The sequence below is a fragment of the Melitaea cinxia genome, chromosome 6, assembly GCF_905220565.1.
Source record: "Melitaea cinxia chromosome 6, ilMelCinx1.1, whole genome shotgun sequence".
Taxonomy (NCBI): domain Eukaryota; kingdom Metazoa; phylum Arthropoda; class Insecta; order Lepidoptera; family Nymphalidae; genus Melitaea; species Melitaea cinxia.
In genome coordinates this window covers 16,926,852-17,071,030 of record NC_059399.1, presented here as the reverse complement: position 1 = coordinate 17,071,030, position 144,179 = coordinate 16,926,852, and the positions used below count along the sequence as shown (strand labels likewise).

Genomic DNA, 144,179 nt, shown 5'->3' with positions numbered 1-144,179 from the left:
ATAGTTTAGTGTTGCTACATTTGGTTCATAACATCTACCCGCCTCGGCCAGGACTACCTGGCCGCTAATCAATTGGCAGTCGTGACAAGGTTGATACCGCTCTCTTCAGAACAGAACCGTCCACCCGAACCTCAGCAAAACGGGGCACTCCATCTGCTCCAAAGACGAGGTTAAGAATGCGCCCTCTGCGCCAACACAGTGGCGGTGAGTTAGCGTCCTTAACCAGAACGAGGTCACCAACATGCGGTGGATCAGTCTTGTCAGTCCACTTAACGCGCTGCTGGAGAATATGCAAATATTCCAAATTCCAACGTTTCCAAAAGCTCTGAGTGAGTTGTTGGATCAATTCAAACCGCGAGAGACGATTGAGTTTCACATCAACATAGGGGTATTCCGGCAGGGCGTTCAGCGGCCGTCCAATCAAAAAATGGCCCGGTGTGAGGGCTTCCAAATCGTTAGGGTCTGAAGAGATCGGGCACAACGGGCGTGAATTCAACATGGCTTCAATTTTGCAAAACACAGTTGCGAGCTCCTCAAATGTTAATACGGACTCGCCAATTACTCGTCGCAAATGTGTTTTGGCAACCTTTACAACACTTTCAAAAATTCCTCCCCAGTGGGGGCATGACGCGGGACTGAACTTCCAAGTTATTCTGCGACTAGCTAGTCTAGACGCAATCTCAGTCTCATTAGACGCCAAAAATTCATATATCTCTTTTAAATAGTTATTTGTGCCTTTGAAGTTGGTGCCGCAATCCGACCGAATCAAGGACGGTAGTCCTCGTCGTGACACGAATCTATCTAACGTCGCAACAAAGGCCTCTGTCGAGAGGGCTGAGACTAGTTCTAAGTGTACCGCCTTGGTGGACAGGCAAACAAAGACGCACAGGTAGGACTTGACCGTTTTACTGTTCCTGAGGGTCGAGGTCTTAACCGAAAAGGGACCTGCAAAGTCCGTCCCAACTCCAGCAAAGGGCCTTGTCTCTGTGACCCGATCCGACGGCAGGTCACCCATGATAGGCTGCATGGTAGAGGCCTTGAGTCTATAACAAGACATGCAGCGAAAGACCACACTACGGATCGTCCTTCGGGCCGATAAAATCCAAAATTCTCGTTGTAAAATGGCCAATAAGGCATTACAGCCGGCGTGGGAGTTCTTGATGTGACGATCAGTCACCAACAAACTCACTAAGTGGCCACTTTTGGGCAACAGGAGGGGATGACGAGCTCCATACGGAAGGTTTGCGTTCCTTAGACGCCCTCCGACTCGCAAAAGACCCGCACTGTCCAAAAAGGGGTTCAGTTTGCAAATGGCTCCAGACAGCTTACATTTGCCTTTTCTCAAAATATCAATCTCATTTTCAAAGTTCTCTTCTTGCACAGAACGAACCCAATGAAGAAGAGCATCCTGGAGCTCTTGTGGCGATAAGAACGCCTCCAAGCATTTGTTCTGTGGGTGTCTACAATTTCTGGTGAAGCGCTTGATCCAAGCGGTGACCCCCAGTAATTTGTCTAATGAGCTGTAGCGATTCATTAGGAAATCTGGGTCGAACGGATGGTCCCGCCGTTCAATCGCAAGGGTTCGCAACCCAGGCAATGTGACGGTATCCAAGGCCGGTGTTCGCGGCCAATTAGATTCTGACCTGGTCAACCACTCAGGTCCCCACCACAGGGAGTGCTCAACCAAAAAGGGGGCCATACATCCCCGTGATGCGCAATCAGCAGGGTTGACTTCGCCAGGCACATGCCTCCAGATTAACGGGGTTTCCGATTTCTGGATCTGAGAGACCCGATTTGCAACAAACACCTCTAAGGTGTGGACTGACGTCTTCAGCCAACATAGGACAATTTGACTGTCAGTCCATGCATAGACTGTCTCAATGTTAACTGACGGGCACAAGGTGGACATGACGTGATTCAAGAGGCGAGCAAGAAGGGCCGCCCCTGACAACTCTAGCTTGGGAATTGTCAAGGTAGTTCGAAGAGGCGCGACCTTGCTCTTCGCCATGACCAATGACACCTTCACTTGACCATCCATGGTCACGGTGCGCAAATATACGGCTGCTGCGTACCCACGTTCCGAAGCGTCCGAAAACCCATGAAGGGACGCTGTATGCTTCCCTGGTGGAAGCATAGCACGGGGCAACGATATCATATTGATAGCAGGCAATGAGGAAGCAAACAGGAGCCAGTCCTTCAAAATAGCTTCGCGGAGTGGCTCGTCCCATCCAAGACCTGCAGTCCAAAGTCTCTGCAGGAAGCATTTGGCCCAGAATATGACTGGGCATATCCAACCATTGGGATCAAACGTTCTCGCGACAGTCGACAGAACCAGCCGTTTCGTCCAAGTGCGAGGCGAATCCAAATCGACGTTGAACGTGAAGATGTCCTGGACTGGTCTGTACTGTATTCCAAGGACTGTCATCATGGTAGGATTGTCACGGTTCTCAAATAGGTAAGGATCCTGCTGGTGGTCATCAGGTAGCCCATCCAAGAGCGCAGGTAAGTTGGAGATCCATTTACGCAATTCATATCCTGCGGAGGCTAGGATGCCAATCAATTCGTCACGCAAAAGGAGAGCCTCTCTCTCCGTGGACGCACCAGTGCATATGTCATCAACATATAGGTCCTCCTTCAAAATGGCGGCTGCGCGAGGAAACGACATACGCTCTCGATCTGCGAGCTCCCAAAGCGAACGTATGGCCAAAAAGGGGCTAGACCGCAGCCCGTATGTGTTCGTGTTGAGTTCGTAGACAAGTATGGGATCTTGCGGGTTTTCCCGCCACAATATCAGCTGGTATCGACGATCATCAGGGTGGATTACCGTTTGCCTGAACATCATCTTGATGTCAGCTACGAAAACGAATTGGTGACGCCGAAACCGCGTGATGACGTCACAAAGGTCCTTAAGCAATTTGGGACCAGAATGAAGACACTGGTTCAAGGACACTCCCGATGTGGTCTGCGCAGAACCATCAAATACTGTGCGCAGCTTGCCACTTGACGGCTTTATCACAGCATGATGCGGGAGGAAAAAATGCTCCGTCGAGCGCCAGTCAAGTTTTGACACAGACATGTGTCCCAAATTCTCATACTCCCGCATGAAGTCAGTGTACTTCTGTTTAAGTAGCGGGTCCCTGCTCATGCGGCGCTCCATTGCCAATAAACGCTTCTCTGCAGTAGGCCGAGAGTCGCCAAGGGGCGGTCGTACGGCAAGAAATGGCAATCTTGTCATGATCCGGCCAGAACGAAGATAACTGGTGTTGCTCTTGTAGAACCGTTCACACTCCTCGTGTTCCGGATCAGAGCGGGGTGCTTGTGGTGGCTCTTCCACTTCCCAAAATCTCTGCACGGCGTCAGAGAGGGCGGAGCCCACCATCAAAGCCGTTCCAGGTTCAGCAGGAGGGGGAGCCCTCAATACAGGCCCCATCAATGCGAACCCAAATATGGTCCGGAGGGCTACTAAGCCACCTGGCTGCAAAACACGATCCTTACCGAGTAATATTTTGCCCAGTACATCGGCGCCAAGCAACAAATCGACCGTGCCAGGTAGGTCGAATTTAGGGTCAGCCAAGTCCAAATCGGCGGTCAATTTTACCGCATCCGCAGACAACCGAACTTGCGGGTGACTGCCCAAGATGTTCTCCATCACAATGGCCGACGATCTCAGCGTCGGGCGTGGAGAATTTGAAGGCGAGAACTCAAACGAAACGTGGCCCTCAACCGTGGTTACAGGGGCGTTCCCGACACCTCTTATTACATCTGAATACTTTTTAATATTCAGGCCAGTCTGCCCCACCAACCAAGACGAGGCTATGCACCCCTGTGAGCCTGTGTCCAATATTGCTCGGACTACAACCGAGGCGCCTGTCCGTCCCCAGACCCGGACATAGGCCGTGGGCAAGAGGACGGTCTCAAAAGGGGGTGGTGCATAGCGGGGGCAGACGCCAACATCCTAATGTTGGCGTGGCGGCGATCTATCGCCGCTGTCCCGGGACGGCACGTCAAAACGAGGGAGTGGTTTAAACTCGCCCTCCTCTCGATGGCGACTGCCACGAGCCATAGTCGGCGGTTCGTAGCGCCGGGAGCGTCCGTACTGAGGGTTGCGCGGCTTCAAACGGGGACGCTCCGCCAGAGGGGGGGACGGCAATCGTACCGGACGTGCGTCACGGTAATCGTGGTAAATGACTGGAGGTGACCGTGATTGGTCACGAGGGTGCGGTGAGGGCGAACGGGGCACAAAGGTGCGGGATTGAACCCGAGGCCCCCTTCCATACCCGCCCGTGGGGCTGCGCGCCGAATCATGTCGGCGATCCACAGCAGCACAATCTGCGTGGCGGGGGGGAGGTGAGCCGGACTCCAAATTGCGGGACTGAGCCCGGTGTCCGCTCTCATACCCGCCCGAAGGCGACCCCGGGTGGTCGCGGCGGCCATTTGCGTTGGCGCACAGCACCTTTAAATGTTGCCCTCCACAAACAGGACACGGGTGCATGTCGGGGCAAGCGCGCTGAAAGTGGTCCCCCAGGCAGGAGAAACACCAGCCTCGGGCCTTAGCAATCCGCCTACGAGAGGCCACATGCAACGCTACAAAGTCCGGGCACTGCATCGTTCGGTGCCCCCGGGACTTACAGAACCGGCAGACCGGTCGCGCAGCCTGCGCGACTGCAAAGCGGGGGGACACCCTTCCCTTTGGCGCCATTTGAGCAGTGCGCCGTTTGTTGGTGGGTCCGGAGCTTGATAGTCCCACCGGCGCATCCATAACGTCGCCCATGCGACACTCATTCTCCAGGAACGCCAACAATTGCTCATAACTAGGGAGAGGAGATGCCTCATCCCTAGTGTGCGCCTGTTCAAAACGTGCTCTCAGGGACACCGGCAACCGCTTGAGCATAATACGCACCAACCAGTATGACGACTGGTCAACCGGCAGGCCCAAGCGGCTAAGAGCATTGGTAGCTGCAACGAGGGGGTTAAGCATCTTGGTCCTCAACTGGGCGGTATTACTCACGACAGGAATGTCCATTATCTGGTCGATATGAGCATCGGCCAGACAGCGCTGGTTTTGGTAGCGCTTGGTGAGTAATGACCGCGCGACCGCATAGCTCCCTTCACAAATCGGGAGGTGCTGCACCAATTCTCTTGCCTCTCCATCCAGCACTGAGAGCAGGTAGGCCAGCTTTTGGGACAGGCTCAAATCCTCCCTAGAGTCCACAAGGCTTTCGAACAGGCCGATGAAACCCATCCACGCGTCGAGTCGACCATCGAAATGGGGGAGATCCAGGTTAGGCAGTCGGGTCAAAAGGCCCACGGGAGTCTTCAAAGAGGCCCTTGTAGGCGGTACTCCGGCGCGCGAGGCTAAGATCTCCCGGGTGCGTTGGGAGATTTCATCGGCGAGGCCCAAAATTTGGACGTAGTCCTCGTGGACTTGCTCCCGTCGCTCCTTCGGAAGCGACTCCATTGGCACATCGTCAAGGTGCAGAAGGAGGCGCTGGTACAGAGTCTCGACCTGTTCAAGTCGAGCCGGGCATTTCTCGTACCTGTCTATTAAGGCCTCCGTGCGGTCTTCCCTATTCACCAAGGCGACCGCTGAACTGAACCATCTCAGTTGAGCTGTGATTCCTGAACAAGATTCACGGACCATGGTGACCGCGGTCGAAGTCATCTTCAAAGGCACAGATATAACAACAGTAACAACAAACAATAATCAAATTAATTCCAATGAAACAACTGCTATCACTGAATTGAAATCAAGTATCAAATCTTAAATAACTTCAGTAATAATACAAGAAAAAATTAAAACTAAGTTTTTTAATCTAATATTTCAACAAACTAGATTCAAAGCAATAACACAATTTACTCAACAAATTAATGAATTTACTGATAAATACCCATTTAAACAGCTATTTCTAATCTTATACTAACAAACAAGAGTATTTATAAGAAATTAACCTTCAATAAAGCATAAGACAACAGCTGTTATTAACTCAAATCCAAATATTAGACCTTAAGTATCTAAATATAATATTTTAATAAAGAAAGAATTAAACAAATTGTGACCTAACTTATTCATACAATATAATAAACTGAGCAACAATAAGTTAACCACGCTCTGCTACCAAAACTTGTTACGTCCGACCTGGAGTATATTGAAACGAGTGGAAGCGTGATCTCAGGTACGAACGGGACGAACAATTGTCTGCAGTACGCAGAGCTAACACTCAATGTCTTAAATAAAAATCCTACCTTAGTTTCACTGAATACTGTTCGGTGAAGCCTCGCCAGGTATAACTTAATTAACATCAAACTATAATTGGCCAATCATTACGTCTAATGCTAATCAATTATACTTAACTGAAGTGGCGGGCTGAAGCAGGAACCAGCAATCAAAATGGCCGTTGTTCGGCGTAGTTCCCTCACGTTTTTCACAATAATTCAACAAGGAATACAAGGAATACACTTTGCTATTAACAATTAAATTACTTCAAACAACAAAGGATGGTTCGATCAACAAAAGGCGATAATTTTTCGCGAGAACGAACAAGTACAAACAAAAGCGTAACTTTTATACGGAGACCGGAAAAACGATGCAAATTTTTAAATTCAAAGGTGACGAATGACAGCTCATAGATAAAACCATTTCGTAAACTATACTAACTGTCATAGATAATATAATAGTTTAGTGTTGCTACATTTGGTTCATAACATCAAGTGTTCGACTCTTAGCTGCCTCCTTCAAATGGGGGTTCTGTAGGTGTAATAGATCAAACTCCGCGTGTAAAAATAATTCCTTACTCATTTCTAAATTTGACTTTGTTTAAATAGACGAGTTACTTTGATAGACTCGTTCCAGATGACGTGATGAGCTAGATCTGTCAAACGTGCTATGACAAGAAAGAGTCTGTTGGATCAGCTAGTTTGTTTTAAGCCTAAAGTAACAGTCTATAAAGGTATTATGCATTAATATGTACGATTTTATTTTTGTGTTACCCACACATTAGGAATTCTAAACATTTTTGAATATCATATCAAAAATTGACCGCTCCAGCGGGATTCGAACCCGCGTCTCCGACTGACCGTGTCGGCGCTCTAGCCAATTAAGCTATGGAACGATGTACCCGCCAGAGCGAAATTTTTGATATGATGATTTTTACTTTCGGTTTAATTGATACCCACACATTAGGAATTCTAAACATTTTTGATTGATATTCAAAAATGTTTAGAATTCCTAATGTGTGGGTAACACAAAAATAAAATCGTACATATTAAAAATAGCATGGTGTCGTCTCCTGTCAAAGATTTTCATTGTAATATGAAACTTTGAATAGTTACGGGTCTCTGTAAAGAACTCACTATAGACGGCGCCACGGTTCGCTTAAACCGAAAGTAAAAATCATCATATCAAAAATTTCGCTCTGGCGGGTACATCGTTCCATAGCTTAATTGGCTAGAGCGCCGACACGGTCAGTCGGAGACGCGGGTTCGAATCCCGCTGGAGCGGTCAATTTTTGATATGATATTCAAAAATGTTTAGAATTCCTAATGTGTGGGTAACACAAAAATAAAATCGTACATATTAAAAATAGCATGGTGTCGTCTCCTGTCAAAGATTTTCATTGTAATATGAAACTTTGAATAGTTACGGGTCTCTGTAAAGAACTCACTATAGACGGCGCCACGGTTCGCTTAAACCGAAAGTAAAAATCATCATATCAAAAATTTCGCTCTGGCGGGTACATCGTTCCATAGCTTAATTGGCTAGAGCGCCGACACGGTCAGTCGGAGACGCGGGTTCGAATCCCGCTGGAGCGGTCAATTTTTGATATGATATTCAAAAATGTTTATTATGCATTAAGTTCCCATGTTACTATGTTTTAGGGTACCAATACGCCATGTTTTCGATGTCAACTACGTTGATAAATCTCTTGCGACGTTACCGCATTAAACCAGCGTCAAACTACAAATACGATGAGAACAATCCGCTAAGAGTGTCGTTTGAAGTTATGATGATACATGTCGATAATTTCTCCGTTCAAATTGAATATCGTAATGAACCCAATAAAAATAAAAAATCAGAAGAAATGTAAGTAATATTGTACCTGTATGATAAGAAAATACTTATGATGTATTTGAAATATATGGTTTATAACAACGAATTTTACAAAATATGTTCCTGTAGTTTTATTGACTGCAAAACACTCGCTAAGGAAATATAACCTTGGCTCCCTGAAATGCAAGCATGTACAACATGTGCTACATGTATATAAAGTTGAATAACACATTTCACTGTGCATTTTACGTTCATCTTGAATATTGCGGCATCGGCAGAATTTGCTTGGGTAAACCGCACGGAATTTTATCGAACTTGCTTTTTTTCTGGTTTCATTCAAAATATCATTCGATGCTAAATGACTGTTCGATTAATCATCTTTTGCCAAGTATACGGGTAATTTCAAACGTTTGAAGGTAAATATAGTTGTATCGTAAAATTAATTTAATAATAATAATAATAATAATGATAATTTAATTCAGATTATGTCCATATTTTTGTTAGTTACATTTTTTTCCGAAACTATGTTAATTTAAACAATTGTGACAAAACAAATTATACCAAATCAAAGTCACACTAAAATCAAAATAATTATAGTAAAATTCAATCAAACCCAAAATTAAAATCATCACCAAATTCAATACTAAAATTCAATATTACAATAATTAAAATTTAAAATTAAAATCACTACTAAAATTCAAAATTACAATAGTTAAAATTAAAAACAAAATCAATACTAAAATTCGATTAAAACTGGAATTAAAAAAGAAACAAAAATCAATATTTAAATTGAAACAAAATTAAAATTAAAACTAAAACCAAAATTCAATCAGTTAAGAGGAAAAAAATAATGACATTCAATTTAAATTAAAATTAAAGAAAAAATACAATATATAAAATTATCACAAATTATCACCCTATTCAACATAAATTCAAAATTAAAACCAAAATCAAAAATCAAAACTAAAATCAAAATCGAAATTGAAATCAAAATAAAAATTAAATGTCAGTTACGATAATTCTTACCAACTATGTTTGTTAAAAAAATAAATAAATAAAAAATAAAATAAAATAAAAGCTATCAAAATGTATTTATTTAAGCTTCCCTCGCAGCTACGTGTGCACCATCCCAGCGTCTCCAGAGGGGACTGTCTAGCTTTACAGCTAATGTGCTGAGGAGGTTGTTGGAGCTGTTCATTAATCTGCGCATTGCGGACGCGGTCCGCTTACGCATGGTCGCATAGAAATCATCTATATGAGCATCCGCAAACATTGCCGACGCGTTGCAGTACCGAGGCTTCTTCAACAAAACCCTCAGCACATTGTTGTACTGTACACACAGAGCACTATATGCTCGCCGAGTGCAACTCTCCCATAGACTGCACGTGTCAGAAGACTGGCAAAGGGCTTTAAATAAAATTACTTTTACTTGTGAGGTACATCGTGCAAATCTACGGGCCAACATATTGCCTCTAACTGACAAAGCTCTGCGCTCGCGCTCGATATCGCTATCATCATCCAGGCGTTCATTCACAATATGGCCAAGGTATTCGAACTCAGATACTTGTTTTAGAGGAGTTCCACACAGATGTATATTGGGATTGAGATTTAACGGTTTATTTTTGCCTCGAAAGATTAAAATTTCACTCTTTTTAGCATTATATCTGAGTCCGTTCTCCTTAGCATATTCCTCACAGATTTTTATCAATTTTCGAAGACCACTGACCGAGGGGTTCAACAGAACCATGTCGTCCGCGTAACTAAAATTGTTCATTACAACTCCGTCTATCGAGCAACCGACACCTGCTCTGCTAAGCCTCTCTATCAGCTTATTAATTTAAAAAAAAATCCCATAAATATATTAGTAAACTAAGAATTAAAACTTTGACAAATCGGCCCGGTGGTTCTCGAATGTTTAACCGACGTCAAAAAAAGGAGGAGGTTCTCAATTGAACTGTATTTTTGGAGTTTACTCCTTATATGAAATAAGGCCGCGGTTTAAAAAAAATATGAGGAGTAAAATCTACTGAACGAATGACCTCGTTACGGTTCTTGTAACGCCGTCTACGATAGACGAAGACGTTTTCTAATAACGCCATCTATCGGGATCTATTGGGTTAGATGGCTTTATTTAATTCGTTTATTTACCATTTGATATGGTATTAACCTTTTTCTTAGACAAGGAAACCTTTTTTCGCATCGGAGCTGAAAAACAGTGTTTTAATTTTTTACTTTTTAAATATATCTTAATAAAAAAAAAAAAAAATCTTTGACCAATCGGTGTACCTATAATACTACATATAATCAAAGTATCGTGAACTTACATCGTCAAAGTTAGCAAAAATGACCATAAAATAAAAACTACGTAGCCAATCATTACAACCTATACAGTCCACTGCTGGACATAGGCCTCCACAAGTTCGCGCCAAAAATGCGTGAACTCATGTGTATTGCGATAGTCACCACGCTGGGCAGGCGGGTTGGTGACCGCGGGGCTGGCTTTGTCGCACCGAAGACGCTGCTGCCCGTCTTCGGCCTGTGTATTTCAAAGCCAGCAGTTGGATGGTTATCCCGCTACCGGTCGGCTTTTTAAGTTCCAAGGTGGTAGCGGAACCGTGTTATCCCTCAGTCCTAGTCAGCCTCTTACGACACCCTACGTAGCCAAACTGAATTAAATTTTGATGTGACCAAATGGCAACTATTTAGCATATTGGATCGAAATCTCGGCGTAATCGGTGTACACACATACAAAATACCAACCGAATTGAGAATCATCTACTTTTTGAAGTCGGTTAAAAAAGTTCTTTAGATTAAAAGATAATAGCAATTTTACTTAATAAATTGTATTAACAGTTGCTAATTTCTTTTTGTAGGCTCATAATATAATGTGACTTAACTTGACTATTAAAATAGACTTTTTTGATAGATTTAATCATTGATTCAGCCTATGACATCGCATTCTTGCAAGACCAAGTAGCATTGGGATATATATCTTTCAATTAGACTAAAAGTTTTCGAAATAGTTAATTCGTCTTTTATTAGTTAAACGCTTAATCTTAAACTTCAGAAGTTCTATTTATTTATAATAACTAGGAAAGCCTGACGCCTGCCTGACAAATTAGTTTAACATGCGTTAAATTTTAAAAACATATACAAGTATTAAATTTGTGTAACGTGTAGATTGTCAGACCTGAATGAAAGGCTATATTATTTTTATTATTATGTATTGATGACGTATTGGCGCAGTGGTCACAGCAATGCCTGTTTCGCTGGCGGTCGCGGGTTCGATCCCCGCTCACTAAAAACATTTGTATTAGTCATATAGATGTTTGTCATACTCTGGCCATTTGTGCTTGTATATTGTATGTGTTTCCGGACTCCCGACATAGGAGAAAATCCTACTGGGGGCCATTGAGTATGATGTGTTTATATTGCATTTAGATTCCCGTGAATCAAACCCACAAGCAGCAACCAAACTGGAGCAGAAAGCAATTCAATATTATTTAGTAGAGATGAAAAAAAAGTGAAAGTGAATATTGAAATAAACTCCACGTGATTTGTGTCACTTCAGCCTGTAATATCTCACTACTGGGCATAGGCCTCTTTCCCCGTGTAGGGGAAGGATCAGAGCTTAATCCACCACGCTGCTCCAATGCGGGTTGGCGGATATATTCCCTACTATGAGTAACGATCGCTATCAGGTGTACATGATAACAACCGGGACCGACGGCTTAACGTGCTCTCCGAGGCACGGTGGGGAGACCCACAAGGACTAGGCAAAAACACCCAAGCCACGGCAAACACCTGTATGGCCAATACAAATGTTTGTCATGTGCGGGGATCGAACCCGCAACCGCCAGCGCAACAGGTACAATCCATGGCTGTAAGCGTTGCGCCAACGCGGCGTGATTTGTGTAAAAAGTCCATACTTTGTAAAAAAATCACTAGGTACTGTTTACTATTACTATTTTTGTTTTAAGCCGATACTACCTTCAGTGTTCCCCTTAAATTCCAACGCATTTCCAATAATAGGCCAATATGTAAAGTCATTTCCGAGCTGCTTGTATATCTTCACTAACCTCTTCGGTTTCCATCGATCAATTTATAAACAAATACAACAACACTATCGAACCGTTACTATATAAGGCCTCACTTAATAAATTCTTACTATTATTAGCGTGTGCTAAGTATAACTGATAATTCTTTTAAAGATATTTTTAACTGAACATATTTTAGAGCAGCCATACTCAACCTTTTTTATAGGGGCCAAAAGCACGTTGCAGTCATGGTGTTACGGGCCGCAATCAAAAATTATTTAGATTGTAATTAAAACATAAATCCAAGTTAACAATTTAGTTAGTTTATTTATTACAAAAATAAGTTTTGACGAAGATAACAATAAGCGCATGCGGCCCGCGGGCCGCAGGTTGAGTATAGCGGTTTTAGAGTTACCTAACGCATGATAACGGTGACCAGTTACATAGACCGCGCTAAACTTTCCAGCATGTATCGAGGGACTGGAAAAAGTAAATACTTGAAATTTTCACAGAGTATGTACAGCACAATAAAATAAAATTAAAAATTAAAAGAATGCCCGTGTAATAGTATATTCGTCGTTTCTTTATTTGGTGATACGGAACCCTTAGAGATTTTTCCTTTCTCTATGGATTTTAAGCGTTAATTTCGTTATCTACATTGATTTTATTATTATTTTATTTGTTTTTAAGCGTTTTGTATGTTTTGTTATGATGTAGTCGTACAAAGTTTTAAGACCTTTTTTGCCGCTCGTCAAGTTCAATGACCATTTGGTTCTGCGCCGTTTGACAATTAACCAAGTTTTTTTTTTACTGTATACGATGTACAAAAAGGGTTTTATCTGAAATAAATCAAAAATGTACCTATAAAACAATTTAGTATTGTGCTTAGCGTTTTCTTTTTAACTGACTTCAAAAAAAGGAGAAGGTTACTCAATTCGACCGTATATCGTCTTTGTCTTCGTCTTCGTCTTCGTCTCCGTCTTCGTCTTCGTCTTCGTCTCCGTCTTCGTCTTCGTCTTCGTGTCTTCGTCTTCGTCTTCGTGTCTTCGTCTTCGTCTTCGTCGTCTTAAGAGCCATTTCACAATTTTTCGCTCTGCAAGTTAAGGTAAATGTCGTCACATCACGCGAGTAGTACGAGCCGCACGATCTTTGTGCTACTTGTGTGATAACCAAAAAACATCTTGATCTTTTTCTAATGTATAATAAAAATTAATAACTATGTTATAAAATGTTATTACATAATTAATTTGTTAAAAATTTCAAGTATGTTATACAACAACAGTCAATAAATTTAAAATAAAAATAATAAATCAATTTTATGAAACATTTTTTTTTGATTTAAATTGATTTAGTTTTTTAAGTTTACGAATGAGTCGAATATTTACGATATAAATAAAATTGCATTTTATTATGCTCCAGAAAATCTGAGTATGAATGTGAGTTGCATAGTTTTGGATGCAAGTAGGCTATCAAATTTTGCCGGCTTTAATTTTTTTATAAACTCAATGACACCGACAAACATATTTATTAACAAACAATAAGACAAACAGATTTAAATCCCTATATTTTGTATTGATAATGGGAGAAAACAAATTAAATTATACATTATTTTACAGTAATTTTCGCATATTTTTATAATTTTAATAAAAGTATCAAATGCGGTTTATCACACTATTACAACAGTCGCTTGGCGCGTGTGAGCGAAAGAGATGGCTGTGCAGAATTTGGCGTGGATCTTACCTCTAAGAGCGCTGGCGCTCGACTTATTTACTGGGTTTGATGCGTGATATTTCAATAATTTTTTTATGTTCCTAAATGATGTAAGTTTGTTATAGATATTTCCTTAAAATTTCTTTGTTTCCTAAGAAAAATATCGCTTTTAAAATTGTACTTATTCGGAAAATATTTGTAACTTTAAAATTTTATTACGGATTAACGGAGATACAAATGGAAAAAAAATCTGCATTATGTATCAACAAACCTATTCCACATATTACCATATTTTTTTATACAGTTTTAAGGTAGAGGTTATTGAAAAATAGGACTTCAAAATATACACTTCGACCGTTTATCTAGGGAGGCGGCTGATGAAAAGGTTAATAATTTTGTACATACAATATAAATCAAAATTCTGATTCATTATGTTACCACAACAAAGGTTGCTCTATTATATTTCAAAAATACAAATTTCTATATTGCATCCAATGCTTAGGTTAACGACGTCAAAATATTACGATTTCGCGGATTGTTACCGATTTTTCCATGTGCCGGAATCGAATCCGCAACACCCACAAGCCAGTGCTGTAACCGTTGTACCACACACATACTCATTGTCATTTTCAAACTACAAAGCTACTAGCACTTTTACTTATTTTAAGAAACAATAAAATATATGACCAGTCCGTTGGCGCAGTTTGTAGTGCTTTCTACTCCGGGGGTTGTGGGTGTGATCCGCACCCCGAGTCTGGGTGTAATATACATATTGTTTAATATCGAAAAAATATATGTAGCTACACCAGTTGGCTGTTACCTATAACACAAGCATTAATTTGTTTACTTTAGGAACAGACGACGTGTATGTGTTGTAGATATTTATATTTTATTTATTAATAAGATAACCAAGAAAGTGTGTATGTGCAGTATATGTGGGTCTCCCCACTGTGCCTCGGTGAGCACGTTAAGCCGTCAGTCCCAGTTGTTATGATATATATCTGATAGCAACCGTTAATCACATAAATATTCAAGTACTTACTATTGGGTTCACCGGACACATTATTATTCACGTTATAACTATTATTTTCATTTTGTTTATCTAATATTTTCATTTGACCAGCACGAAAGTCACGTACGCGTTCCGTTGAACTTTTGGGGGTTTTTTTAATTTTTTATAGCATTATTTTCTTTTTTTCTCAGCCGATATTCATGACTCCTTTCATCATCAGTTTTCGGCATACTTGCAAAATTAATTCATTAGTGAGATTAAAATATTCACATAATAATAATCACTTACAATTTGTACAATGATGATTCAAAAGTGTTTTGGAAGCCTATTTAAATAAAGATATTTTGAGTTGTTTTAATTTGATTTGACATAAATAAATATACACAAGTTATACAACACGTTTGCTTTACAACAAATTAAAAATATTGTGCCACTGGCAGTGGAGTACAGCTGATTTTGCCACTGTCACGTAGACTATACAACAACAACACGAACGAAGGAGATTGATCGGTGTGGTTGAGATAACAGTCTCAAATTTACTTCGAATTCGAATTCAGCTGCGAAACCGAGCAGGACGCACTGTGTTGTCACAGGCAATAGCTCAATCAGACAGTAGATTGACTGTGTCACGCCCGGCGGCAAAGAAGCCTCAATTGAGACTTATTGGAGTCATAAAAGATTTGAGCACAGAAAAAATCGACGAAGGTTTAATTAAACAAAACGAAGAATTGGTGAAATCACTGGAGCCAGATGATAGAAAAATAAAACTGATGCGGAGAACGAAGAGCCGAAATAACGAGCTGTGTAACTCTGTGCTCGAAGTTAGTCCTGGGCTTTGGAACGCTATAAGAGACAGACGGTTCTGCTTGGGTTATCAGATGGTTCTTGTCGTAGCTCAATCCCCTGTGCGTCAGTGTTTCCGCTGCATGGGGTTCGGCCACACGGCCAACGTTTGCAAAGGAGAGGAAGTTTGTGGATACTGTGCGCACAGTCATGACACTAGAACCTGTACGCATAGACATGGTACAATGTAACAATTGTAAAACCGCGTAAGGTGATGAAGCCCCACACCCAGCCTACTCAACAGACTGTCCCATCTAACGCAAGTGGGATAAGATTGCAAGAGCCCAAATTAGTTATCTGTAAAAATAGTCCAACCAAAGATCAACCAAGAGCCATCCAGCGAAAAGCGAGACATGGCAATAAGCTTTGCGCAGTGTAACCTGGGTAGAGGCTTCGCTGCAACCCAGGAATTCTTTAAGGAGTGCAGTGAGAGGTGAATCTCGGTAGCTCTGTTGTAGGAGCCCTATGTGGGCGCATCTGGTACTTTTACAACTTCGTATAATAGTTATTACATGCAATCACATAGAACGAAACCGGTCAAATCAGCCATTATGGTGCTAGACCCCAATCTCAGCGTAGTGGCAAGAACTACTCTCATAACGGAAAATCTCGTATGTATATTACTCTGTATGAATAATTTTAATTTGGTTATTGCGAGTTTGTATTCGGAAGGCACAGAAGAACTCAAACCTTACTTGAATCATCTGGAGCGCATGATAGCAGGCTTGGGGGCTGACCGTATTATCGTCGGCGGTGACTACAACGCAAAAAGCCCTTGGTGGGACTGCGGGTTGGAGGACAGGTGTGTGGGCACATTACTCTCGACATTCCTCGCTTAGTAGTATAACTTGGAGTTCGTGAACAGCGGATCTGTGGCCACCTTCTCGACCACTCGCGGAGAGAGTACTTGCAAAAGTATCACTGACCGTAACCATTCACACTGCAAACTTGCTTTGTAAAGTTAGAGACGGGAAGGTATATGCTGATATGGTGACTTTGTCTGACCATAGAGCAATAACTTTCACTCTGGCCGCACCAAATCAGCGGTCGCATCAGAGAAAGTCCAGTACCAGAATATATAATACGAAAAAAGTAGATTGGGTTAAATTTAAACAGACGTTAAATGATCAGCTAATAGAGAAGGACATTGACGAACGGGCCCTCGAACGGATACACTCAAGGACGACCTTGATCTTTCATTGGAAAAATATATGGAATGTATAAAGATCGCCTGCGACGAATCTATTCCCAGAATTAATAAAAGAAGGCAAAAAAATATACTGGTGGAATCCTCAACTCTCAACTCTAAAGGCAGAAATGTCAAGACAAATAAAATCAGGAAAGCCAATCCTCAAAGGAAAGGAGGCAAGGGATACAAAACAGCGATCAAATTGGCAAAAAAGACAACTGGAGAAGCTTCTGTGCCAAGCAAAATAGGGAGTCTTTCTGGGATAGAATGTATAGATTGCTTAAATTCTCGGGAAATCACAGTGCAGAAGTTCTACTTAAAAACAACAGCGATGAGGAATTATCTGGTCTGCAATCAGTGAGGAGCCAAAGCATAAAAAAATTAGAGAGCGTGTAGACGCCTACCTAAAAAAGATTGAACGGGATGTGATCAAAGATGAACCGCTACTGTTCACCAATGAGGAAATTTCGCAAGTCCTGAAGAATATGAACCCACCCAAGGCGCCAGGATATGACGGTTTCACCTCAAACGTATGCACCGAAGTCCATAACACAAACCCGTTGACCTCGGGAAGGTTCTCGAAAAAAAAATGCTTTGCTCGAGACTGCTTTGGAATTTAGGTAGAGAAAATAAATTAAGCCCGAGGCAATGCGGATTTCTCCCACTACGTGGCACCGAGGATGCTCTATATGATTCGTCGTCCACATTGCACGGTCCCAAGTCGGGGAGGGCGCGCTTTGTGTTCTAGCGCGCCTTCCGAGCTGCTTTGCACTGCGGTGGGCCCGCAAGGGCAAGCGCCAGTGGGATTTGCGGAAGAATGCTACAGCGCCCCTGTGACCCCGCCACATAGGCGCCTAGCTTGACACACGTGGCGGTTTTTATTCAGTAAGAGTCTGGGTCCGGGGCCCCGTAGCCGGAGTGTGTCCATGAGGATTTTTCCCACGCAAAAAAGGTACTTAAAGAATAATAAAATCAAAAAACAGTGCTCACGTATGAAAATATGTAATTGAATGATAAAAGCGACAGCTGAAGGTAGCAAAAAAGGCAAAGATTAATTAAAAATTAAATTTATTATTACAAAATTATAATTAATGAGACGTGAAAATTGTTTGATGCTGAGAAACAAGAGTGACTTAAAATTAAAGAACCATCGTTCAGTCGGGGCATCGGGTTGTGTTGTATTCTTTCGTGGGTCGTTTTTAACCGACTTCCAAAAAGGGAGGAGGTTCTCAATTCGACTGTATTTTTTAGGTATGTTACTTCAGAACTTTTGACTAGGTGGACCGATTTCGACAAATTTTTTTAATCGAAAGGTGGTGTGTGTCATTTAAATTTGAGATCTAACAACCACTTTTCGAGTTATATAATAATGCATTTTTACTTGACTATTTTTTCGTCAACCTACGTTGTATAACTTACGACGTATAACTTTTTACTGGGTGTACCGATTTTGATGATTTTTAATTTAATCGAACGCTCATGTTTATCATGTGGTTGTATTTAAATTTCATCGAGATCTGATAACTACTATTTGAGTAATCTTTGATAGCACGTATTTACTTGACTATTTTTTCGTCGACCTACATTGTATTACTTGTCGACGTAATTGAATTCGGTTTTTCTTTTTTTTGTTTACGAGCAAATATAATTATCACACGGCTTGATGCCCAGGTGGAAAAGTATCGTAACAAGATCCGCCTAGTGATTCAAGTCGTGGGAATGTTTCGGAGCAAACTGCGGTCAGAAAACCGCAAAAAAAAAACAGTCAAAAACTTCGTAACAATAGAATCAACAGATTGCAAAACATATTATTAATATCAATTTAAAATACAAATTCGTGACATCCATCGAAAATAAAAACAGAAAATAAAAACATTTATAAAAAGTATAAAAAGATAAAATGAAGTTTGATTATTATTCTGGTAAAGGAGCAAAGGAGGCTGTGAAGCAGCAGTTCACGCGGCTCGTACTTTTTTAAAAAGTAATGAGGCTGAAGTTCTGCTGAAAGTTGATGTAAAGAATGCTTTTAATTCTTTAGACAGAGCAAACTTGCTTAACGAAGTTTCATTACATCTTCCTGAAATTTATCCTTATGTTTGGCAATGTTACAGTTCACCATCTAAACTACTTTTTGGCGAAAACACAATTTTTTCTAATGTCGGCGTTCAGCAAGGAGACCCACTAGGTCCGGCTCTTTTTAGTCTAGGTATCCACAAATGTATCTCAAATTTAAAATCAAAATTGAACATATGGTACCTAGATGATGGAACCATAGGAGGTAAAGTGGACGATGTCGTTGAAGACTTAATCAAAATTAAAAACGAGTTTGATAAAATTGGTCTCAAATTAAATTTTTCAAAATGTGAATTTTTTTTTACAGAACTTCTATCACTTTCCAAAATTAATTTGGCAACGGAATTATTTAATAAAATTTCTCCTAATTTAAAAATACTTCAAAGAAGTACACTTTGTCTTCTAGGTGCACCACTTTTTGATGAAGGCATACAGCCAATTTTGGATAATAAAATTAAAAAAATATTTGTTGAAAACACTGACAAATTGGGCACTCTAAATTCTCATATTGCCTACACTATATTAAAATATTATCTATTTTGTCCCAAAATTAATGTATATTTTACGCACAAGCCCAATTTGGAAATTTCCTAGAATGACCGAAAAACTTGATGCCACTTTAAAAAATTCATTAGAAAAAATTCTAAATTTATCTTTTGATGAAAATTCATGGACCCAAGCTACTTTACCAATTAGAGATGGTGGCATCGGCGTGAGAAAAATTTCTAGTGTCGCTCTTCCTACGTTTCTTGCTTCTGTGCATAGTATCAAGGGTTTATGTTCTGACATCTTAAAATCTAATTCAGTCCAAATTACAGATGCTACAGATGCAATAGAAAACTGGAAGTTAATGTGTCCTAATGGTGATATCCCGAAGGACGTTACAAAACAAAAACTTTGGGATATACCAATAGTTCACAATACTCATATAAGTTTGACGCAAAATCTTACAAGTGACAAAAACCGTGCCAGGCTTCTAGCTGTGTCAAATAAAGAGTCAGGTCACTGGTTACACGCAATGCCGTCAAAAAATCTTGGGACACTTTTAGACAATGAAAGTTTTAGAATTACTCGCGGTCTCCGGTTGGGAGCTCCACTGTGCTTTGAACACAGATGTCCGTGCGGAAAAGAGGTCGATTCTTTCGGACTACACGGCCTTTCCTGTAACAAGAGTTCAGGTAGGTTTTCCCGCCACGGTTCCCTAAACGATACCATAAAAAGAGCTCTTGCCACCATCGACGTTCCTGCTCTTATCGAGCCAACTGGAATTAGTCGCAATGATGGCAAGAGACCTGATGGATTGACGTTGGTTCCCTGGGAAAGGGACGGGCGCTTTTGTGGGACGCAACCTGCGTTGACACACTTGCTCCGTCTCATGTCAGGGAAACAGCCTTAAAAGCGGGAGCCGCAGCGGAAAAAGCTGAAACGACTAAACGGCACAAATATTCGTCACTAATTCCAAATTACATCTTTGTGCCATTTGCAGTCGAAACAATTGGACCTTGGAGTAGCAGTACTAAAAAATTTTTAAATGAAATAACACCTCGCTTATTGCCTCCACTGGTGACAAGAGGGGTGGTACATTTTTTGCCCAGAGAATCGGCATAGCGATTCAACGGGGAAATGCTTCCAGCATTCTTGGCACAATTCCACGCGGACATGATTTATACCAAAACTATCTGTAAATATTTAGTTCTTAAGTTGTAAATTGTAAATATGTATAATATTTTGTATAAATAAAGTCATTTTTTTTCTGATATAAAAAGCTTGTATATGTGTGGATACTCCGAAATTCAGCCTGTAACATCCCACTGTTGGTCATAGGCCTCTTCCTCTATGTAGGAGAATGGACGGAGCTTAATCCATAATGCTACTGCGTGTGTGTGGATAATTTATTTACTATATTATTTTTTAAAAAATATTAAATTCATAAAATAAACAAAAAAAAAAACTTAGTGATTGAAACATCCTGAGTAAATAAAAAATAGTATACATTATTTCGTTTTTTTTTTTTTTTACTGAGAGGTTGGCAAAAAAGCGTGTGGGCACTATGGTAAGCGGTCACCGTAGCCTATGAACGCTTTCAGCACCAGAAGCGTCATAAGCGCGCTACCTTCGACCCTTCCTAGAAGTTTTGGCTACCTGCTACCTTACTTACACAGGAACACAACATTACTTGAGGCCAATGTTATTTAGCTGTGATCTTCTGTAAGGTTACGGTACTTCCCGAGTCGGTCTGCTCCAGAATTTGAGCCCTATCTCAATAAAAACCAAAGAATAATATCTTTTGAGGTCATCACATCATCATCATCACAGCAGCCTTTCGCAGTCCACCACTGGACATAGGCCTCCACAAGTTCACTCATGTGTTTTGCCCATAGTCACCACGCTGGGCAGGCGGGTTGGTGGCCGCAGGGCTGGCTTTGTCGCACCGAAGACGCTGCTGCCCGTCTTCGGTCTGTGAATTTCAAAGCCAGCAGTCGGATGATTATCCCGCTATCGATCGGCTTTTTAAGTTCCAAGGTGGTAGTGGAATTGTGGTATCCCTTAGTCGCCTCTTACGACACCCACGAGAAGAAAGAGGGTGGCTATATTCCTTGATGCCATAACCACACAGCATACCAGTTTGAGGTCCGGCAAGATTTTTTTTTCATATTTAGTTCGTTTGAAATAATAGTCTTGCGTGCATGTTGTTTACTTACATTTATATAGAACTAGCTGCCCGGACAGACTTCGTTCTGTCAAAAGTTAATAGTAAAAATTAAATTTATTTTTAAATTCATTTAAAAAAAATAGTATCAAAACCTTCCGTGGGTTTTAAGGTACAGACAAAAAAATAAATTGGCCGAATCGGTCGAGCCGTTCTTGAGTTATCCACTTAGCAACATTCATTTTTAATGTTTTGCCATATATGTTATAAACACCCTGAATCATCCCCCCCCCCTTATAACTTAGGGGTATAAAAAATAGACGTTGGCTAATTCTCAGACCTACCAGATACGCACACAAAATTTCATAAAAACCGATCCAGCCATTTCGGAGGAGTATTGTAACTAACATTGCTATTGCGATTGATATTGCGAATGCTCTTTGATATTAATAAATTCAACTCTAGATTTAAATTAACAAATAATGTAATATACTTGTCATTAAAATGTAAAAAGTAAATAGCAGACTTATTAACATATAATATAAATCATTTATTTAATTATAATAATTGTAAAACAAATTCTAATTTAAATAGTATCTCTATTGATATAAAAAATGCAAATTTACTAACAGACTAACTAAACAGACAAAACCTAAGCCCTGTTACATAAATATAATTCATCAAAATATACAGGGCATAGGTGGCAAGGAGCATGAAATAGAATTATTATGTGACATTTATAAAATTCATATATTTTGTATTTCTGAACATTGGCTGAAAAGTTATAAAATATTTAATATTCCAAATTTTAGTTTGTCAAGTTCGTTCATTGGAGAGAATGCTATTCGCGGAGGTTCACTAATATTGGTGCGTAATGATATAGCTCATAAATCCCGTAAAGATATTGCAGCACTTTCTGTCGAGCGAACTGTACAGTTGTCTTGTGTAGAATTACAGTGTTACATTATACTTTGCGTGTACCGGCCCCCCGTAGGTGATTTAGCTGTATTTGAGACAGTTATGGAAGACGCACTTAAAAAGTTGTTTAAAAGCTCTAAATATGTTTTAGCGTGTGGTGATTTTAATGTAGACATGTTAAAGGACACAATAATTAGAAGTAGATTAATTAATTTGTTTAACTCTTTTAATTTAATGCACAGATATTGTGAACCAACTTGAGTCACTAAGACATCTTCTACTTGTATAGATAACGTATTTAGTAATATTGAAATTCACAATAAATATGTAACTGTTTTAACTTCCGATCACTGCGGTCAAAAATTCTTTCTTAATGAGATAATTAACATAAATTCTCAAAGAATTACATGTAGACCAATAACGGTAAAGAGAACGAATCGTTTTAGGGATATTGCAGCGCAAAAAATATGTAAAGTAGATATGATGGTACAGGATCCAGATGTAATCTATAATTCAGTTTTCAAATTAATTTTAGGTGAATTCTATAACATTTTAAACTTAAAACTTTCGATATAAATGTAATTTTAAAATTTAGTGAATCTGAAGTAATGGAAGCAGGAATGACCAGTATGAAGCAATGGAAGCAGGAGACTAGATTTTTGAATTATGTAAAAGAATATTCTAAAACTTTTAAAGCTGTTTGTATGGCTGCTAAATCAAAATATATCAAAGATGAAATTATTAATTCTGATGATAAAATTAAATGCACGTGGAATATAATTAGTAGTATCTGTGGGAAACATAATAAGCAAACTATACCAATTGAATTAAATATAAATGGTACTGTTGTAAGCTCGGATGACAACTTGGTAAACGTCTTTGAAGCCTTTTTCGATAAAATACCCATTTCTTAAAAATAACGTAAGTAAATGTAATGTTGATTTTTCATTCTCGCAAGTTGATTATTTAGATATCCTAAAAGTTTTTAAGTCTTAATATTAAAAAAAACAAATGATCTGTGGGTCATTTCCGTTAAATTAATTAGTACTATCATTGATGACCTCGCTCCGTACTTAGCTTTAACTTTTAACAATGCTATTAAAGTGGGGTCTTTTCCAGATTTGCTAAAATGTAGTTTTTACTAGTCTTACCACTTTTTAAAAAGGGAAGTCGAAGTGGTCCCTGTAATTATAGACCCATTTCAATCCTACCGTCCTTAAGTAAAATATTTGAAAAAATTATGCTAAATCAACTACTTTTCCATTTTAAAGTTAATGGAATTTTTCACAGTGAACAATATGGTTTCACTAGAGGTCGCTCTACGACAGATGCTGGTGTGTCACTTCTCAAACATATATATGACGCTTGGAAGAGATCACAAAATGCTATTGGTATATTTTGTGACCTATGAAAGGCATTCGATTGCGTGGACCACGGGATCTTATTGAGTAAACTTGAGTATCACGGCGTTGATGGTAAAGCTCTTAATCTAATTGCTTCATATCTATATAATAGAATTCAACACGTATTAATAAACGGAACGAAGTCTTCTGGATCTGTGCTAAAAATGGGCGTTACACAGGGGTCGACTGTGGGTTCCATTTCTTTTTTTAATAATTGTAAATGATCTGTCATTTTATGTTAAATATATTTATTATATAGTGCTATTTGCAGATGACACTTCTCTAATATTTAAAATTGATAGGAAAAAAAGTAAATTATGATGACGTGAACGCTTCTTTGTCGCGAATTCAAGATTGGTTTAAAATAAACAACTTGGTTTTGAACGCCAAAAAAACCAAGTGCGTTGTGTTTTCGTTACCTAATGTTAATCATCCAAATTATATTTTTATAATAAACGTTTTAATTTTTTTATTATTACAGTGATTGTTCGCAAACTTCAGCCGCTTGTCGAAATTAACACACACACTTTATTCTGTGTTTGTTTTTTTCAATAAGAAAATATTTGAACATAATATCATAATTAAAAAAGCTAGTATTTCTGTGTGTTGGTAGTGTTTCTGTGTGTTGGTAGTGTTTCTGTGTGTTGGTACTCTACCACCCAACAAAAATTAAATAATTTAAAAGTACATTGGTACATACTTTATATTGTTCTTCACAGAAAGTGTCAACAGGACCAAATGATTTACTAAAATACAAGTACCGTAGGAGTTATGCATGCATATAAGCATCCAAATTATAATTTTATAATAAATAACGAGAGGCTTATTGTCAATGATACTACAGTTTTCTTAGGGATACATTTGGACTCAAAACTTCAGTGGAATTCCCATTTGTCATCCTTGAATGGTAGACTCAGCTCCGCGGCATTCGCAGTTAGAAAAGTACGACAGCTGACCGACTTTTCAACTGCACGCTTAATATATTTTAGCTATTTCCATAGTGTTATGTCTTATGGCCTGTTACTGTGGGGTAATGCTGCAAATATTAAGACTATATTTATCTTGCAAAAAAGGGCTATTCGCGGCATTTACGACCTTGGAGCTCGAGTCTCGGGATGTCTACGGGATGTTTTCCAAAAGGTAGACATATTAACAACTGCGCCGCAGTATATTTATAACAATATTATGTATATTCACCAAAATATTCATTGTTTTGAAATAAATAGTAATAATCGCATTGTAAAAACGAGAAGGAATAACAAAAATGTAACTGTAAGTTTCCAACTGCGCAAAGTAAACGTTTCCTTTCTGGGTCATGGTATTCGCATGTATAATAAAATCCCACAAACGATTTGGGAATTGTCTCAACATAAATTTAAAGTTTTTATAAAAAAATCAATAGATAAAGCTTATTACTCGGTGCAGGAATACATAGTTGATAAAGATGTGTGGACTTAGTGGCACTGTAGTTTATGCAACATGTTACTAATTTTGTACTAAAACACAGTTTATATATTATTTTTGAAAAGAATAACTGCGGAATTTCTTGCCGATTCTTCTCTGCAGAATCTACATTCCGAATCGGTGGTAGCTTTACTTCTACAAATATAATAATTAATTTTTAAAGTTTTAATTTGTAAAATGGCGATTCGAATGTGCTCTTGGAGCTTATTTGAATAAAGCTGTTTTTGATTTGATTTGATTGTGACACGAGAATTTTGTATACAAGATATATATGCTGGGGATTGAATTATTAAAATTAATTACATCAAAATTCAAGCATAATATGCAACAGATTAATGAATCAGCACTTTCTGCGTAGATAGGATAAATTAAAATATTGATGTATATAGGCTAGTATCGTATAACTTTGTAACGTTAAGACATCTGACACCTCAGTCCTTCCCTGACCATGGTTGCTGTAAAGTATCCGGAAACATCAGGCATCTAAAAAACTTAATAAATCTCGATAAAATCCGAAGTAGTTTCGTTATAAGAATATATAAACTTTAAAACGTTAATAAAGTTAATAAAATGTATGGAACATATTAAAATGCAGTAAAAAAAAAACAAGGTCATCGAAGCATTTGGTTAATTTCAAATTATAATTACAAAACCGGTTAAAAATATTTATCTGCAATAAGTGCAGAAATAACTAAAAGGCGTTAATAATAGTAAGAATTAAGCAAGGCTATATATATGAACTGTTCGACGGTGTCAGAATATTTTGAACGAAATCGTTTCGCGATGTTACTGCAGTGTTTAGTTGTGATTTTAGTACTCCTACTTATAATTGATCGATGGAAACCGAAGAAATTAGTGAAGATACACAAGCAGCTTGGAAATGACTTTACATATTGGCCGATTTTTGGTCATGCCTTGGAGTTCGTGGGGAGTACTGAAGGTACATCCTGTCTGTGTGTATATAATTATAATAATAATAATAAGATTTATTTATTTTCTCACTATAATATTGCAAACACGACATTTGATTTTATTAATATGAGCATTAATATTGCGGGAGATTGGTGCCTAAGCTAGGCTCGAGGGTTGTGTTTCTGGAACACCAGGTCTGCACCCCTTAATAAAGTACATTTCAATTGTTATCATTAATACGGGCATTAAACATTTTGTTTTAAACAGTATAAACGAGATAGTATTATTCACGGTTTATATTATTCATGATACAAGGATTAGTTGGTGTGTGTGTGTGTGTGTGTGTGTGCGTGAGTGCGCGTTAAATAAAATAAAAAACTACTACGATTTTAATGTGGTTTTAACGAATAGATGGAGCGATTCCTGACAAAGGTTTAGGTATATATTTTTTAAAGGCTTTATGTAAATTGGTAGAAAATAGAAATATAACAACAAATGATACGTTTTTACCTATGGAATTGCACTTTTTCTATATTTTTTATTTTTATTATACAAAGTAATTACCCATAGAATCAATGTATTTTTGCCAACATAGTGGTAAGTTAGTGTTGCCTTCCTTGAAAAACTCTGCTGGACGGGAGGTAACAAACTCTTCAAAGACATTTTGTGCTGCCTCTCGGGTATTGAATTTTTTTCCGGCCAAAAAGTTATCCAAATTCTGGAAAAAGTGGAAGTCTGTAGGGGCAAGATCTGGTGAGTAAGGTGGATGACGGAGAACTTCCGACCCCAGCCCTTGTAATTTGGAGTTCGTCTGCTGTGTAGTATGAGGTCGCGCGTTGTCGTGCAGGAGCAGCAGAGCCGAGCGATTGAACAAAGCTGGTTGGAGACGTGCGAGCTTCCCCATCATTGTGTTTAGTTCTTCACAGTACGATTTCAGCTGACCGCGTGGTTCATTTCTTAGGTCAAAGTTTCCAGAACGAAAGCGAGCAAAGCATATAATGGGCGGTTCGATCGTTAGTAGTGTTCGCACCGTAAACGTCGTTGATGTTGCGTGCCGCTTCTGCCGCTTTGCTACCACGATGGAACTCATACTCCATAATCACTCGAATTTTTAACATATCCATGATGACGAAAAGTGTACAAATGTGATATAAACAATGCCTACCATTAAAAAAAAATGAATTCTATATTTTTAAAATAAAAATTGAAATTCCATATATATGTTCTTAGTGTATTTATTTTTAAGTTTTGAAATAGCCAGTACGACAAAACGGCAATTTCATAGGTAATGACCTAATATTTCAAAAGATTTTATTTTTACTAGAAAATACTATTACACAAAAGTCTACAACGATAAAACCAATCTACTTGTTCTTTGTATATATATATACGGTCGAATTGAGTAACCTCCTCCTTTCTTTGAAGGCGGTTAATAACATACCCTATTAACCACAGGAACAATAGTTTCAAATTACTTTAGAGTATTACTTGACTGTGCGCTCCTGTAAGGTTTAGTTACGTCCCCAGAAAGGCGTACTCAGATTGGTCAATCAAGATATTTTTTATGAGCTTAATTATTTAAATTACTATTAATAATGCTTAACTTCGTTAATTGTTACGTTTTATTTCAGATGGTATGACAAAAATTATGCAATTTTCATCACAGGCTTTCAAAAGGAAGCATCAAGCAGTAAGTCTATGGTTGGGTAACTTTTTTTTTGTTGGTAAGTAAAACTATCATAAATATATAAGTATATATATATAATATATATATATATATATATATATATATATATATATATATATATATATACCTGTATTATATTAAGTATGAGACACGTATAAAAAAACTCTTTTATGCATCGCTAATAATGTTTATATTATTAAGAAAGATGTGTTGGTTTAGTGGCGGTGTACTTCATTCAAGACTTGGTTAATTACATTTGTACATATCGATACCTTGGGGCTCAAAGGGCGTAAGCACCAAAACTCGATGATACAGGAGAGCCAAAAAACTAAAAAAAAAAAATATTTTCGACATAACTTTCTCGATTATTGTCCTAAATAAACCATTCTAGGACCAAAAGTTTTTTTTTTTTTTTTTTTTTGATGCAGAACTTTGTATAATTATATTTGAAATAAATTTAAAAGTAACAAAAATAGCTTGTCTATACGCCTCGGAAAATCGAATGATTGGGGCGTTTACGCCCGAAAAATCAATGGATATGTGATTAGTGATGGTTGTAACCGTATATAAGTGTATATCTATGGTTGTAACGGTCAATTTTCTCACTATTTCTATCAGTTTGTAGACAGCTGCTTTGTTTTCTTCATTTAGGTAATCGATTTAAGTGCAATTTTTATGAACTTTATTAACTTTTGTATATAATTATGTACTTTTTTAACCTTTTTATAGATTTTATTACCTATTTATCGACTCAGATAACTAATTAATTATACAAATACCTAATTATTGATTTTATCTATACTTAATAGCCTAACCTATCTAAAACCTATTCCAAAACTCATTTATTATAAAAAAAAATGATAAATAAAATTCACTTGTTATTGAAAATATTGTTTATTAAACAAAGTAAGAAAAAGACTCTTATTTTTATATAATTTCAGTTGTAACGAAACATCTTATTAACGTAAAGCAGAATGAACGATTAAAACTAAATTGTACTGAAATGGCAAGTACTTAGGTATCGCTACAAAATTTTGCGCTAATGTCTAATCTTCTGTTTAAAACGTATAGAAAATACAAGGAACTCTTGAGATCAATTATATATTATTTATGAAGTCTTTTGGTAAAAGTTATTAGGTAATCTTAAGTATTCCTACCTACTAAAACAGCAGTCTCAATTAAAATTTGACCATCCTTGAATAACGAATGTTTGACAAACATATTTATTATAAACAAATAATCTGTGAGGCTAATAAAACAACTGCTACTATTAAAAATCTATCTTACAATGAGAAAAATAAGTGCATAAACAAAATAAATTTCTGAATAGGATTCAGGGACAATGATAAAATTCAATAATTTTTGCGTCACCTGCGTTACATATTATTTAAACAATTTTAGTCAATAATAGACTGTGAACCATTAACATTACACATACATTTAATAAAATGACCAAAACTTAGGTACCTGCACTTACAAAACTAGAAATATTAAATTTGGTTAAAAATATTATCACACTATAACGTTTAACTTAAACATTAATGACCCTTAATCAAGAAATCACAATCACAAGCAAAGCTCTCGCAATCACATAATATATAGGATACGTATGGTTGACCAATTAAGGGATAATTGTTAGACGTATGTGTCCTTTTATTTTAGAGTACATAAATGTTTGGTATCTGGTAAGTTGATTCTTTAGAAATGGTTATGTTCGGGCTTAAGCACCACGTAAGAATATTCGTATCATCTACGGTGTCGTTTACTCCCATCACGTTTATGATTATTAACAATGATTGCTGTTACGACACAAAAACTGAAAAAATATGTTTTATTTTCTACAAAAAATAGGGTCGTAAACGTCACTTTTTGGCAAATAGGAAGACTTTAAATATACAGATCGATAGAGGAGAAAAAAATAAGTAGGGCTGCATTAAAAAGTCAATTTCGCCAAAATGGCGGTTACGCCCTTTGAGCTCCGAGGTATCGATATGTATTTCGCTAATTCTTCTCTGTAGAATCTATATTCCTATAATCGCGTACAGAGTTTTTAGTTGTTTTTTAATATATGCGACTAGGTCAGCAAACAAGCGTACGGCTCACCTTATGGTAAGAGATTACCGTAGCTTAACACTTTCACGCGAACATGTCAATATTGTAGCTCTATGCGATATTGCACATCATTTTTTCATATAAATTCGAGCGGCGTCTGATGACGTTCAGCAAATAGCTGATGGTATTGGTATTTGAATATATTGCGCTGACGTTCTTAGACGTCGACGTCCATATACGCTGTGCAATAATATATACCTATATAAAAATGTGCCATTACGAACGACGTATAATAACGCCGACGTATATAGGCACCTGGGCTTTAAAGCATAAATAAACATTGTATTTGTTAATTAACGACGGCTAATAACGTTAACAGTTTAAGAAGTATTTTGTATAAAAATACACCCAAGCACTACCCCCCCGAGGCGCACAAGTCGACTGAAGTAATGAAACTTCTTAGGCGAAACGACGTATAGTGACGTTGTGCGCTAAAAAAGTAGTTACTGAGTATCAGGACGGAATGCCATCAAAGAAGGCAAAATTAATCAGTACGGCGTAGCACTACAATTTTTAGAATTCGATATGTTGTGGCACAGCAACCAAACTTTTAAACATTAGTATGGCCAGGCACCGTACCTTTACGTTGTGCTCAATAAATCGGGTTTTTGCTGAACGTTATAGTACGTTGTGCCATATCATATCTACCAATATGTGACGTACATATACGTTGTTCGCATGAAAGTGTTAAAGACGTCTGCAATACCAAATGCATCGCAAGCGTGTTGCCGATGCTATCCCCAATTCCCCCCAGAAGCTCTGATTGCCTTTGCCTTACTCACCAACAGGAATACAACACTGCTTGAAAACCATATTATTTATCTGTGATCTTTTGTCAGGTCGAGGTACTACCCCAGTTGGGCTACCCCAATCGGGCTACCCCAGTCGGGCTACCCCAGTCGGGCTGCTCCAGATCTGATTTTTAAAAGATAAATAGACTAATTTAATTTTCACTACGCAGCATTGGCAATTAATGCTTTGTTTTATAGCGTACAAAGCAGAATAAAATGTTTACATTTGTTCAATAAACGTTAATCCCCTTTTAGCTTTGACTGATGCTGACCAGTCGTGTTTCATGTTAAAGTCAGTTTCAGACAAGAATTTTATTTGGAAATTTACAAAGAATTTCCTTGGAAATGGAATTGTGTTCGCGCCTGGTACGTAAAAACTATATCTTTATCAGATTTATTAATATTTTTAACCGACTTCAAACAAAGGAGGAGGTTACTACTACTACTACTACTACTACATACGTATATTTTTTTATGTATGTTCAGCGTAAACTCCGTCGTTTATAAACCGATTGTGATCATTCTTTTTTTTTTTGTTGGAAAGGAGATATCCCAAGTGTGGCACCATGATAAGGAAACCAGGATCTGATGATGGGATCCCAGAGAAATCGAGGGAAACTATCGAAAATCCGCATAACTTTTTACTGGGTGTACCGATTTTAATGATTTTTAATTTAATAGAAAGCCGATGTTTATCATGTGGTCACATTTAAATTTCATCGAGATCTGATTACAACTTTTGGAGTAATCTTTGATAATGCGTATATGCTTGACTATTTTTTCGTCTACCTACGTTGTATTACTTGTCGATATAACTGAAGTCGGTTATTCTTCGTTTTATTTATCTAATGATTTAAGGATTATTATATTAGTTGTATGGATACGGACCTTATCCCTTTGATTTTGATCTTTGAGTCAGAATAGTACTTGTTGATGAATTATGAGATAAAAAGGAAGCCCCATAAGTGGTGGACATACTGAGATGATGATGAGATATATTTAATGATTAGTGGATAAGAGACATAAATGCATAACTTTGTCACTATCCATCAGTCAGTAACCAGATTAAAACTGGCAGCGATCACTACCAAGCTATTCGCTTGATGAAATCTACGATCAATCCTATTCTTCCCCAAACGCTGTATAGCTCCGAGCAGCTCTATTGAAACTAAAATAAAGAAGCTGGAATACGCTGGAAGTTACTAGTTACCCGGTCAAGATAACGGACAAGTTGTGAAGATGATGTTCACTGGTTCGTAGGCATCCATAAGCAGTTCAAAATTTTCTGACTAAAATTTTGATCTGATGAGGTAAAGGCGTAAAAAACCTTCTGATTTAGCTAATTCGATAGAATAAAACGCTCTCTACAAGAAGGTCTAGAATATATTACTTCCACTGTTCTAACGTGACTGTTCAAATATAAGAGCTATTTAACGGTTTTTATAAAATAGAGTCCTATAAAACAGTGAGACAGAGGATCAAAAGTTTTCCAACAATCTTTGAGAAGAAACTTCTTGCCAATAATTTATTTCATTTACAGGTCTGGCAATAGTCCGATAATTGACATAGCTCTAAGAATCGATAAGGTGATGCGGCAAAGTATTATGGAATCAAGACCGTTTCTCCTTTACAGGATAAAAAATAAAAAGATGAATTAAAGTCGACTGTTACTGAAGCATTAAGATGTATATTAGAAAAAGATGACCTTAGACACCTACGGATTTAAAAATAAAAGATATATATATTTAAGAGAGCACATCTGATAGTGGTAAATTGTTTAAAATTTATTTTGTCTTTTTCTTCCATTATTCATTGCAGTTGACATATGGCATCGAAGACGCAAAGTTATTATAACAGCTTTCGCTCCAAGATATGTAAACAAATTTGTCAGAATTTTCGATGAACGAAGTAAGGTCTTAGCTGAACAATTAGAATCGCAAGTTGGAAAAGGAGACTTCTCTTGCTATGATTATGTTTGCCCTTATGCACTGGAATCTGTTTGTGGTAATAAAAATTGTTCATCATTATTTTTTTTCTATATAGTATATAAGTTTTTTTTTCACAGACCCAATATGATAATTTTCAGTTTTTTTTAACGCTTCACACTCAACTGACCCCAGTAGGACTTTCTCCTGTGTCGGGGGTCCGGAAACAGACACAATATACAAGCACAACGCTCAGACCACGACAAACATCTATATAGCCGATACAAATATCTGTCGTGAGCGGGGATCGAACCCGTGACCGCCGGCGCAACAGCCAGTGCTATGACCCCTGCGCCAACGTATCACTTTAATTCATTAAATATCACTTTCATTCAAGTGCCTTCTTTAAAAAGTATCAAGCAATTTTATTATATTCGGACAAAAGAAGCAGAGAAAACTTTAACTAAATATTCGTAGTATTCTGATAGTTTACAATAAATTACCTGTAATAATGGTCTTGTGAATTTATTTACCTAAGACTTACATAAATATTTTTTTCATTAGAAACATTATTTGGCTTAAATATTGATATACAGCGACATAAAGAACACCCGTTCTTTAAAGCTATGAGAGCCAGCTTAACGAATGTTGCCGTGCGTTTGTTCCGACCTTGGTTACATATTGACGCTATATACAAATTGTTACCGATGTATACGAGAGAGAGGCGAGAGACGAAAATTGTTCATGACTTCGTGGATAACGTAAGTAGTTTAAAATATAAATATAATTAGGGCTTTTCAAAAAACTTACTTTAGAACTTACTTTTAAAATAATTTTTATTTATCTTCGTCTACCTTATAAGCACCTACAATCATTGTCATAGTCTGACGCTTATCATAATAAGTCATTCATTATTATTTTTCGCAAAGTCTTTAGAGGATTTACATTAGATCAATCCCTTGAAAGTCAGGAATGATATTTTTTTTTCAATACATAATTATGACATGTGTCAATGACATTCGGATTTCGTACACATAAGTACGACGATATAATACGACTAATATTATACTTTTTTAGCTCATTTTAAGAAAAAAATCGCTGATCGATGAACAAAATAAAGCTGGAGAACAATTTGACAATCGTAAGTTAGTTCCTATAAAAATATTTATTTAGTTATATTTATTTCAACTTTAGAACATTCTTTTATTGTGTGCAGAAACAATTAAGACATTTTTAGAATTATTGATAGATAATTCTAATGATACCGACAAGGGATATACCGATGAAGAACTTCGCGAGGAGACGCTTGCTCTTGCTATAGCGGGCTCGGATACATCGGCAGTAGGCACATGTTTTGCTATTTTACTACTGTCACAACACATGGATGTACAAGACAAAATTTACAGAGAGTAAGTATTTTTCAGCAACGATAGTTTTGAGATCCCTACGCATTCAACTTGTAATATTTCACTGCTGGGGATAGGCCTCTTTGTCCATGCAGGATAAGGATTATTAATATAATTTTTAACTGAGGTAGGACACAACAGGAATTTCCTGCTCACAATATGGAGCAGCCCGACTGGGGTAGTACCTCGACCTTACATAAGATCACAGCTAATAATACTGTTTTCAAGCAGTAATTTGTTCCTGTTGGTGAGTAAGGTGACCAGAGCTCCTGGGGGGATTGGGGATTGGGTCGGCAACGCGCTTGCGATGCTTCTGGTGTTGCAGGCGTCTATAAGCTACGGTAATCGCTTAACATCAGGTGAGCCGTATGCTTGTTTGCCGACCTAGTGACATAAAAAAAAACTGTCAGGTATTTATGATACCCACGGGGCCGACGACTTGACGTGCTCTCCGAGATAGGCGGGGAAACCCGTAAGAACAGACATCTAAACTGAAAATAAATATTTATAGAAATACCAAACCCGAGTGGGTATCGAACCCGCAAACCATGGATGTTTCAGGAAACTACTCGCACCACCACCAGAGTGGTTGTTGCAATTCCTACAATTAGAACCAAATTATCGAGAACGAAAAAAAAAACTTCTAAACAGTTTATTTTGTCTAATATTTGATTTATACATTTATTGCTTGTAATCATTATCATCATCATCACTTCAGACTATGGCAGTCCACTGCTGGACATAGGCCACACATCCCGGTTTTCCGCAATCCTCATCCAGCGTACACCGGCAGTCTTACGTAAATTGTCGGTCCAATGGGCCGGAGAACGTCCCACACTGCGTTTGCCAAGACGCGGTCTCCACTCCAGGACCCGTCTACTCCAACGGCCATCGTTCCTGCGACACAGATGACCAGCCCACTGCCACTTCAACTTGCTAATTCTGGGGGCTATGTCGGTTAATTTGCTATGTTATTGATTGTAATAAAATTTCAGAATTCAAGAAGTTTTAGGAGATACAGACAAGACACTTGAAGCGGAAGACTTGATGAAATTCAATTATTTAAGAGCTGTGATAAAGGAAACCTTAAGACTTTACCCCCCTGTACCTATAACTGTGAGGTATCTTAAGAAAGACCTTGAATTACGTAAGTATTATACTTGTTTTTCTGGCATGACTTAGAAATTTTATTTGGTATTTGAACTGATGAACCATGTCAAGCAAATAAGTTCTATATCCATATACTTATTTTCCAATTTTGAAAGAAAGAAAGAAAGCGCCACAGTCACTTAGAACCGAATATAAAATCATCATATCAAAAAAAGATTTTCGATCTAGCGGGTATGTCGTTCCATAGCTTAATTGGCTAGAGCACTGACACGGTCAGTCGGAGATGCAGGTTCGATCTCCGCTGGAACGGTTGATTTTTGATATGATATTAAAAATGTTTAGAAAGAAAGAATTTTTTTTATTGGCCTACCAGCTTACAACTGTTGAAATGACACATACATTATAACGATACAATCGACGAAATACGATACGAAGAGGAATAAATATACAGAATTAAAAAAAAAATAGGTCAACTAGGTTACTGCCTCAGTATTGTTTATGACAGCAAAAGTTTGCTGCCAAAAACGCTGATATTCTGGCACAACCTGTAGCGGTATAATACAAACAATTCTGATACAGTTTTAAAATTTCTACTTGTTCTTTCAAACATTAGTGTGTTCCTGTAGTGAGAGAGCTGTCTAGAGCTCCTGAGGGATTGGGGGTAGGGTCAGCAGAGCGTTTGCGATGCTTGTAGTGTTGCAGACGTCTATAGGCTACGGTAATCGCTTACCATCAGGTGAGCCGTACGCTTCTTTGTCGACCTGGTTCTATAAGAAAATATTATTATCTACATAATGATGAAGATAAGTCCATATATGTATGTGTATTTCGCAATTTATGATTGATTGTCAAGCACCTGGGAACATTAAAATTAGTTTGACGAATTTATTTCTGTATAAGAAATGTACTTGTCATATTGTAAATAGTCAAGTCATAATGAAAATATAATAATTTATTTATTGCAAAAATTTTCCTTTCATTCGTCAAACTAATAATAATAATGCCATATCTTGAAAATGGTCGTGCGTTGCTCTATTGGGATCGGTCTATTGTCACTTTTTTTTTATGTCACTAGGTCAGCAAACAAGCGTACGGCTCACCTGATGGTAAGCGATTACCGTAGCTTATAGACACCTGCAACACCAGAAGCATCGCAAGCGCGTTGCCGATCCAATCCCCAATCCCCCCAGGAGCTCTGGTCACCTTACTCACTAACAGGAACACAATACTGCTTCAAAACAGTATTATTTTGCTGTGATCTTCTGTAAGGTCGAGGTACTACCCTAGTCGGGCTGCTCAATATTTTGAGCAGGAAATTCCTGCTGTGCCCTACCTCAGTTGGGCTACCTCAGACTGACAGGCTTATTGCAGCCAATAAACCTGATATAGTGCTAGTAGACCGATCAGCGCGCCAAACAATTATTGTTGACATTACAATTCCACATGACGATAATCTCGTAAAGGCCGAAAAAGAAAAATTAAGTAAATATTTCGATCTTGCCCACGAGATTACCAGCATCTGGAATGTAGACTCAAAAATAATTGTTCCTATTGTTGTATCGGTTAATGGTCTATTAGCGAAGAATTTCGACCAACACCTTAAGAAACTCTTGCTTGACTGTTGGATCAAGGTCGGATTCAAAAGGCAGTGTTGCTTGAAACGGTCCGCATTCTGAGGAGGTTCCTCAGCCTCCGGAGGACTACTGTTTTTATATTTTTAAATAATTTTTATTTGTGTTTTTTATAAATATTGTTAGCATAATCTCGATTATTTTAATATGTTTCGTGACGTCGTGCAACAGTGTTAATAAAAATAGTTCCCTACCCGCTTATACGTTTTGTAACGTCATGCAACAACGTTAATAAAAGCAGTCCCTACCCGTTCAGAGGGCTCTTTTGCTTCTCGGCTTTCGGAACGATAGGTCGTTGTTTCATGACGAGTGCGTTGATCATTTTTATATTCAAAGTAACGGTTGTTTGCTTGGTTAATTAAAATTGTAATTCTCGGTCATTATTTTCGATTAAGTTAGTGGTTAAGGTTAATTTTTGTGATAATTGTTATATTTGTAAAAATGAGTAATAAATAGAAGTTAAGTGTTCGGTACCTCTGTCTTTTTTTTTAAATAAATAAGTTTGTTTCTCCTAAAAATATATTTAAAAATGTAATCATAAGGAAATATATTGAATAAAAGATAATAATAATAATCGAGCTCTGCTTCCCTAAAACCGAGTACGGTTGACCTCGTCGCCTTCTGGCGCAACATATGGTCAGGGGAGGTGGAGCACGAGGAGGGCCCTTGGATTGCGGCGGTTCAGGACGCATGTGCTAAAATCGAACCGATGAACCCAATCGCCATCTCTACGGAGGACGTCAGTGGTGCGGTCCGGCGGGCTCCGAACTGGAAGAGTCCGGGGGCCGATGGTCTGCATCACTACTGGCTGAAAGGGCTCTCGGTCTGCCATGCGACCTTGGCTCGACAATACCAAGAGGCAATAGATCGGAAGACACTCCCAAACCTTATCACTACCGGGATCACTCACTTAGCTCCTAAGTCCACCAACACCGCAGATCCCACCAACTACCGCCCCATAACGTGTCTGACCTCCATCTACAAGACACTGACGTCCGTTCTGAGCTGTAAGATCTCACGAAATATTGGTGAGTTTAATATCTTGTCTGCAGCTCAGCGCTTTGCATGGTGACGTTTTAATGTGTAACAGAGGACTAACCCCCCTAGCCTTGGCCAAAGAGAACTGGCAGAAACCGGTCGTACTGAGCACCTCTGACCGGGAGACCGTATGGATGGAGAAGGAACTGCATGGACGGTTCTACAAGGCGCTTCACGCACCACACGTGGACAGTAAGGCCTCCGTGCAGTGGCTGCGATTCGGCGACCTCTTTGGGGAAACCGAAGGTTTTGTCTGTGCAATACAAGATCAGGTGGTCAAGACGAACAACTACCGAAAGCACGTCCTGAAGGATGGCACTCCCGACTTCTGTCGAGCCTGTCGTCATCTCGGTGAGTCACTCAGGCATGTGCTTTCGGGTTGTTCCGCGCTTGCTAATACTGAGTACTTGCACAGACACAACCAAGTGGCCAAGATTCTCCACCAAGAGCTTGCTCTTATGTACGGTCTCCTGGAACAGAGGATGCCGTATTACCAATACTCACCGGTGCCAGTACTCGAACGCGACGGAGTCCGGCTCTACTGGGACCTGCCTATCGCCACAGACAGGACGATACTGGCGAACAAGCCTGATATCGTGGTGATGGACAGGGCACGGTCGAGGGTATTTTTAGTGGACATCACCGTCCCGCATGACGAGAACCTCGTGAAAGCCGAGACTGAGAAAAAACGTAAATATCTGGATCTGGCGCACGAGATTGTCGACATGTGGGGTGTGGGGTCTGCTGAAATAATCCCTATCGTAATATCTGCCAACGGTTTGATCCCGGTTAGCCTCGCTCGCCATCTGAGGCAACTGGGGATCCGGGACGGTTCGCTCGCAGCCAGGATGCAGAAACAAAAAAAAAAAAAAAATGACAAAAAAACTGCAAATTGACTTATGACAATCTTTTAAGCTGTAGTGCAGGCTCGGCGCGTGCTAGGCTTTTGGCCGTGGGTACGCACGAGGCCGGCTACTGGCTTCACGCGTACCCTTCAACAAATACAGGAACATTTCTTGAGCCTGACACGCTCCGAATCGCAACCTGTCTACGGCCTGGGGTTCCGGTCTGCGCTCCTCATAAATGTTCCTGTGGCAGTGATGTCGATAAGCTAGGACATCACGGTCTGTCATGCCTAAAAAGTGCAGGCCGCTTCTCGAGACATGCCGCACTTAACGATATCATACGCCGGTCCCTTGCCACCGTCAACGTGCCAAGTCTACTTGAGCCGACTGGTATTGCAAGAGACGATGGCAAGAGACCGGACGGTATGAGTTTGATTCCATGGAAGATGGGCCGGGTGCTGGTATGGGATGCAACCTGTTCAGACACGCTAGCCCCTTCCCATCTACATGGAACCAACAACAGAGCTGGTGCGGCTTGTGAAGCGGCTGAAAAAACAAAAGCGGACAAATACAGGGGTCTAGGCTCCGAATATGATTTTGTCCCATTTGGTGTCGAGACCCTTGGTCCATGGGGTCCTAGCGCTATAAGACTTTCTAAGGAAATAGCAAAAAGGTTATTCGACGTCACAGGAGACCGAAGAGCTGGCAGCTACTTCGGACAAAGAATTAGTCTAGCTATTCAAAGAGGGAACGCTGCCAGTATCTTCGGAACCTTGCCTAAAGGGACTCCTTTTAGTAATATTTTTTAGTTATAATGTATATATACTTAAGGCTTTTTTTTTTTTTTAGTTTAATGTAATTTATATAATAATAATAAAATAAATAAAAAAAAATAAAAAAAAAAAAAAAAAAAAAAAAAAAAAAAAAAAAAAATACATAAAAAAAAATAAATAAATAAATACATCCCACGAAAATGTGGGGGTCGTGGCTTTTTAAACGCTAAAAATCTCCACAATCGTGAGGTGTATAATCTCAGAGAGTACTTTTTAAATATGAAGAGCGATATGCACATGGACGTTGTTGCAGTTGATAGGGGCTTTACTCCGCTGTCCTTAGGCAAAGAGAAATGGCGTAAGCCTATAGTAATGCGTACCGTTGACCGCGTGGCCGTATGGAAGAGCAAGGAATTACATGGCCGGTTCTACAAAGTTCTGACAGACCCAGATGTAGACCAGCCCAGCTCTATATCCTGGTTACAACACGGGAACCTCTTCGGAGAAACCGAAGGTTTTGTCTGTGCAATTATGGACGAAGTTATTAAGACGAATAACTACCGGAAACATATCATGAAAGACGGAACTCCAGACATATGCCGAGCTTGCCATAAGCCTGGAGAATCCATTAGACATGTTGTTTCCGGTTGTAGTCATCTTGCTAACGGCGAGTACTTGCACAGACATAACCAAGTAGCCAGGATTATACACCAACAACTTGCTATTCGTTACGGCCTCGTTGAAAATGAGTTGCCTTATTATAGGTATAGCCCAACGCCATTTCTTGAGAATGGTCGTGCATTGCTCTACTGGGATCGATCTATTGTCACTGACAGGTTTATTGCAGCCAATAAACCTGATATAGTGCTAGTAGACCGATCAGCGCGCCGAGCAATTATTGTTGACATTACAGTTCCACATGACGATAATCTCGTAAAGGCCGAAAAAGAAAAATTAAGTAAATATTTAGACCTTGCCCACGAGATTACCGGCATGTGGAATGTAGACTCAACAATAATTGTTCCTATTGTTGTATCGGTTAATGGTCTATTAGCGAAGAGTTTCGACCAACACCTTAAGAAACTCTCACTTGACTGTTGGATCAAGGGTCGGATTCAAAAGGCAGTGTTGCTTGAAACGGCCCGCATTGTGAGGAGGTTCCTCAGCCTGGAACCTTAACTACCGGTGGCCTGGGCCCCAACCTGCCATCGGAGGACTACTATTTTTATATTTTTAAATATTTTTATTTGTCTTTTTTATAAATATATTTAAAAATGTAATCATAAGAAAATATATTGAATAAAAGAAATAATAATAATAATATTAAATTATTGATTTATATTTTTTTTCATATTTTTTGCAGCTACTGGTATAACTCTTCCTGAGGGTAGTAATGTAGTTACAAGTATATGGGGTATACACCGCAATCCTCGCCACTGGGGTGACGATGCAAACGTTTTTAATCCCGATCGTTTCCTGCCTGGAAAAGCATCGCAACCCAACGCTTTTATGCCATTCAGCTACGGTCCTCGGAGTTGTCCTGGTAATAAACATTCCTTAATTACAACAGAGACGACGGCCATACAAGTGTAAACCCCGTGGCAAATCCTAGTGGGAGGCATTGACTGTGAGGCGTTTATATATTTATTGATTTATTTATAACAATTAACGCCTAATACTCAATTGTTCCAAGAAGAGAAATATTAGCCTAGCTCATCTCTTGGGTGACCGAAATCACTCATAAAACAAAGCACAATGGCCAGTGATGTGGCCACAGCGCTTACCTAATCTTTACTTAAGATGCAATTATTGAAAAAGTAAAAAATAATAAAATATATTATTATTTACTACTTTAACAATTCATCTTTAAAAATATCTGTTAAGATTATCAATCAAATATTTTTAATTTAATTAAATCTTGCTTACAAACGATTGATCGTAACGATTATGTTTCACAAACTACCTACTTATAAATAGTAATTCAAAAACCTTTCATTTAATCTATGTAAGGTATTCGACTCTTAGCTGCCTCCTTCAAATGGGGGTTCTGTAGGTGTATAGGTCAAACTCCGTGTGTAAAAATAATTCCTTGCTCATTTCTAAATTTGACTTTGTTTAAATAGACGAGTTACTTTGATAGCTGCGTTCCAGATGACGCGATGAGTTAGTTCGTCAAACGTGCTGTGACAAGAAAGTGTCTGTTGGATCAGCTAGTTTGTTTTGAGCCTAAAGTAACAGTCTATAAAGGTCATCATTACAGCCTATACAGTCCACTGCTGGACATAGGCCTCCATAAGTTTACGCCTAAAACAACGTGAACTCATGTGTTTTGCCCATAGTCACCACGCTGGGCAGGCGGGTCTGGACCGCAGTACTGGCTTTGTCGCACCGAAGACGCTGCTGCCCGTCTTCGGCCTGTGTATTTCAAAGCCAGCAGTTCGATGGTTATCCCGCCACCGGTCGGCTTTTTAGTTCCAAGGTTGTAGCGGAACTGTGTTATCCCTTAGTCGCCTCTTACGACACCCAGAGGGGGTGGCTAAATTCTTTAGTACCGTAGCCACACAGTCTATAAAGGTATTATGCATTAAGCTCCCATGTTACTATGTTTTAGGGTACCAATACGCTATGTTTTCGATGTCAACTACGTTGATAAATCTCTTGCGACGTTACCGCATTAAACCAGCGTCAAACTACAAATACGATGAGAACAATCCGCTAAGAGTGTCGTTTGAAGTTATGATGATACATGTCAATAATTTCTCCGTTCAAATTGAATATCGTAATGAACCCAATAAAAATAAAAAATCAGAAGAAATGTAAGTAATATTGTACCTGTATGATAAGAAAATATTTATGATGTACTTGAAATATATGGTTTATAACAACGAATTTTACAAAATATATTCCTGTAGTTTTATTGACTGCAAAACACTCACTAAGGAAATATAACCTTGGCTCCCTGAAATGTAAGCATGTACATGTGCTACATGTATGTAAAGTTGAATAACACATTTCAGGGTGCATTTTACGTTCATCTTGAATATTTGCGGCATCGGCAGAATTTGCTTAGAAAAACCGCACGGAATATTGTCGAGCTTGCTTTTTATCTGGTTTCATTCAAAATGTCATTCGACGCTAAATATTCGATTAATCATCTTTTGCCAAGTATACGGGTAATTTCAGAACCACCATAATAGCTATGGAAATCTAGATTTTTTTTTGAAATTAAGTAATTATGTGGTAACGTGGGACACCAGGTAGGAACGAAGTTCCTTCGGATGGTATAGAAGCAAAAAATTTGAAAAAAAAATGTTGAACTTTATATATATTTTCTAGTTCTTGATTTTTGTTTAATTTTGTTGATTGGTTTTTAATTAAGTACATAAAAGTATTTAGGAAATTTAGTATTTTAGAAAATAATGAATACCGTAAAATAAAATAAATCAAACAAAATAATAATGATATTAATAATTCAAACTATTGAGCGAAATAAAAAAACATGTCTATTTTTGTCGACAGTATAAAATTACTTAAATATTAAAAAAAAAGTTTACTATTAATATTTTAGTTTTACAAACGTCATATTAAACAGTCGTGTAACTGATATTACGTCACTTTCACTTTTATATATTTTTCATCTTGCTAATTCTGTGGGCTATGTCGGTTACTTTCGTCCTCGCGCGGATAGTCTCATTTCTAATCCTATCTTTGAGAGAGACCCCAAGCATAGCCCGCTCCATTGCACGTTGAGCGACTTTAAACTTGTGGACCAGTCCCTTCGTCAGTGTTCACGTCTCGGTTCCGTATGTTAACACAGGCAGGACGAATTGCTCGAAGACTTTTGTCTTCAAGCATTAAGGAATCTTCGTGTGAAGTGAAGACTTGACGAAGTCTGCCAAACGCTGCCCAGCCCAATTGAATCCTCCTATCGGTCTCTCTCTCGAAGTTTTGCAGCCTAGTTGGATAGTATGGCCTAGGTATATATAGTCCTGAACAACTTCGAGAAGAGTACCATCGACCGATACCGGTCTCGGTATGACTTGGTTGTTAAACATAACTTTCGTCTTATCCAAGTTCATACAGAGACCGACACGTCGGGAGGACTCGTTTAGGTCGGCCAACATTTGGTCTAACTCATCCAACGTCGTCGCAAAGATGACAATATCGTCGGCAAAACGAAGGTGAGAGATGAATTCACCGTTGACGTTGATGCCTCGTTCCCCCCAATCCAAGGTCTTAAAAACACCCTCCAGCGCAGTGGTAAATAATTTCGGTGATCTCGTCCTCTTCGAAGTCCGGGATACTCTCCGTATAATGGCGCAACAGTGGTGTCCGTGGATCTTCAGTGTCCCAAGTCGCAGGCTTGCGTGCGCTCGACGAGTACAGCTGTCCATAAAAATTCTCAACCTCTTCTCGGATCTCAGGGCGAGAGCATACGGTTCTGCCATCCGCTGTTTTGAGCTTCGCAAGTAGGCTTCTCCCCAATGGTCTTTGGAAAACTTTGGACCCCCTATTCTGCTCAATCAAAGTGGCAGTCTCTCTCGTATTTGAGCAGCAGAGGTCGTGAATAGGTTGTAAAACATAAATTAGAAAGAAGAATTTAAAATACAAGTTCTTCACATCTATCAAAAATATTAATTGTATATTATATAGTATATAAAAACATAAAATGAGGTTTGATTATTATTATTCTGATATATTGTTATCTTCGGTGCGACAAAGCCAGCCCTGCGGTCACCAACCCGCCTACCCAGTGTAGTGACTATGGGCAAAACACATGAGTTCACGGCATTTTTGGCGCGAACTTGTGGAGGCTTATGTCCAGCAGAGAACTGCGACAGGCTGAAGTAATGATTGTGATATAAAGTGTTTGTATATGTGTGTCGATACACCACAATTCAACAGAATAGGTGGGTTTTGTTTCTTGGATACAGAAACATACACAATATAATATTCCACCAAAAACATTTTCATGTAAAATGTTGCCAAGACGAGATCATATGGCTCGCACTGTCAAATGAATAGTAAGTAATTTCCTCAACGTCTGCGGGCCAACTGCCTATTTTAACGACGAATTAAACGATTCTTCTATCGCACATTAAGTCGATAATTTGTAGACAATTGACGTGCCCCACGGTTTGTTTTTTAGTCTAGTCTATGCATATGTTTATAATTCCCACGACTGTATCTATTTTATTATTTTTTGGTTTTTAGTACATTTATCTTAAACATTGCAATGTATGTTTAACATAAAACCGTTTAACTTAAAAAGTTTTTTTACCTATTTTTATCTTAGACTAGCAAGCCTGTTTGTGCCTATTTAGACAGTCGATCTGAAGGAGTAAACTCCAGTCGTGCGTCGAAGCTGACACACACACTTTTTTCCTTCTCATTTTCATCAGTAATAACATCTCTCTCTTTCTCTCTCTCTCTCTCTCTAAAATTTGCATTCCCAGTGTGTGTAAAGTTACCTGACACGACTTAGTTTGCCACTCCATTGTCATTAAATTTCGCTAGATTTGAACATTCTTAGTTTCAATTTATTTGCACATAATCCTTACCAATATAATAAATATGAAAGTAACTCTGTCTATCTGTCTGTCGCGCTTTTACGACAAAACCACTAAACCGGTTTAAATGAAATTTGGCACACAAACAGTCTAAAGCCTAAGAAAGGACATAGGCTACTTTTTAATGCGGAATAAGGCGTGTAAGGGGTTGAAAGGTGGAGATGAAAAGTTGTATGGAAGCTTGAAACAAATTTTTAGGCTGTTATTATGCGTGAATAACTTTAAAATATCTATTGTGATAAATTAATGGAATACAATCAAGTGCACATTTTGTTTTTAACCGACTTCCAAAAAAGGAGGAGGTTCTCAATTCGACTGTTTTTTTTTTGTTTATGTATGTTACATCAGAACTTTTGACTAGGTGGAGCGATTTCGACAAATTTTCTTTTAATCGAAAGGTGGTGTGTGCCAATTGGTCCCATTTAAAATTATTTGAGATCTAACAACTACTTTTCGAGCTATATCTAATAATGCGTTTTTACTTGACGCTTTTTCGTCGACCTACGTTGTATTATACCGCATAACTTTCAAATGAATGTACCGATTTTGATAATCCTTTTTTTGTTGGAAAGGAGATATCTCTAGTTTGGTATCATGATAAGAAAACCAGGATCTGATAATGGGATCCCAGAGAAATCGAGGGAACTTCTTGAAAATCCGCAATAACTTTTTACTGGGTGTACCGATTTTAATAATTTTTAATTTAATCGAAAGCTGATGTTTGTCATGTGGTCACGTATAAATTTCATTGAGATCTGATAACTAATTTTTGAGTAATCTTTGATAACGCGCAGTTACTTGAGTATTTTTTCGTCGATCTACGTTGTATTACTCGTCGATGTAATTGAAGTCGGTTTTTTTTTCATTTGCGAACAAACACAATTATTTATCTAATCTCCCAAGAGAAGCCACTACGAATTTCGTCATAAAATAATATCAAGTGACTTAGCTCTTATAAATATATATATACTATATTGTTTTCTTATGTTCAGGTGAATTTCACTCACTATAATGAAATAATTTTTTCGGATTTTATCGCGGTTTAAAAGGTGTCCTCTTATGACCATGGTTGCTGTAAAGTATCCGAAACGTCGGAAATCTAAAAAACTTAATAAACCGCGATAAAATCCGAAAAAGCTGTTTCATTCTAATAATAATAAATTAGTTTCATTAACTAAAATTGATTCAATAATAATTATTCAGGTTAAAGACCGGCAAATATGAAAACAAATTTTGGCTTCGACATTGATTACAAATTGTTATCAAAAAATAATTTTGTTATAAGTGTCATTATCATTACAGCCTATACAGCCCACTGCTGGACATAGGCCTAGTTGCTGCTGCTGGTATAGGCCACAAGTTGTCGCCAAAAATAACGTGAACTCATGTGTTTTGCCCATAGTCACCACGCTGGGCAGGCGGGTTGGTGACCGCAGTACTGGCTTTGTCGCACCGAAGACGCTGCTGCCCGTCTTCGGCCTGTGTATTTCAAAGCCAGCAGTTGGATGGTTATCCCGCCATCGGTCGGCTTCTTAAGTTCCTAGGTGGTTGTGGAACCTTGTTATCCCTTAGTCGCCTCTTACGACACCCACGGGAAGAGAGGGGGTGGCTAAATTCTTTAGTGCCCTAGCCACACAGCACATGATGATAAGTGTAGGTAATAAGTGGGTCTGAAAAGCTAGTGACGTACATCTTTTATGTAATTTTGATGCATGCAAGTCTTAGTACAAGTAATTTAATACAAGGACTTTCTGTATCATTATTTATTTTCTAATCATATTTTTATTCATTACATTCATATTGTTTTTACAATAATTGTGCGATTTGCATTATTTATAAATATTTAAAAATTCAATAACTATTCAATAAGGAAAATAATTTTGTAAAGCGTATAGTCTCACTGATATTTTGAAACTTATTTACTATATAATAACCGTTATGTCTATTCACGATATGCTGAAATTCATAAGAATAAGCAAATGGACAAATATTATATTATTTTTTTAATTATACTCGTTTCGGTGTAATTAAAATAATTTCTTACATTCATCGATATACGTACAAGTAAATTATTGTAAAATTTCTCGTTTCTCTTTATAAAATTTTATATGGCGCTTTATCTTAATAAATTATTATTGTAACTGTAATTTTATTAGTATCAGAATGCATAATTTAATTTATCTATTTACATAACATTAATTACATTAGTTTCTAAAACTTATCGTCTGCATTTTTTACTTTATCAACACTTTTATAATCTTATATTTTAATATAGTATTCGTCGTCCATTCAATTTTTTATTTATCATTTGTACCAAACTTATTTCTATGCGACTAAGACATTATATTTTCTTTTTAATATTACCCTGCGTCTGCGTAATGGCGAAAGGAATCAAGCTTAACTTTATTAATAATAAGTACATATTAGAAAAGGCACCGATGATCTCTGTTAGGTTTCTATCACACAGTCGATTAACAGACATTTGTAATGACATCCATCAACTATGTGAATAAAATGACTGGAAGCGTAGATGGTTATTACAATCTTCGTCAATGTAGGCTTTGAAAGAATAAAACATTTAAAACAAAGTTATTAGAACAATAGCCGTCTCTTTTGCTCATTTACTTTTTCCTATTGCTTATTTGGCTCTTTGTTATTCGTCGTTTGTAAGATGAACCAAACATAGATGATAAGTAGGTACTACACGATCTGGCTCTTAGCACAGAAAAAAATAAAAAAAAATGCAATGAATACTAGACGATCGGTGTTAATGGATTGTAGACAGACAAATTAAATGAATTTTAACAACCGATTGACGGATAAATACATTCGATGGATGCGAATTTATGATGACTAATGAATTAACTTTCTGGTTCTTTGAAATATGACATACTTGTATGAATGTCCGTGTGATAAAATCCTATGCTAAACGCATTCAAAAACCATCAAGCATTGATTTAAGGATTTTAAAGTAGCTCTAATCTAACCCCCATTGAATTAATAATTATTAATATCTAATTTAGGCTATTGTAGAATATCCATCTTCATCATCACAATCATCAGTCTCAAATGAACAATCTATGACGATTTTTGACTTAATTGAATCATTTTTTCATTATGCTGTCGTAATCGTACTCCGAACCGTACGTAGCTTTGGCGGTTCTTCTTGTTAGAAACATTTTACCATCTTTAGTATAGTCTCCACAAGCTTTATTGACTTCGAATGGTATTTCTTCTATATTAGGAGCATCAGTATTTGCTTCTCGACATATTCCATTCTCCTTCATGTCACATCCGCCATTCCTTTCATCCATTACTCCGTTTTGTTTGTTAAAGCCGTTTGAAGTCTTATCGTTTTCTTTCTTAGAATCTCTTTTCATCTTGTAGCTTTTAGCATAGAAGTTTAGGAACAATAAGAGGAAAATAGTAACGTTAGCTGATATGAAGTAGGTGAATCCAGTAGCGTATTGACATCGAGGCGAATTGTACGTCCACGCACAGTAGGAGAGCATCAATACGAACTGAATCTGTAAGACGGCATAAATATTGTTTTCAATTGATAACATACTGATAAAATTACCAAAGTTCATAATGTGATATGTCTGTATCTATTATTTTAATTTACAATACAATGTTATAAATTCATCTTTAGTAATTGAAATCAAAATCAAAGTGTGACAAAAATATTTGATTTAGTCTTATCAGAGTGTTTATAAAATAGAAGATATTTTATTTTGGAAAACTCATAAATAGATCCAAGAATTAGATGTTTATTCTGCAGAAGACAATAAATTTGGTAGAGCCCAACAGGAGCAGCCCGATTAGGGAAACATCTCGTCCTTAAGAAGATCACAGCTCAATAATACTGCTTTCAAGCAGCGTTGTATTCCTGTGGCGAGTACGTGACCAGAGCTCCTTTGGGGGGTAACGCACTTGCAATGCTCCTGATGTGGCAAGCATCTAAAAGCTACGCTATTCGCTAATCATCAGATTAGAGCCGTACCTAGTTTGCCGACCTAGTTGTATATATATAATAGGACAAAAAATATTTTTAAACAGGCAAATAAAGCTATTAAAAATAATTACCAATTGCATCTTAGTAACGTACTTCTTCCACCACAAATACTTCTGAAACCTTGGTCCCAAGCCTGACAATAAGTAGTACGTGTACATAACGACATGTACGATTGAGTTCAGGAGTGCAAGAATAGCTCCTTCTCCACCAGCTGCAAACTTGAGGTAGCTCCACGAATACAGAGCCATGATCACGTGATGATAGACATGTAGAAATGTTAACTGGAAGAAGATAATGAAAATAGTTTACAAAGTAGACTTATACAAATTGAAAAGAATTGTGATTATCAGTTAATTCCAGTTTGATTTTTAATACAGAGAAAAAATGGAATCCTGTAATATAAAACATTATTTTTTATTTGTTTATTGTCAGTGTCAGATCAGATTCAAATTCAGTCGGATCAAAATTACTTATCAAATGAAAAAGCAAATAGAGCTAAATTCACATTCTTACAATTACTATATAATAAATGATACATGTTTAAATGTACCAATGATTGTGAAAGCCAAAAAAAAGTGTGTTTGTACTTATGTACGCACGTAACAAGTTTTACTTCATTAGCTAACTAACTTCAGGTTGCTAACGTATTCTTCGTCGATAAGCTAGCTTCAGGGTGTCGGTTTTTTTTGGGGCGGTGACTAACCTAACCTAACCTAACACGCCAAAAGAAGTATAACTTCAAAAATATCAACGATTTCAAGGTATTTTCGAGCAGTTTATTAATTACAGTGTAAAATTGTAATATTTATATTAAATTATCACCTGCTTATCTTTCTTCCTTAGAACAAAGAAGACTGTATCAAGGAGTTCCGTAAATTTCGCAAAAAAATACCACCAGCCTAAATCGAGTAGCTGTAAAAGATATCAAAGTATGTTAGCACACATGAATATTACTTACTCTGTAATTAAGTCAAAAGTTTTTGTAAGCTGATCTTTACACACTGTTATCAGCTTAAAAAAATATCACATCTGATTTTTTTTGACTATTAATTTACTACCATACTTTTAAAAGGTTTTGTTCGTATCATTGTATGTATATTTAGAAGAAATAATGGTATAATAACAATTTTAGTCGTACAGTACGAACTACAACCTTCCTACAACTTGATCGTAGTATCGGCGATTAGTAAATAAATTTATTACCCCTTAGGGTAACAACTGTAGCAGCGTGTAATATCCCACTACTGGACATAGGCCTCTTTCCCCATGTAGGAGAAGGATCAGAGCTTAATCCACCACGCTGCTCCGATGCGGGTTGGCGGATATATTCCCTACTATGAGTAACGATCGCTATCAGGTGTACACGATAACAACCGGGACCGACGGCTTAACGTGCTCTCCGAGGCACGGTGGGGAGACCCACAAAGACTGCACAAGCACCTAGACCACGGCAGACACCTGTATGACCAATAACAATGTTTGTCATGTGCGGGGATCGAAAACGCAACCGCTAGCGCAACCGTTGCGCCAACGCGGCGTCAGAACTCGTTTAAAATAACAAAATTTAATATTATAAATAAATATGACTGATAACTAATCATTATGAAATTATATAAAAGGTGGGCTTCATGTTCAAAAGCGTTATTGCTGTGATTGTTACTACTTAACTAATAAACATTATTAATAATTACTACTAAGTGAAGTAAGATTTATTACCATTGGATTTTGCGTGTTGGACGGATATCGACACCCTGCATATAATATACCATCTCTAAATAGATTCAATTTGAACACCTGAAATAAAAAAATAAATAAAGCAAAACAGATTTAATTTTTCATTAACGAGAGAAGATATCTTCCAAGACATACAGTTAATTCCATAAAAGCGTAAATGCATTCTACTTATTAGGGTTTGAAAGTTGGTCTCGATTAACTATCACCCCCCTTGAACTACACTCTCTCACTAACACAAATATTTAATATATGGAAAAAGTATATTATTTTGCTATTTTATTATATATTTGACCAGCTCGTTGGCGCAGTTTGTAATGACTCTGCTATATGCTGGACCAACAAGTTATACAACTGTTCTGGTTTAACATTTAAAACATATTTTTTTTTTTTAAATATTTTTTATTTTATTTTAGTATTAATTTATTTGTGACCAGACTAGCCCGTTGGCGAAGTATGTAGTGACCCTGCTTTTTACTTCGCGGGTTGTGGGTTCGATTCCCACCCCGAGTCTGGGTGTAATATAAATATTTATCTATATATGTATTATTTATACGTATGATTATCGAAAAAAAAATATGTAGCTATACCAGTCGGCTGTTACCTATAAACACAAGCACTAAGTTGCTTACTTTAGGAACAGACGACCGTGTGTGTATTGTGTAGATATTTATTTGTTTATTTATTTATTTATTTATTTATTTATTTATTTATTTATTTATTTATTTATTTATTTATTTATTTATTTATTTATTTATTTATTTATTTATTTATTTATTTATTTATTTATTTATTTATTTATTTATTTATTTATTTCTTTCTTTCTTTATTTATTATTGTTGAAGTTTTCAGTGATTTTTTTGTATATCGCTCTAAATATGAAAGTCCGTAAGATGTCCTATTTTCAATCGACTTCCATTTAAATTTAATTAAGATCTGACAAGTACTTTTCGAGCTATATGTATTAACGCGTATTTATCCTAAATTATACGTATAATGCTTATTTACTTGCACTATTTTTTCGTCAACCTACGTTCTATTATACCGCATAACTTTACACTGGGTGTACCGACTTTGATAATTCTTGTTTTTAATCAAAAGCTGGTACTATTCATTGAGTCTCATTTAAATTTGATTGAGACCTGCTAACTGCTTTTTGCGTAATACTTACGTTATACTTACGTACGTACTTACGTTGTATTACTTGTCGATGTAATTGAAGTCAGTTTTTTTCGTTTGCGAGCAAACGCAATTATTTATTATACATTATAATTTTGAAAAAAATAACTTCCAAAAAAAATATTAATGTCAGAATAACTTGAACCATTTACCTTCATACAAATTGTGGTGGCGAGTATGACTTGCGAGGCGTTGTAGTAGCTTAAAAGTTTGTTTATTCTTAGTGGAGGTCGGTTTTTCATCAAGCGCGGTCCAATTCTGATGAAGAGTAAGTAAAACATTACCACGCATAAGAGTGGCATCGGGCTGGACATCATGAACCAGGAGTCTACCATCGCACCTGGAAAATACATTATACTGTAGTGTAGTGTGGGACCTCAGCCGGCCTAGCATGCATACAACGAGATATCTCTTGACGAGAGAGAGAGATAATGTCTACATCGAGTATTTTCTCGATTACCCTAACATGCGCACTACGAGAGACAAAATTCTCTTCCGAAGACTTCGCCTTGTCGAGTAGAGAAACATTATCAACCATAATCACAACTGAATATCATTCTTATTTCTTATGTCGTAAAGTTGAATTTACAAGGTTATTGACCAATCGTGCCAAACCGGGATGAGCCAACGTTTGTATAATTTCAAACGAGTGACACATGTTTTATTTAACAATGTTCTCGGCCTTTTGGCTAAGATAAAAAGTGTATATCTAATTTAAAAAATCTAATATGGAAAATAAAACGGCGTAAGTAAATGAATTTAATTATATATGTAAAACAATATGCTCGTGTTGTGCTTTATATCTTGTCGCACATTAGATAATTGTAATTCTATCACGCATTGTTTTTTTTTTTTTGTTTTTTTTTTAATTTTTAAAATTATTTGAATTTTTGATTTTTTTTTTTTTGATTATTGATTTTACTTTTATTCTATTTAATTTTATTTTTACTTATTGATTTTTTTAATATAATTTTGTTTTGTTTTTTATTCTGAATGTTGTCTTGTCTTGTTGTACTAACCCAATATGGACTTATACTTTGGTCTGAAATAAAGTATTATTATTATTATTATTTAGAATAAGAAGAAATTACTGAAATTATATAATTATAATAGGGAAACGCCATGGTATACAAAAAATAGGCACCCGGTTTTATTTATTTTCTATTTATCGTCTTTCTCGTCGATAATATTGAAGACGAGAAGTTTCTCTTCCTAAAACGGCAAAATTCGACAAAATTACGATGTCATGTTAGCTTCCGTAGAGATAAATATCACAGATCACTAAAATTTAATGATTATCTCTTCTATTGACGTAACGAGAAGAGTATCACATGCACACATGTTAGCTACTGTAGACATAGAGAGATAATACGAGAAAAGGGGTAGACAAAATTTTGTCGTGGCGTGCATGCTAGGCCTGCTGGTGTGGAGTAGTGGTACGAGTAATCGCCTATACAAAGACGGATGAATGTTTGTATTTGCACACATATTCTTTTCCGGTTTGGATGTCTTATGGGTATAAATTTTTAATATGCCAATCTATATATAAATTTACACTTTACGACGTGTTGGCGCAACGATTATAAATTACAGTGCTGGCCGTTGCACTGTCGGTTGCAGGCTCAATCCCCACTCCCGACAATATCACGATAAATTCAACAGGCACGAAAATATCGAATACCTAAATTAGAATATTTAAGGGCTTTGAGGTTTATGAAAAGGTTTTTCTGCTTTTTCTGCTCAAAGTCTTGAGCAGCCCATTCGAGGAAGTACTTAACCTTACAGAAGAACACAGCTAAGTACTGCTCTCAAATAGTTAAGTGTTCCTGTTTTGAGTAAGGTGGTCAGTGCTCCTGGGGAATCAGGGGATAGAGTCGGCAACGCGCTTACGATACTTCTGGTGTTGCAATTAGGTTACGATAATATGATTGTTTTACGAGTACGTCAATTGAAATAATGTTACGTCATTTTACGTCTCGTCGCGCTTATTACATTACAAATGCAATGTCTTAGCACTTCGACACAATTAGCAGGAAAAATGAAAAATAGACATAATATGTTGGCGATAATTCACGACACACGTGGTAGTCGCAAGAATAATATTCGACAAGGCTCTAGTTCCATTTGATGTTAATACGTTGAATGTTAAATGAGATAGGGAACAGCAGGAAATTTCCTACTGAAAATATGGAGCAGCCGAAGCCTCAAAATATAAGCAGTTATATATTTTATAATTTTTAGACGAAATAATAATAAATAATAAATAACAACTTACATAGCAGAGAAGATCGAACCAAGATCTTGGTCGGACTACAGAAGGAAAGTCATACCTTACCGTTAACCCCTTCATTAAACTTTATTAGTGACCCGATAGTGGTACAAATTTAGACATTAGTGAATAACTGTCTTCATAAAATTATCTTAATTAGTCTTAATAAGATTAATATTAATATATAAGTATAAAAATACGATTCAAACGCGCTTTTGATGGTTACTTGAGTAAAAAGATTTTGGATTCATTAATTGTAGTGTTTTATAGTAGTTTCTTTATTTTTAAATGGTATCTTACAAAGTTTACTAAATACGTTTATTATTACAATTATTGTACTTACTCTTGCCAACTTTTAGCGAATCGAGATAGCGATCCATTTTTTCCAAATAGCTCATAATTGGTGCGAAAATCTGCAAAAAATTAAACGTCAAAATTATAGCATTTACGTTATATATCTGTCACTTTTTTGCATATTTTTTTTTAAAATTGTTATAGATAAAAGAAATAAAAATAAAAAACAAAAATGTGGACATTATCAATATTTTAGTATTTGCAAAATTAGACAAAAAGTACTCATTAACCACTCTGGTGTAGTGGTGAGTGTGACGTGTAGGCGCCTAAACACCTCTGGTTTTCGAGTTCGATTCCCGCTCGCGATGGATATTTGTATTTATACAAATATTTGTTTCCTGTTTGGATGTCTATCTTAACAGGTTTTCTCACCGTGCCTCGAAGCTATTGGTCCCGGTTGTTATCATGTACTCCTGATAGTGATCGTTACTCGTATTCATCACTCTTCATCACTTCAGCCTATCGTAGTCTATTGCTGGACATGAGCCTTCACAAGCTCATACCAAAAACGGCGTGAGCTCATGTGTTTTGCCCATAGTCACCACGCTGGGCAGGCGGGTTGGTGAACGCAGGGCTGGCTTTGTCGTACCGAAGACGCTACTGCCAATCTTCGGCCTGTGTGTTTCAAAGCCAGCAGTTGGATAGCTATCCCGCCATCGGTCGGCTTTTTAAGTTCCGAGGTAGTAGTGGAACTGTGTTATCCCTTAGTCGCCTCTTACGACACCCACGGGAAGAGAGGGGGTGGCTATATTCTTTGACGCTGTAACCACACAGCAGACAATTGATTATATGAGTACGTAACAACCTCTGATAACTAAGCCTAAGCCTTTTTGTCTATTTAGAAGAAGATTTTAAGCTAATTGACAATTGACAAATTGATCAAACATGAAGGTTAGTTTTGTTTTGTTACCATGGTGTTTAATTATTTTTTCCACGCGTTATAGAATTATATAGGTATTTTTTTTTAATATTAATTCGCGCACTCAATATTATGATGATATTAATATATTGTCTTGAAACGTAAACAGTCCAGTACCATTTGAGTACCTATTAGAAATTAGGCTTACGAACTTAGGCGGTCATTTAGCTGGTTTTCTTTGTCTGTTATGATGTAAGATTTGCACACACAGGGTATAAAGATATTTCCTTTTGAATTTCAACGCACTGTTCAGACGGGTTGTTAGATATATTCTATTTCGATATAACTACCAATTAATTGCTAAAGTGTTAACATTTAAAGCGGGGTATGCGTGGCTAAGCTACATTAGAATGTCAGGTCAGTAAGAAAGTCAATAGATAATTAATGTGCCTGTCACAGACTGGACATGGCGGTGCTTCTGCCTCATCGCTGGTGTTACGTGTTTCTTTAGAACTTTGTGAGTTTGTCGATAGTATTGAGTACTATTCACTAATTATATTTAGACCCGATTTCCACAAGACTGCACTTCATCTTACTCTAAACTGTAACATTAAAAATCAAGAAACCTATATAGTGAAATGTACGGTGTACAATATATAATGTCACTTTTAAGTTATTGATTTTTGATTTGTGTAATGATAGAAAAGTATCTTTTTAGGTTCCAAATCAATCAAGCTTCCGATTGAGCGCCATCTATACAAATAAATAATAATGAATTGTGTATTTGTAATTATTAAAATACCCGCGTTTTACTAAATTCATATGGATATAAACATGATACACATACCAAAGTAACATTTTTTACATTTTTTGTCTGTTTGTCTCTCTGTCTGTTGGTTTGTTTCGGCTAATCTATAAACGGCTGGATCGATTTTGATGGGATTTTCACTGGCAGATAACTGATTTAGTAAGGAATAGCTTAGGCTACTTTTATTTTAGAAATTTATTTATTTTATAACTCTGCAAAATGCACAATAACTTTTTGTTTAATTACATGCGAACGAAATCGCAGGGCACAGATAGGAATATAATAAATTGACACGTACTAAACTTTTGTATGAAACCATACTCATATTTTTTTCATATCGGAGGTCTTATATGAAAATCAATTCTAGAGTAAATCCAAACAAAAATTTCGAAAATCTGTCCACCCAGTAAAAAGTTATTAGCTAACATACATAATTATATACAAAAACTACACTCGAAATTGTGGACCGAATTTCGTATTAATTTTACTACAAATCAACACCTGTTACGTGCTAAATTTCATTCTTAACATGTCTAACATAAAATATGAACCATTAATAGTACCAAGAGGGTAAGTGGTTAATTAGCGTGGCGATCCTTGACGATCCTTGACCTTGAAGTAATAAACTAAACAAAACCTTTATAAATAATTGTGTTTTCAGGCAAACGAAGAAAAACCGGCTTCAACTATATCGACAAGTAATACAACGTAGTAGACGAAAATATAGTTAAGTAAATACGCGTTATCAAAGATTACTCCAAAAGTTATAATTAGATCTCGATGAAATTTAAATGAGAGCACATGATAAACATCGGTTTTCAATTAAATTAAAAATCATCAAAATCGGTACACCCAGTAAAAAGTTATACGGATTTGCGAGAGTTTCCCTCGATTTCTCTGGGATCCCATCATCAGATCCTGGTATTCTTATCATAGTACCACACTAGGGATATGTTCTTTCCAACAAAAACAGAATTATTAAAATCGGTACATCCATTAGAAAGTTATGCGGTATAATACAACGTAGGTCGACGAAAAAAGCGTCAAGTAAAAACGCATTATTAAATATAACTCGAAAAGTAGTTGTTAGATCTCAAATAAATTTAAATGGGACCAAATCACACACACCACCTTTCGATTAAAAGAAAATTTATCGCAATCGCTCCACCCAGTCAAAAGTCGGTTAAAAAGGGTCGAATCACTAGCGGGTACTTTGGTCATCTTACTTACCACAGGAATAAAACACTGATTGAAAGCAGTATTACTTAGCTGTGATGTTCTGTGAGGTCGGTGTACTTCCCCAGTCGGGCTGCTCCATACTGTGAGCAGGATGCTTCCTGCTGTGACTCACCTCAGTAAAATAAATAGTACTAAATAAATTTTGTCTAAAAAGTCTAATGGATTCACGAGTTAAGCAAATAAAACTGCAGGCGCAACTAATATGCAATTAACACAATAAATGTTAAAAAGATCCTGATCACGTGGTACTATTTAATAATAATAAAAAAAAACATTATTAATAAATTGAATTTGTACACCGACATACTATACTTTCTAGCACATACCAAGGTTGGCTGGTAGAAAATGCATTAGCGTTAAGCCCGCCTTTTGTACACACTTGTATAAGTATATTTATTGTACAATGAAGAATTTAAATAAATAAATAAATTGAATTTGTATTGACTAATTATTAATGTATAGTTAAACCAAGTATAATTTTAGTTTTAGTTCAGGAACGAACAAATATATTAGATTTATTGATATTTACGGAACGACCTGGTTTGCTTATTACAGAAGATCTTCTATGGCTTCACACATCACAAGAGCACACTTTGACTAGGTGCTGATATACCTGGTCATAATAGTATTTATATCACCTAGTTACACCAAGATTAACACTTTGTTTAACCGATTTAAAAAAAAGCAAGAGTTTCTCAATTCGATTGCATTTTTTTATATTTATCTTACCTGATAACTTTTGACTGGGATGATCGATTTCGATGATTTTTTGTTTTATTCGAAAGGTGGTGCGCGTTATGTGATCCCATTTAAATTAAATTGAGATCTCACAAGTACTATCCGAGTTATATCTAATAATGCGTATTTACTTGACTATTTTTTTGTCAACCTACGATAATAACAATGATAGTAATAAAACCTTAATGATTGTCACCGAATGGAAACGCCACCGAAAGTAGGGGGAAGAGTTTTGATCATGGACTATGTTATAGAGAAAGGAAAGGATGTGCATATCATTTAACATTGATTGTGTTTAACTTAATTTTTTTTGTATTATTAAGAGTATTTCAATACGATACACGTATAAATTGTATGAGCTTGTACACGCTTTAAAGTATTTCAGACTTACTGATCCAGGGATCTTCGCACGAGCATTTTTCTCGAGTATATATCAATTCTTAAATCTTTCTTTTAACTTATCTAGCGAGTTTTACTCATACTAGGCACCATATCTGCCAACCCGTAGAGGAACAGCGTGGTGGATTAAGCTAAGGTCCTTCTCCCAGATGGAGCAAGAGGCCTATGCTCACAGCAGTGGAACGAAACAGGCTGAATCGTATCGTTGTATTATATCGTAACAATTTTTCCAACATTATTTTTTTAACGTATTTGTATAATACAATCATTTTAAAATAGTTTAGTTAAAACAGGTTGCGTGATTTGAAACACTTTAATTTCATATTCACATTTATATTTATGAGTAATTTATTTTGTGTGTATTTATAATTCTTCCGTGTAATAAAAATAAAATTATGTTCCGAGTTTGTTTTTCAACAACAAACAAGAAAAAAGCTTTAAGCTAGACTAAAGCGCCCCATTTAAAACTTTTATCTTAATCCAAGCGGCTTGATTTAATTATATAGGACGAACGTATCAAATAAAATAAATAAAAAAAAAGTAAGAATATAAACAGCATAGACTATCTAAGCTAGGGGTGTCAAACTCCAGGGCCCGGAGGTTTCGTCCGGGCCTATCCTCGGGGCGAGGTGGTAAATGCTAGCGCGACCCCATCTCGCCCCACCCAGGCGGTGACTGCTCACACGTGGTAGTTTTTTAGTCAGTAGGAGTCTGACATGGCCCTCTGGCGCCCCTGTGCCGGAGGGTGTCCATGATGGATTTTCCCCACGTAAAAAGTGGTGTCAAAGTCAATTTTTGCAGAAAGCTATAAATTCAATTTAGAATGTGTAGGCGGGACAGATTCAATTAAAAAAATGTAGTGTGTGCATTTTAAAACTTCCCTAGAGGAATCGAGTGAAGTCATGATTGTTTTTTCTGTGATACATCTTGGCAGAGGTTATATATATATAGAAAAAGGGTTAGAGCATATCAGCCACTTTACGTCTCTGATGGATGGATGCTTACCAAGAGTATCTATCATCATCAGTTGTTCATGATAACAGACGGAACTAAAGGCACATTTTTTCCGAGGTACAATTAAATGTTCCAAAAGGCGTAACTGGGGTAGAACAAAGCGGGAAATTTCCTGCACAAAATATGGAGCAGCCCGACTGGGGTAGTATCTCGACCTAACAGAAGATCACAGATAAATAATACTGTTTTCAAGCAGTGTTGAGTTCCTGTTGGTGAGTAGGGTGATCTGAGATCCTGAGGGGAGTTGGGGATGGGGTCGGGAAGGCGCTTGCGATGCTTCTTGAGTTGTAGACTTCTATAAGCTACAGTAATCGCTTACTTGACCGAGTTGCATAAAAAAAAGGCGAGAACAGAGTATAAATAAATATTTGTCCAAACGTTTTGTTCTCAAACAATAAAAATATACTTGCATCAATTTACAAGTACATCTACAAATATAGTGCAATATATATTGTTAGAGTTAACTGAACAACTAATCGTCAGATCAAATTAAATGGGACCACTCGACAAGCACTGGCTTTTGGATAAAAAGAAATCATTGAAATCGGTACATCCAGTAAAAAGTTAGAAGGTAACACATAAAAAACATACAGTCAAATGGAGAATCTCCTTATTTGTCTGTGTCCTGCATTCGATTACAAACAAATATCTATCCGAATAGATATCGGTATCTATCAGAAAATTGTCAGTCAGAAAGTTGTCAGAACGTTCTATCAGATCAGAAGGGTGAGCGGCTTCTAAAAATGACTAATCAATAATCACAGAAATGCTATTTATTCGCATGTCACTTAAGCGTCTCCATCTCGTTATGACTCGCGATCCAAAGCTCCGTTAAAATAACCGCCATTTCAAATAACATGTCATTTCACTGCCAATGTCATTTATTATGATTTATAGTGTACCTCAAAATGATTGAGAGGTCATTTTCAATGCATAACGAACATTAAATTGCATTGTAACTATACATAGAATTTGCTACCTTATCGCTTGATTATTAGTGTTTAAATTCCGTTGTGAGGCGGTATAATAAAGTTGTCATTGACTAGCGTGTGTCAAGTGAGTCGTTTCAGGTCACTCGCCCGAGTTCAGTAAGGTTTCCCGGTCAGTCGTTCCTATATTGTGTTGGTTACGTTAATGTATACATATAAATATGTCAAAGTAGCCATCGTAAAATCGACCTAATAAATCGTATTTCATTACTGTTTTACAATTCAATTATTTCTTGTTCTATTTGTAATTACTTAATGTTTTAAAAGCGATTTTAATTATGTATGTATTTAATGCTAATAGTTTATTTAGTGATTAGGATTTTATGAATCATGATGATATTTTAATTTTGCATCGTCATAAATAAGTAGCAGAAACATAAATAATAAATTTAAAAATAGAAAAATAGGAAATAAATTTAAAAATAGGAAAGAAAGAAAGGAAGATTACTTCTTTCTTTCAGATATGTTTTTTTTTTATGATTATGATTATGTTTGGTATACACAGCTACATAATTTATATTCGACAAATATAAATATAAAACAGAATATATAATCGAACTACTTCAACGGGCTAGTCTATACAAGAATCAGTAAATATTATATAAATCATCGTGGAACCACGAAGATGCAGTGATCTAATTAAGCAACTGTTCAATTTACAGCCACTGATTTGATTTTCTTAAGACAGACAAATGTTTGTGCAAAATGTTTATATTTAAACGTTTATACAATAAATGTGTGCGTTGTCAATCAAATTTAAAAGAAAAGACAAAACGACTATCAGCTTTCGATTAAAACAAGAATCATCAAAATCGGTACATCCTATAAAAAGTTATGCGGTATAATACAATGTAAGTCGACGAAAAAATAGTGCAAGTAATTATGTATATCTTAATTAAATTTAAATAGGACCACATGACACGCACCACCTTTCGATTAAAATTAAATCATCAAAATCGTTCCACCCAGTCAAAAGTTGTAAGGTAACGTACATAAAAAAACACAGTCGAATTGACGACGTCCTCATTTTTGGGAAGTCGGTAATGTTTTAACCACAGTTTGTACTGCTATTATATATACAGTTCGCTTTAGCCTGTAATATCCCACTACTGGGCATAGGCCTCTTTCCCCATGTAGGAGAAAGATCAGAGCTTAATCGACCACGCTGCTCCAATGCGGATTGGCGGATATATTCCCTACTATGAGTAACGATCGCTATCAGGTGTACATGATAACAACTGGGGCCGACGGCTTAACGTGCTCTCCGAGGCACGGTGGGGAGACCCACAAGGACTGCACAAACACCCAGGCCACGGCAAACACCTGTATGGCCAATACAAATGTTTGTCATGTGCGGGGATCGAACCCGCAACCGCCAGCACAACAGGTACAATCCATGGCTGTGACTGCTGCACCAACGCGTCATACAGATATTTTGTGCTAAATTTTGAACGGAGCTTAACTCGTGGTCATGAAATAGCTCTACATTGTTAGCAAATAACTCTTACGACAACGACTTCAATCTTCTTTAACTTATTAATTTCATACATTTCTTATTAGTATATTCAGATCATACACGATTGTTTGTTCTGTTATAAAAGCCTGTTGCGGTATAAAGGCTATTCATAGCCAATGAAAGGCTAATAAAAGACGCTCTACATAATTTAACATGTTAACCTTCAGAGTAGTTCAGGTTTATAGAGTATCTTTGTAATATAAAATGAATCTGATGGTCTGATTCCCTTTATATAATGACAAGTATATAAAGGGAGTATGTACATATATATCCTTTCGTATGTTTACAATTTTATATAATTTTTATTTCCAATGTGTACGTATTAATTATTCCCCCTCTTTTCCCTGGGTGTCGTAAGAGGTGACTAAGGAATAACACAGTTCCACTACCACCTTGGAACTTAAAAATTCGACCGATGGTGGGATAACCATCTAACTGCTGGCTTTGAAATATACAGGTCGAAAACGGGTAGCAGCGTCTTCGGTGCGACAAAGTCAGCCCTGCGGTCATTAACCCTCTTGCCCAGTGTGGTGATTATCGGCAAAACACACAAATTCGCGCCATAATGTCTGACGCGATCTTGAGTATAAAACGACTTTTATAAGATATTCATTATGAGTGATCTTATTGAAACAACCGTGTGCCGAACTTGTGACAGACTAAATCATCTTTATTGAAAAAAGTTATACATAGGTGGCGCTACTTGTAACAATTTACAATTTATTAATTTTTTTGTTATCTATATTATAACACCCCCACTTAACAAAATAAATGTGAATTCCTAAACAAAATACATAATATTATTTGTCCTTAATTCCCAGTATATTCATAAACTTATAATGCTTAGTTGACAAAAGTCCTTTAGTTAACAAGTCTGCAGGCATTTCCTGAGTTGAAATATATTCAATATTAATTAATTTATTTTTAACAGCATCCTTAACATAATGAAAACGCACATCAATATGCTTTAATCTACTATGTGCCTGATGACTTGTTGCTAATTTTAATGCACTTTGATTATCACATTTCAATTTAATAACATGTTTAACACCAGTAAGCTCGTACAACAAATTTCTTAAATAAACAGCCTCTCTAGATGCTTCTGAAAGAGCGACATATTCTGCCTCAGTACTAGATAAAGAGACACTCCTTTGTTTTTTACTTTGCCAGGAAATTACTGAACCATTCATTACAAAACAAAACCCACTGTAAGACTTACGATCTAAACTATCACTGGCCCAGTCTGCATCCACAAAACCAGTCAGCTCTACATTATTCTTATGATATGTTAAACAATAATGTTTTGTTTTTTGTAAATATTTTAATATTCGTTTAGCATAACTAAAATGAGTTTCATTATAACAATTATTAAACTGACTGAGGTAACTAAGAGAATATGATAAGTCTGGTCTAGTCAAAACTGCCAAATACATAAGGCTTCCAATTAGATTTTGATATGGAATGTTTACTACACAGTTTTCAGCCTTTTCTAAATTTAACTTACTCTCAATAGGAGTATCTATAGTTTTACAATTAGACATATTAAACTTAGACAATAATTGCTCTATATATTCCTGTTGATCTACAGTAATAGTCTTACATTCTTTATTTACATTAATTCGCATACCTAGGTAACATTTAACAGGACCTAAATCTTTTAATTTAAATTCAGAATTTAATACTTTTTTTAATTTTTTAGTCTCAGAATAACTATTCGAAAAAATTAAAAAATCATCAACATAAACAGCTACTATAATCTTAATATTTTCACAAAAAAATGTAAACAAACATGGTTCAAATTTACTTATTTTAAAACCAAACTTAAGCAAACAATCTTTTACTTTTTCATACCAGACTAAAGAAGATTGTTTAAGTCCATATATAGCTCTTTTAAGTTTTAAGACCTTTCCAATTTGCTTATTTTCAAAACCTTCTGGAAATGACATATAAATATTTTCTTTTAAATGACCATTTAAAAATGCCGTTGTTACATCTAAATGTGTAATGTCCATATCCCACTGTACACTTAGAGCAAACAACATTCTCAGTGTAGAATGTTTTACGACAGGAGAAAAAGTGTTCTCGTAGTCTACACCCCTTCGCTGCGTAAAACCTTTAGCCACGAGTCTTGCACGATATCGCACTTTATTATTCACATCTAGTTTTTTATTTAACACCCACTTATTTTGCACAACTGATCCGTTACTTGGTATATCAACAATTTCCCATGCATCATTGTCCTCGAACGACTGAAGTTCCTCTCGCATGGCCTGCTTCCACTGATCAGCTTCTGGTCCATTCATAGCTTCTTCATATGTCATCTGGTCTTCGTACAGACTCATATCTGTTTCAACACACATATTGCTATAACCATATCTATCAGGCTTTTTCTTCTCTCTTACTGTTACTACAGGTTGACTTATCTTAGCAAGATTCTTCACCTCATTCATCGGTAAACAGTCTGAGAAATCATCAGAACTACTTGTTTCACTCTGTTCTTCTACATAGGTAATGTCATCATTACTTATCACTGTGCTTACAGAATTGCGTTCGGAGTCAGATTCTGTGTCATTGTGCTTCTTCGTATGACCTAATGATGTTCCTTGACCTTCACTTATATTGACCTGTGTCATTTCTGGACTATCATTGGGTTCCAAGATGATAACATCTCTGCTCGTAATGACTTTGTTACTTTTGGGGTTGTAAAGACGGTAACCTTTTACATTATCAGCATATCCCACTAAATAATGTTTTATAGCCTTTTTATCCCATTTCAAACGTTTTTCTTTGGGCACATGAGCCATCACTACACTACCAAAGATTCTTATGTGACTGATATTTGGTTTTCGGCCAGTCCAAACTTCATAAGGAGTTTTCTTATTTAATCCTGAAGCTAATGTTCTATTCTTTAAATATACTGCTGTATGTACTGCTTCTGCCCAGAATTTCTTCTCTAATTTACCATCATAAAGAAGACATCTAGCTCGCTCAACTATAGTTCTATTGAACCTCTCGCACATACCATTTTGTTCAGGAGTATAAGGATTAGTTCGCTGGTGAATTATTCCACACTGTTTTAAAAAGTTCTTCATTTCGTTTGAACAAAATTCTGTGCCATTATCTGTTCTAAAAATTTTAATTTTATAATTTGTTTGGTTCTCAACCATGAGCTTAAATTCTTTAAAACGGGTAAACACTTCACTTCTGTTTTTCATGAAGTAAACAAAAGACATTTTGCTATGATCATCCACAAAAAGCAAAAAATATCGAGATAATCCAATGGATTTTGTTTCCATCGGGCCACATACATCGGCATGTATCACTTCTAGGACTCTCTCACTTCTATGACTACTATTTTGAAAAGGTAGTCTCGTCTGTTTTCCTTCACAACACACTGTACAGTTAGCTTTACTTATGTCTGCTCTGTTAGTATAATCCATACCTTCTACAGCACCTTCCTTCATGATATTCATATCACTACTATTAATATGACCGAGTCTTCGATGCCAAATGATATCAGAAGCTACTGTAGCCGAGGCTGCTAACAAACATGCTGGTTTGGTCTGTAATCTATAGACCCCGTTTGTCATTTCTGCAATACCAATTAAAGTATTTTCTCGGTTTCTGATATAACAATGTTCATCACTGAAACTAACTTTGTTACCATTCTTTATTAAATTACTAACTGATAACAAATTCGTCGTGAGATTTGGAACACACAACACTTCTTTGACAACAATATCATATTGTAACTTGCCAACAACTGTTGTAATCTGTGTTTCTCCTGAACATGTCACAGGCATAGTCATACTATTTGCAACTGTAATCTGATTAGTCTTTAGGTTATGTGACGCGTTTATTATATTTTCTTGATTATTTATCATGTGAGTGCTGGCTCCAGAATCAATATACCACTCGTTTTTGCCAAAATTACCATTAAAGAAAACTGTATTAAATGCATTCACTGGTTTATCCTTTAATAATGGACACTGATTTTTATAATGGCCGGTTCGTTTACATTTATAACATTTAATTACTTTGACAGATCGAGTATTCGTTTCCGCAGTTTTGCCAACCTTATTTTTTCCTCGCTGCAAACCTTTAGATGTCAAAAATGCACTTTCCGGCTCATTGCTGCCAACATTATCACACATATCGATCAATTTGGATTTTATGACATCTGTTGAGATTTCGATTCCTGAATGTTCGATGGCCATTAACATAGGACTATATTTTTCGGGTAATCCTGCTAACATTAATGCTCCTATCCATTCATCCGTAATTTTGAAGCCCGTACCTTGTAATCTCTGGCTCGTTTCTACAATTTCGGTTACATACTGGGTCATCGAATCACAATTATCAAGCCGTATGCTGATGAGCTTGCGTAACAAGCCTATTTTCCTTGTATAGCCGGTATCATCAAACATTTTCTTCAACTTGATCCATAAATCAAAGGTTGTTGATGCATGCTTAATATGCACATAAAGTGATGGGTCAATTGTCAACACTAATTTTGCTTTAGCTTTGGCGTCTTCATTGATCTGGCTAGTCGTAGGTGAAGCGGGTAGCTTCTCGGCGATAGCATGCGCCATGTTTTCTAACACCAACACATTTTGCACTGCAAAACACCAATCCTCGTAGTTTTCGCGCCCTTTTAGTTTTGGAATATTAGCAATGTAGTTCATGGCCATTTTATTCACAAAAAAACAACAGTACTACGCGTTATAACTTTTAAAATTATTTTTAATGTCTGGGCCCATAACCTATTGAAACAACCGTGTGCCGAACTTGTGACAGACTAAATCATCTTTATTGAAAAAAGTTATACATAGGTGGCGCTACTTGTAACAATTTACAATTTATTAATTTTTTTGTTATCTATATTATAACAGATCTGTATCAAGTATCACAGGTTATTTATTACTTAAAAGATTTAAGGTTACTTGTGTTCGTAAAAATTATTTAAAATACATTTTTGTGTTCAATATTTCTTAAAGGAAGAGGCAAAAACGTCGTTAGGGAGCAGTTATGTGTCATGGAATTTCCCGTTGGAAACTTGTTTAAATGACTAATGGTATGATGAAACTTATTCCCCTAAAGAATGTCTAATATTTTAGACTGATCAGCTCTCTTACTACTACCCCCTGTATACTACTAACTACTATATAGAGAACTTTTCTCACCGTTTATAAAAAATTATATTTTGTTTCACTAAATTTGGAAGAACCGTGTCTTTGATTTTCTTTTAAGCCATTCAGGTTTCCGTTTAACAACGAAAACTTCTCATATTTTCGAATTCCTCTGTAATTTTGAACGAAATTTAAATTGTGTAGGACGTCTTCCGGTCCGTTGAACCGACCATCTACGTAAGATTGCCGGTGTAGGCTGGATGAGGATTGCGGAAAACCGGGATGTCTAGCGCGAACTTGGGGAGGCCTATGTCCAGCAGTGGACTGCCATAGGCTGAAGTGATGATGATGATGTGATGAAATTTAAATTCTATTTTGCCAAGAAAAGGATTTTCTAGACCAAAATTCAATTTTTGTTATTGTAGGAAACTTCTTTCATGCTTCATTTAGGGAGAAAGCTGGTGAATGCGTGACGAGAGCGTTACGAAAAGGGCGACCGAGGAGCGAACAGAGCAAGAGAGAGAGGTGTGAGCACACATTTTCTTTCTCTTTCCGTCTAGTCTATTGTGCAGAAGTTTTACTTCAGTCGTGCCTTCATATAAATCATTTAGATGCACAATGTTGTTTGACTTCGATTTAATGTGTATTCGAATGATATACCAAGGCGATTGCGACAAAGCCAGCTCTGCGGTCACCAACCCGCCTGCCCAGCGTGGTGACTATGGGCAACGCACATGAGTTCTCGCATTTTTGGCGCGAACTTGTGGAGGGCTATGTCCAGCAGTGGACTGTAATAGGCTGGAATGATGATGAGTGATATACCACAAGCCAAAATGCCTCTAATGCCTAATTATATTATAACGAGATTATCTGATCAATTAATTATATTTTCAATCAATCAATTAATTTTATTGATATTGAATAGTTTAAAGATTGCCGCATTGCGGTACTATTTCTCAGTGTTCAATTCATTTTAGCGGCCTCGACCTTACAAACTTCGTAACATTAAATTGTTTTAGGCTTCAATGCAAAATGCTCCATTTTAAATATCTAGCACCTATAACTATACTTATTTACCTTAGTATAGGTATAGCTATAACTTGGTTTTATATAATGTATATAGTTTATTTTTTGTTTATTTTTGTATATAGTATTATTTTTTGTCATAGTTTGTTTGAATGCGCTAATTTTAAAATAATAATAATAATATTAATAATTATACACTTTACTGTACACCAAAAACAGAAATGATACATAGCAAAGAATGAAAAATATTAACAATATATTCATTAGGTACAAAGGGTGGCCTTTTCGCAAAAAGCGATCTCTTCCAGGCAACCTTAGGGCAAAGGAAATCTAGCGTCAGCATAGGTGTACAAGTTACAACAAATTTATTATAAATATTCAAATAATTAAACATATACATACATACATACATACATAAATACATACATACATATATACCCACGTAAATGCATACATACATATAAATACATATATGTATACATTATAATTATGAATTACTTGTTACTGTTGAGTTTGAAGAAAATGCTTCCAAACAGTCTTTTTAAAAAAAATATGTAGTTTTTTTTATATATTAAATACTACTAACTTGTGTAACCTGTGTAACGTATAGTCTGAGGAATTATTGAAAAGAAAAATAATGTTCGTAAATCTTTTGAAACAATAATTTTAAATAAAAAGTAACAGAAAAAAAGTTAAAAATTCCTAATGTGTGGGTAACGCAAAAATAAAATCGTACATATTAGAAAAAAAGTTGTAAATTTATGATAGTTTCTAAAAAAATGCGACTTCAATTATATCAATCAATACAACGTAGGTAAACGAAAAATAGTCAAGTAAATAATACACATTATTAGATATAGCATAGCATAATTAAAATTATTGACATAAAAAAAGAATAAACTAAATCGGTCCCACCCAGTAAAAATTTCTAAGCTGAAATACAAAAAAAAGTACACTCGAATTCTGAACCTCCTTCTTCTTTGGAAGTCGATTAAAAAAAGATGAATGAAAATTAAAAAAAAAATGATGAAACATTTGTACTATTCTGATTAAATTTAAGGTAAAGGTAACAAGCGTACGGTCCGCCTGGTGGTAAGCGGAAACCGTAGCTTGTTGACGCCAGAAACAGGAATATTGGCGCTAGACAACCATATCCCAATGTTCTCCAGGGGCTCTGGCTTACCCACCATAGGAACACAGAACTACTTAAGAGTCCTGTTATTCAGCTGTGATCTACTGTAAGGTTTATGACCCTTCTCTAGTTGGGCTCCTCCAAATTTTGAACAAGATATTTCCTACTGCCTATCTTGAATAAAAAATAAAAAATTAAGTCTATTAAAGAATGTATTTGATGAAATATTCTTCTTCTTATTGTATCTGTATTCTTCTTCGTCTGTCTGTAAGTGTGGATATAGAACATAAATGTATATGTACGATGGAAACCGGATAAGAAAGATTAAATGTAGACTAAGCCCACACATTGTGTCAGTAATCTTGTAGAGAATAATATGCTTACCTATTAGACTTTTGAAACATAATCCTTACACTTAACTAGTAACTCTATGTGATTTCATTAATACGTGAAGCAAAAACTTTGTACCTGTTTTTACGAAAATTGCGCGGACGGAGGAGTATGAGATTTCGCCCACTTATAGTTTATATAGAGAAGGAGTGCAGAATGCTACAAAATAAAAAACAAAAATCAATAAAAGAAAAAACATTACACACACTACCATGTATTCGACACACACACGAATATAAATAATTAAAATTAATTATGGTCGAATTTCGACCACTCGGCTACCGCTTAGTATACGTTAATATATGATTAATGTCGATTGAATATAGCCTTAGAGTCTCTTCCTCGAGTCCTGGCTTCAAAAAAGCCTAGTTATATCGTTTATTTTATGTAAAATCAGCATATTATATGAGTTGTTAACTTGTTAATATTTTATTATTTATTGAAATTTAAAAAAAAAAATCTAAATTATAAACGCAAAAAAGTACATGCGGACTCATACAGCATTTTCTTTCATGCAACCTTTGAATGGAAACTTTGAAAAATGACAATTGAAATGTTTACTAAAACAAAACATATGAGTATAAATAAATATTACTTATTAAAAAAATATATTAATATATTTGTAAATAATAAAACGGCTACTTTCGAGTTTGACTCATTCACGGATGTACGAGTAGGAAAAACAAAGCGACATAAAAATCGGATTCATAAAAATTTCATAAGAAAATTTATGAATACGTTTTTATTGTGGCCCGATGTTAATCTTCTTTAGTTCCATTAGGTTAATGTTTTGGTTTATATTTCTTTTAACCTTTAATTAGGCGAGCGAGGTCTCCGCGACCCCAGTTGGTTTTTAGTAGTTAATGTTTTTTTAAACTACGCTAGTAACATGAAAATTTTGCTAGATTCCTCGATAATTATCCTCTCCTACCTCTGTGACGTCTGTACAGCGGAAGTGTTTACATATGGTAGCAGGTTCGGTATTTTTTATATTTTGTAGTGATTGTTGTGTATTGTATTGTTGTGGGCTCGGTTTTCCGCATTAAGACACAAAGGTGGTCCGTTATGCGTGATTTGTAGTGATTGATATTTTTTTGATTTTATTTTATCAATTTGATAGCTTATTTTAAATTTTCATATGTCGTAAATATTAAGTTAGTAGTAGCACAGGTGGGGGGAGGGGCTTTACCGATATCACAAACAGGGATGTGGTGTCTAAAAAATCTAACGTTCGTACTAAATTATTTTTGAAGTAAAACTTTCGTCTTAGTTTGTTCTGTGAAACGAACAATTTATTAGTATTTTCAGCTTTTACCACAATAGCTCTTCTATCGGATTTTGACCCCTATTTTAACACCTATTTGTATTACTAGTTATTCATAATTTTCCCCTTTTAAATAGAATAAGGCACGCAAATCTTGATCTTGAGCAAAGCCCTTGCCAGCGACTTACTTGTAGGTACTTAAGTGTATTTCAATTCATTTGACGAACAGCCCAATATGATTGGAGAGACAGCTATGATAAAAAGATAAAAAGATATTTAGAAAGATATTACAGATATTTTAATTTTATTTGTACTTAAAATGAAATGAAAACAATAAAATGTAATATCCCACTACTGGGCATAGGCCTCTTTCCCCATGTAGGAGAAGGATCAGAGCTTAATCAACCACGCTGCTCCAATGCGGGTTGGCAGATATATTCCCTACTATGAGTAACGATCGCTATTATATTGTATACTTCGCCTGCTTAAATTACAGGATTTTGGATGTTCCCTTTTCGTTAAAAAAAAAGCCTAATGTGACGAGTGACGAGAAAAAAATTACCGTTTTTTTAATTATTTATTCATTACAAACAAAAAAAAAAACAAAAAATGTTTTTTTTAATAATTCTATTATACAGGTCGAAACACAAACAGAATCGAATAAAAATAAACAAAATATTTTTTAACGCAATCAGAACGTTATTCATGTCACCGTGATTCATTACCTACTTACAGTCAGCTGAGTTTATTGAAACTAATGTCATAGTCTATTTAAAGGAGTAATTTTGCCGCTTCACGCATCAATTTATTAAGTTACTTTGTCTGAGTAGATTTATTACATTCTTCTTAACGTTATCCCATGATTTCTTGCTTCAGTTTATTTTTCATTATTCTTTTTTTTTTTCCTGATTAATAATCAATATATAAGAATTAACTCGTCGTTTGAGTAAGAAAAAAATATACTAAAAAAACGAGTGTACTTTAGGCCACACGACTGAAGTAAAAGTTTCTGTCCTTACTAATATAGCTCCCTTTCAACTACCGTTCGCCTCGTCCGATCACACTTTTCGTAACGCTCTCGTTCCGCATTCACTCCCCATATCAAGCGTGCGTAAATTTACTTCAAAAAGTTAAAAACATCTGTTGGTACTAGTAATAAAGAAGTATAATAAGTTTTCAATTGAGACGTCAAGCTAAAAATAAAATAATTAATAGTGATACAGTTAATGTTTTTACAAATTTATTTGTAGATTTTTAAACGAATTAAAAAAAAAATGAGAAGGTTCTAAATTCGAATGTATTTTTTTAATGTGTGTTAACTAATAACTTTTTACTTTGTACTGATTTTGGTTATTCTTTTTTTATTCAGAATTTAGTGCATGTCATGTCATGTCATGTTGTTCCATTAAAATTGTATCGAGATCCGATGAGCACTTTTTAAGTTACCCCTAACAATGTGTATTTAATATATTATTTTTCCTGACTACGTTATACTACTTGACGATTTAAGCTGAAGTCGGTTTTTTTTTTCGTTTGCGATCAAACACAATTACTGGTATTATTACTACGATGAATATGATGATCACTATGTCGGGCAGTCCAACTGACCAGAGTTCTAGATTACTGAACGGAGCCTTGAGTGTCTAAGTTCACTTAAAGTCACAAAATATATTTTCCATTAAATATAACAAACATGTCGGACAAAGAAAATTGATTACATTCTATTTTCAAATTACATAATGTACTCTATTTTCAAAATAATCATAAATTATATCAAACGGCTATTTTTAAACAAGTAGGTAAGGCGTAGTGTCTAATAATAAAATGAAAACAATTTTAATAAATGCTTATATTTCCGTACCATCAAATTACTAAGGGTGGCCGGTGACCACCCTAAAACTCCTTCCCCCTTTCTAACTACACTTTTAAGTGTCAATAGAACAAGTGACTTATAAATAGAACATGCGTGATGTCAAACGTTAATTTTAGCTTTGACTATTTAAATTCATAATACTTTAAGTGTTTTCCTGTAGTCTTAGTAGTTTTTGTCTTCACCTCTTGATGTCTCGCTCTCTTTCTATTTCTGCCTCTCTCTGATTTTATGGTATAGGATTTTCGTAATGATGAGTTAAATCTTTTGATAATTTTAAGAAGTGTTTCCGTATGTTAAATACTTGATTTTTATTTATGTATGTATATTTGATTTTGGTTTGTTTTTCAATAATTCTATTTGTTAAACTGTGGAATAGACTACCTGAAGAGACCAGGAAAACGCCCTCGAAGGACTCCTTCAATATCTCCGTAAAAAAAATATCTCCTTAATCAGGAGAATATTGGGCCGCAATGACTGAAATAACTTATTTAAATAAATACAAATAAATACGAAACTTTTAGGTTCTTAATTTTTTTTTAAGTTTTATCGTTCATGAATATTTAATAATTTAGGACCTGGGTGACCGAGCATAGCTCGGTATTTTTAGTAAATCGTGTTTTTTGAATTACATATTGATAAAATATGAATAATATTTTTCGATTTTATTTTTTTTAGAAAAAAAAAGAAAAAAAAAAACGATAATCGATCTGGAAAACTTAAGGATTCGAACCATGATCTTTTCGGCCTAGCGCGATCGACCGATTTCCCCTGAGCTATTACAACTTTACTGACAGATGCGAAATTTACCTTCTTATTCTAACGATATTGTAGCCATTTTTTCATTGCCTAAAAACAGGGATAAAACGACATTTTCTAAAAATGAATCCTAGCTAGATTTATTTATCTCCCCCGTAATCCCCTGCATACTAAATTTCATGAAAATCGTTGGAGCCGTTTCCGAGATTCAAATTATATAGATATATATATACAAGAATTGCTCGTTTAATAGTATAAGATGTATATGTTGCAGTCAGAACTCTTAACCAGTCAAAAGTACTATTGACTAGCGAGATCAGTCAAAAGTACTTTTGACTGGACAAGTTGGTCAAAAGTGGTTTTGACTGAAAATTATTGGTTATTAGTACTTTTGACTGCAAATTCGCGGTTAAAAATACTTTTGACTGACGCTCTCCGTCAATAGTAGTTTTAACTGCAAAAAAGCGTCAGTCAAAAGCACTATTAACTCATTAGATGTGAATAAATTTAGTCAAATGATCCTGATAAACCATAATAAATTTATGCCCGCGATCTTCTTGGGACTGCATGTCAATCAGATCGACTTGGCAGCGGCAGTTCATTTCAGTGTGCAGGATCGGTTTCTTAACCTGACCCATCCTTTTCTTGCTTTTCTTCCTTTGGCATACTTCGCACATTGATAAATATATATTAATCATTTCTTTTGTAACATTAGCGTACTTTTTTGCCGTTTCATTCTTAAGTCTATCGCAACCACCATGCCCTATAGAAATATGAGCAGCATCAATAATGTCGTAGATTTCCTTAGCCGGCAAAAATATTTGACAGGTTCTGTGTTTGTAACTAATTTTTTAATACCACAAACTTCAATGTCTTAAAGCGTTGTAGTCTACTGTACTGTAACGGTGTTTCCTTTTCATTAAATTTCGCGTCTTCCACATCCATTGCAAACTTTTCAAAATTTTCTTTTGTCATTACATTGAAATGACTATCTTTCATATCTTGCTAATCGCTAAAATTCTTTGCAAAAAGCCTTCTTTCTTTTCGTAGTCACTCATTTTTGTTCTAATATCATCACGTTCTCCACTAATAATGAATAATATAAAAGTTTATATGTACGTTTGTCGTTATTTTTATCGACCACCTTAACTTTTTAAGAGTTTTGACTGATACAATCAATCAAAACCACTTTTGACGGAATCATTTAGTCAAAAGTACTTTTAACCAGCTCCATTGGGCAAAAGTACTTTTAACTGTTATTTTAGTCAAAAGTATTATTGACTAAAGCAAACGGTCAAAAGTACTTCTGACTGATTTTGCTAGTCAATAGTGCTTTTGACTGGTTAAGAGTTTTGACTGCAACATATACATTTATTAATCTTTGAAGAAAGCGACTGTCAAGCGAATTGACGACGCGTTGGCGCAGCGGTCACAGTACTGAATGTTACGCTGGCGATCGCGGGTTCGATCCTCGCTCACGGCAGATATTTGTATTGGCTATATAGATGTTTGTCGCGGTCTGGGCGTTTGTGTTTGTGTATTGTGTGTGTTTCCGGACCGCCAACACAGGAGAAAAACCTACTGGGGGCCGTTGAGTGTAAAGCGTTTTTTTTATTAAAAAAAAGCTTTGTATATTGATTATTTTAATGCATGTACTACTAGTTAATATTAGGGAATTCTTAAGTCACATTAAAGCTACAAAGCGACCGTATTTATTATTTATTATTATCATCTATAAACATCGATGTTGTATTGAAACAAAAATAGCTCTTATTATTATTAATTTAGGTAATATATAATCATTAGTCGACATTTTTAGGTATTTATATAATAAATTATAATCATTAGACATTTTAAGGTATTAATATAATAAAAGAAATAGTTTTGTTTGTGATTAATTATTTAAATATTTTTAAATAATAGTAACAGTCTTAATAGTGATTTTACTACTTGATGATAGCTTAATTTAGAAGTATTATAAATTGGTAAATGTCATATGGTTGGAGAGTTTTAATCATAGCTCTCCACTGGGTCAAACAGAGGGTCGTGAAGTATTATATAAAAGTAAAATTTTGCATGTTTGACACACATTTATTAAAAAGGCTGTTAGCTTTGATAAAAAATTGCAACAGATTTTTTAGTTTTACTACTTTTGAACTTTTGATAAAATTTTAATTTTTTAATTTGTTAATAAAAATAATTAAATTTAATGTTGAAATAATAATTTTTGATAAAAAAAAACAAAAATAAAAGAAACATTTTAATAAGATTTTTAAAGAAGAAATTGACTTTTTTAATCCAATTTTAACTAAAACGTCATTCAGTAAATAACACAGTATTTACCGGTTTTTTAAATACAGTAACTACAATATGTGATTGAATTGAAATAAATGTAAATATATTAACGAAAATTCGTTACTCTCTACTACTCGATGTGATTTTTTAAGCAAATTGACAGAAATGTGATATTGCTATAAAAAATTACTGTAACTATTTGAAAAGATGATGTTATCGGATATCTGTTTCTTTATAATCACGATAATTTTCTGATCGATTAGACATCTCTTTAACTTATTGTTTAAAATAAGTTATAATATAAAATAAATCGTTTCAAAAAATTCTATTAAATAGTTGCATTTAGTTGCAAAAGAACAATGTATTAACGGATTTTTATAACTACTCTAGCTTTATATTTATATTATGTCGCTATCAAAAGTTTGTAATCACGTAATAGTTAAAATATTATTGGTCCAACTCACCTGCAAGCACGCTCCGTTCGCTGGGAAGGTTTGACGGGTACTGCGGATTATCGACCCAACGTAATACACGCAACGAAACAGTCCAGCTAGACATTTGTCCCAGTTGTTACACTAATACAATTTACTGAAGATCCTTACAATATTAAACGAAAATGTAGGTCTATCATTGAAACATATCTGTTTGTGTTTCTTATTTATTACACAATAACGATTGTGGACGCTGATTTTAATTGAAACGAATACAATTAACTTAGTTTGCTCGCTTCAAATAGCATATTTAGTATTGTTATTTCAATCGTTTTGTTTACGTAATTATAACAAAGTTGGAGATATAGTTTAGTCCTATTACTGATTTTTAGGTATTACGTAAAAAATTATTAATTCCATTCAACTATTTTCACACGAATTCATTCAATCTCTTTTTTACAAGAAAACAAGCATACTCACCTGATGCATCACAGAAGTATCGTAATCGCGCTGTCGCCCCTACCTCCAACGCTCTCCAGGATCTCTTACTCACCACAGGAACACAACACTAAATAACACTGTTTAATAGCAGTATTAATTAGCTTTTATCTTTTGTAAGTTTTTAACTGAGGTGGGGCAAAGCAGGAAATATCCTTCTCAAAATATGGAGCAGTCCGACTGGGTTATTACCTCGACCTTACAGAAGATCACAGCTAAATAATACTGTTTTTAAGCAATATTGTGTTCCTGTTGGAGAGTAAGGTGACCAGAGCTCCTGAAGGGAATTTAGGATAGGCTCGGCAACGCGCTTGCGACGCTTCTTGTAAAGCAGAATCGATTTGCTACTTACGTTTTGAGTCTTGATCTTTGATAACGTGTATTTATTTGACTGTTTTTTCATCACCGTACGTTGTATCTCATAACTTTTTACTGGGTTAATCGATTTTGATGTCTCTTTTATAAATTAAAAGCTACTTGTAATTAGGTCCTTTTTGAGTAATATTTGATGACGCGTATTTATGAGACGGTGCGTGCTTTGTCGCAATGCCATCTATCGGAATCCAGTAAAACTACTTCGAGTGAATATCGATCATATGATGTTACATGGCCACATCTACTATAACTATATATATATTTATTTATTTTTTTTGATAATTCTTGTTTTAATCGAAAGCGGGTGCTTTTCTTGAGGTTCTTGAGGAGGAAGGTTTGAGAAATTTGATCGAGATCTGATGACTACTTTTTGAGTAATCTTCGGTGACGCGTATTTACTTAACTATTTTTCGTCTACTTACGTTATTGTACTTGTTGATTTAATTGAAGTTGATTTTTTTTTCGTTTGCGAGCAAACACAATTATAAAAATACTCTATTTCATGATAGTGCGAATAATTCATCTTCTGATTTGTTAGAAAAAAAGTTTAGTTGTAGTTAATAATGATACTTGCTGACATCGCAAACGTTGTTTTGCCATATATGTTATAAACCCCCTCCAATAACTTATGGGTATGAAAAATAGATGTTGGCCGATTCTCAGACGTACCCGATATGTACACAAAATTTCATAAAAATCGGTCCAGTTGTTTCGGAGGAGTATTGTAACTAGCATTGTGACACGAGAATTTTATATATAAGATTTTAATTTATAATCATTATGTTTTCAAGACAAATAGCTTTTATTATGCTCGTTTTGTTATTTACCTACTTATAATTATATAACTATAAATTATTTTACTTTTTTATCATATATTATAATTATAACTATTATTAGTTCTAATTATAAATTATTTTGGAAATTTATCATTTGGTATTAAGTACTATTCTATATAAAATAGTATTTTATTGATAAGTATCAACTTCATCACATCGGAAGTTCGCAGTCCACTACTGGACATAGGCCTCCACAAGTTCGAGGCAAAAATGGCGTGAACTCATGTGTTTTGTCCATAGTCACTACGCTAGGCAGGCGGGTTGGTGACCGCAGGGCTGGCTTTGTCGCACCGAAGACTTCCTTCCGAGAGACCGTCTTCGACCTGTGTATTTCAAAGCCAGTAGTTGGATGGTTATCCCACCATCGGTCGGCTTTTTTAAGTCCAAGGTGGTAGCGGAATTATGTTATCCCTTAGTCGCCTTTTACGACACCTACGGGAAGAGAGGTGGTGGCTATATTCTTTAATGCCGTAACCACACAGCATTAACGCAAGTATCAACTTACAAATACTTATTGTTGTTGATAGTTATTTATCAAAAAAAAAAAAATGTTGATTATTCATTTCATTTTAAATTAAAAAAATATTTTTCAAGATAATTGAAATTGAAATTTTTATTAAATGTCAGTAATACCTGAAACGGGTGATAAGGAAGTTTTTCAGTGAATTACGTTAACTTACGGGTGAAATATGTGTGCTTATATTATGGTAAAAAGATAAATCTACATTTTATTCATTCTATTTCTCAGTTCACTAATTTTTTATTGTGATTGTTGCTTGATAAATAATTATCTGACAAAATAAGCTTTTTTTTTCATTTCTCACAAAAATATAACTTATTTAGTTGCTAAAATATAATTATATTTTTATATAACAACGCACTAATTTATTAAACCAATTTTTAAATAATTATAATAATAAATTACATAGATACTGCCACTAGTTGCGGCTGTTTTCAATCATGTATTTTCTTACTAGCCATAGATTTTTGACACTATTTGTTTGGAGTTTACATCAAAATTCTACCTCTATTAAGCTAATTCAGAGATAAATAGTGTATTGAAACTGAAGGTAAGTGGATTCTCATATTTTTTAACTTGGTCGGCAAACAAGCGTACGGCTCACCTGGTGGTAAGCGATTACCCTAGCTTATAGACGTCTGCAACACCAGAGGCATCGCAAGTACATTTCCGACCCTGCCCCCAATTTCTCCCAGGAGCTATGGTCACCTTACTCAGCACAGGAACACAACACTGCTCGAAAACAGTTTGATTTAGCTGTGGTCGTCTGTAAGTTTGAGGTACTAGCCCAGTCGGTCTGCTCCGTATTTTGAGCAGGAAATTTCCTGCTGACCCTACCTCAGTTAAATACTATATTCACTTATCAAAAGAACAGATTCTGATATTGAAAGATTAATCAGAGGAATATACATTAATATTATGTGTAGTACGACACCAAAAATTTCTTGAAAACTAATACTAACTCAAATTTGCTTTGTTGTACACTAAAAGAGAGCATTTTTACATCTAACAAAAGCGTAAACAAAGAACATATAAAAGGCGATCTTATTGTTAAAAGAGCGATTTCTTCAAGTGTCTCTTTCTGAGAGACAGCCTCAAGCATGAAAAGGATTTGACAAAAATAAGACGCCACGAAGGTGCACATACATAAATAGACATAGAAAAAAAAATAGGTATACATCGATATATTTGTCGTCGTTATGATGCAGACCCCTTGGAGCTTGTCAAGGAAGGAAGAAGATGACAGAACGTAGGGGAAGGTAAACCAAACGAAATACTATGAAATGGATTTGATCCATCCAGTCACTGACTGACTGACTGACTGGATTTGATCCATGCACGACGTTATTTCCATGATCATTCGTTTTACCCAATATGACGTCAGATTTCTAGCTAATATTTTGATAAGTTTTGATGTTAGATATTGATAATCTTAGTGACAGATACCTCCTACGAAACGATGACTACCCAATACGAAATATACTATTTGGAACTCTAAGAAAAATAAAAGGCAAAAAAGTTGGTTCTTCTAATGCTCCATCCAGTGACAATCAACCGTGCTGGCCAATTTCTCTTCTGTCGATTTCCAAGTCTAGGACAGAAGTTAAATAAGTTAAACAAAAGTATCATCTAAATTATATGACTTTATATGTTTCTATGGTATCTTAATAATAAAAAATAATAATGGTCTTCAAGTAATTGATTATATTAAGACCGTATTAAACTAACACATAAATATTTTTATAAATAGTACAAAACGAAATAATGAACAAAGATATCTAATCTAAGCTAATTAATGCTATGTATAAGTTAGATGATTAAATTATTAACCTTCCTATAACCACGCGTTGGTCTGTCAGACAGTTGGTTTACGGAAGACAGTTTAACGTGACAACGTCATAACAAAACATCTCCTAGGACGCATAGGCCAATCGAGTGGAAGAGAGATAGGGACAATGAGTGTAACGCTACAATGAGTGTAACTCTATAATGAGCGCAACGCTATAATGAGTCATCCTTTTTTGTGTATACAGCCGGCGTTTATCTATTTATTATACGTTGTCACGTCAAAAACGTAAAACTAGCTCTGAGTCCGTAGTGCGAATTTTATTCACAGAAACATGAGAGAAACGCGTTTATACGTGAAGATTATTTTGCATGGGAATTTAAACAGTACAGCCTAGACGATAAAGAATACGATACAATCGATACAGAGTCATCTAGCGGCAAACGCGAGAACTAGGTTGAAATGCCGAATTTCCCATACAAAAAGAAGTTAAAATTTACGCCCGTTATTGCGAGACAGATTAAACAAAATTCGCACTAGGCACTCTGATTTTTGGTAGCTTCACGATTTGTGGCTAACTTTAAATTAGTAAAGTACAATCGCTCGTATCTTCGACGCATTTCTGTATTCACGACAACAATCAGTCCTTTACCGACGTATACGTCACACAAAATTAGGTAAGAATTTTTATTGAATTTTTAAAAAAAATCCATATATTCATGAATATTAATTTTATTTTACATTTTCGTAAATTATTTTCATGGAAGAAAAATGCATTAGAAGAGCACTTGTCGACCCACACTGATAAGGCATATACTTGATGAAAATTGCAAAATCGATGTCAATATAAAAAAAAAATATATATATATATATCGTTATATAAGTTTTTGTAGCTGCTAAGTTTTCTGTAATTTTGCAAAGTCGTAATAAAAGACTATTAGTTGGTAATAAAAGTAAATGTTTTATATAATCCTCTATTTGATATATTTTCACACATTTCTATCTATATCCAAACTTCATTAAATGATAATATACTAAATAATCTATTAACACAGTTTTAAAAATTTTGGTTCGACAGACCGTGCGCGGGTATACATGTTACACGTTGTCACGCGGGCATAGAAAGGTTAAATAACAATACAAGCAATAGGCCAGTAAAAAAGCTCTTTTTTTGGCAAACCTTGCACTAAATTTCAGAATCGGAAAATTAGTGCGAGGATAAATTCTATTTTTACTGGCCTACACTAGACTACATAGACAATGTCAAATCAAGCAAATTAATATTTACAACTGAATTGGTATTATGTAGTGGTTGTATATCTAGTGGTTGAAAGCGCTTAAAAAACCAATTTACTCCACATTTTGTTTATGTCCATTTCTTAAAATTGCTTTTGAGTCCTCGGCGAGTTTATATTCAGATCCAATTTTATTACTTCCATTTTTTTGCGGAGTATCTCCGTTTTCCCTGTTTTCTTCATTTATTTTTTTACTCTGTGCTGACTGTTTAGGTTTTCTGATATAAGTTTTTATATAAAAATCTATGAAAAGTATCAGCATAAATAGATTCTGAGGCAGGAAGACCGCTGATGTCCATCTGGGATAGGCGCAATCTGGTATGAACACCAACGATCCCATATGCAATGAGAATAGAAGAAATTGTATCTGAAATTATAGAGATATATCTTGTCATTTCCACACCACGAATAAATTAAAAAAAAACCTCGTTGTGTCATGGGATACCAGATAGTAACGAAACCTTATTATAAAGTATTAATTTTAAGTTCTATTCGAGGTATAAAGAAAATAATTGTTGGGGTATACATTTTTTATTGTGATTTTTTATCGATAAAAAAACTACTTTAAAAAATTAACTTAACACCTTTATTTTTTTTTACAATGATTAATATAAATACTAGCTGACCCCGCAAACTTTATTTTGCCATATATGTTATTAGTCCCTCCCCCCCTTATAACTTAGGGGTATGAAAAATAGATTTTGGCCGATTCTCAGGCCTACCCGATATGCACACAAAATTTTATAAAAATCGATCTAGCCGTTACGGAGGAGTATGGTAACTAACATTGTGACAATGAAATGAGACAATGAATGTGAGAATTTTATATTATATATAAAACTATCTGTGCTCGCGACTTCGTTCGCGTGGAATTTAACAAAAAAGTTATTGTTCAGTTCGCAGAGTTATAAAATAAATAAATATCTAAAATAAAAGTAGCCTAAGTTACTCCTTATTACATCAGCTATCTGCCAGAGAAAGTCCCGTCAAAATCAGTCTAACCGTTTCAGAGATTAGCTGGAAACAGCCAGTCAAAAATTGCAAAATATGTTATTCTGGTATACATACCGTGTATATAAATTTAGTAATAAGCGGTTATTTTAATATTACAAATAGACATTCCAATTTTATTTATTTGTATGTATAGATAGTTATCGAATAGTATAGTAATAATAGCAAACTGCAATAATATTAACAGTCATCACGTAGACTATAATATATACATTAAACATTGTATAGCCATCATACATAGACTACTAGCAACCAGTCCCGGCTTCGCACGGCTGCAATGCAGATACTAAATACATCATATCAATCATCAATATCTAATTCCCCCTTCTTCCTGCTAAGTCTTAAGCTTAACTATTTAAAATAAAAATTGGAAATTTTAACCACATTCTTCCAAGAAAAATATATATATTAAATTTAAAAATATTATTTAATTGTACTGAAACTAGCATTAAAGATTAAAAAAATACGGTATTTAAAAAAAAGTAACGAATTTAACGAAATTCCACACAAGGTAAATGTGCCAGGTTCGATTCTCGCTCGGGATATATTTGTATTTATATACATATTTTTTCCGGCTTGGATGTCTGTAGTATTCGTGGGTCACCCCACCGTGCCCCAGAGAGCATGCCAAGCTGTCGATCCCGGTTGTTTTCTTATACACTTGATAGTGATCGTTACTCATAGTAATGATATAAGTATTCGCAAACCCTCAGTGGAGTAGCGTGGTACTCCATCAAGGGTTTATTATTAAGCTCTGATCCTTGATGTTACTGACTGAATCGACACTGTGAACCTACCACCTTAATCTCTAACATGCATATAGTGTTAAGATAAACTTACAATTTGAATTTGTGTGACAAATTTTTTAATCGCAACTGAATTCTTCATTGAAGGCTTAATGATAGTCAAAAGATAGTATGAGTACATCACGACATGTACAAATGAATTTATTAGCCCCACAAATGTCGCATGTCCACCTGAGAAAAATATAAAATAATAATAATATAGGAGAAAAAAATTATGTAGTGTCATGGGACATCAGGTAGGAACGAAGTTCCTTTGGATAGTATAGAAGCAACACAATTTGAAAAAAAATATGTTGAATTTTATATATATTTCCTAGTTCTTGATTTTTTTAAATTTGTTGATTGGTTTTTAATTAAGTACATAAAAGTATTTAGGAAATGTTGTATTTTAGAAAATAACAAATACCGTAAAATAAAATAAATCAAACAAAATAATAATAATAATAATTCAAACTATTCAGTGAAATAAAAAAACGTATGGCTTTATTTATTTTTGTCGACAGTATAAAATTACATAAATAGTTTAAAAAAAAGTTTACTAGTAATATTTTAGTCTTACAAACATCATATTATACAGTCGTGTGACTGGTATTACATCACTTCCGTTATATATTTTTCTTACGGTTTTAGTATCACATTTTTTTCAGTTCGCTCCCCCAGCCAAATGTCAAGCCTGCCGTAAGGAACTTCGTTCCAACAAGCTTATTATATTTTATTGGGATAGGATATAGCAGAAAGCATCTTGTACATCAATATGGAGAAGCCCAACTGAGGAAGGACCTCAACCTTAGGACCTTAGGAAATCACAACTAAATGGTAGCGTTATCAAGTGTTGTGTTCCAGTGATGATCAAGGTCGTTACAACTCCTGGGGCTCCTGGTTCGGAGTCGGCAACGTGCTTGCAATGAAGGATCATACTGCAGGCATTTGTCGCTTACGGTACAACACGTTAGGTACGTGTTTGTTTGATACCTTTGCATATTTAAAAAGCTCGAAATTTTTGTTTATTTAGCATGTCTGCATGATTTGTTTGTGGAATGCTACAGTCGGTTAGTTTTTTTACTGTTTTTATTATAAATATAGATATATAATGAAATGTATACAAAATGTATACAAATATAAAAAAAAAATGTATACAAATGGCAAATAAACATTAGTGCTAGATTTGAAAGGGCAACGATATGAAGTTACGACGTCGTAGTGTGACGCCAGCTTAAATGTCAATGTCTGAAAATAAACGAAAGCGTGGCGAGGATCTATAAAATATAGAATATTCTGTTACTAAAACAAGTAATAATAATAACAGAAAAATATAAAGTGGATCTTTTTTAAGATTTCTTTCATTTTAATTAATTAATTAATTTTTGATAAAACTGTAATAACACCGAGTATAACTAAATGTAAATAAAAAACATAAAAAAATATCTTATGAGATACACAAACGGTCGTCTGTTCCTTAGGTATGCGACTTAATGCTTGTGCTATAGGTGACAGCCGATTTTTATGGTTATTTTTTTTATTACTTTTTTTTTATAAAATTACATAGTTATAATACATATATGAATAAAACCATATATTGCACCCAGACTCAGGGGGGAACCCAAAACTCGTGGAGTAGAAAGCAGGGCCACTACAAACTGCGCTAACGTGCTAGTCATTATAACTCATTATATAGCTACTGCAAACTTATCACCCTAATTTAAAAAAAAATTGTTTCGTAATGTGTAATTTAATTAAAATAATAAACCAAGTCATTAGATAATTACTATTTCCATCTTTAAATTATAAACTTAAAAATTGTTTTATTGATAAAAAAATTATGGTATAATTGTCTCATTATTAATTTTAAGTGTACGTCATAATATAATTGTTCTGTTTTATATGAATGTAACTAAGATTGCCAGCCCTGCGGTCACCAACCCGCCTGCCCGACTGTGGGCAACACACACGAGGTTACGCCATGTTTGGCGCGAACTTGTGAAGGCCTATGCCCAGCAGTGGACTGCGATAGACTAAAGTGATGAATTAAGATTGTATTAGATTTTAAAATATCTGTAAAACTACATTCTTGTAAACAAATGATTTAATTTTTGTTATTATAATACAGCTATACTTTGCACTTCTAGAGCAGTCGAAAGGTGTCTAAAAAGGCTCGTTTGGCTGTGCATGAGGGGGTGTTGGTTCCGACACTCTTGTACGGAAGTAAATTTTGGGTATGGCAGAAGAAACATGAAAGCAGAATAAATGCAGTTGAGATGTGAGCGTTAAGAAGTATGATAGGAGTTAAACTGAGTGACAGGATAAGAAATAGTGAGATAAGGAAACGTTGTGGTCTAAAAGAAGATGTAGTGACAAAAATTGAGAAAGGTATGCTCAGATGGTTTGGTCATGTCGAGAGAATGAGTGAAGAACGATTGACGAAAAAAGTGTATAGTGCGAGTGTGAATGGAAGGAATGGAAGGGGTAGACCTAGGCGGACGTTCCGAGACCAAATAAGGGACGTCTTGAAAAAAGGTCAGGTCAAGAGTACCCTAAACCGAATAGCATGTATGAAGGGAATAATGAAAGTGGATGAAGCGAAAGAAGTATGTAAGGATCGTAAGCAAGTGGAAAGAAGTGGTTTCTGCCTACCCCTATGGGAAAGAGGCGTGATTATATTATGTATGTATGTCTTATAATACAGTGGGCAAACAGCGTTTTATTTACTATATTGTAAAAGATTATTGTTTGATAAGTTAAAATGAGTATTTTATAATTAAGTAAAATAAAAATAAAAAATAAAAAAAATAAAAATTTATATAATTGTATTACCGACTCAACCTCTCATCCTCCCCAGGATTTATTATTTAACTGTGATCCTCTGTAAGGTTGACTTACTTTTCCCCAGTCGGGCTTTTCCAGACTTTGAGCAGGATATTTCCTGCTGTGCCCCACTTCAATGAGTATATTGAACCATCCTTAAAACGTTCGCTATCTTAAAACATATTCTATCTAATACTTTTATCTAGACTGAGAAAATTTTGTTATATCTCACAGGAATTAGACAGTTTTTTTTTTTCTTTCATGAAAGGATTAAGGCAACTTGATGTATTCCAACCAAATAACAATTGTCGTCAAATTTCAAACAATTTGCATAAAAACGTTAACAAATCATACACCTATACCGTCCTTAATAATTGCTTTATCTATTAATGTAAGTCCCATGATAATCTTTTCTGCATGTTATGTAGTTTGTCGCGATAATACATTGAGGCAGACAGATGGGACTTTGTTCTAGTTGTTTTACTTGTGTTTGAGACGTTGCCCTGTCTTGGCTATTAATATTTTCCTATGCAGCTGCTAAACGGAATTAGCAACGAGGAATGCGACGTGAAAGCATGAACTGTATATAATTTCAGTTTTAAGGTATATTCTTAACTTCGAATGCCATTTTTATTCAAAAGGTGCGTGTTAGGTAGGTGGCTAATTTCCTCTTATTAAGAAGTCTGAGATATTGTCTAAATTGTCTATTTTCTTGTACATAAAGAAGATCATGAAAGTAAAGAAAGAATTCACTTTTTATGTACTTCAAGTGTGTCAAACAAGCTTATGATCATCCGGTGGTAAAATTTAGGCACCAGAAGCATTGCAATGGCGTTGCCGACCTTACCTCGAACCCTCCTCAGGAGCTCAGACTACCTTACTCGTCACAGAAATTCTGAGACCAGTACACTTTGGCTGTTATTTTTTGTAAGCTTGAGAACCGCAGTTGCGCTGCTCCATATATATTCTGATTTACTCTACCTTAATTAAAAAAGTTTGACTTTATGTTACATTTAGTAATACTTTGAAAAAAGTAGCTAACCTGGTAGATATGTGCCTGCACCCCAAATTATCAACACCATCCCAGTGTGGTGATAGACGTGTAAAAATGATATTTGCTTGAACTTCTTGCGGAAAACGAAAAATATCTGTAAAACAATATACATATACAAATAAATAAAATTAAAAAAGTGTATAAGGCGAGTGTGGATGGAAGGGTTGGAAGGGGTAGACCTGGCGGACGTTCCGAGACCAAATAAGGGACGTCTTGAAAAAAGGCCAGGTCAAGAGTACCCTAAACTGAAGAGCATGTATGAAGGGAATAATTAAAGTGGACGAAGCGAGAGAAGTATTTAAGGATCGTAGCAAGTGGAAAGAAGGGGTCTCTGCCTACCCCTACGGGAAAGAGGCGTGATTATATGTATGTAAAATCGAAGTATGCGTTTGTAATATTAAAATAACCATTTTTTACTAAATGCATATGGATTTGTTGTGAAAATTTTTGTCTGTCTGTCTGCTTGTTCCAGCTAATCTCTGAAACTGCTATACCGGTTTTGACGGGACTTTCACTAGCAGATAGCTGATGTAGTAAGGAGTAACATAGACTACTTTTATTTTAGAAGTTTCTTTATTTTATAACTCTGCGGGCTGAACAAGAACTATTTTGTTAAATTCCACGCGTCACAGCTCGCTGGCACAGCTAGTATAATATAATAAAAACGTTGCATTAAAAGCTATCTGAAACCATAATCGTAAGAAGAGATGCCTTTTTTCAGCGATAAGGCAAACCTTTGTATCTTAAGATACTTTGCTATATTTCATTTTTAACCGACTTCCAAAAGAAGGAGTTTCTTATTTCGGACATTTTTTAGTTTAAGTGTATATTACCTCAGAACTATTGACTGGGTGGACCGATTTCGGTGAATATTTTATAATTGAAAGGTGATGCATGTCATGTGGTCCCGTTTTAATTTAAGTCACATCTAACAAGTGCTTTTTGATTTATAATAATGCGTATTTACTTGACTGTGTTTTTGTCGACCCACGTTGTATTTTGCCGCATAACTTTTTTTATTTCAAATGTGATGGTTCTTATTTAATTGAAAGCTGATGCTTGTTTTCTAGTCTCATTTAAATTTGATTGAAACTTAATGACGACATTTTGAGTAACGTTTAATAACGCGTCTTTACTTGATCATTTTTTATCTACTTACGTTGTATAACTTGTCGATGTAATTGAAGTCGGTTTTTTTTGTTAGCGAGCAAACAAAATTTTATTTAATTATTTATAGCGATAGTTGTAGTGTGTTTTGACTAAATGGGGAATTTATATATTAATCTTTACTAGTGGTCGCCCAGTTGTCAAAATTCGACCATTATTAATTTAAGTTATAAATTTGAACATTATTAATGGTCTGTTGTCAAAGACTATACTTCTATAATAATGAACATAAGAGTATATATGCGTGTGTGTGTCAAACACATGGTAGTGTGTCATGTTTTTTATGCATAATTTAAAAAAAATTAGCATTATGCACTCCTTTTCTATATAAACTATAAGTGTACGAAATTTCATACATTATACGCGTAATTTTCGTAAAAAGGGTTACAAAGTTTTTGCTTCACGTATTATTATTAATTTATTAAATATAAAGATGATTCAGTTGAATATGTGTTTATGCTGAAAGTTTTGAAAACAAATTATAATTGGAATTTATGAATGGGTATAAATATTTAATTTGTTTTTATACATACATTTTTATCAATGTAGAAAAATTATACACTTTAGGTATACTACTCTACGAGTATACATATACTTTATGTCCATAGCTTTCACAGGACTGCACGAAAATTCTTTTTGTTTTTTTAAGTTTTTTGTTAAAAAAAGCCTTACTAGTTTAAGAAAAAGATGAATACCGTATCAAATGGTACATAAACGAATGAAATAACGCCATCTGGAAATAACGCCATCTGGACGGCGTTATTAGAAATCGTCGTCTATGGCGATATCGATAGATGGCGTTACGAGAAACGTAATGAGGTATTTGTTCGTTATATGAGAATCGATTCTTAAGGACTAAACTCCAAAAAAATAAAAAATAAATATATATCACAACACCATTTTTAAAATATTTATTACTCTAAAAACATTTATGAAGAAATATTCATGAAGTGCTACATACAATTATCGACATTCAAAACTATCGAAAGAGTGACTACATTATTTTAACAATTATAATTTGAATATTGTTTGTCCACGGAATTCCTAAAATGTTCGTCATCTTTGGTCAGCATTTTTTATGTGTGATTGTTTTTGTTTTTAGGTCAATTTATATCAAAATGATGTAATACGTATTCATAATAAATTTATGAATTACTATAATTTTTACAAATCTATAGAAATCGTAAAAATAGTTTCTTAGTAAAATATATAGCAACCATCACACTACACTCTAAATCGAGATTCTATTAAAATACTTTATAATATTATAGTGAGCTTAACTATAAAGATATCTAGTTATCTGAAGCTTAGAGCTTATTGGTTTATTTTGTTTATTGGTTTACAAATACTATACTTGCAATATGTGTGTGCTACCGAGGAAGATTACTTTTAGCTAAATTAAAAAAGGAGGAGATTTTTAATTCAATTTTACGGTTGGTTTTCGTGTAACTTTAAATTTTTTTACTGGGTATACCATTTAAATTCGAACAAGACTTGAAAAGTAATTTTGAGTTATTTCTAATAGAATTAGATTTCTAGTATTTGAAGTCGGTTTTCTTTGTTTGGGGGATCACTGACTGATAGGTGGTGTGTGTTTTGATTATTTTTTATAACACGGGGGCCGGGGTTCTCAGATAGCGGTTACGTCTGTTCTGATTTCCTTTTTTTTTGCGAAATTTTGTAGTATTTAATTCAATCCAATATGGGTAGAGAGAAACAAGAGTGAGACATATAAGAGTGCTCTTGGTGCTAAGGAATTGTGCATAATACAAACTTCATATGAACACCAATACGTTAAATGGTTCGATAAAAACGCTGTCGATATCCCGAAAGAACATGAAGTGAGTGCAATGTCATTGAAAACTTGAACTCATCGAATCAAGTGTCATGGACACAGAATTTGTATTTACTAAATTTTAAATAGAAAAAAATACATTGTTGACATGTAAAGAATATTTAAATATGTTTATGAATATTAATTACACAGTAAATTCACACGAATAACAATAAATAAACCTGAATATATTTAAAAATATAAATACCAATGTTTACGTAAGCATAGCAGGGGAGTATAGGGTCTTGCTGACTTTCGCTTAGAAGGGGGAGAAGGTGGTAAAAATTACTCACATTTAGCTTATGTAATACTTGATTAGCCCCTGAGAAAAAATATAGTTATTAAATCAATTTATACATACCGTATCAGCAAGATCCAAAATTTTCAATATGAAATAATAGTAAACTAATTTCGCTATATATAAAGATTCTTCTGAATCAGAGAAGTCGACCGGTTCACAGAATAGCCTATATTTAGTAGTCCAAATATTGAGGCCCTAAAATGTGAAAATGGAACATTTGATTACTTTGAAATATGTTTCGTTTTTTATGATTTTGTCGGAAATATTATCAAAGTATATACTAATTTGGGGACTTTTGGGAGGATTCAAATTTGAAAAGTGCTGCTACAAGTACAAACGAACATGATCTATTCTGTTCAAAATCTGTATCAGAATATAAATATATAGATAATACTATTCCCAAATAGTGTTGTGTTCTTGTGGTAAGTAAGGTGACCAGATATCTTAGGTAGCGCTTGCGTAGCTTCTGATATTGTAGTGTGCGGTAACCCCTTATCATCAGGTGGGCCGTAAGCTTGTTAGCCGACCTAGTAGGATAAAAAAATAAAAAAACCAGTAAAGTTACTACGCCAAAAATTAATTAATTAATATTTAAAGATTTCAGTTTTTAAAATATAATTTAAATATCTACAACATACTGTACTGTGTGGCTACGGCACTAAAGAATATAGCCACCCCTTCTCTTCCTGTGGGTGTCGTAAGAGGCGACTAAGGTATAACACAGTTCCACTACCACCTTGGAACTTAAAAAGCCGACCGGTGGCGGGATAACCATCCAACTGCTGGCTTTGAAATACACAGACCGAAGACGGGCAGCAGCGTCTTCGGTGCGACAAAGCCAGCCCTGCGGTCACCAATCCGCCAACACACATGAGTTCACGTTATTTATGGCGTAAACTGGTTGAGGCCTATGTCCAGCAGTGGACTGTATAGGCTGTAATGATGATAATGATGATCTACAACATATTATGAACATAAAGTCATAGTCGTCATATCACGTCACGTCGAACACATAGTCGTCTGTTCCTAAGGTAACACTGGACTGATATAGCTACATATTGTTTTTCGATATGTATGTTACATAAAAATAACACATGAAACAATACACACATACACACACACACATATATATATATATATATATATATATATATACACCCAGACCCGGGGCGGGAATCGAACCCACAACCCGCGGAGCAGAACACAGGGTCACTACAAACTATGCCAATCTAAAGTAAGTAGTAGAAAAAGACCTTATTAATACCGCACGGCAGAAGTGAAAACTTCATTGGCAATTGCAGACAGATACGACGTGACAGATATATTTGACCAATCGATCATATATTTAACACTTATTTGTATGTTGAAATATATATGTATGAATAACACTTACTGTAATAAACATAAATGCACAAGAAATGATCTGTATTAAATTATATACAATCATAATTTTATCTAGATTTAACGGTTGTCGATCCTTCATTAGCTTCGGACCCCATTTGAGTACAAAAAGCAAATAAAGTGCTAAAAGCGTTAGCCCCTGGTACGGCTTCGCTAGCAGAAACCAGTCTTTCGTTCTCGGATCTGAAAGAAAATATTTTAATTTAACATATTTTCGAATAAAAAAATATGTACACAAAAATAATAAAAGTTTGTGCTTCCTGTGACAATTGATATAAGCCGAAAATCATTATATTACAGGAGAGCAAAACAAGGTTTCAAAAAATTCTTGTTTGTGAACCAAGTCGTAGAGATTCAATTTGAGTATTTTCTTTTGTACAGTAAAACACTTTACATTTTATTTACTTATTTTATTTATTTATTTGACAAGTTGCGGCAACAAGGCTAACACCAACATAAACAAAAAATTGTACATTAAAAGAAAGAAAACTTTTCTTTGAAACTAGAAATCTGTTGATTTCTAGTTTTTTTTTTTTATGTCACTAGGTCGGCAAACAAGCGTACGGCTCACCTGATAGTAAGCGATTACCGTAGCTTATAGACGCCTGCAACACCAGAAGCATCGCAAGCGCGTTGCCGACCCAATCCCTAATCCCCCCAGGAGCTCTGGTCACCTTACTCACCAACAGGAACACAATACTGCTTGAAAACAGTATTATTTTGCTGTGATCTTCTGTAAGGTCGAGGTACTACCCCAGTTGGGCTGCTCCATATTTTGAGCAGGAAATTCCTGCTGTGCCCTACCTCAGTTAAAAGAAACTAGAAATCAAGATAAAAACAGGAACCCGAATAGAAATTTTTTCGTCTTCCTTAGAAGGACCGGACCAGGCATGCCTGATCAGGACTAGATAAGGCATGTAACGCAGATGATTGGTCTAGACCTGATCAGGATGAGATGAGATTTCCTGATCGGGTCCAGATCAGGAAATCTCATCTCATCCTAATCAACCGGTTCGGTCCGGTCCTTTTAAAAAACATGAATGTATATTCTTGAAAAAATTGTTTAACAAAAAAAAATGTTACTTAACATAATTATTATGATATTTATTTTTGATTATTTTTTCCAATGTATTATTTATTTATGTTTTTAATTTAAATATTAATTATTTTTATTTATTTTTATGTTATTAATTTATTATTATTATTAATTAAATTTTATTTATTAACTTTTAATAATTAACTACTAATTAACTATTTCCTATTACTTACGACTGCTCCATTGTGTAGAAATGGACTCCCTGCTAAACTGTCCTGATAACTGTATATATACTAAGTGCGCTTAAAAACATTAATAACGCGATTCAGGCTCAGTTTACGTAATTTTTTTCAGGCTATCCTGATCTGGACCGGACCGGGTCCTGATCCAGTATGCCTTACCATACTTGATTATATTTTACATCAAGCTATCCTGATCTGGACCGGACTGGGTCCTAATCCAGTATGCCTTACCATACTTGATTATATTTTACATCAGGCTATCCTGATCTGGACCGGACCGGGTCCTGATCCAGTATGCCTTACCATACTTGATTATATTTTACATCAGGCTATCCTTGTCTGGATCAGACCTGGGCCTGATAGAGATTGCCGAATCTGGCATGCCTCATTATATCCTGATCCGGTCCAGATATATGATCTGGTTGAGCCTGACCTTTTTTCTAGTCGGGAAGTGGTATACAAAGGAAATTTACAAAATAGAAGTGAATTAACATAATTAATAATAATAATATTATACATATTTACAATTCACAACTTAAGAACCAAATATTTACAGATAGTTATGGTACAAATCATGTCCGCGTAGAATAATCCCAAGAATGCTGGAGTATTTCCCCGTTGAATTGCTATGCCGATTCTCTGAGAAAAAAAGGCACTAGCCCTCTTGTCACCAGTGGAGGTAATAAGGTAAAGAGTTATATCTTTTAAAAAAAAATTAACACTGCTACAAGAAAAAGATGCAGAAAGATGTAATTTGGAATTGGTGACGAATATTTGTACCGTATAGTAGTTTCAGATTTTCCCACAAAGCCTCCCGCTCTTAAGGCTGTTTCCCTGACATGAGACGGAGCAAATGTGTCAACGCAGGTTGTGTCCCACAAAAGCGCCAGTCCCCATTCCCAGGGAACCAACGTCAATCCATCAGATCTCTTGCCTTCGTCGTGACAAATTCCAGTAGGCTCGATAAGAGCAGGAACGTTGATGGTGGCAAGAGCTCTTTTATGGTATCATTTAGGGAACCGTGGTGGGAAAATCTACCTGAATTCTGTTGCAGAAAGGGCCGTGTAGTTCGAAAGAATCAACCTCTTCCGCACGGACATCTTTTTTCAAAGCACAGTGGAGCTCCCAACTGGAGACCGACAGCAATTCTAAAAATTTCATTGTCTAAAAGTGTCCCAAGGTTTTTTGACGATGTTGCGTGTAACCAGTGATCTGACTCTTTATTTGACACAGCTAGAAGCCTGGCACGGTATTGTCACTTGTAAGATTTTGCGTCAAACTTATATGAGTATTGTGAACTATTGGTATATCCCAAAGTTTTTGTTTTGTAACGTCCTTCGGGATATCGCCATTAAAACACCTTAACTTCGAGTTTTCTATCGCATCTGTAGTATCTGTAATTGGACTGAATTCAATTTTAAGATGTCGGAACATAGACCCTTGATACTATGCATTGAAGCAAGAAACGCAGGAAGGGCGACACTAGAAATTTTCCTCACGCCGATGTCACCGTCTCTAATTGGCAAATTAGCTTGGATCCACGAATTTTTACCAAAAATTAAATTTAGATTTTTTTCTAATGAACTTTTTAAAGTGGCATCAAGTTTTTCGCTCAGTCCAGGGAATTACCAAAACGGGGTTGGGAACAAAATATACATTACTTTGGGAATAAAAAGGCAATATTTAAATAAAATACAGGCAATTTGAGAATTTAGAGCACCCAATTTGTCAATGTTTTCCACGAATATTTTAATTTTACTATCCAAAATTGTCTGTATGTCTTCGTCAAAAAGTGGTGCACCTAGTAGACAAAGTGTACTTCTTTGAAATATTTTTAAGTTAGGTATAATTTTATTAAACAATCCCGGTGCAAAATTAAGGGGGATGAGGAAGCAATTCGAAGCCCAATTCGTTAATTTTGGCCATCGTTCTCACGGACTTGTGACAAGGCGCGTTGTCCTGTTGAAACAACACTTTATTTTTGTTCATGTGAGGCCGTTTATCCGCAATTTCGTACTTCAATCGCTCCAATAAGCACATGTAATAGTCACTATTTATATTTTGCCCCTTTTCAAGGTAGTCGATGAAAAGTATTCCATGCGCATCCCAAAATATAGACGCCATAACCTTACCGGCCGATTTCTGAGTCTTTGGACGCTTCGGGCGGCTTTCACCAGCCGCTCTCCACTCCGCTGCCTGCCGATTGGATTCCGGAGTGAAATGGTATATCCAGGTTTCATCCCTTGGTACATACCGACGTAAAAAATCCTTTTTATTATGATTCATCAGCGCCAAACATCGCTCTGAATCATTGATACGTTGTTCCTTTTGATTAGTTGTAAGCAAACGCGGCACCCACTTAGAAAAAAGCTTTTTCATGGCCAAATTTTTATGTAAAATAGTGAAAACACTACCAGCTGAAATCTTCACTATCTCGGCTATCTCTCGCACTTTTACCTTCCGATCTTCCAATACGATTTTGAGGACTTGGTTAATATTTTGTTGAGTCACTGCTTCATTTGGACGACCTGAGCGTTCCCCATCATTGGTGTCCATGCGACCGCGTTTGAAGTCGGCATACCACCGACAAATGGTTGCTTTAGAGGGAGCTGATCCTGCATAACATTTTATAAGCCATTGCTGTGCTTCAACGGTATTTTTTTCCCATTAAAAAACAATGTTTTATCAACACGCGAAACTCGTTTTTTTCCAATTACAACCGTAGCGTCACTTAAATGTTTCAAAATCAATAATTTTATTGTTCCATTTTTAAAAATTTGACACATATTCTTGTATTGATAGCCAGTACTTTTTAACCGACTTCCAAAAAAGGAGGAGGCTCTCAATTCGACTATATTTTTTTTTTTTTATGTATGTTACATCAGAACTTTTGACCAGGTAGACCGATTTCGACAAATTTTGTTTTAATCGAAAGGTGGTGTGTGCTGATTGGTCCCATTTAAATTTATTTGAGATCTAACAACTACTTTTCGATATATATCTAATAATGCGTTTTTACTTGACGCTTTTTTCGTCGACCTACGTTGTATTATACCACATAACTTTCTACTGGGTGTACCGATTTTGATAATTCTTTTTTTGTTGGAAAGGGGATATCGCTAATTTGGTACCATGATAAGGAAATGATCTGAGGATCTGATGATGGGATCCCAGAGAAATCGAGGGAAACTCTTGAAAATCTGCAATAACTTTTTACTGGGTGTATCGATTTTGATAATTTTTACTTTAACCGAAAGCTGATGTTTATCATGTGGTCACATATAAATTTTATCGAGATCTGAAAAATACTTTTTGATTAATCTTTGATAACGCGTATTTACTTGACATTATTTTCGTCACCTTACGTTGTATTATACCTCATAACTTTTTACTGGGTGCACCGATTTTGACGTTTCTTATATAAATTAAAATCTACTATTCGTCACGTGTCCCATTCAAATTTAATTGAGATTTGATTAGTAATTTGTGAGTTATATCTAATATTGCGTATTTACTTGACGGTTTTTTCGTCACCCTACGTTGTATTATACGTTATATCTTTTTACTGGGTGCACTGATTTTGATCTTTTTTGTATAAATCAAAAGCTAATACTTGTCATGTCGTTCGTTTTAAATATGATTGAGATATAATGAGCAATTTTTGAGTAATCTTTGATGACACGTATTTACATGACGATGTTAAGACGACTGTGGTCATGTTCAATACTTTGCCACAACGCCATCTATCAAAATTTAATGAAATTACTTCGTTCACTATCGATCAAATTACAATATTCCACTAGAGTAGAGAGTAGCAGTTTATTCGTTATAAATATATTTGAGCTTTTAATTTTTGAGTTATCGCTAATACTGGGTATTTACTTTGCTATTTTACGTCGACCAACGTTATATTAACCACATTACTATTTTACTGGGTGGACCGATATCGATGATTCTTTTTTTAATCGATAGGTGGTGCTTGTCATGTGGTCTCATTTAAATATGATTGAGATTTGACTCGAACTTTTTGAGCTATATCTGATATGGCGTCTGACTCGACTGTTTTTGGAGTTTTCTCCTTAAGAATGGATTTTCATTTAAGGCCCCGGAATGAAAAAATTGAACAGTAAGATCTACTGAACGAATGACCTTGTTAGAGATGGCGTTCAGACGTTTTCTAATAACGCAATTCCGATAGATGGCGTTATTGGATTCATTTATTTACAATTTGATATAGTAATAATATATTTCTTAGACTAGTAAGCCTTTTTGTGCCTATTTAGACAGTTGATCTGAAGGGGTAAACTCCAGTCGTGCATCGGAGCTGTGTGAAAACATGAACATTACATATTTTTAATAAAAAAGACATAAACCGTAATTCAATATAAATCCGCTTCAACTAAAAAACCCGCCGTAATAAGCGATGTCAGCGCTTCGCGCGAATCGACGACGGGCCTTTTATGAATTTTCTGCCTACAATCGCTAACAAAATGTTAGAAATAACAGTAGAACATTATATAATTCTACAATTTTATAATGTCGCGTTATATGGAATACGAACAAAGTATTACTATTTTTTCGTCGATCTACGTTGTATTACTCTTCGATGTAATTGAAGTCGGTTTTTTTTTCGTTTGCGAGCAAACACAATTATTAAAAATCAAAAGAGTTTTTTATGCGCCATTTCCAGGTTAGTCTCGGGACTTATTGAACGATCTAGTATCTCTCTCTTACTACGCTAAATGGCGCGTTCTACCTCTATCGCCTCAAAAGAAGCAGAACCAATCATTTGATTAATATTTTTATTACATAAAATATGCATTTATCTGTATATAGAAAACACAGACATAATTTTCAAGTGCCATCCAAACATATTTTTTTAATAATAGATTTTTTTTTTAACTCAAAGCGATTTATACCAGCTAAAGCCACTTGTAATGTATGGAGTTTTATTGTATCGGTATTCAAATTCATTTTATTATCATTAGTTCAAAACGTATGAACGTAATTTATTGCTATAGAAAACAATAGAATATAAATAATTATAGTGACTTTTAACATTGAATTTAAATACCGCAGTGTAATTGTGATTTGTTGATTATTAATAACACAAGTATGTAAATTAATTTTCATAATTTTGCTTTTTTTTCTTATAACATTCACACAGTTGTGTGTTCCTAAGGTAAGCTTAAATGCTTGTGTTATACAAAGTTGGGCGTTATTTATATGTTTTTTCAAACTCAAAATAATTGTAAAAATCTCAACTAAATTAAATATATTTAAAGGAAAACTTGTACTCCTTAACAATTTAGACATTAAAAGAATATTAATTTCAATGCAATAAAGAATATATACTCGTATATATTCTTTATTATGATGAAAGGAGACATATAAAAATATTAGTACAATGGTTGTTGGCAAGGCCGAACTTATCTCTAAAAGAGATCTCTACCAGTTTACCCACAGGAGTGAATGATGGTGTTATCGCGGGTACAGAAGTGCGAGTGAACAAAAAAAAAAGATATCTTTTAATTAATACATATACTGTTAATATAATATATACCTACATACACAATTTCAAATAAATAAAATACACACATAAAAAAACTACATACATACATAACTAAATAGATACGTATATATCTTAAGTCTTATACATTAGTACGGACTTAAGAGACTAATGTATATAAAGTATATAAAAAATAAACTAATATTAAATTCAATTTGCAACTTTTTTTATGTTTCTTTTTCCTTCATTATTTCAATTAAAATCTGATCGAAATTAATTAAATCATTTTAAAAATTGCATTATATTTCCACTCATAGGTACTGCTAGCTACAGAATTTTAATTGAACATTTTAAATCTATTCACCTTAGTTTTTGAAAATATTCGACAAATCTTTATTTTTGCTTAGACCGAGATAGAATTTAACCGGTTTCTGATAAAACTTAATTGCACTTAATTTATTGACAGCTTATCAGACAGATCTATTAATTAACTTTATTAATTACTAAATAACTTTTGTCGAATCCAAAACAAAATCGTAAAATAAACATACCATAAAAATAACCGAAAAAAATTAGTGTACTATGAATTCCACCATGAGGTGAAACAACAAATATATTGGAAAAGTTTTGTACCGTTTCCTATTTGGAATTTCGTCAACAACCGGCGAATGTTTTCGTTTTTTTTTTAACAAGCAAATACGTATCTATAAAAAAATACTTAAAAAATAACTCACCTGGAATTTCAATGAATACAAACTTGTACGCCTCTATGGACTTCCTTATAATTGTCGCCATATTTGTTTAATATAAATTTAAATATTTTATTGTTCAATCGATTCAATGACACTTTATTTCACTCTAACGTAATAAAAGTGAATGCGGTTTGATAAGTTTATTCAAATAACCCTGTCTATGAAAGTCAGTCCCGGAAACGTTTGTGATGGACGTGCATTTTTTATTATTATTTTTCGTTATTAGGATTCCGCATATAAATAAAATTGAAAAATAAAATAAAAACTTTTAAAATAAAATAGACTTTCATTCGTAATAATTTTTAAAGTCATTACCTAAACTTTCTATATATGTACATATATAATCTATATTACACTTAATATTTATCACTTTTCATTCATTTCTACCAATGGACAAATTGATTATCGAGGAATGTGTTGGGACATAATTTTTTAAGATTTTATTTATAATGTAAGCTCACCGCAAGCGCTACCTAAGCCCTAAAAGCAAGCAGAGTGACGCAACGACCTATAGGAGTGGAGGTGTATATATATATATTTATGCATGTTCGGGGATAACTTCAATTTTGATATTTTTTTTTTGTTGGAAAGGAGATATCTTCAGTTTGGTACCATGATAAGGAAACCAGGATTTGATGACGGGATCTCAGAGAAATCGAACCCTCTGTAAAGATACGTATCTGCATAACTTTTTACTTGGTGTATCGAATTTGATGATTTTTGATTTACTAGTATTTACTTGACTATTTTTTCGTCTACCTACATTGTATTACTTATCGATATAATCGAAGTCGGTTTTTTTTCGTTTGCTGGCAAACACGATTATTAAAACGGCTTACAATAAAATTTTTAACATTCATAAAAAATTGTCACTTACAACGGTAATTCGACTGCTATTTAGACTGATACAATACTTCTTCTTATCAAACTAAATGTGTGATTTTAGTGTTTCATACACTGGTATTGCTATGGTTGATTGCTATTTTCGCAATTTAGAACCTTTATAACTATCACATTCAAAAAAAAATACCTACCACCATTCTCTTAGCACATTTTGGATACAAAACTCTTAAGACTACAGTGCTTTCAGCTCCCGGGGTTGTGGATTCGATTCCCAACTTGAATCCGGATGTAATATATACGTATATATATATATTATTTATACGTATTCAGTCTCATTTTTAGTCAATTTTAGTGCAACCTATCGCAGTCCACTGCTGGACATAGACCACCAGACATCCCGGTATTCTGCAATCCTTATCCAGCCTACACCAGCAATCTTGCGTAGATCGTCGGTCCAGCTAGCCGGAGGACGTCCCACACCGCGGTTGCCAAGACGCGATCTCCACTCGAGGACACGTCTACTGCAACGGTCATCGGTCCTGCGACACAGATGACTATCCCAGTGCCAGTTCAACTTATTGATTCTGTGGGCTAAGTCACTTACTTTCGTTCTCTCGCGGATAGTCTCATTTCTGATCCTATTTTTAAGAGAAACCCCAAGCATAGCCCGTTCCATTGCACGTTGAGCGACTTTTGTTGCGGCCTAGTTGGATGATATGGCCTAGGTATACATAACTCTGAACAACTTCAAAAAGGGTACCACCGACCGGTATCGGTCTCGGTGTGACTTGGTTGTTAAACATAATTAAAATTAAAAATTAAACATATTAGCATTTTTGATCTGTGCAACTGCGATGTTTTTGCCAAAACATTATTATATTACGTAGTTCCGCAATATGTATATATGCTTGTCGTTAATTATATGAGACGAATGTACTATGAGTCTTAAAGCTCATATTGAGGCAGTTAATCGAACACTTCAAGATCTCAGAAGTTCAAATGCGGTCATGGTTGGAGTACCGTTGTATTTGCAGGTGATTTCCGGCAAACGCTTTCTGTAATAACCATAATCATGATCATTTCCCTTGAGGATTTGCGTTGATACTCTTAATTTACGAACAAATGTGAGAGCTCATTTAAGCGAAAACTACGCCAACGGCTTTCTACAACTCATACTCGAACTAGGTGAATCCTTCTCTTCTAACACTGACTATAGTACGGTCAATATTTATCTTGGCAGTAGATTGGGCCGCATTATTTAAACTTTGGAACATCTGGTAGACGAAGTATATCCCAGTCTTGAAAATTTACTACAGGAAGATTATCATTGGCTCTGTTCAAGGACAATAGTATCGCCCAGAAACCTTGCAGTGAATGAAATCAACAAAATGATTTGACAAAAACGTCATGCCAAACAATATAAGTCTATTGACTGGGTTTTTCAACAATGAGGACACAGTACGCTATCCACAAGAATTTTTAAATTCGTCGAACCTGGCATAAGCATGCCAGAAGGGTGCTTTTTAGGTTGTGCTCCAAGATGGTCTTCGTCGAGGCACCCAGCGCTCGGCTAACGAACCTGCCGATTGCGTCATCACTTGGCCCTTGTGTTTCATGAATGGTTATGACGCGCGATTTCTCTCCAGTGCCGTATCTATCATGATTTTTTTTTCTTCCTGCGTGTAGACCAAGTGTAGTGTTTCCTTTTGAAGTTTTGGTATGGCCGCGCCAGTGTATCCATTCATTCTGAGGGAGTGGATGGTAAATTTGACGAGTACATATTTACGTATACCTCACAGATGGCATATACAATGTCCATGGGACTCCGGTATGTGCAGGACAACGCATATGAAACGTTGATTGCCCATTCCTTTTAAAATGTTGTAGTTTCGAGTGAAGCTGTCATTTGCCCTTATAATAAGGCTCAGGTGCAGTCATTTTCAGTGGTTGGCATTGATCTGAGAAAGGAGTATTCTTTCTCTACTAGAAAACTATTGTCTGACTCTTAAGGACTGTTTAATTATATATATGTGTGTGTGTGTATTCATTGATTAATTCTATTTCTTTTCGTTTCATATCTTGTCTATGGCTAGTATTGAACATGTACTTATATCAATTATAATTTTTATACTGTGTGGTTACGGACAGTAAATAATATAGCCTCCCCCTCTCTTATCGTGGGTGTCGTAAGAGGCAACTAAAGGATTATACCGTTCCACTACCACCTTGGAACTTTAAAAGCCGACCGATGGCGGGATAATCATCCAACTGCTGGCTTTGAAATATACAGGCTGAAAACGGGCAAGCAGCGTCTTCGGTGCGACAAAGCCAGCCCCGGAGTCACCAGCTCGCGTGCTCAGCGTGGTCACTATGGGCAACACACATGAGTTTACACCATTTTAGTCGCGAACTTGTGGAGGCCTATATCCAGCAGTGGACTTCGATAGGTTAAAGTGTACGATATAAGATAAATATATTTTGTTTTGCTGTTGGCGTCTGTATGTGTTAATGTCCATAAATATATAATATTAACAAAAATAGTAAGTAAAATATATCTCGAAGTTTAATTATAAAAATGAGAATCACCAATTCCAGCCGTGAACAAATGAAGGCGAGACTACTTGTGTTTAGATAGAGTTATTGTTTGTCTTTAAAAAGATTTTCCTACTATCCAAACTGTCTGAACTGCTGTCACTATAGTTATATTAAAGCACAGTGCAGGTCGAAACCGAGACGTTATCGATTCACTATACCTCATATAGGCAAAGGTTGCAGATGGACTTACAAATCCATTACTGATAACTCTTCCTAACTAAGAATTGTGCTTTAGTCACTCCCCCATTAATAGGATTAAAAACTTGGAGACGGCACGTTCAGGAAGTGTATACTTTATGTCGAACCGAAAATATATTAGCAAGTATAATATGATGTCAGGGTTCATATGAATACCTAATTTTAATATTTGTTGATAACTATTATGTAGAAAAACATAAAAATTTTGTCTACCATTTTTATAACTCTATCGTAGAGGATTTAAAGCCCTTTCATTTGATGCTCATATTTTAGAAAAGCGTAAAAATTTTGCCTGCCATCTTTACAAGTCAGGCCTTGCAGTCCGGCGTATTATATTTAGGGTAATATCATTTTGTTTTTCAAGTTATTCTTGGCTCTTTCATTTATACTTATATAATAGGAATGCATAAAATACTTAGTTCGCCATCTTGAGAAGTCTACCATATTGGAATAGACGTTACCTACTTATATATTGGATTTAGATTAATGTCACATATTTAATAGAGTAAGATCCCAAACCCCCACACTTTTCTTATTTTTACCTATATGAAAATATCTAAAGCTAGTAATATTTTTACATACATATGGCGATTAATATTTAAGAATAGTTCCACGGCCTCAGCTAACGGGTATGTTTAGGTTCACTGTATACAATATTACTAATCAAGTAAAATAAGAAAGGTCTTAGGGGTGTGGGATCTTGGACCATAACGCTCAACGAAGTACTGTATTTCTCCCGTACTAAAAGTCTTGCAAAAAAGTTAGGATAGTGAAGAGGGGGTATCAATGTACACCACACACACCTATAAGAAATAAAAACGAAGAAGATTCTCTAGAGTAGGCTTCTTTATAAAATGATCCTGTTGCGTGCAGATCCGGGACCCTCCAATTAAAGCGGCCGAAGGCTCCCGCAGGGGTTTTGGTCGGTATTGCACCCCCAAGTGCTGAAGCCGACATACGGCCTAGGAATGCCTACCCAGGCATCCTGGATATCACCCGTAAATGGGTTCCCCTGAGATACCAAAAAAAGGCTTCTTTATAAAGTGACGTCAGCAATATGACTTCACTATCTTCAATATAATCATGTTCATGCTATATGACGTGATAATTCGTTTCATAATAAAACTATTTTCGATACAAAACAACAAATTTAATTTTACAATACTTTTATCAATAATTTTTAATATTAGATTCGATAACAATATTTCAACGAATACGAATCCTAACGTTTATACATAAACAGAACTAAAGTTTATATTCCGAAGACTCGAACAAGAATGAATCCAGCGCGACCTCGCACCATATTTAAAGCGACAGACACCGAACCAAAAATAGTAAAAATTGAAAAAATTATTATGTAATAACTAACTGACTCGGCAAACGTTATCTTGCCGCTAAACGCTATTTACAAATAGGGATTGGGTGTAGAAGAAAGGTGGTAGACTACTCTTAACATTTAGGGGGATGAAAAATAGATGTTATTAGATTCTCAGATCTACCCAATATTTACACAAAATTTAACGAAAAAAAAACACCGCGACACGAGAATTTTAAATATTAGATTTTTTACAAAATTTGGTGAAAACTTACCTTTTTATGTCCCAAATACACTGTATTTTTTAATTATTTAAGATATTTATTTTTCACCTTAATTTGACCTTAATATCGAAAAATCACCCTAATTTCCAATCGAAAATTCTCATGTAAAAGTATCAGCTTTTTTAAGAAAATCGGTGGATTTTATGTTCGTTGAAATCTCTACTTTTTGACGGTGTCAAAAAAAAATACATTAATATGGCAAATGTTCATCCTGATATAATTTTTTTTTGGGTTTCAAAAATAATCGGCACTGGTCTATTCATACAATTTATAAAATAAAGTAGAGGAAAATCGTAGAAACGTGTTTTTTACGTCGGAAAGTGTCTCGCGTTGACATAATGCTAATATTGTACATAACATTCGATGTAAAAAAATATGTGATCCCTTAGATGCCTCTTACGACACCCACGGGAAGAGAAGGGATGGCTATATTCTTTAATGCCTTAACCACACAGCATAAACGAAGAATAAACATAGAAAAGTATCCATCAGATCTCAATTGAATTTAGATGGGACCAAATGACACATTTTAATTTAAAAAAAAACATCGAAATCGGTCCAACTAGTTAAAAACTGAAGAGACCCTTGACCCTGACCTCTGATATGAATTTCGTAGAACCACACGCCAGCGCGACTCAGCGGCTGACCGTCGTACGCTAACTCAAGCCATTGTATAAATAGATTTGTTAGTACAATACTCTAGCACGATTCAGCAATGAATCGCAGTAAAAATTGTTACATTGTTATAGCGTATTTTAATACATTTTTTCTTATTATTTATAAATTACATTTATTATTTTAATTGCAAACACTAATAACATAGTAAAAAAAAAATTAACACAAAATTCTTAGAAAATATTTTATTGAGAAAAGTCTAATAAATATTTTAATCAAATACAATATATTATTTAGATTTTTTGGTTATTTGAGAATCATTTGATAATTTATTTTGTTTCTTTGGACTAGATTCCACTCCGTTAACTGTTTTTGCTTTTTTAATATAATTCACATAGTAAAATTTTCCGAAGGTATACGTGAAGAAGGAACAGTAAAAAATAGTCAGTATCTTAAATGTTACAAAATAGTCACACGAGTAGAAGAGGCTTTTGACTGCATGAACCCCAATGATAAGAAATTGTATCTGAAACAAGAAAATCAATAGTAAGTATCTGTAACAAACACACAGTCGCTTGTTCCTGAGGTAAGTAACTAAATGCTTATATTTTATAGGTTATGGCTCTAGCTAACTGCTGTAGCCATTTTTTTTTAATAAATATACATAAAAATAATACATATCGATGCCTAACAGCCAAAAAGGGTTAAGCGACATTTTTTGAGAAACTGAGTTATATATATATTAGAATCGAATACAACTATATATATAAACTATATATATAACTCAGTTTCTCAAAAATGTCGCTTAACCCTTTTTGGCTGTTAGGCATCGATATGTATATAAACATAAATAATAAACCCAGACCGACGGGGAGATATTATGAACAACTCCCTGATTAGAAAGAAGGGTCATGGAAAAATAAGACAACCAGCTGGTCAGCAGGGCCATTATAAACTGCGCCAACGGGATACATATATTAATGAGAAATAACCACAGAAAATTAAAACCTCTCTATGAAAGAAACTCTAGAAATCCGTTCATTAAAAATACATTCTATAGATCTAAAGCCCAGGAGTACTATAAATTCAGTAGCTTTCAAGCAACACATTTTTACGGTGAAGTGAAAATGATTGCCTAACAAGACGTCGACTTTTACTTTAATATTTAAATATGGAACTGAGTTAACAGGTAAGCGTTTCCCAATAATAAATTAAAAATTAATCACAACAAACTTTGCTTATCTAAAACTATTAAACGAGCCATTCTTGTATATACAGAATCAGCATCTCGGAAACGGCTCCAACGATTTTCATGAAATTAAGTGTGCAGGGGGATTGGGGGTGTGGGGGGATCGGGGATGTGGGGGGATTTCAGGGGAAGTAAATAAATTCAGTTAGGATTCATTTTTAGAAAATGTCGTTTTATCCCATTTTTAGACAGTGAAAAAATGGCTACAATATCGTTAGAATACAAAGGTAAATTTCGCGATTGTCAAAAAGGTTGTAATTAGCTCAGGTGAAATCATCATCCGGTGAAATCGGCCGGTCGCGATCAAACTTTCAAGGTTCTAATCCTCAAATTTCCAGATCAATTATTATTTTCCTTTTTTTTCTAATAGTGTCACGCGTTAAAAAAATAAATAAGTAATAAATATATTATGTAAATATACTCGTAATTAAATTAAAAGAGCATAGAATAAGAGAATATTAATTATTTCTTAACGCGACGAACTAAATAACAGAGAGGTAAATATATATTTAAATAAAATTAGCGATCCGATTGGATTGGAGAACAAAATTAAATTAGACTACTGTAGAAATTAATTTAATACAAGGAAACACAGTTTTAAGCTTAATACAAATTTGCACGAACAAACAAATTTATCTTCCTTTTATGGATTAAACGAACGAGTTTAACACAACCTGAAATTATTTTAATTCTACACTATGGAATGAAATACATTTTTGATTAATCTAATATTAATTTAAACTACACTGAGGGTTCGAATTATTTCTAACACGTGGGTGGAGGTTAAGTGTGATCTCCGTGACACGTGGCTCCGCAGAAACTCCCTGGACGATCAACCGCCAGTCTCTCGAGTTCAGATGTTCCAGGTCCACGACACCATCTCCATCACGATGTCAGCCGGGGTTGAGAAATTTTGCTCAGGCAGAGGGTAGAACCCCGATGCTTCTTTGTCGTAGATGTTGGGGTCCTAGCAGCCAATCCACAAAATCCGCCCACGTGGTATCACTGGCACCAACAGCACCGCACGTGTTCGCACGCCAAGGATCCTGGAAGGTCACACCAGAAAGTGAGCCCTTCCGTAGTCAAACCCCAACGTCTCTGGGTTGACACGGAAATGGGCTATAAAGACAAGCACATCCTAACATTTTACAATAATTTAATTTAATAAAACAATAAACTTTGGAGCAAATAAAATTAATCTAACACACACAATCTACACACATATTCGCAACTAAAACAAAAGTAACTTAGTAATTAAAATTAAATAAAATTATTTAATATTAACAACAACAACTCACCCAACAAAATCGCACCCTGAACCTGACCGAGGGTGAAGACCAAGGAAAAGGAAAGAGCCGCACAGCACAAGTGTTTATATCGCTGAAACTAATCTACCCGCGAACCCCACCAATGGTTGCTTACGCAGCCCTACTTCACACGAAACACGCTAATAGCGAAACGCCTAGCAATGAAAATAGCAAATCGACGAACGAAATAATTGTTAAGATAATGAACAAGGAATAAAAATATACGTTACAATAGCACTCATTATTTTTTATTTTAACAGCCAGTTCTTATTTTTTATTATTATGTTAGTAAAATCGAAAATATTATTCATATTTTATCATTATTATTTTTTATTATTTTTTATTTTTGATTTTTTATATTTATTTATATTTTGTATTATTGTCGGTAAAAAAATATTATTCATATTTTATAAAAATGTAATTCGTATTTAAATATGATTTCCAAAAAAACACGATTTATTAAAAATACCGAGCTAAGCTCACCAGTAGTAGTCACCCAGGCTATAGCTAGCTATGAAAAATACAGATGACAGTGTTTGATGATTGAAAAAAAACTTACAGGTCTTTGTCTAAAGCGTTTCCTTTTTTATCCAATAAATACGTATTTATTGAAGTATTGTTAAAATGTCTGTTTATTTACTTTCCAACCCGATGAGTAGCCAGTTTTTGAAAGAACTTTAGATATGTGAACTATAACACACAGTCAGTCTCAAGCTCGAAGCGTCATTTTTAAGAATTTTGATGTCAAAGAGGGGAGTAAGTACCCAATTTACTTTCCCTTAATTATCTGAATGTGGTGTTAAGAAGAGTTTATTGGGCGTTAGTTCAAATACAATAAATAGGCCTCGATTCTATTAACCGTAATATGATCATCCCCTTTAAATATTCTATTCTAGGCGTGATAACCCATATTTTCAACGAACTCGAATTCTATATAGAAAAAAACTAACTCTACTGCGTTTTATGTCCTTTATCCTATTGCAATCCTTCCTTTTTTTTCTAAAGCTCTCGAGCGTCTTTTCCACGAACAACTATCATTTTTTCTCACAGCCACTCCTACCAATTCTTGAGTATGGTGATGGCTCGACCTTAAGGCGGAGCAATCAAATAAACTTGAGCGTCTCCAGAACATTTGTAAACGGTTCATATTTGGTCTTCGCAAACAAGGCCATATTTCCAATTTTTGCAATCAACTCAAGTGGCCCCCAATCCACTTCTGCAATTATACTCATAATATCCTCTCACTGATTTATCGTGTGTTGATTCATGTTGGTACACCTCCTTACCCCAAGGAATGCTTTGAGTTTCTTTGCGACACCCGTCATCGTTCCTTTTGATGAGGCACCAATTTAGGTAATCCTTAAAATTCCGTCAAATATTTCTTCCTGTAACTCTGTTTCCTTCTTTGTTAAAGCTTTCCGACTTTGAAACTCTTTTTCTCTTTCTATTAGACAAGCCCAATCTCTCTTCCCCTTCAAAAAGTATCTTAAACTACACTATTTGTCACTGATTATCTTTATCATCTTTGTATGGTATACGTATGTAATTTATACGTGTAAGTATTACGTATATAGTATGTTTATTATTATATATTATCTATATATCTATGTATTTTATTGTAAAATATTATACCCAAAAGTTGACTGGAAGAGATCGCTCTTTCAGTTTTTTATTGGTTATTATTTTGTTGCTTTTTAATGATGTACAATAAAGAGGCCTTACAAATTTTCTCGACATATTTAGTTTATAAAAACCCACCCTCTAGATCAACTAGCACTCACAACGTGGAACGAAACTATAATTAATGCTAATACAACTCAACTTTAAGAAAGACATGGTAAAATATACGGAGTGTTTTAAAAAATGTTTATATAGTTATTGTAAGGACGAAAGAATTATTAAAGCCGGTAGATCAGTTTATGAGTAAATAAAGAAACAAACATGTATTTTCTTTTTTATGATATTAATTTGCAGTACTTACTATTTGTAAAATTGTAACATATTTTTTCCACCACAAATACTTTTTGTACTCATCTCCAAATCCAGCAATTAAGTAATATGTGTACATGACTGTATGAACTATGGCATTAAAAAATCCTACCAAGATTCCTTGACCACCTGTAACATGAAATATAACATAATTGAGTACAATATTTTTAAACTTTCACGATCGCTATGAACACTTTTGACAGTGGCATCACCCTCGACCATGGCACCTGAAAGATCACCGAAATATTGGGAGTTTCAAAATAATAATTGCGGTAAGTCCTGAGTTCAAGATCATTCTCTCTCAAAAAGAGCAAAGGGCATCTCGTATAATTTATTATTATATTTAAAAAAAATTAAAAATCCAGTAATATTGGGAAAAAAACTTTTGTAGAACTAGCACACGATAAGTATATAGAGAGCATAATTTAAGTCTCGTGAACTTAGTACCCAAATAATATTGTTTGTGTTCTTCTTAGGACAATTGATGCATAAGCTTTGTTTGCATACCCACATAAAATAAATACAATATTGCATAAGCTTGCGTTCGTTTGTCTTTTTGTTGTTTTTGTTGATTTTTAACAAACATTAAAAAAGAATAATATTATTAAGTTGCGTCCTGGTTGTAACAATTGTTAGGTACATCGAATCGTATTTTATCGTATCATATTTAACATGGCCATTAAATATAGTCTATGCGGCGAGTTCCTGTCACCGATATTTCATCGTGCTTGCGTAAATCTAAGCCCTGAGATCCGACCACCTGCAGTAGCGTGGTGGTTCGATTCTTTTACTACATGAAGAAATAGGTCTAAGCCCAGCCAGCAGGATGTTACGGGCTAAATCGATACAATAACATATTTACGTACATTGATATTAAAATTTTATTAAGAGGAATTGCAAATTTGGCTACACGAAGACAGTTTCAAAAAAAGTATAATTAAAACTTACCTGGAAAATATGTTGCACCGAACCACGCAGAGATTGGCATCAAAGTGTGATGGTGTAAATGTAGGGAAGATATTTGTCTATTCGATTTTCTTAAGACAAAGAAAACAGTGTCCAATAATTCGGATAATTTTGCCATGTAAAATATCCACACTCCACGAGCGACCTGAAAATATTTTATATTTTATTATATTTATCTGTTTCTGTGTTATTGTCACGAATGTCTTAAACCAAGAACTGAACAAGACTTTTTAAAGACAAAAGAGAAGAAGAGATAAGTTTTGTACCCGAAATGTAGATTATAGTAGCATTTCGGCTACCGTTGGCAATTGAAATCTGCAACATAAGAGGAGTTGCAGGTACCTTGACGGCGGGCTTAAGGAAAATAGGTTAGTACACTCGACGCTTGAAAATACCTAAATTATATTAGGTCGGGGAAAAAGTTCTTCGTATTTTATATAGAAACTAGCTGACCCCGCAGACGTTGTTTTGCCATTTATTTTATTAACCTTCTCAACCCCCCCCCCCCCACTTTTTATAACTTAGAGGAACGAAAAATAGATGTTGGCCGATTCTCAGACCTACCCGATATGCACACAAAATTTCATAATATGTTATTAACTCTCTTAACCCCCCCCCTCTCCTTATAACTTAGGGGTATGAAAAATAGATGTTGCTCGATTCTAAGACCTACCCGATATACACACAAAATTTCATGAGAATCGTTCAAGCCGTTTCGGAGGAGTTTAACTACAAACATCGCGACACGAGAATTTTATGTATTAGAAGATTATTTACATAATATTTATTTACATTAATTATAATTTATAATATATACTATATTGTTTGATAACTTATCGCTTAAGCTGTGTGGCTAGTAAGAATAGCTGTAGGGCAGTAAAGAATATAGCCACCCCCTCTCTTCCCGTGGCTGTAGTAAGAGGCGACTAAAGGATAACACAGTTCCACTACCAAATTGGACCTTAAAAAGCAGACCGATGGCGGGATAACCATCCAACTGCTGGTTTTGAAATACACAGGTTGAAGAGGAGCAGCAGTGTCTTCGGTGCGACAAAGCCAGCCCTTGCGGTTACCAACCCATCTGCCCAGCGTGGTGACTATGGGCATACACATTTTTTTTACACATATGAGTTCACGCTTGATAGTTTTTGGCGCGAACTTGTAGAGGCCTATGTCCAGCAGTGGATTGCGATAAGCTGAAGTGAAGAAGTACCGCATAACTTTCTACTGTATGTACCGATTTTGATAATTCTTTTTTTGTTGGAAAGGAGATATCTCTAGTTTAGTACCATTATATGGAAACAAGGATCTGATGATGGGATCTCAGAGAAATCGAGGGAAACTCTTGAAAATCCGCAATAACTTTTTACTGGGTGTACCGATTTTAATAATTTTTAATTTAATCGAAAGCTGATGTTTGTCATGTGGTTACATTTAAATTCTATCGAGATTTGATAACTACTTTTTGAGTGATCTTTGATAACGCGTAATTATTTTACTATTTTTTCGTCGATCTACGTTGTATTACTCGTCGATATAATTGAAGTCGGTTTTTTTTTGTTTGCGAGCAAACACAGTTATGTTTATAGAGGAAGAATAAAATAAGAAATGTGACCTGATCTGTATCCTCGAAATTTATAACAGATAAAACTACCTAAATGTATTAAACTATTGACAAAAAGATAAAGTCTCTTACCCATTTTGCCACAGCAGGATCTGAGGACAAGCCTTGACAGTTGAAATCAAAATTGTGAAATAGGATGTATCGTAATGCCTAAAATCAAATATATCAATGTAAGTATTAAACTAAAGTTTTTTCATACAACACATTTAAATATTACGTTTGTATAGTGTATGTGAAGTAAACGTACAGCGTGATATTACATTCTAAATGCCTCACAAGAAAACAATATGTACGACAATACAACATTTTGTTTGGAACAGCCCCAAAGGGGAAGTACCTCAACCTCACAGAAGATCACAACTTAATAATACTGCTTCCTGTGATGAGTAAAGTAGCCAGAGCTCCTGGAGAAGGTCGCGAGTAGAATAAGCAACAAACTTGTGATGCTAGTGGTATTGCAGGCGTCTATGGGTTGTGGTAACCGCTAACGATCATGTGGGACGGGGCGTACGATTGTTTGTCGACCTAGTTGTATAAAAAAAAACTACGATCTGCATAAGATCTTTGACGGTGGCTGGGTTTCAGACAACGTGGAGATTCGGCGTGAATTTGCGAGCCTATGTCCAGCAGTGAATTGTGATAGCTTGAAGCGAGCGAGCAATTTAGAAGAAAAAATAAAATGTGTTCTACATAAGACTCGATTAAGTAGGTTGATTGATTATTAAATAAAGTAATATATTGTATTACTATAATATACTAGCATTAACATGCAAGTAAAAAAAAAAAACAAGAAAATAAATAACTTTTTGGTTTTGACAATAAAACTATATCTGAAAGAGCTATCATTCGATTATTACGTGTATTTTTTGCTATAATATGGTATGAAAATGCCAAATTATTATTTTTGATGACATGTTTTAGTATTAAAAAACCCAAACTGCAGATTGTATAATATTAATTTTGGCTAATAAAGATATACCCTAGAAAATTTAACAAATGAAACCGAATCTATTAATAATGGTATGGTCGTTGGCTTATCGTTGAAAAGATAATAGTGTCGTGTGGATTCATCGAACATTTTTGGGTAAAAAAATATATGCATATTAAAATCTTACCTCTTCAAATATATAAATGCTCAAGAATATTTGGAATAAATTGTGTACCATCATCAGTTTCGTGACATTAAATGGAGCTTGGTGTTTCATAAGCCTTGGTCCAAGTCGCGTGCAAAAGTACAAATAGGGGATCATAATACACATCAAATGAAATGGTTTTCCAACTAGGATCCAGTCTCTCGATATTGGACCTGAAAAAAGGTAAAAGTCAATATCATGCAAGATTTTTATTTATATACAGAACAATATCGAACAAATTTTTACTAATATAAGCTAAGAGATAATGTGAGAAATGAAGACGTCAGAAAAATTACCAAGGTAAAAGTCATAGCAAAAACCATTATGACCCAAAAATGGAAATGGGCTGGGCATGTACAAAGATCATCAGGGAACAAATGGTCTAGTATTGTGACTAATTGGTACCCTATTCACAAGAAAAGACGGAAAGGAAGGCCATTCAAAAGATGGAGTGATGACATAGTTGCCAAGGTGGAGCAAACTGGCAAGAGACGGAGCAAAATGGAAGGAAATAGAGGAGGCTTTCACCACTAGAGTGGTCCTTACAACAAAACGCGTTATCACAGTTTAATATCATATACTAATAAACTAGAATAAGTATAATACTAATATATTGACGGTGTAGGTACAGTTTAATTTTTTAAAAAATAATGTGAAACAACTGAATAAATAGACATACATACATACCTACAAAGATAGATTGTTTACATATGCATACATACACAACATACATACATATACACACACACATACATACACACACACACACATACACACATAAGTTCATACTACATAAATAAGATGTGTATTTCAAAGCCCATAGTCGGATGGTTATCCCGCCATCGGTTGGTTTTTTAAGTTCCAAGGTGGTAGTGGAACTTCGTTATCGCATAGTCGCCTGTTACGACACCCACGGAAGAGAGCGGGTGGCTATATTCTTACTGGCGTAACCACACAGCAGAAATTATTAGACGGATATAACTATGAATTATTAGACAAGTAGATACAAGCACATAATTAACTAGATTAAACATCTCATTTTCTCAACAGAAATCTAATTTAAGTACAGCACTTCTATTAGAATGATTATGTCAATGACTTATGAAGTTTTTATTCAATTTGAAAACAATGCAATAACACATGGAAAATACATTTAAATACATAAATAACTACAATGAAAAAAAAATTAATGAGTGCTAATTACACATTCAACTATTTGGTTACAGTTAAACATATGCAAAAGGTCATCGTAAATGTGCACGGCAAGGCTGGCTAACCTTTGCAGTACTAACTAAAAATAGTTTTGTTTTGTATCCCATAAGAGTCTTGAATTCTTTACACTTAACTCGTGCTGTCAAAAAAATACTGTATTTCCATTTCTCAATTGACCATTATAAGTGATTTTACACGGCATTTTTTTTATTTTAGCTGCTTTTGTGGTTTTATCTAGCAAGTTTTGATGTTTCGCCATAAAATGCTTTTTTGTGATAATTGACTTTGCTAGATTTTTGTTATTTTTAGCAAACAAGGAAGATTTATTGCAAGGTTGTACTCTCGCCACCCAGTCTATATCAAGTTCTTCAAGATTAATGCCTGCAAGAAAGTTTTCGCTTCCATTTTCAGGCACTAGAGAAAATTCCACTTCATTGCCAAGGTATGGTTACGTTTGTGCTGCTTTAAATATCCTTACCTCAAATATAAAGTCACACCCACAAACCCGACTTTCAGAGCTGTCCAGTTCTTCAAGTCATCAGTTATCAGTTAGTACACAATCAGCGATTTATTTTGAGCCATTTAGTGATACCAAGGAAACTTCGAGTTTAGCTATCAGCGAGGAAATATATTGTGTAAGAAGGTGGACATCATCTATCTAGTTTCTTTATTTTGTTACTTACGTCATTTCCCTCTGATTGATGTTTTCTTCCATACAACAGATGGCTGACATCAAAGCGAAATTTATGTTTGCTAGTGATACTTCATTAATATTAAAATTGCGTAGAAATAAAACAAACTATGACAATGTAAACAATGTTCTCTCTGAAGTGGTGCACTGGTGGCTTAGCGTGAATAACTTACTTCTAGATAGTAAAAAAACTAATTATATGAAATTTTCAGCTCCAAATGTAAAACAAATTGATATATAACCAAAACTCAATATTAATAAACTGGACTTAGTTAATTCTACCGTTTTTGTTTTTTTTTGGAATCACCATTGATTCAAAGTTATGGTGGGGACCCCATATCCGTCGATTGACGCATAGACTGAGTTCTGCAGCATACGCAGTTAAAAGAATACGTTTATTAATGGATATCGATACAGCTAGATTAGTTTATTTCAGCTGCTTCCATGGATTAATGTGACTTATGGCATTTTGCTATGAGGCAATGCGGCTGATATTAATGTAATTTTTATTCTGCAGAACAGGGCTATCCGTTATATTTATGAAACGGGATGTAAAGACTCGCTGAAAGAGAAGTTTAAAGAGATCAAAATCCTGCTCTTTGTATCGCAGTAGGGTAAACCGTATAGCTATTGCCCACTTAAGGACTTCTAATGCATTGACATCAAAAAAATAAAAAAGTATTATAACAATCAACCATTTATTACTTTTTTCTTGTTACCTGATAAATTCTCCAACAGAATATTAACAATTTTTAGTTAAAACTTACATAACATAGAAAATAATGAAATAAACTTAAAATCTGCTAAAATGTACAGTAATTGCCCCTTTCCTATACTAATTGCCCACATCACAGCATAGTAATTGCCCAGAAACTCAAAATGATAAAATAAACTTTAAACGTAAATAAATAATCAAAATAAAATATTAAACTTATACATCTAATAGGATAATCTTCAATCTTTCAAAATAAATTGTGTTTGGCTCTAATAACTCTATCAAATAATTCTTTAGCTGATGTTTATGAATCAGAATCGCCAGAGACAGAGTCATCTACTTTAAAACAAAGATGGCATAAAAATAAATGTGAATCATAGCTGTCGGGTATATTTTCTTTATGTTTTGGTGGAATGCAACGCACATGAAAGATCTTTGAACAAGAACTGCAAGTCAATTCATTTTTTATCACATTAAAATGACAAACTCCACAAGTAGGCTTTGGTACAATGTTACTAGGTTTTATTATAATATTATTTAAAACAGTGATCTTTTTTGATGTTGGGATTCCTCGCTTTTCCTTATTTACTATGTCCTATTTCTTTTTTTAACTTTTTGGTATCAGTTCGAATTGTGGCTCAGAATGATCAATCAATTGTTGGCTATTATTCCCTGTATCTATTTCCTTAGAACTAATAGTCTCAATATTAGAATTCAGAGTAAAATTTTTATTTTTTGTATTTTCCTCTGATTTTTTTATCAATATTCTTAGTATATTTATTTTCATTTTCAGTCTTTTTATTTTCTTTGATCAACTTCTTCTCTTCTTTTAATTTTAACAGATTTTCTTTTTCTTTTTGTTTTCTATGTAATGCTGCTTTAAAATTTTGGGATCTAATGGCATAAGGCTGTCGTTCAGTTTGCCCTTTTCCTTTCTTTATTGGCGTTTCTGGCTAAGCTAAACTTGCTTTTGTCACTCTTTCTGATGTTCTGACTGTCAGCTTCGGATGTCTTTTTAAAAATGCCTTACTCCAACCATCACCTGGCCTATTATTTAAAAATGAATTGCGACGCAAGTTTTCCACCAGGAACTTTTGCACGGTATCTAAAATGTCTTCTTTATTTCGGGAAATCCTTTTCTTGCCGAAATTATTATCCAATCGTCTAAACGACTTTCTTCAGTTATAGTTAATATAGGTGATGGCCCTTAACTAGTTTTATGTCCTGGATTTTTAATGTGGTATCGGAGACTAAACCTAGGAATACCGTACTTTTCAGCAGTTTGTCTTGTAGATAAATTGTTGGAAATAGGTATCTTGTACAGCTTTGATGGCTTTCTGAAAATTCTCTTTGCTATATTTAACTTTTGGTCTCTTTGGCTTACTGTAAATGTAATAATAATAACCATTTAGATAATCATGCATAGCAATTGTGAAACAAGTTTAAGCAATGAGCAAATTAGACACTACTTCATGTGATGACAAGACACTTTGGTAAAAGAAATGCCCATAACAATAATTGCCCTGGGCAATAACTATAGACATTATCATATGGCAATAACTAAAATCATGGTGGGCAATCACTAAAAATATGCAAATTTACATGCAGTGATTGTCCACCGTTAAAATAACCGTTAAGAATTAAATATTACCAGGTATTCTAATTTAAAACTGAGAAAATACATATAAGTTCATGATAACTATACGCCAATAGTTTAATATAAAAAAAATGCAAAAAAATGAGCTTTAAGCAAGTTATTTCTTATAAAAATTGTTAAACTACTAACCTTTTTGAATAACACGTTCACCCGTCTCGATAAAATCCGTCATTATTGTTTCTTTTCTTTCAGTGTTGCCAGCAGTCTATTTTAAAAATACTATACACTAATCACAGAGCCACCTAGTAAATTCTAATCGAACTAGAATGATTCAAAGATAGCACATGAGAATATTTTTCTTAAAGTGAGCGATCACTGTCAGTGGGCAATCACTCTCTGGTTTACCCTATATCTATGAAAATATGTTCATACGGGAATATAGGCATTTATTTGTTAGCTGTAGTGATCGACAACTCAAATCATGTGACACTCGGGAACGACCACAAATTAATATTAGGTACCTACATAAATGCTGCTTACGAAAAAAAAACGTTCCTTCATAGAAATGTCTATTTTAATATAGATTCAGGCTGTGGTTTAATCTTTGCCTTTATAATACTACTGATAATAACTTTTGAATATAATATTTTTTAAATATTAGAACTTACAAGCTAGTTCGTAAAAGACGTAATTGTAACCGTCGACAACATCTTGTAATACAGCGAACATCGTTCATCAACTCAGCACTGGGCCGCTAACAAGTAACTCACACGCGACTGCAAACGCATTAAACTAAACTCGTTTTAAGAACTTGTAAACAAACGTATTTATAATCATATGATTATCATAAACCAAAGGTTAAAATATCCATATATTATATTTTCAAAAGCAAATAATATTATTTTTTTTATACGCAATGGTTTAAGTAATATATAAGAATATGTTTTTATATATAATTTTATACAAAATTGATACAAAAACAAAGGTCGGATTTATATATATACCTTTTAATGAAATAATTTTAAAATGTATTTGCAAAACTCGATCGATTTAAGGTTCATGAAGTATTATTTTTATTTTTTATTTATTAAGCTTTATTGCACACAAAAAAAAGAAGATACATTTTAGAACAATTTGATACAAAAACAAATAATGTATGCAAAGGCGGCCTTATCGCTTACAGCGATCTCTTCCACTTTAAAATTATATAATTTAATATAATTTTAAGGTTTAATTAATATATATATATATATATATATATATATATATATATATATATATATATATATATATATATATATATATATATATATTAAAGTATCATTTATTATACTATTTAACTATATGCTCTTAAGTACAATTATTTTATAATTATAGTTCATACCAGCTAGTTTATACAAGCTTTTGCCCACGGAATCACTCGCGTAGAAATCGATTATAATAACAAAGAGGTGCTAAAAGCCTATTATATATCTATATATATCGACACCTCCTACGTATATTATCGTAACTGCATATGACCAACTTTACAGTACGACCAGTTAAAGATTTGGAAACAGATTTTTTCATGATGGTGTTTACAAATAGTATTCCATAATTATAAAAAATGGCATACAAGCATAAAAATACGAATAAAATACTATTCTCTATAAGCTTTTATTTAATTTTATCAAGTTTTTTGTAAAAGTTACATACGATATTTGTCGTTGGATTACATCATTCGCTAACTATCGTATGTGTTAGTTACTGTAGTATACATGGAAAATTGTAGGCCGACACACAACGTAAGTTATAAATACGATATTTTACTATGTTGTGTCTCAGTAAAATATTATTGTAAGTTATACTTAATATAATTATCAGTGAAAACTCTATTTTTTTTTTATTTTTTTTTATTTTTTTTTTTATTTTTTTTTTTTATTTTTTTTATTTACACAATACACACACGGTCGTCTGTTCCTAAAGTAAGCAACTTAATGCTTGTGTTATAGGTTACAGCCGACTGGTATACAGCTACATTTTTTTTTCGATAAACATACTTATAAATAATACATATATAAATATATAAATAAATATTTATATTACACCCAGACTCGGGGTGGGAATCGAACCCACAACCCTCGGAGCAGAAAGCAGGGTCACTACAAACTGCGCCAACGGGCTAGTCAGTCGGGCTATTCTAGTAAAATCATATAAGTAGTGTCTAACCGATTATAAATAGCTGGGAAAGATAGGTTATTGAAATTAAAGGGCATATATGTATATATAATATGTTTTAATAAGTAGATAATTGAAGTTACATACTCCAGGCCCTGGAGTGTTTAAAAAGAAGTTTATAAACTTGTAATACAGTATCAGCTAGCTACTAATAAGATATACTACTAACAAGTTTCAAAGTAACAAAAAATAATATGAACCAGTCTCAAAGTAAAAAATAATAATATTAATCAGTCTAAACTCTAAAGTAACAAATATTCTTCGTTTTTCTCTTAACTAAGGTAAATAATTCTTTAATTTTTAGCATAATTACTAATCGTATCGTACGTACGTAGGAACTAAATAAAAACTCGAACGTTTTAATTTTTATACTAATAATTAATGAGATCTTTAATTATTTAAAACTAGCGACCCGCCCCGGCTTCGCACGGGTGCAATACTGATACTAAATATAAAATTATTATTATTATTTTTTATTTATACAAAATATTATACATATTTACAATTCACAACTTAAGAACTAAATATTAACAGATAGTTTTGGTATAAATCATGTCCGCGTGGAATTGTGCCAAGAATGCTGGTAGCATTTCCCCGTTGAATCGCTATGCCGATTCTCTGGGCAAAAAATGCACAAGCCCTCTTGTCACCAGTGGAGGCAATAAGGCGAGGTGTTATCTCATTTAAAAATTTTTTAGCACTGCTACTCCAAGGTCCAAGTGTTTCGACTGCAAACGGCACAAAGATGTAATTTGGAATTAGTGACGAATATTTGTGCCGTTTAGTCGTTTCAGCTTTTTCCGCTGCGGCTCCCGCTTTTAAGGTTGTTTCCTTTTAATTACCTTATTAATTTGGTTGTGACCATGGATTGTACCTGTTGCGCTGGAGGTTGCGGGTTCGATCCCCGCACATGACAAACATTTATATTGGGAATACAGGTGTTTGCCGTGGTCTGGGTGTTTGTGCAGATAATAACCGGTACCGACGGCTTAACGTTTTCACTGAGGTAGGGCACAGGAATTTCCTGCTCAAAATATGGAGCAGCCCGACTGGGGTAGTACCTCGACCTTACAGAAGATCACAGCAAAATAATACTGTTTTCAAGCAGTATTGTGTTTCTGTTGGTGAGTAAGGTGACCAGAGCTCCTGGGGGGATTGGGGATTGGGTCGGCAGCACGCTTGCAATGATTCCGGTATTGCAGGCGTCTATAAGCTACGGTAATCGCTTACCATCAGGTGAGCCGTACGCTTGTTTGGCGACCTAGTGACATAAAAAAAAAAACGTGCTCTCAGAGGCACGGTGGAGTGACCCACAAGAACTGCACAAACACACGGCAAACATCTGTATGGCCAATAAAAATGTTTGTCATGTGCGGTGATCGAACACGCAACCGCCAGCGCAACAGCCACAAACCATTGCTGTGACTGTTGCGCATACGTGGTATTACAAAATTGCAGCTTAATCCTTACAAACATACAAGCATCTGAACTTACATACATACGTTGCAATTTAGATAATAATAATATTAAAAAAACCTGACAGCAGCCAACTGAAATAAAAATGTTTAAATACGAAAATACAATGATAACATCACAAAAATGACAAATAACGAGAAGAGAAAATGAATAAAGTCAGAAGACGATACTCACATATAAGACCAAAGGTGGAACCCTTGAATGGAAATCGGTTCAGCCATATCAGAAATTAGCCGGAACAAACAGACAGACAGACAAAAATTGTAAAAAATGTTATTTTGTTATATGCACCGTGTATACATCCAGATGCATAGTAAAAAGCGGTTATTTTAATATTGCAAACAGACACTCCAATTATATTTATTTGTAACAGGAAATCGCAAAAATAAAAACACGACATCGCTATAATAATTATTATTATTCTTTATTTCGAGATAGATTGAAAAAAATGGCATATCTCCACACTTAGAAGGCAATTTTTTACAGATAATTTGATAATTTAAACTTGCAAGTTTTTGAACTAAGCGTGGTTCTAAATTAAGGGTAATTAATAGGTTTACTATTTACCATTATTTTTAGTATTAAGCGCTGTAACGTTTCCACAAATCTCATAGTATTTATGTTCAAATCTCTTCATTTATTTATTTATTTATTTTATTTATTAGGTTAGCCAACAGTTGTTTACACTGATTCACAGACATTTAACATTTAAATATAATTAATACATAGCACAAGTGCAACAACCACTTATAGGCTAACACCACATGCAAAAATCACCGTTGCACTTAGTGAAAGATAGATTATGGTTGCATTAGATAACACAATAACCCAGCAATAATCACATAATATCAGATAAAGTTTGGGAATTACATAAAAACAGATCATAATGTCATCATTACTTACAATATAAAAATTTCACAATTGATAGAAAAATTGATTCATAGTACATTAGAGACACAAGTATTCACGTTTCACAATTTACAGAAGCATAATAAATAATTTAAAAGGAAGAAAAAAGAAAAAAATAAGTCACATACTAAATTCACACTTAATGAAAATAATCTTAACTTGATGGGTAGAATGTAAACAGCAGTGATCGACAGTGTATATAATATGTTGCGGACAAAACATGTATTAAAAATGACTGGATGTGGTATGGCCACAGAAATCCAAATAATAAGACTGACTTATTATTTAGACTTCTGCGGGCATGACACTTCAGAATAGCACAGTGATATGTAAATATAACCTATTTCCCCTGTTCTGCTTTTAGTTCTTAATATGTAATTCATTTATTTATTTACTCATCTCAAATTCATTAATATATATCAAATAACGTATAATTAAGAATGTAATCACTTTGGCTTAAAACAAATAAAATAATAAAACAAAATAAAAATAATAATTAAAAATGAAATCAAATAAAAAAAATTAAATTAAATCAAATTTAAAATTCATCATTGCATGCATGTTTGATACAACTATACCTAGTAGTAAGTTAAAAAAATGGAAATAAAAATATTAAAAATTATAAATCTATAAATTGGATCTTAAATACTGCAATACAACTCTAAAGAACATTCCGTACGAGTCAAAGTTGATATCAACCATATCACTACAAGAGTTTAAAATTTTACAAAGCCGGCACACCGGCGAATTTGAACCCAATACCGTTTTTCGCAGAGGAGGGCAGAGAGGAGTTATGGTACTGCGAGGGATCCTCGATGGAGCGTAAAATCGGAAAAGACTTAGCAAACATCCACTATCTATCATTCCTCTTATTAATTTATAAAGAAAAAGCAAATCAATCAACTCCCTACGCAGTGCCAAAGAGTCAATATTAAAATATTTCAGTCGAGATTCGTATGATCGCAACTGACTGGTCTTCTGCACGGTATAAGCAAGATGCCAGAGAAAACGTTTCTGTACACGTTCAAGTTTTAAGCAGTGCGTTGCATAATGTGGTCTCCAAACCACACTGCAATACTCCAAAATACTTCTAACTAAACTATTGTAAACTAAAATTTTGGTTGAAGTATGACGGAAACCCCTTACATTTCTAATAACAAACCCCAGAGCTTTGACTGCTCTACTCACCATACCATCAATATGTGGAATGAACGTAACTTTTTTATCAAAAACAACGCCCAAGTCGCGAACTGTTTCTACCTCTTTTAACAATTCTTCGCCCATGTGATAATTTGAATTAATAGTATGTAATTTACGCGAAAACTTGACATGTATGCATTTTTTTGTATTTAAGTGCATTTCGTTACTCTTACACCACTCCATAAATCGTTCTAAATCAGATTGAAGTAATTTAGCGTCATGTTCACACTTGATGACCCGTGCAAATTTTAAGTCATCGGCATACATAAAAACACGCGAATACAAAAAGCTACTAACTACGTCATTTATAAACAAATTGAATAAAACGGGACCTAAGTGCGAGCCCTGAGGAACTCCGGAGGAAATTGAACATTCTTTAGGTTGGGATCCATTTATAACGACAGAAAAAGAGCGGCCAGATAAATAAGAAGTGATACAAGAGAGTAATGTGCCTTCGATACCGTAAACCGACATTTTATATATCAATAATGAGTGTGGAACCCTATCAAAGGCTTTAGTGAAATCAGTATATATGACGTCATACTGTTCACCGGAGTCAATTGATTGCACCAATAATTCGGTAAAGCCAAATAGGTTGGTCGCAGTCGATCGCAGTCGTACAAACCCGTGTTGATCCTCGGTAAGATATAGTTTAAGATGGTGTTGGATAAAAGGACATATCAATGACTCAAAGATCTTCGCGAAAGTAGAAAGTATAGAGATAGGACGGTAATTGGAAATTAGATCATTATTACCTGTTTTGTGTATTGGGACCACTCTAGCGGTTTTCCAAGCGGTAGGAAATATACCCGACGAAAGAGATCTATTAAATATTATAGTCAAAGGAAATGCAAGAGATGATGCACATGAATTAATAAAAATTGGTGGAATTCCATCAGGGTCCGCACCCTTCCTGGAGTCAATGCCCTCCAGTCTCTTAAGCACGGTTTCCTGATCTATGTTCGGAATATCTAAAACTTGACTATTGTTGCGAAGTGAGTTCAGGAAAGCATTAGAGCAAGTGAGGTCCTTTTCCAATTTAGGGAAATACATAGAAGAGAAGTAGTCAGCGAATAAGTTGGATATTTCAACGCTATCTGATAATACCGCTAACCCGTCAGTCATATATTTAGGGTAAGCACTAGTACCTACGTTTGTTCTTTATATGCGTCCATAACAATTTTGGATTTTCTTTGATTTTTGCCTCTATACTTTCTAAATATGTATTATACAAAGAGTTGGCAAGTTTTTGACAACGTTTACTAATTAATTTTAACTGAAGGTGATCCATAGGATTATTATATTTCTTGTAACGACATCTTAATGTATTCTTTTCTTTCAAACATCTTATTATTTCTTTATTAAACCACTAAGGATACCTTTTAGACCTTGATTTATGTAATGGGATACATTCCCGAATAATTGCACGCAAAACATCGTAAAATACGTCAACCATTTTGTTAACGTCAAGATCCACAAAAAGAGATTCACAGTTCTGCTCCTCCAAGCGTTTAACTATATTATTGTAGTCTGCTTTGTAAAAATTTGGTCTTACATTTGAGGTATCATATGGAAGTTTGAACTCTTTCTTAAAAGACAGATCTATATCTAGGGGTGGATGTAACCTGTCAACTGCGCTTAAAGAACTACCTGCCTCGCATATGTGACCCAACAAAGACTCCGAAATTAATACCAGATCCAGTATGCGCCCTGAGAAATTTTTTATCATATTTTGTTGAGTGAGTCTATTCACATCAACGAAATTAAGGAGACTTTGGCATGTAGAAGGCAATATATCGCGATGACCTCCATCCCAGTTAATAGCCCCCAAATTAAAATCACCTATCAAAACAACATCACTAACATTACAGTTGTCAAAGACGTAATTACAACTATCAATAAAATGTTCGAGACTAGAAAGGTTTACTGGTGGTGGAAGGTAAGTTGCACATAAAGCTATTTGACGAGAGGCCTCAGATTTCCCAATATGAAAAATAATCCACAAGCACTCATTGTTACTTTCCCATTGAGTAACACGCCTTGAGACTATTTCTCTTGTTACAGCAACCAATGCACCTCCTCCATCCTTTTTGTTAAGAAAATTGGAACTCATTCTGTCTCTCCTATAAACAATATACCTGTCATCAAACAATTCATTACTCGTAATTTTTTCATTTAACCAAGTCTCAGTGAGAACTATGATATCGTAATTACTACAGCACAGATTTTTATAAAATAAATTAGTTTTTGTTCTTAAACCTCTACTGTTCTGATAATAATTATATTTTTAGACTGTTGAATGTAAATATTAAAAGTTTTATTAGCATGCAAATAATAAAGAAAAAAGTACTAAAGTCAAGTTAACCTATTTAAAGTGTCCATGTTCTTAATTAATATATAAGCAGAGGTCTCACATTTTCTTGCAAAAATTCTTCCACTTCTAATCCACACATACTTATAGCCCATTTATTTTGCTTTTATTCTGGTAGTAGCATGAAGAGCCTTATTCGAAGGTGATAAATGCTCAACAACATACACAGGCAATTTAGGTCCCATAATACCTAAGTGGTTAGTACACAGTCGTTCTTCAGGATTAGATTTGTTGTACTTTATAACAGATGCAAGTAATTCATCGCGGATTCTTGGGGAAGCCAATTGTATAATTATTGATCGGGGACGAGAGCCCGAGGTAGCAATCTTGGCAGTCCGAGTGCAATGCAAAATATCTGTATTCTTTACTTCGCTGTGTACTGTCTTGGCTAGTTGGGTTACAATAGTGTACAAATTTTCATTCTTCTTTTCAGGCACGCACTGAATCTCCAAGTTCGAAGACCGTGACTGTTGCTTCAAGTAGTTGATATAGTTGATATTGTTCAGTCCAGAGGGTGGGGCCACTAGATCCAACCAGTTATCTGTCCGATAACTGGTTGGAACCGCTACGGGTAAGCGACCCCGGACTGCTCTAGCTGCTAGTGTCACACACCCCTTCCCGTGATCCGTGGCACTGGTATCCGTAACCCCAGATCCTTCTCTCCCATAAATCCTTCTCACCTATCCTTCTTCTTAGCTCGAATTCCCAAGGAGGGTTGATGTCAGGCAGGCGGCCGGTCGTAAAATATTCATGCCAAATCATTATGTGACAACATGAGTTTGGGAATTAAAGTATGCGATAATGTTAGGGCGTACCCCGCAGGCGACGCGCAGATGCAGCACCCGGCGTCTGTGGGAAATGGACAAGGGTTGCTGCAGCAGGGACGGGGGCAGCGTAAGAGGCGAGTCCAGGAGGTGAACTTGAGGATTGCGAGTTGGAATGTGGGTACGATGACTGGGAGAGGACGAGAGCTAGCAGATGTTTTGGAAAGGAGACGGATAAATATAGCATGCTTGCAGGAGACGAAGTGGAAGGGACAGAGAGCAAGAGAAATTGGGGCGGGTTATAAGTTTTATTATTGCGGCTGCGATGGGAAAAGAAATGGCGTAGGTATAGTGCTAGATAGAGAGCTGAAGAACAAGGTGACGGATGTGAATAGAGTGAATGATAGAGTTATTGTAGTAAGACTGTTGATGGAAGACTCGGTTTTAAATGTAGTTAGTGTGTATGCGCCGCAAACTGGATGCGATGACAGTATGAAAGAAAGGTTTTGGGAGGATTTTGATGCGGTTATAATGAGAATACCAGAATGTGAGGAAATATACATTGGAGGAGATTTTAATGGACATGTAGGAAGGATGAATGACGGGTATGAAAGATTACATGGGGGCCGAGGTCACGGAGTCAGGAACCGAGACGGTGAAGCTCTACTGGAAGCAGCCTTGGCCTTTGACTTAGCAATAGCCAACACATTCTACCAAAAACGGGAACAACACCTTGTCACATACCGTAGTGGTCTACACTCTACCCAAATTGACTACATTCTTTTAAGAAGAAGAGTGAGAGTCTTGTCTCCCAGCATAGGCTACTGCTCCTGGATTTAACTCTGAGAGTTCAGAGTTTAAATAAGAGCCCGAAGCCCCCAGTTAGAACGAAATGGTACAGACTGGATGATAGGAAGATGGCTGCAGAATTCCGGGAAAGAGTGATTGGTAAACTGATAGAGATGGGAGATATGGTGGGGATGGGAGTAAACGAGTGCTGGAGTGAGATGGCAACGTGGGTGCGAAGTGTAGCAAGGGATGTCCTAGGGGAAACGAAAGGGAAAAGAAAGATAGAGAGGGATACATGGTGGTGGAATGAGGAAGTACAGACGATTTTGAAAGAAAAGAAGAATGCTTTCAAAGAATGGAAAAGAGTGGAAGATGGAAATGACAGAGAAAAGAAAATAAAAAGATTAGAATATCAAAATAGTAAAAAGAAGGCTAAGAAAGCAGTCGCAATCGCAAGGGCCAAGGTTCAAGATAAGTTGTATGATTCTTTAGAGAGCCCACAAGGTCAAAAAAATCTTTTTAGAATAGCGAGAGAGAGAGAGATGAATGCAAGAGATGTAAACCATATGAAATGTATAAAAGACGAAGCGGGGAAGATCTTGACGGACAATGAGGAAATAAAAGAACGCTGGAAGAGATACTTTAATAACTTGATGAACGAAGAAAATGAATGGAGCGGAGTGTTAGAAAATGTACGAAGTAATGAAGGAATGGTGAAAGAGGTAAGTATAGAGGAAGTGAAGATGGCAGTGCAGAGTATGAAGAATGGAAAAGCAGTTGGGCCAGATGGTATACCAGCGGAAGTGTGGAAGTTTTTGAATGCGGATGGATGGAAGTGGCTGACTTTATTTTTCAATAAGTTGCTGCAAGAAGAGGTTATACCCGAGGAATGGTGCTACAGTTCACTGGTGCCCATTTTTAAAAATAAAGGTGACATACAGGACTGCAGCAGCTATCGGGGAATAAAGCTCATGTCACATAGCATGAAGATATGGGAGAAAGTGATAGAGCGACGAATGAGAGAAGAATGTGAGGTCACACAGAACCAATTTGGATTTATGCCGGGCCGGGGAACTACGGACGCCATATTTGCACTCCGCCAACTCTGCGAAAAATATCGACTCGCACAAAAAGACTTGCATATGGTGTTCGTGGATCTGGAAAAGGCATACGATAGGGTCCCCCGTAAGGTTCTGTGGTGGGCTATGAAAAGGAAAGGAGTGCCAGAGAAGTATGTACGACTTGTTCAGGCGATGTATGATAGAGCTAGCACCCACGTCCGGTCCGAAGCCGGGGTAACTGACAAGTTCAGTGTGGCTGTAGGTTTGCACCAGGGGTCGGCTTTAAGCCCGTATCTATTCCTCCTGGTAATGGATGTTCTAACATCAGACATACAGGAGGAAGCACCCTGGTGTATGCTGTTTGCTGACGACGTTGTTCTTGTCGGAGATAATGTCCTTGAGGTACAGAGCAGACTGGGAAAATGGCAGGAAAGACTGGAGGGCGCGGGATTGAGGATAAGTAGGTCTAAAACCGAGCACTTGTTCTGCGATTTCAGCGGTTCGTCCAGTTTTTCCCATATTGCCTTGGATGGTGTATCCCTACCAGTCTGCTCCGACTTCCGCTACCTTGGGTCATTAATACAAAATGACGGCAACATAGACCGTGACGTGAAAAATAGAATAAATGCGGGATGGATGAAATGGCGACAGGTCTCTGGAACAGCTTGTGATCCACGAATGCCCCTTAAACTTAAGGGGAAAATCTATAAAACGATCATAAGACCTGTCGTAATGTATGGATCAGAATGTTGGGCAACAAAAGTGACGGATGAAAGAAGAGTGCACGCAGCCGAGATGAGAATGCTAAGATGGATGTGTGGAGTAACGAGGAAAGATCGGATTAGAAATGAGTATATAAGGGGAAGTTTGAAAGTAGCACCTGTGACAGAGAAAATAAGGAGCAATAGGTTAGCGTGGTATGGGCATGTAATGAGGAGGGATGACCGCTATGTCGGTAAAAGAATGTTAGGGATGAATGTCGAAGGACGAAGAGCGATCGGCAGACCGAAAAAGCGATGGATGGATTGTGTGAGTGAGGATATGAGAAAGAAAGGAGTAAGCACTGAAGTGACGAATAATAGAGAGGAATGGAAGAGAAAAACATGTTGTGCCGACCCTACATAAGTGGGATAAGGGCAGGAAGATGATGATGATGATGATGTTAAGACTTTCAACCGTTTGCTTCAGCTTTTTATTTTTCACCTCCAAATTTTTTACTTTCTCGGTTGTAGCCTCTTGTTTCTTTTTGATTTCCTCAAACTTTTGGTTTATAAAAGACATTGATTCATTCATATCTTTAATCTCCTGCTTAATTGGTGCAAGTTCTTCACTAATGGCAATCTTCAGACTATCATTGAACTGCTTCAGCATATTGCCAAATTCAATCTGTAACATTTCTTGAATAATTGATTTTAGATTGTTCTCACCAAATGTAGCACCTGGCGGTGATGGAGAATTTATAGCAGGTCTTTTGCATCCCCTGCTCATAGAGACATTCCGTAAGGGTGTGTTGTCAGTTCTAGCAGTCTTCGGAGTACTCATCTTGCAATTAGGACATTTCCAGTCGGAGGTAATATCTGTGCTAATAACTGACAAGCAAGAAAGATGGAATGACATTCTGCATTTAGCACAAATAATAAAATTATCATCTGAAGCACATTCCTGCCGACAGCAACCCCATGCATTCGACTCAGACATAACTTCTTCAAATTAATCAATAACTGACCACCAAAGATGATAATGTTCGACGACAACGTTGTTCTTGTGATTTACTTATGTTACTTTGGCTTCTTGTTAAATAAATAAACAATAATTCCTCACAATATGTACAGTACTGAGCTTGCTTCCTTTATTTTCACTTGATTAAGACTTTTTATGGAAAAAATGGAAATTTATGTTACAGAGATACGTTGTACGTGATTCATAAAACATCCCGGTTAATATATGGCAATGTTGAAATTTTCAGACGCGTAAAATGAGATTCATGGGATTGCATCGTATTCATGGTTCAGATTGCCCTTACAATTTTTTTTAAATGAGAAAGTAACAAATTATTCATTCAACGTATCCGTGATATGCCAATAAAGGTGTGCTCTGGTCAGCAACCTTCGATATCTTTCTTAATGTTAATTTGAATTTATTTATTTTACTACAAGAACGTAATGTTTCTCACATTCTTAGAACATAACGTAATGTGACAACCCCAGGAACAAAATTGGGTCAAATGTATACACACGTGTATGGTATATGTTACCACGTTATTTTCGAAGATATTTTTTTTCTGTTCATTGGCATCATATATTTAGTTCTTATTCATGCATATCTTTTAAATTGTTGTTTATTTGCACAGAATTATTTATTTTTAAAACATGGTATGATTACGGAGACATAGTCTGCAAATGAAACACACTTGTTTTTCATCTTTTTTGTTACAATTAGGGAAGTCATTAATATAATTATATAAAAAAAAAACAACAGTGGCCCAAGGACATAAGTATTATTTCTAGAGACGAGTTACAATTTGTCCAGTATGTTTTTCTATTTCTGTATTTATATCATATTTTTTAATGCATTTCACACGGAATACATAATACTCGCACTGTTTTAACAATAAATTATGCGACACGCAATCAAATGCCTTTTGTTATATCGCAGAATACAAACCCCAGATAACCATTGTCAATAAATGATATAACGTTTTTAAAAAGAGGATAATTTGAAATAAATTTATATTTCCACTGTTCTATATATAGGACAGACAAACAGACAGACAGGCAGACAAAAATCGTAAAAAGTGTTATTTTTGTATATATATACCGTGTATACATCCACACACATTTAATAAAAAGCGGTTATTTTAATATTAGAAACAGACACTCCAATTTTATTGATTTGTATAGATATTTGTCTATTGATTGGATGAATCCAAAATCTCTTTCTCTTTCTTTCTATTTTTAAAATAATTGCCAGCATTAATAATTGAATATCTTCTTCAAAATCTGAGTCAGAATCCGATGACTCACAGAAGAACATTTCAAACGTTTGACCTTTTCTAGAGCTGCGGCTGTATTGGTTCAAAATATTGTCCTAATGCGTTAAAATACGACATAATAATGTAAACGCTAGCCATCACGTCAAGACACGACACGACACGACACGTCAGTCAAATAGAAACCGCCTTAAGCCGTGACGAAGTAATTAAATGACAATCCTATTATACAATGATAATATTTATAAAACAAAAGACTACAACAAACAAAACAATGTTTATGAAGCCTAAGAATGGCGACAAAATCAGAATTAAATTATAACTTGCGCCTTAGTTTCCGAGGAGATTTCGTGATGGGCTTCGTGGTTACCTAAGAGATGCTATCACCTTCGTGTATCTGCGACTTCGAAATTTCTGGACATCGAGATATAACTGCTTGAATTTCTGAGATGGTTTGGATTTTATGGCAAATCTTATCTGGGAGTAATATTACAATTTTCTCATCAGAAGTCCAGCAATTGTTAATACCGAATATTTTTCTGGCCCCCATAAAAGCATTGTCTCTTGATTTTGTAAGAAATTCTGAGTTCGTGACACTCGTGCCCAGACTGACAATTTACTAGACAGAGAGTAAAATCGAACCAAAATAGGTCGCGGCCTGCCCTGACTACTTTCCAGACGATGACAAACTTGTATGTCACTTGCAGAGACATTAGCGCATTCGAGTTGACAGTGGAATATTTTTAAAACTATATCCTTGGGCTTCTCACTCAGCTCAGTGATCTCACGGAGGAGAATTATTTTTCTCCTTAAATGAGTTTCATGGGGTCCTAGGCCAAGTGTTAACATTTCAACCTGAGACTTTAGTAGCGTGAGTGTTTTCAACACGAAAGATTTAAAGTCACGAAATTCACTAGAAAGAGACTTGAGGTCCTGAGGTGAAGCAGGTTTCGTTGAGGGAAGTTTATCCAACCTCTCTTCATAGTTCTTCATACGGGAGTCGAACATGTTAACAATTTCTCGATAGTTAGATGAAAGTTTTATTGATTTATTCATCTTAGTTGAAAAAGATTAATAAACTTTTCTTATGCGAAGTAATGATCAAAGGAATGGATTTTTTGTATTACATTCAGTAAAACTTGAATAATTATTAAAATGTTAAAAACTATGTAAGCAAACAAACGGCTCATATAACGGTAAGCGATTATATAAGCCTGCAACACTACAAGTATCGTAAGCGTGTTGCCGACCTTACTACCTAATCCCCCAGGAGCTCTGGTCACTTTACACACCATAGGAATACAACACTGCTTGAAAGCAATATTATTTAGCTGTGACCTTCTTGGTCGAGGTACTTCCACAGTCGGGCTGCTCCTGGTTTTGGGCAGGATATTTACCTTAGTTCAGTAGAATTATTTCTAGAAATGATTAATGTTTAAGATAATCGTAATGTTTTCTTATGTTTAAGCGAATTTCACTCATTATAATGAAACAGCTTTTAGGACAGTCCTCGCGAACATAGTTGCTGTAAAGTATCCAAAACGTCGGGAATCTATAAGCCACGATAAAATCCGAAAATGTTGTTTCATTATAATGAGAAAAGTTTCAATAAATTTTACTCATGATTAGCTTTTATTTATAGTTTTTCTTTTTTGACAAGCCATTGTAAACAATTCATTTACTAACGTTGTCTTCTGATCGTTTTAAAAACTTTTATTTTCTTTGTGAAGATTTTTTACCATTTTTACCATGTTTTTATTAGCTTGGGTTGTATGTATGTATGTAATGGAATCTTTGAGCATAATTTTCACCAATTTCCATAAGATTGATTAATTCAAAACTTTGCACGCCTATCAAGGACCGATGATAATGCAATAATTCAATAACAGTTCCCCAATATCCTTATCAGGGCCGCCAGGATTAATAAATTCTTTCGTGGGTCCTCTGCAAGGAAGTAAGAGAGAAAAAGCTAGCGCGCGATCTGCGCATGCCTGCAGTTTCGGACTTACTCTTTCGCTCAGGCACTGGGCACAGCACAACGAAGGGCTAGTTGCATTTTTACCTTGTTTATTCCTTACTAGCTGTTTCCGTCCGCTTCGCGTGGTGTAAGTTCGTGGCTTCGCTCCGCGCGGAATAGTTATTCTATTCGGATTGAAGAACTTGATTGCACTAAGTTAACATGAAAAACCCCATGCAACAGTGAAGCTTTAGACGAAGTGACTAGATTACGTAATAGTTCGGAAGGCATTTCAATACTATCACATGTCCGCAAATAATTAATTGAAAAATCGAATCGATTTTTTAGTTTTTTTTTATATTTAATAATTTATTTTAAAGCTTTTTTTTGAAGTATTGAGATAGTAATTGAAACAAAATTATAAATGTATACAATGTATGTATGTTATATATTCCATCGCCAGAAGTATCTGGGGGCACGGTAGTGCCCCCGCCAAGACGAGCCAAAAAAAAAAAAAAAACGAAAAGCACTACCTATCTTTTCTCGAAGCGCTTCGTCGTTTTTTTGAACCCTCATAACTTGGGTTTAGATTATACCAGATAAACAAAATTCTCAGGATATGATGTCAATAGTAGACTTATTAAACATATAAAGTATCAATTGCATAGCTCTTATACTTTAGATTTTATTGATATCTAAAAAAACCCGATTTCGTCACTCACTGATCATCATCAAAATTCTTAGAGTACTTCCTGAAGTCCCAGAAAGCTGAAATTTGGTATGTAAGCTAGTATTAGTATATAAACAACAAAAAAAAATCTAAAACTTGGAACTTTTACCCCCCAACTCCTTAAACTAGGGGGTGGAAGTTTGTATGAGACTTCCGCAAATTTTGATGCTAGAGGTTTGAAAATTGATATAGGGACTCCTTGTTACTCTTAATTTATGTCGAAAATTTACATTTTGTAATTTTGGTATTTAAGTTTTGGCGGAGGTCACCGTTTGCATATCAGTTCAACATAAAATCAAAAACAGCGTGCTTAAACCAAATATGGTGAAGATTGGATGATATTTATGGTATAAAATGTGTCGGAGGTAAAATGCAACTATAATATTGTCATAAGCAACTTACAAAAAGAAGTGAAATCCCACCAAAAACATTTTCATGTAAAATTTTGCCAAGACGAGATCATATTGCTCGCACTGTCAAAAAGTTATCAGATCTCATGTAGAGCCAAGCTTCTAACTCTACGCGCCCTAACTCTACAAGCCCAACTCTAAAACTATTAATCAATACTATTATCAATAATAAAACTATTACTCTAACATATTTTGACATTCATTATTTTCGTCCTACCGGCTGCCGATGTTGTTAATGACGACTGCTGGTGAGGTGGACTACTGCAATTATGATTCTTCTTTTTCTTTTTTCTTTAATAGAACTATTGTATAACAGAAAAGTAATAAGCAGTGAATAAATTTTTCACCTAACGCCCACGTGACGATAACGAAACGGCCAAGCCACATATTTTGACTAAGGTGTAGAGTTTGTGAAGTTAGGGCTTGTAGAGTTAGGGCGTGTAGAGTTAGAAGCTTGGCTCTACATGAGATCTGATAGCTTTTTGACAGTGCGAGCCATATGATCTCGTCTTGGCAACATTTTACATGAAAATTTTTTTGGTGGGATAGCTTTATTCTAAAACTAGTTTTTATACACCACTTCATACTCCAACCAAAAAAATGAAAATACCAAATATTATAATTATTTATTTATTTAATCACATTAATAATTATTTGACACGATCCGTGATTAACTTAGTTTGACCGTTCGCATTTTTCTTCGTATTTTGTTTCGGTGATTCATTACTTTTGGTATTTTTAGCCTTAATATAACTATTATAATAAAATTGACCAAACATGTTTATAAATATAGCAGCGTATAAACACGTAAGAATTTTAAGAACGATAGGATAAGAACAAGAGTAAAATAAACTGCGAACAGAGTGTACACCGATTATTGCGAACTGGATCTGAAATAAGAAACATAATCATAAGATAAAATAGAAAAATGTAAAGTATTTACTGCTTACGATATTTACTCTAGTATGTTTTAAGGCCGTTGTATACGTAACGTGGACGGGACGGGGGCGGGACGGGGACGGGGCGGGGACGGGGATGGGACGGGCATGGGACGGGGATGGGACGGAGACGGAACGGGGACGGGACGGGTACGGGACGGGGACGGCACGGGGACGGGACGGGGATGGGACGGGGACGGGAAGGGGACGGGACGAGGACGGGACGGGGACGGGACGGGTACGGGACTGGGACGGCACGGGGACGGGACGGGGACAGAACGTGATTAGTAAACACTGATGGGGATTTTTAATGCAAACGTACCGTGACAGAAACTCGGAACTAACATGCTAGTGTTATGAAAAAGGAAAAATGGATTTCCCACTCGAAAAATTGGTTTTAATGACTTTAGATGATGAAGAATTTTCTGTACATGTCATGGAAAGTACATATCAGATATCTATTAAATTTAAATAAGACCACATGATATGCATCACCTTTAGATTTAAAAAAAAATCAAAATTGGTTCACCCAGTCAAAAGTTCTGAGGTAACATACATTTAAAAAAATACAGACGAACTGAGAACCCCCTTTTTTGGAAGTTAGTTACGAGCTATTATGACCTTGTAGATGGTGGCATAATATACCTTAGTATTCTAGTGAATTTGTAGCAGATTTTAATTGCTTAAAAACTCGGATAAAACGACATTTTCTAAAAATGAATCCTAGCCAGATCGATTTTTTGCCCCCGAAACCTCCAGCATACTTAATTTCATGAAAATCATTGAGAGAGATTTAAAAAAAAAATATATTTTTATATTAATTGAATTGCTTGTTTAAAGGTATTTCATTTAGGGGACCGTGGCGGGAAAACCCACCTACCACACGGACATGTGTGTTCGGGGATAGGGTCGGCAATGCGTTTCTGTGTATACAAGTAAGGTATGTTGGAGCCTGGGTTTTGGACTATAACTATGTATTATACATACCAATTGTAACATAGTTAAATATTTCTTCCACCACAGATACTTCTTGTACGTATCTCCTAGACCGGCTAAAAGATAGTATGTGTACATAACAGCATGAACAAAGGAGTTGATGTATCCAATTATTACAGCTTGACCACCTGTTGAGAATAAAAAAAATAAGAAATATTTACTTAACATAAGACGAAAATACGAAAAAATTAAAAAAAATAAAGGATAATTTCCATACTTTGAAGTAAAATAATAAATACTTTATATTATATGTTCCTCTACTATATTATGCATGTATTATACATATAAACCTTCCTTTGGAATCACTCTATTAATTAAATGAAAACCGCATCAAAATCCGTTGCGTAGTTTTAAATATCTAAGCATACAGACAGCGGGAAGCGACTTTGTGTTATACTATGTAATGATATCATATCATAGTGATTACTTTCACTCACTATGCTGTGTGGTTACGGCATCAAAGAATTTAGCTACCCCTCACTGCCCATGGGTGTCGTAAGAGGCGACTAAGGGATAACACAGTTCCACTACCACCTTGGAACTTATAAAGCCAATCGATGGCGGGATAACCATCCAACTGCTGGCTTTGAAATACACAGGCCGAAGACGTGCAGCAGCGTCTTCGGTGCGACAAAGCCAGCCCTGCGCTCACCAACCCGCCTGCCCAGCGTGGTAACTATGGGCAAAACATATGAGTTCACGCCATTTTTGGCGTGAGCTTGTGAAGGTTCAGTAGTGGACTGCGAAAGGCTGCTGTGTTGATGATGATGATGACTTTCACTCACATTTTTTGTAATATCAATCAATTTATTATAAAGGTCACGAGCCCGTGACGGTCAGACATTCGTCATTTAATAAAGGCTGAAAGTTTCTCAGCATATGGCGTCAAATATAATGAAAAATATTGACTTATAGTGCCTTTGGTAGGTACCAGGTATCAACGGCGTACAAAATGACACCTAATTTTCATCTACTACTTATGTTGGCAGCATCCACTGAGAAACTTTCAGCTCTTATAAAACTTACCCTATCCATACTATCAAAAAAAAAGTTAAGTATTAAAAATCAGTCCGTAAGCATTCCACTGCTAAGAGAATGCTTCATATTCGCTTCAGCCTCTAATATCTCACTACTGGGCATAGGCCTCTTTCCCCATGTAGGAGAAGGATCAGAGCTTAATCCACCACGCTAGTCTAATGCGGGTTGGCAGATATGCTTCATATAATAATAAATAACTAGTGGTCGCCCAGAGGTCAAAATTCGACCATAATAAAAAAAATTAAATTAAAGAAAACAAAACCGAGAACGAAAATAAAGAACCTTTAAAAAAATCAATTTGACTACAGACTGACAATCAACAAAAGAGTATAATAAGCGTGTGTGTCAAATACATGTTAGTGTGCGTAATGTTTCTTTTTTTTTATTTAATACATTTTTATACACAATTAAAAAAAATATTAGCACTCTGCACTCCTTCTCTATATAAACTATAAGTGTGCGAAATTTCATCGAATTTTTATGCGAAATTTCAGTCGCAACAACCAGCGATGTGACCATCCATATCCAAACATAAGAGAAGGATTAGAGCTTAATCCACCACGATGTTCCGCTGTGGGTTGATAGATGATTTTCATACCAGCAGTAGCAATTTATTATGTTATCAGGTTTTAATGACAACAAATAAGATGGATTGTTATACATGCTCTTCGAGGCTTGGTAAGTAGAGCCACAAAGACACACATCCATCAAAGTTTAATAATTGTATAAATGAAAATATCTGCTGCGCCTGGGAATTGAACTCATGTCTTCGTTTTTGTAACACATTATTTCGCAAGAGTAATAGGTCAAAAGTGAATAATTAACAATTGCCAAATATTTAATTTGCTAAATCAAAAACATCTTAAACTCTTCGAAAATTTATATTTTCAAATTATTCTTAGACGACCATCTGAAAACGAAGTCTTATGTTGTTTCATTTATTAGATTTAAACAAAAATTGCTTAAGGATTGATCAAATAATTTACAGACTGTACAATGGTACACACAGCAGAATAATATCTCTCTCAAAATATGCAACAGCCTGATTGAAACTCAACTTCACAGAAGATAACAGCTAAATATGGCTACTTTCAGGTATCGTTATGTTCCTGTGTTGAAAGAGGTGGCTAGAGCTGGGAATGTGGTCAGTAACGCGATACTAAATGTGGGACGTACGCTTTTTTGCCGATTTAGTCGTAAATAAATAGTAAATTTTTTCATAACTACCTGGCATATATGTTACAGCGATCCACCCAGCGAACGGCATCAATGTGTGGTGGTGAAGATGTAGCTGAGTGATCTGTCTATTCGACTTTCGAAGCACGAAGAATACTGTGTCCATGAGATCTATAATTTTCAACACGAAATATATCCACACAGCGGAAGCTATCTGAAATATCAAAATGAACGTATGTTCAGTTATGTTTTAATTTTAAAGTTATATTGTTTTATTTAATTTAATTAATTTAATTTAACATTTTAATTTTTAATTATCACCGTATATGAGTAAAATCAAGTCAGTATATATAGAGAGAGAGAGGACAAATAGTTACCCTTTTTGCAACCTCTGAGTCTGGATCATTCAAGCCTTTACAGTAAAAATTAAAGTCCGTGAAAAAAACATATCGAGTTCCCTGGAAGGTACAAAAAACTTACATTTAAATTTAATTAATACGTTTACATAATTATGTATTCAAACTATGTATTGGTGAGTAAAGCTTAAATGCTTACTATAGTCCAGTCATTTTAGGCTTTATCTATGGAAAAAATCCTAGTGGGCTGAATTTTGTATACACCTTTATTGTGTGTGTGTGTGTGTGTGTGTGATCGACACTGATATCGTGCCGGCTAAAAAAGTTATAAAGGTCAAAAGGTCACGACAGTCAGTTTTTCGCAAATATCTCGCGCTCTTTTTCTCGGAGGTCATTATAAAAATTGTTTTTCGTAAAATTATCTACAAAAAATGCTTCTTGCATATTTCTGTAAAATTAATCGTTTTCGGAGCAAAGCGCTGAGAAAGCGACTATATTATGAAGATGCACTCGTTTTCCCACCACCTTCGAGGTAGAATGCAATAGTAAATACTGAAATACTGAAAAATACAGAAAAAATAAACTAGTATATTTATATATTTTTTTTTCGTATTCATTCTCGATATCTTTAATTTCTATATCATTAACAGTTGCTAAAACGTCGAGTGGACTTATTCCTATATTTAAATCAACATATTCATAATCATTGGTTGTCTCTGCGTATATGTCCAGTAGTGGACTGTATTAGGCTGAAATGATGATGATGATGATAAGCATGACCGGCCACGGCAATGTAAACGCCATAGGACTAAACGCCACTAGGATTTTTTCGCAGATTGGGGTTTAAAATTCCTAAAAGGACTGGACTATTGTTAGTGTAAGTGACAGACACCACGTAAGAACAAAACAAAAAACAGGTGTGCCTTAGACCACACGACTGAAGTTAAGCTTCTTATACGAAACGTAACTGCCTATGAGAGAAAGAGAAAAAAAATGTGTGCTCATACGTCTTTCTTGTTCCATTCATCTCGCCCAATGATTTTTGTGAGGCTTTAGTCTGCATGCATATTCACCAGCTTAATCGTTCTTATGTAATAGCTATTAAAATGCATTATTTTCCACTAGCATGATATTGATAAATGATTTCTTGCACCTTCCACATCCAAATAAAGCATACAATGGGTATGAAAACATTTCAAATTAAGTTTTTAAATTTCCCGCCTTTACTTCGTATGCTACAGTTGCAGAACCTATTGTTACGGTGGACGATAATGTCGAGAACATTCTAGAAGGTGTGAGAAAAAAATATTCTCAAACTTTCTCGAATATCCTAGAGCCTACCTCTCAGAAAATATAAGATCCCGGTGTCGCCCGCCAGAGTTAGTTTGATAATAGACTAGACATACATACAAACGCTGGATATAACTATAATAGTATTTGATACCTACCTCGTAGCACAAGTATAAGCTGATAAGAATTTGGAAAATGTTGTATATTTTGATGACATTTTTCAAATTGTAAGGTTTTCTTTCCTTCATATACCGGGGACCCAACGTAGTGCAGAAGTAGAAATATCCTGCTAAAATTAGGAGTACGTTTTGGAATTTTCCTACCAGGAACCAATTTTTAGTTACAGGCGCTGAAAAAAAAAACAATGTATCAGATATTTCTAACACATTTTGACTAAAATCTAAATCAAAACCCACCCAATCAATAGATATTTTATTTATTCTCATGATTTTGTATGTTTATCTTATTCTTCTGTAAGTGTATGTATATATGTTTTTATGTATTGATAGTTCTATTTATATTTATCTACTTTTGCACAATCCCGCACTTTATTACTAATAATCTCCTTTTACCTGGGGTTGTCTGGAAGAGATTGCTTAAAGCAATAAGACCGCCTTTGCATGCTGTCATTGTAACTACCTTTTGTTTAATTTCATTTCTGTTCTGTTGTTTTTTTTCTTCTTTTTTTTTACTACGTAAAAGTGTTTGATTATATATATGCAAGAAGTAATAAATAAATAAATAAAAATAAATACTTGTGTATGCTATCAAAAAAAAAAAACCGACATCAATTTACATCGACATGTTCAGTAACTATACTGACTACTCTCGAACGGTCGATTTTTGATATGATATTTAAAAAATGTTTATACTGATTACTCGTCAAATTTCAGCTAAATTTAAATTGAACACGACAAGTACTTAATAAAAGAAACGAGTGAAGTGAAACTTTCGAAACGTAAAACTCTCACTCTTTCTATCTTCACTAACTTATATCTCCCTCTCAACTTTCGTTCGACTAGCCCGGTCACACTTTTCGTAACGCTCTCGCCGCGCATTCACCAGCATACTCAAGTCAAGCGTGCGTAAAAAAAGTTTTATTTCGATACTTTTTTTTAAATGTTGAATTATTTTTAACGTTTGTTCAGTTTGTGTAATCACCTAATAACGAATTAAATATTTTCATGTCATTTCAAAAAAAAAAAAAAAAAAACTGTCAAATTGAAAGCCTCCATCTTTTTTGAGTTAGTTAAAAATTCATGCAATTTAGAATTTTGTTTATGTGTGTATTTATGTTATTGATACGATAATTTAGATCAGAATAAATTTTAACGCGTAAGGTATACGTTCTATAATCTTTTCTATAAATTAGAATATATTTTCAGCTGAAAAGCCTCGATACTACTATTACATTATGAAACCTAGTGTAAAAAAACAGATTTTTTTTATATTTTTAATTGCCTATATCTGCCTAGGTATGTATTTGTCATGTGCAAGATAAACTTAAGGTTATTCCTACCGTCAAACAGTTTTATAGATTACAGCATCATAAACTACTACAACACCATACCATATACAACCATTTGAGGCTGTAAGAGACCAGTCCGGCATACGTGAGGTCCGCATCTACACGGACGGCTCCAAAATGGGGTCTGGTACCGGTGCTGGAGTGTACTCACAAGACCTTAATATCAATTTATCACTAACGCTGGGCCAACACAGTTCCATCTTTCAATGTGAATGTGTTGCGATAACCCATGCAGCCACCGCCGTCCTGTCAAAAGGCATTAGGGATTACAAAATCCGTATTCTGTCGGACAGCATGGCTGTACTTAAAGCACTAGAGAGCAACTTGATCAACTCTAGTCTTATATACGAATGTCATCAAACCCTGGAAGTATTAGCCTCACATAATGAGGTAATACTACAGTGGATAAAAGGACATAGTGGATCACACGGTAACGACGCTGCCGACGAGCTTGCAAGACAGGGGTCCAATACAAAGGTTGCCGGCCCAACTATCTTAATGCCGCTACCTTTTGGACAACTGCGCTCGTGGGTAAGGCAACGTACACGTGCAAATCACAATGCCCTTTGGGCAAACCAAACCGGCTGTAGGCAGTCTAAATTGATACTCACAGAGGTATCACCGCAACTAGCGTGCCGACTGCTCAGTCTTAACCGTTTAGACATCCGAATAGTTGTTGGCACGATTACCGGCCATATGGCACTTAATCACCAACTATTCATCATGAATGCAACAGACAGCCCTCTTTGCAGGGGCTGTCTGACTGCTGAAGAAACAGCCGCCCACGTAATCCTGGAATGCGAGGGAGTGGCCACACACCGGGCTACCATCCTTAAGGGAATAAGGACGCTCCGAGAAGCCTGTGAACGCCCCAGGAGGCTTCTGAGCTTCTGGAAGGAGCTGGGCTGGCTGAACTAGTCATCCCACTTTTCACGCATAATGGACCACCTCTGTGTCTAAATGCGGAAAACCGAGCCCACTACAATACAATACAATACAATACTACTACAACACCATAATAAACAATGTAATTCTAGTAAGACGCTAAGAAAAATAATTTTTTGCTCACAAAAGAAAAAAAACCGACTTCAATTATATCGACAAGTAATACAACGTAGGTAGACGAAAAAATAGTCAAGTAAATACGCGTTATTAAAGATTACTCTAAAATTAGTCATAAGATCTCGATCAAATTTAAACGGGACCGCAAGACAAGCATCAGCTTTTGATTAAAACAAGAATCATCATCAAATTGATGCACTAATGCATCAAGTAACAAGTAGTGAGGTAAATTTGTTATCAATCTATTTGGTATTGTTATTGTGTTAAGGTCTCATGCGTACAATATAAGTATATTAGGATTCAAACAAGAACCCTGAATGAGTACTGAAAATTTTACGTTTAAATATTCATTACTTCATCAACATATTATCACTTCAACCTATTGCAGTCCTCTGCTGGACATAGGCCTCCACAAGTTCGCGCCAAAAATGACGTTGCACTTGGCACATTGGGCAGGCAGGTTGGTGACCGCAGGGCTGGCTTTATCGCACCGAAGCCCGTCTGCTGCCTGTCTTCGCCATGTGTATTTCAAAGCCAGCAGTTGGATTATTAATTAGTACTTTCCCGCCCCGGCTTCGCATGGGTATTTAACGAAAATTTCCATTCCCTAACATTTTTTTTAAAAATAACTTCTTTCCTTTTCGTTTCTAATTCGCTTGTTTGGCTGTTCAAATCGAACTAACTCTGGCGGGCGGCACCGGGCTCTTATATATTCAGAGAGCTAGGCTCTAAGATATTCGAGAAAGTTTGAGTATATTTTTTTCTCACACCTTCTAGAATGTTCTCGACATTATCGTCCGCCGTAACAATAG

At 35.5% G+C, this 144,179-nt stretch overlaps 7 protein-coding genes across 7 annotated transcripts in view; 2 read left to right on the top strand and 5 right to left on the bottom strand.

Annotated features, from left to right (window-relative positions):
- Positions 1 to 8,165, top strand: part of LOC123654800 (cytochrome P450 4X1-like) — a 12,297-nt gene extending 4,132 nt beyond the window's left edge. The window contains exon 6 of the mRNA XM_045590685.1: positions 7,876 to 8,165. Within this exon, the coding sequence (XP_045446641.1) occupies positions 7,876 to 8,084 (209 nt within the window). The 3' untranslated portion in view covers positions 8,085 to 8,165. The remainder of the gene's footprint in view (positions 1 to 7,875) is intronic.
- Positions 8,166 to 9,143: 978 nt separating this feature from the next.
- On the bottom strand, positions 9,144 to 9,794 carry LOC123654799. The gene has a single exon (XM_045590684.1). It carries the CDS (start codon positions 9,792 to 9,794, stop codon positions 9,144 to 9,146), a length of 651 nt encoding a protein of 216 aa, XP_045446640.1.
- A 23,686-nt stretch (positions 9,795 to 33,480) lies between these two features.
- On the top strand, positions 33,481 to 42,479 carry LOC123654798 (cytochrome P450 4X1-like). The gene is made up of 6 exons (XM_045590683.1): positions 33,481 to 33,534; positions 33,851 to 33,914; positions 33,990 to 34,182; positions 35,175 to 35,326; positions 40,940 to 41,119; positions 42,188 to 42,479. The coding sequence occupies exons 1-6, from the start codon at positions 33,481 to 33,483 to the stop codon at positions 42,394 to 42,396; spliced, it is 852 nt and encodes a 283-aa protein (XP_045446639.1). The 3' UTR covers positions 42,397 to 42,479.
- Positions 42,480 to 48,195: 5,716 nt separating this feature from the next.
- LOC123654429 (elongation of very long chain fatty acids protein 7-like) lies at positions 48,196 to 76,623 on the bottom strand. The gene is made up of 7 exons (XM_045590333.1): positions 76,586 to 76,623; positions 54,684 to 54,753; positions 52,224 to 52,411; positions 50,878 to 50,955; positions 49,984 to 50,073; positions 49,233 to 49,442; positions 48,196 to 48,673 (listed from the first exon to the last, which is right to left on the bottom strand). The coding sequence occupies exons 2-7, from the start codon at positions 54,736 to 54,738 to the stop codon at positions 48,251 to 48,253; spliced, it is 1,044 nt and encodes a 347-aa protein (XP_045446289.1). The 5' UTR covers positions 54,739 to 54,753; positions 76,586 to 76,623; the 3' UTR covers positions 48,196 to 48,250.
- Positions 76,624 to 81,917: 5,294 nt separating this feature from the next.
- On the bottom strand, positions 81,918 to 99,820 carry LOC123654797 (elongation of very long chain fatty acids protein AAEL008004-like). Its single transcript, XM_045590681.1, has 6 exons — positions 99,760 to 99,820; positions 92,231 to 92,421; positions 90,898 to 91,032; positions 87,524 to 87,629; positions 83,714 to 83,850; positions 81,918 to 82,229 (listed from the first exon to the last, which is right to left on the bottom strand). The coding sequence occupies exons 1-6, from the start codon at positions 99,818 to 99,820 to the stop codon at positions 81,918 to 81,920; spliced, it is 942 nt and encodes a 313-aa protein (XP_045446637.1).
- A 6,096-nt stretch (positions 99,821 to 105,916) lies between these two features.
- Positions 105,917 to 118,878, bottom strand: LOC123654689 (elongation of very long chain fatty acids protein AAEL008004-like). Its single transcript, XM_045590580.1, has 6 exons — positions 118,779 to 118,878; positions 113,878 to 114,068; positions 112,835 to 112,912; positions 111,121 to 111,283; positions 110,165 to 110,301; positions 105,917 to 106,153 (listed from the first exon to the last, which is right to left on the bottom strand). The coding sequence occupies exons 1-6, from the start codon at positions 118,837 to 118,839 to the stop codon at positions 105,917 to 105,919; spliced, it is 867 nt and encodes a 288-aa protein (XP_045446536.1). The 5' UTR covers positions 118,840 to 118,878.
- Positions 118,879 to 135,599: 16,721 nt separating this feature from the next.
- Positions 135,600 to 141,036, bottom strand: LOC123654688 (elongation of very long chain fatty acids protein 7-like). Its single transcript, XM_045590579.1, has 5 exons — positions 140,936 to 141,036; positions 139,509 to 139,589; positions 139,183 to 139,345; positions 136,909 to 137,045; positions 135,600 to 135,873 (listed from the first exon to the last, which is right to left on the bottom strand). The coding sequence occupies exons 1-5, from the start codon at positions 141,023 to 141,025 to the stop codon at positions 135,634 to 135,636; spliced, it is 711 nt and encodes a 236-aa protein (XP_045446535.1). The 5' UTR covers positions 141,026 to 141,036; the 3' UTR covers positions 135,600 to 135,633.
- Positions 141,037 to 144,179: the final 3,143 nt, after the last annotated feature.

Bases quoted from the DNA above. Each gene is read 5' to 3' on its own strand.
- LOC123654799 (XM_045590684.1), bottom strand. From the start codon at position 9,794: ATGGTTCTGTTGAACCCCTCGGTCAGTGGTCTTCGAAAATTGATAAAA.
- LOC123654798 (XM_045590683.1), top strand. From the start codon at position 33,481: ATGTATACGAGAGAGAGGCGAGAGACGAAAATTGTTCATGACTTCGTG. The intron at 33,535-33,850 runs GTAAGTAGTTTA...ATACTTTTTTAG, and splicing joins TTCATGACTTCGTGGATAAC to CTCATTTTAAGAAAAAAATC. The intron at 33,915-33,989 runs GTAAGTTAGTTC...TATTGTGTGCAG, and splicing joins TGGAGAACAATTTGACAATC to AAACAATTAAGACATTTTTA.
- LOC123654429 (XM_045590333.1), bottom strand. From the start codon at position 54,738: ATGAGCTATTTGGAAAAAATGGATCGCTATCTCGATTCGCTAAAAGTT. The intron at 50,956-52,223 runs GTAAATGGTTCA...TTTTTATTTCAG, and splicing joins CCACCACAATTTGTATGAAG to GTGTTCAAATTGAATCTATT. The intron at 50,074-50,877 runs GTAATAAATCTT...TATCTTTTACAG, and splicing joins CCAACACGCAAAATCCAATG to CTACTCGATTTAGGCTGGTG.
- LOC123654797 (XM_045590681.1), bottom strand. From the start codon at position 99,820: ATGGCGACAATTATAAGGAAGTCCATAGAGGCGTACAAGTTTGTATTC. The intron at 92,422-99,759 runs GTGAGTTATTTT...ATTTTCTTTCAG, and splicing joins TGTATTCATTGAAATTCCAG to ATCCGAGAACGAAAGACTGG. The intron at 91,033-92,230 runs GTAAGTGTTATT...TTCACATTTTAG, and splicing joins GTGCATTTATGTTTATTACA to GGCCTCAATATTTGGACTAC.
- LOC123654689 (XM_045590580.1), bottom strand. From the start codon at position 118,839: ATGTTCGCTGTATTACAAGATGTTGTCGACGGTTACAATTACGTCTTT. The intron at 112,913-113,877 runs GTAAGATTTTAA...ATTTGATTTTAG, and splicing joins GCATTTATATATTTGAAGAG to GCATTACGATACATCCTATT. The intron at 111,284-112,834 runs GTAAGAGACTTT...AAATATTTTCAG, and splicing joins ATCCTGCTGTGGCAAAATGG to GTCGCTCGTGGAGTGTGGAT.
- LOC123654688 (XM_045590579.1), bottom strand. From the start codon at position 141,025: ATGAAGGAAAGAAAACCTTACAATTTGAAAAATGTCATCAAAATATAC. The intron at 139,590-140,935 runs GTAGGTATCAAA...TGTACCTTCCAG, and splicing joins GCTTATACTTGTGCTACGAG to GGAACTCGATATGTTTTTTT. The intron at 139,346-139,508 runs GTAACTATTTGT...TTGATATTTCAG, and splicing joins ACTCAGAGGTTGCAAAAAGG to ATAGCTTCCGCTGTGTGGAT.